We start from the raw sequence: 144,179 nt of genomic DNA, 5'->3' as shown, positions 1-144,179 counted from the left end.
ATGCTCAGAGCCATTTGAACCACTTTGAACACAATTAGAATGAGATTTCGCAAAGCGCATTTGAAACAAGCTCATGTTCAAGCGTGGTACGGTGAGGCAGCGACAAAGGTATACACAGCTTATATACAACATTTCGTACCGAACACCGTAGAGCGTAAGATATGGCAGTAATGACAGGAGGCACAAAGTACAGTGTAATGATTTCTACTGACATTTCCCTAGCGGAAATAGAGCACTTTAGCTCATTATTAACTTCACGAAACTTATTATATTGACAAAATTTTGGAAGTGTGTTATCTGGCGTTTATTATCTCACAACAATAACTGTACATTTGCTTAGCACAGCAGTTTGTCAGAATGTCATATTCTAAAAAAGCAGAGTTAAATTCAACTGTTAGCTGATATACGGCTAAGGGATTGTAGACACACTTCTGTGTGCCTGTTTATATTGTAGTTCAAAATTGGCTCTGAGCACTATGGGACTTAACTTCTAAGGTCATCAGTCCCCTAGAACTTAGAACTACTTAAACCTAACAAACCTGAGGCCATCACACACATCCATGCCCGAGGCAGGATTCGAACCTGCGACCGTAGCGGTCGCGCGGTTCCAGACTGTAGCGCCTAGAACCGCCTATATTGTAGTGACACTTACCTATATCATAATATTGAAGAACGTCCGAGGGCTATTCGGAAAGTAATGTCCGACCGGTCACAAAATGGAAACCTCTGTAAAAATCAACAGTGTTTTATTTGCAGCAATTAGCTACACCTTCCAGCTACTTAGACATTTGTCGTAGCGTTGTACCAACTTTCCATTAACCTGGCCAGAGAACGCAGCCGCCTGTGCTTTCCGTCAATACATTGTCTGTGCCAAAATGCTGTCTTCGTAGCTGGCGGTTCATCTGAACACAGATGAAAATCAGGGGTAGCCAATTACGGGCTATATTGCGGTTGATCAAACACTTCCCATCGAAAACGCTGCAGGAGCATCTTCATTGCCCCTGCACAGTGTGGCCGAGAATTGTCATGAAGAAGGAAAAGCGTGACAGTTTTATTATGTAGGCTGCATGGCATCAGGTGAAATCTTTCATCTGGCCCTCATACTTGGTGGCAGACACCATTTTCTAGGCATCTTTACGTGCTCACTGCGCGCTAAGAACTGAAAGGACCGACGTGGCGATCGACCGACGTATTAGAGGCAGTGACCAACACATCGGTGCAAAGCTGCATCGGATTTTCACTGTGGTTTTCATTTCGCGCCCGATCGGGCCTTACTTTCTGAATAGTCCTCGTAACTGGTTGACGCAGCTGTAGGTGTCACCGAGGATAAACATGAAGGCGTCTCATCAACACAAGATGGCTTTAGTGTTCGTGTGGGACGAAGGGCTTCCTCCTCACTACCAACACTTTTCTGTTTCTTTCTTTCTTTCTTTTTCAGTAAATATAAACATATTTATGCTGTTCCGTCTTTTTCTCTCGGTGTCACTCATTTAGTATCATTTTAACAAAATCATTAAAATACAATTAGAAGACTTTCGCAGAGTAACTGTAGCACTACGTAATTCGACAACCAAATCAAATTAGCAGAGTACTGTAAACGGCGTAGCTACTTCGTTATCAAACAACGCAATGAACACAGTGCAGAAATGGGATAATTTTTTTGAGTCACCAGTCTTCTTACTGGTTTGATGCGGTCCGCCACGAATTCCTCTCCTGCTTCTTTATCTCGTAGCAACACTTGCAACCTACATCCTCAATTACTTGCCGCAAGCATTTCAACTCTGTTTTCCTCTAGCTTTTAACTTCTACAGTTACCTCTAGTACCATGGAAGTTATTCCCTGATGTCTTAACAGATTTCCTATCATGCTGTCCCTTCTTTTTATCAAGGGTTTTCGTGTATTCCTTTCCTCTGCGATTCTGCACAGAACCTCCTTATTCCTTACCTTACCAGTACATCTAATTTTCAACATTCGTCTGTAGCACCCCTTATCAAATACTTTGATTCTCTTCTGTTCCGGTTTTCCCACTGTCCATGTCTCACTACCATACAATACGCTGCTCCAAACGTACATTTTCAGAAATTTCTTCCTCAAATTAAGGCCTATGTTTGGTACCAGCAGGTTTCTCTTCACCGGGAATGCCCTTTTCATCACAGCTAGTCTGCTATTGCTGTCCTCCTTCCTCCGTTCGTCATGGGTTACTTTGCTGCCTAAGAAGCAGAATTCCTTAACTACTATTACTTCGTGACGGTTCTCGCTCTTCTCATTTCTGCTGCTTTTCATTACTTTCGTCTTTCTTAGGCTTACTCTCAATCCATATTCCGTACTCGTTAGTGTTCATTCCATTCAGCAGATCCTGTATTTTTTCTTCACATTCACCGATGATGATAGCAATGTCATCAGCTAATTTTATCATTGATACTCTTTCACATTGAATTTTGATTCGACTCTCAAACCTTTCATTTATTTCCTTCACTGCTCCTTCAATATAGTCATTGAACAGTAGGGCGAAAGTCTACATCCCTGTCGTATACCATTCTTAATCCAAGCACTTCGTTCTTGGTCTTTCACTCTTATTATTTCCTTTTGGCTGTATATTACCCGTCTCTGCCTACAGCTTACCTCTATTTTGCTCCGAATTTCGGACATGCACCAGCTGACATTGTCAATCGCTTTTTCCGTGTCGACGGATCCTATGAATGTGTCTGGATTTTTCTTTAGCCTTACTGCCATTACCAGCCGCTAAGTCAGAACAGCCTCTGTCTTTACCTTTCCTGAAGTCAAACTGATCTTCACCTAACACATTCTCAGTTACCTTTCCCATTCTTCTGTACATTACTCTTGTCAGCAACTTGAGTGCATGAGCTGTTACGCTGACTGCGCGATGGTTTTCGTACTTATCAGCTCTTGCAGCCTCCGGAATTGTGTGGACTGTATGTTTCCGAAGATCAGATGGTGTATCACCAGACTCATACATTTTACACATCAACGTGAATAGTCGTTTTCTGCCACTTCCCCCAATGATTTCAGAAATTCTGATAGAATATTATCTGTCCCTTCTGCCTTATTTGATCTTATGTCTTCCAAAGCTCTTTTAAATGCTAATTCTAGTAGTAGATCCCTTATTTCTTCTATATCGACATCTGTTACTCTTTCTATTTCATTAAACAAATGTTTCCCCTCATAGAGGCCTTCAGTGCACTCTTACCATCTACCCACTCTCTCCCCTATATTTAACAGTGGAATTTCCATTGCAGTCTTTAATGTTACGACCCTTGTTTCCAATTTCATCTAAAGTTGTTGTGACTGTTCTATATGCTGAGTCAGTCCTTCGGACAATCATATATTTTTCGATTTCTTAACATTTTTTATTCAGCCATTTCGCCTTAGCTTCCTTGCGCTTTCTATTTATTTCATTCCTAACCAAATGGTGTTTCTGTAATCCTCAATTTTCCTGAATATTTTTGTGCTCCCTTCTTTCATCGATCGACTGAAGTACACTACTGGCCATTAAAATTGCTTCACCAAGAAGGAATGCAGACGATAAACGGGTATTCATTGGACAAATATATTCTACTAGAACTGACATGTGATTACATTTTCACGCAATTTGGGTGCATAAATCCTGAGAAATCAGTACCCAGAACAACCACCTCTGGCCGTAATAACGGCCATGATACACGTGGGCATTGAGTCAGAGCTTGGATGACGTGTACAGGTACAGCTGCCCATGCTGGTTCAACACGATACCACAGATCATCAAGAGTAGTGACTGGCGTATTGTGACGAGCCAGTTGCTCGGCCACCATTGACCAGACGTTTTCAATTGGTGAGAGATCTGGAGAATGTGGTGGTCAGGGCTGCAGTCGAACATTTTCTGTATCCGGAAAGGCCCGTACAGGACCTGCAACATGCGGTCGTGCATTATCCTGCTCAAATGCAGGGTTTCGCAGCGATCGAATGAAGGGTAGAGCCACGGGTCGTAACACAGCTGAAATGTAACGTCCACTGTTCAAAATGCCGTCAATGCGAACAAGAGGTGACCGAGACGTGTAACCAATGGCACCCCATACCATCACGCCGGGTGATTCGCCAGTATGGCGATGACGAATACACGCGACCATCATGATGCTGTAACAGAACCTGGAATCATCCGAAAAAATGTCGTTTTGCCATTCGTGCACCCAGGTTCGTCGTTGAGTATACCATCGTAGGCGCTCCTGTCTGTGATGCAGCGTCACGGGTAACCGCAGCCATCGTCTCCGAGCTGATAGTCCATGCTGCGGCAAACGTCGTCGAACTGTTCGTGCCGATGGTTGTTGTCTTGCAAACGTTCTCATCTGTTGACTCAGGGATCGAGACGTGGCTGCACGATCCGTTACAGCCATGCGGATAAGATGCCTGTCATCTCGACTGTCAGTGATACGAGGCCGTTGGGATCCAGCACGGTGTTCCGTATTACCCTCCTGAACTCACCGATTCCACATTCTGCTAACAGTCAATGGATCTCGAACAACGCGAGCAGCAGTGTCGCGATACGATAAACTGCAATCGCGATAGGCTACAAGCCGACCTTTATCAAAGTCGGAAACGTGATGGTACGCATTTCTCCTTCTTACACGAGGCATCACAACAACGTTTCATCAGGCAACGCCGGTCAACTACTGTTTGTGTATGAGAAATCGGTTGGAAACGTTCCTCAAGTCAGCACGTTGGAGGTGTCGCTACCGGCGCCAACCTTGTGTGAATGCTCTGAAAAGCTAATCATTTGCATATCACAGCATCTTCTTGCTGTCGGTTAAATTTCGCGTCTGTAGCACGTCATCTTCGTGGTGTAGCAATTTTAATGGCCAGTAGTGTATTTCTTTGTTACCCTTACTTTCGCCGCAGTTACCGTCTTTGTGGCTACGTTTTTCTTTCCAACTTCTGCGACTGCCCTTTTAGATATGTATTCCTCTTCATATGAACTTCCTACTGACCTATAGGAAACAAAAGAAAAACTTTGAATAGGGATTAAAATCCATGGACAAGGAATAAAAACTTTTTGGTTTGCCAATGACATTGTAATTCTGTCAGACACAGCAAAGGACCTGGAAGAGCAGTTGAATGGAATGGGCAGTGTCTTCAAAGGAGAATATAAGGTGATCATCAACAAAAGCAAAACGACTAATAGTTTAGACAGAAAGAGAATAGAAGCTTTTGAAATGTGGTGCAATAGAATAATGCTGAAGATTAGATGGGTAGATCACGTAACTAATGAGGAGGTATTGAATAGAATTGGGGAGAAGAGAAATTTGTGGCACAACTTGACTAGGAGAAGGAATCGGTTGGTAGGACGTATTCTGAGGCATCAAGGGATCACCAATTTAGTATTGGAGGGCAGCGCGGAGGGTAAAAATCGTAGAGGGTGACCAAGAGATGAATACACTAAACAGATTCAGAAGGATGTAGGTTGCAGTTAGCACTGGGAGATGAAGAAGCTTGCACAGGATAGAGTAGCATGGAGAGCTGCATCAAACCAGTCTCTGGACTGAAGACCACAACAACAACAACATGTTTGAGGTAGTAATTAATAAAGTCAAACTATGCAAATACTTCAGTCTTGCATGTGATTCCAGTAGGGATTTAGCTTCGATGGCTCAGTTGTCATTATTTGTGCGTTACTGCACAAATGATGGGGAGTAGAGGAAGATTTTGTTAGCAAATTATAACCATGAAAGATCACGCAAAAGGATGTGATTTTGTGGATTCAATTAAAGAATTTGTGAAAAAATTACTTATCTCTGAGCAAATTAATATCAGTATGTACAGATGGTTGTCCGTCGATGACGGGCATCAACAGTGGTTTGATAGCACTGATTAAGAAGGAATTGAATTTGCCAAATTTACTCTCCATTCATTGCTTATTGCATCAAGAAAGTCTGACATGTCAAATTTCAAATACCAAATTGAAGAATGTTATGCAAACGGTTATAAGCGTTATAAATTTCATTTGTGCCCATGAACTTAATCACCAAAAATTTAAAGAACTTCCGCAGGAATTGCAAGCTTGTAACAGTGATGTTCTCCTACATACTGCTGTTAGATGGCTAAGCAAAGGAAAAGTGCTGGAACGGTTTGTCAATTTGAAATCTGAAATTATTTTATTCCTACAACAAAATGGCAAACATTATCCTGAACTTGATGATGATGAGTGGTGGATATTTACAGCTTTTTTGACCAATATTACACAAAAAATTCAACACACTTAACTTGGAATTACAAGGACCAAACAAGATAATTGGGCAAATGACTAACAAAATATTTGCATTTGCAGCTAAATTGCAATTATATATAAATGAACTCGAAGTAAAATATTTGTCTAGTTTTCCAACTGTTGCTATGCTCCGATCAGGCTTAACTATCGCCGAAACTATTTACCAAAACATGAAAGAATATTTGGAAGCCTAGTTGGGAGGAGTAAAAAACAGATTTGCAGATGTTAGAAATATTCGAAGCTGTTTCATTCTCGTAGAGAACCCTTGGCATGTTGGACATAAAGATCTCAAATTATTCTGCCAATTTGGATATCTTAAAACTAAAATGAATTAATCGAACTTCAGCATGACTTCAGTTCTGTTTATAGAACATCGTGAAACACAACAGTACACTGAATTTTGGAAATGTGTGCCTAATAATTATAAAAATTTACAAGACTGTGCACAGTTCATTTTAACAATATTTCCTTCAACTTACCTTTGTGAAGCTTTATTTTCAAAAATGAAGTACCTGAAAAATAAATATCGTAATTGGTTGTCCAGTCATTTAGAAGACGCAATGAAGATTACATGCAGCCCAAACGACGCAAATAATAGACGACATAGCAAAAAAAGTTCAACATCACAAGTCACATTAATGAAAAATTCTGGTTGCCTCTGAATGCGCTGAGATGCACAGAAGCTACGATTGTGTGGTGTCTGCGCATAGTTTATTGGAGTCGCACAGACTAATTCCTTCAAATGTCCCCATACCCAGAAGTCGAGTGGATTTATGTGTGGGGAACGAGCAGGCCAAGGTATGGAACTCCCAAGCCAGACCACCGGTTTTCAAATGTCCTCGTCAAGTACCGACGAACAATGCAGAGAAAATGTTCTGGTGCACCATCATGAATGAACCACACCTACAGCCTGTCCTGACATGGCACATTCTTCAGCAAGACAGGCAGTATGTTATTCAGAAAGCGGTGATAACGAGCCTCGGTTAACCTCTTTAGCACCATTTATGTCCCTAGTAATCTATCTCCAAGAACGCCTGCCCATACATTGATAGAGAATCAATCCTGATGCCTCGTTTCTTGAACTGCATGGGGATATTCATCGGCCATCACATGCTGATTATGGAAATTTGCATCGCTATCGCGTGTAAACTATGCTTCATCAGTAAACAAAATCTAGGAGTCCAATTTTGGATCTGCACCACACTACCGCAAGAGCCATTGGCAGAACTGCACTGTGGCAGAATGGTCTTGTGCCCCAAGGGCCTGGACTTGCTGAACATGGTACGGATACAACTGCTCACGAAGTACCACCCAGACCAGAGGATGACTAATACCATCAGCTGTTGCTATGCGTCGCGCACTGGTTCTAGGATCGTCGGCCACTGCACCTAGAACACGCTCCTCCATTTCAGGAGTGCGGGCTTGAGGAGTCCTTCGACTGTCTACTCGGTTGGGTGCTACAGAACCTGTTTCCTCAAGACGCTCCAACAGTTGGCTGCACAGCTAAACAGATTGCACCCTTTGTGGTGGAAATCGTTCAGTGTACAGGTTACGGGCTATCAGATTAACTCCATCCGCTAAACCACAGCGTCAAATCATGTCTGCCATTTCCCTTGTGGAAACAGAAAGGCCTCCATTGGTAGTTGTGTCAGACTATCTGCAAGAGACTGACCAGCAGGCAGGTCAAACATCACGGTGCGCACCAGAGGTTTAGTAGAAATCTACGCGAAAGTACAACAGATATATAATCACAAAACGTAAACGGAACAATTTAGTGCAGACCACTGTGCCAACTAATGTTTACATCGATATTGCACGGCAGTATCCCAGCACGCTGTCGACCCACGACCAAGTGTTCGTGACGCCGTTCTACCTCGCACTATTCCATGGGAGCAGTTGTAATTCTCGCAAACTATCGTGTAGTCGGCTATAGTAGGACAAGTAATGCGTTACCATGGATGACAAGAGCACGTCCTGTGAACACGCATTCATACGTCGTATGTCAGAACGTTTGCTTTGTAGGACCTACGGTCATAATATATTTTTATCTTGTTTTAATGCATACTGTCATCCACTGAAATATTGGATAGTTTTTTTTAATATCCTCTATATTGATGTACCTGCTGATTTATAACTTTAAAGTGCAGTATTGATGCCGGAAGGCCCAACATTTGAAATTCTTAACTTGACTGAGTAATTAGCTGTAGCCGTTATTGCGTTGCGTACGGGAAGTGTTCTGTTTGTGACTGCTATGTAGTATACGTACCGGTTCCCTTTCCTTGAATTATCGTTGGGAGAGAGAGAGTCCTTTATTTAAGCTGTTGGGAACTGGATCTGGCATATTTCCGTTGCATGAGTATGTGTATCTTTGCTATTGTTTTGAAATTGTATTTTATAAGTATTTTAGAGGCAACCAATCTCAGTTGTTCAGTTGGTCTATTGTGAGGTGCCCTACCTAGTTCACGATGACAGCAGAGCCTACAGTATTTTGTATAGTCTCTTCTGCTTGTGGAGTTGCTCTGGGATTTTAATGCGCGATTTTACGACATCCATTGTACTCGAGACTTGATACCTTATTTAAAGTATTTACTGTTCTCGAGATTTGATGCCTGATTTAAAGGATTTACTGTTCTCAGGATTTGATGCTTTATTCAAAGTATTTATTATTAATTTCTGTTTTTTATTCATCTTTCGAGATTAACTAGTTTATTAGTGAGGCCTTGCTATACTCTTGAGATTTACTGTTCAATTTAAATTTAACTGGCTACTTCTATAATCTTGCTGTGTCTTAATTAAGCTAGTTGCTCTCCTCTTTAAACAAAAAACTATTATCTTGAACCTTATGTGTTTCTTTGTTTGAAGTGAATCTGCATTTTTAAATAAATGACATTTAGCGCCGATGTTGTAACGAATAATGTTCAATTCCCACTCGGCCAGTCCTTCTTCGTGCAAACTCAATACGTGTGCAATTGCTCCCAACACCCTCTTCTGACACCAGTGTCTTCGAACACAAACCCTACAGTTCCAGACCAGAACCTTCCTCATAGATGGAAGGTGAATGGGGAATAACCCTCAGAGGGCGGCAGGGATGGATTACTGATTGCATCGACATGCACGGACAAACTGCACTTACATTACTATGTATACTGATTGCAGACCGTATCGCGAAAATGTTGACCAAGTATGGATTGAAAAGTTCTTTAGACCATCCTAGAAAATAAATATTGCTTAAGAACAATAAATGAAGTATGGCATCAACTAGCGACAACTACAGTATATAAATATTCGTGTACTTATTGGCAAGTATAAACTATAACTGAAATGCAAAAGGTTACAATAGTTAATAAGTAAATACTCATATTCGTTTCCCGACAATCTCAGATGCTGCAGTGGCTGTAAAAGAATTTGGAAGTATATGCTCCATCAAAATTTGCTGCAACTTTCTGAGTTCTTGACAGTGTAGGTAATGATTTGGTAGCGTCAAGAGAAATTTTAAGAAATTCTGTTTGATACGATGTTCCTCTTTCAGAATTACGTGTTTATTGTGTAATACAATTACAAAACTGTAATAAAATTGGCTCACAGAAACTGTAGGAAGACTATGACTTTGATGGCTGGTTCGCCATTACTTAAATGTTATTTTAACAATTACTGGTTACGTCATTCATTATTAGAAACAGAAAAGTTACGGATTACAATCAAAACATGCTGGTGTATCTAGGCTGACATCACGGAATTATGCATTAGTTCGCTCCTCTCACATTGAAACGTAAAGTTTCACACGGCTTTTAGGTTTTACTATTGAAATTCATAAAATATATCCGATAACAAGGCTTTTTATAAAGTTGCTTATATCAAGTAGATTATTAGTTAGAAGATGCTCCTAACATTTACATACGAGGTGTGGCTAGAAAAAAACCGGACTAGTACTGGTGAAACAATAAAACGAATGCAATAAGGCTGAAAGTCGCGTGGCCTGTCACGTGACTCTCGCTCCGCCTACTGCTCGAGTTTCATCTGCCTCCTGCACTCAGTCTGCCCGTGGCGTCTGTTTTAAGTAGTTGACGTTTTGTCTGTGCGTCGGAAAATGTTGAGTGTACAGAAAGAACAGCGTGTTAACATCAAATTTTGTTTCAAACTAGGAAAATCTGCAAGTGAAACGTTTGTAATGTTACAACAAGTGTACGGCGATGATTGTTTATCGCGAACACAAGTGTTTGAGTGGTTTAAACGATTTAAAGATGGCCGCGAAAACACCAGTGATGACACTCACACTGGCAGACCATTGTCAGCAAAAACTGATGCAAACATTGAAAAAATCGGTAAACTTGTTCCACACTTTCCTTGTCAACTCCTGTTCACTCAGACACTGCTCTGATTGTTAAACGGCGATCTTGTCGAACAAGTTTACCGATTTTTTCAATGTTTGCATCAGTTTTTGCTGACAATGGTCTCCCAGTGTGAGTGTCATCACTGGTGTCTTCGCGGCCATCTTTAAATCGTTTAAACCACTCAAACACTTGTGTTCGCGATAAACAATCATCGCCGTACACTTGTTGTAACATTACAAACGTTTCACTTGCAGATTTTCCTAGTTTGAAACAAAATTTGATGTTAACACGCTGTTCTTTCTGTACACTCAACATTTTCCGACGCACAGACAAAACGTCAACTACTTAAAACAGACGCCACGGGCAGACTGAGTGCAGGAGGCAGATGAAACTCGAGCAGTAGGCGGAGCGAGAGTCACGTGACAGGCCACGCGACTTTCAGCCTTATTGCATTCGTTTTATTGTTTCACCAGTACTAGTCCGGTTTTTTTCTAGCCACACCTCGTTTGTTCATTCCACAAATACCAACGAAAAACTAGTTTCATTTCTTCAGAAAGGTATTCTAGAATTACAAAATGAGAATTGTTTATGTTTTATGTTCAAGTATAGATTTAAAAAAATGTCGTGTGACTAGGGCCTCCCGTCGGGTGGACCGTTCGCCGGATGCAAGTCTTTCGATTTGACGTCACTTCGACGACTTGCGCGTCGATGGGGATGAAATGATGACGATTAGGACAACACAACACCCAGTCCCTGAGCGGAGAAAATTTCCGACCCAGCCGGGAATCGAACCCGGGCCCTTAGGATTGACATTCTGTCGCGATGACCACTTTTTGAAAAATCTCATTTTGTTCTCTTTCGTTCGTTGTATCTGCTCGGGGCGGACGTCGTAGGACACCCGTTTCGGTTCGTTGTTGATCGATTAATTCAGTTTTTTTTTATTACACGGGGCACATAACCCTCTGACCGAACGCGCTGAGCTACCGTCCCGGCTTTTACATTTTGTTCTATATTGTTCGCTGAATTTGTTCAGGGCGGACGTCCGATGACACCCGTTCAGTTTGTTCGTTCATCCGGTAGCTCAGTTTTTTTTATTAGAAAGGGAAGCTAACGCTCTGACCGAACACGCTTTTTTTAAAAAAAAATCTCATTTTGTTCGTTTTCGCTCGTTGAATCTGCCCGGGGCGGACGTCGCAAGACACCCGTTTCAGTTAGCTGTTGATCCGTTAATTCAATTTTTTTTATTACAAAGGGCAGCTAACCCTCTGACCGAACACGCTGAGTTACCGAGCCGGCAACCACTCAGCTACCGGGGGCGGACTAGTATAGATTAGTAACAGTCGAACCTTCGCAAACATGTATGTATGCTTGCTAAAGTCGAAACGAAATTATTGATGGAATCTGAATCAGTATAAAAAACGGAATTCTATAATGACCAGATAAATGAAATAAGATTGTCACAAAATTTATATAAGCTTGTAAATGTGGTAACCTAACACCTGAGGTTAGTGCTTCATGTCACACCATCCTAACGATCATGTATTGGTATGTTTCAGTCCTCCACGCCCGCCCCAACCACCCTAGAGTATTGTAGATGGGATACCGTAATCTGTCAAAAGTTGCCAGAAACATGGTACAAAATTCCCCAAAAGATACCATTCAGTACATCATGAAGTTGACTTCAGTGAACATAAGATTTGATTGTGAGTGTAGCAGTTCAAATATCCAGTGACTACGAGTACATGCTCAAGCATAGTTTAGCAAAGAGGTTCAGATTTAAATCTTGTATATTTCCAAAAAATTTGAAAAAAATAAAAGAATTAATTACACATAATTATAAAAAAATGTACATTCATCATTGTTTTGTGCTTGACTCGCTGGTTGAGAAGATTCCAGTCTATTTATGGCAACACCTTCTCTGGTGCTCCCCGGCACACAGTCTTTTTGTTCAGTAATTTCAGCAGATACATGCAATTGACTTTTTGTCACTGTTCACCACTCCAAGATATATGACATAGTGTGCAAAGAAACAGAACAGGAGACAACTATACACGGTTGACGCTCAAATACTCAGATATAGTGGTTCTGTTAAACGGTCTCAAATTTCATTATTATTACCCAAAATAGTGACACCTACCGTATACAAAGGGCCGTGTACTTGTTGACAACTATACATTGTAACCACAAAGACAAATGTTAACACCCGCTTAGGTGAACAGAAAGGAACTATCGCCTGGGACAAACTGACAAATCGGCAGTTGCGGGACATGCTTTTCGAGATGGAAACCACGAAATGAAGTTCACTGAGAGTATCGTTTCAGCAAAGACAATGCATAATCTTGCACACACGTGTAAAGACGCCATAGAGGTGTACAAACACCACAGAAATTTTAACAGACAGGAAGAGAGAGTTCAGTTAGATACAATGTGGATGCAGACATTACGCCAACAGAATGACGATCGATTACTTTTAATCGAGAACTGTGAAACTGCTCGGAACCATCCGTCTGTGTTCACACCAGTTACTTTACTTAAATATGCTCCATCAGCTCTCGTCGTGCGTTTCGAGTTTTCGCGTTTGGTTTTCAACACTCCTAACAATTACTGAAAGTCAGGACCACCTGTTACTCAGGGGGACACAATAGGTTCGTGGAGAACAGCTTCCATGAACTAATTCCACCAGGCCTGATTTAAGAGCAGTACTACAACTTAGTTTCTGACGCTTTCTTGGTTGGTTGGTTGGTTGGTTTTGGGGAAGGAGACCAGACAGCGAGGTCATCGGTCTCACCGGATTAGGGAAGGATGGGGAAGGAAGTCGGCCGTGCCCTGTGAAAGGAACCATCCCGGCATTTGCCTGGAGCGATTTAGGGAAATCACGGAAAACCTAAATCAGGATGGCCGGACGCGGGATTGAACCGTCGTCCTCCCGAATGCGAGTCCAGTGTCTAACCACTGCGCCACCTCGCTCGGTGACGCTTTCTTCAAAAAATATTTTGTAGCAAATAAGGTACCATAGACGACGTAAGAGTTCATAATATTTATTCAGAAACATTTTCATCTAAAAGATGGTGTTTTAATAACTATTAACTAGTGAGCTTGCCGGACGAAGTGGCCGCGCGGTTCTGGCTGCAGTCTGGAACCGCGAGACCGCTACGGTCGCAGGTTCGAATCCTGCCTCGGGCATGGATGTGTGTGATGTCCTTAGGTTAGTTAGGTTTAACTAGTTCTAAGTTCTAGGGGACTAATGACCTCAGCAGTTGAGTCCCATAGTGCTCAGAGCCTTTTGAGCCAACTAGTGAGCTTCATATGTACGGCCGGACGACGTTTTCGCCTTAGCGGTAATAAACTGTACACACCAGCAAGCATTCATCGTGAATCAGTGTATTAATGAAAACCGTGTTAAAATTCATACAGCAGTTCCCGAGAACAGCCTTTGCGTGCAGACAGAAAAACGAGTGACGGTCTTTGATTTAGTATTATTTGTAGATTAATTTAAAGATCGATACATTTCAAATTTCACATCTTTACTCTTCCAATCAAACACAGTCACTTTACATGAGTGCAAACAACAACATTTGTTCAATTTTTATTTTTGAATTTTTGTTATGATATCGATTTGTATGTGTTTTTAACCCTTTTAAAATTATGTCATTGTGGTTCAATGAACACAGTACAAACATTATTTTCATGAAAACAGAACTATCAGTCAGTGAGGGACTCGGATGTCTATTTTGATGCGCCTTACCTTCTATAAAATTGGCCTTTAGCGTAATTTCAAATTTCAGGATAGATCATTTGATTTAAAGTAACATTGCCGCTGCCATAACAGCGTTGCCACAAGCCACCATTAAAAAACAAACTGTTTCAGCTGAAAGGGGATAGGTAGTTACTGGGATGGCGCCCAGATAGTATCAGCAGAGTGACGGATAGTGAAAGCTATAGCTGTGTATCACTTAAAATGATACTGTGCTTTCGTTTCTGTGTACTGGCATGGTGTCAAGCAAGACTAATGTCAGCGATATTGGAGTGCATCATATAAGTTTTGTTGGTGCTCTGTATTAATAAGAAACAAATATTCCGTAAGTTTTCCGTTTGTTATTCAAGTATCAATTAAACCTCAACTGTAAATGAAGTCTAACCCTGGACGAAACTCCATGAACTATATACTATCATGGGCATTATGGATTTGGATATCTATTAATGCATGCTTTTTGTTCCAGTACTGAACACGAAAATTTGTCCTTACGGCAAGATCCGAGCCGGCTACGTCTGGATCGTGTACCGTTGCATGAGCGGGGGTTATCGATTCTTGGATACTAAGGCGGTCTGCTTTCTGGAAAAGCAATGTAGATTCTGCACGTACGGCAACGGCTGTCTTGTGATGTCAAATGTTTCAATGTAAACATAGCCATCAGTGCCCAAGACTTCCTACACTACAATCCCGATCGTAATGAGAAGGCACCTACCAGAGCTCGGCACGATTAAATTCCCTAAACGCTTCCGTAACTTATCATCTCCCTACCGTACCGAAATCAATCTCTGGAGTCGTTCTAATGTTAATTTTGGAGGACGCAGGCAGGTAGGGCGGGACGGGGAAGCAGTGAGGTGTGCTTTTACGGAGAACATCGGGAGATAAGCGCAGGAGGGAAAGGCGAGCGAGAGGGGGGCGGGGGGCGGGACGAGACGTGTGAACGAGCGGCCCGGGGAGGCAGGGGGCGGACGAGCGCGGGTTTCGGGTGTCCGTCGTTTACACGGAACGGCGCCGCCTCGACACGTTCTCCGCCCGACCGGACACGTTTCCCCGCGGGTTAATAACCATTAATTAACATCGATAAGACTTTCAATTGTGGCCATCATTCTATCTTAAATATAGGCGAACCAACGAGGTCCCAACTTATGGCTGATATTACGAATGATTAATACCGTCTCGGGACGGGCGAGAGCGGCGTCGCCTTTTTGTGGTTGTTATGCGGCTCGCCTTGTCTTTTTCTCCGAGGTTGGTGGCCGCTGTTTGCTCGGCCTCGTTTTTGGGGCGGCGGGCAGATGCGGCCCGGCCGACAACGGAGAGGAGGGTAGGGAGGCAGGGCCGGCGGGCGTCGGGGCGCCTTATCGGCGGCGTCGGTGGCGTCGCGCTTTGTTTATTTTTGCTCGCGAGGCGTCGTAGTGCGAGGGGCGCAGCGCGATGGGCGCGCAGATAGCGACCGGCGGTCGGACTCCACAGCTGGGCGGGGCGGCGCGGGGCGGCTGGCACAGTGGAGCAGAGGAGCCGCTCGTAATTGCGACCGCCTCCGCCGAGAGGAACCTAACCTAACCTAACCTAACCTAACCTAACCTAACCTAACCTAACCTAACCTAACCTAACCTAACCTAACCTAACCTAACCTAACCTAACCTAACCCTCCGCCGAGAGGCGCTGCGCTCGCAGCCGCGTCGCGATGTGGGCAGATACAGCTATCTACCCCGCATCCTCGGAACCTTCTCGAAACTGAGCCTTGCTTATACGCCGACAGGACGAAACGTAACGGACAGGTCGTCATTTAGTACCGTTATTTATTTATCGTATGACATACAGGGCGATCCGTATAAACCTGAACTATTTCAATGGGTCATAATTTTCCGCCGAAGGCTTGTAGAAAGGGGAAAGTTGTTTTAATGACCGCAGTAGCTCTGAAAGAGTCAAACACTCCTTTACTGTAAGTTGATTGTTGTTCCTACGGATGAGCTCCTTAGTCCAGTACAATGCCGCCCTTGTTTGGGTCGTGTCAGGCCGCGGTCACAGTGGCCCCGATATCGGTAGATTCCGCCGACGGCCGACATCGGCCGGAGACTGCCGATCTATTCAAATCAGTACGCCACTACGTGCGCGTTTGCACTATAGTCATCCTGTCTCCCGAACATGAAGACTTCGGACGCCATTCGGTGAAATTAAACTCAGTTTGTTTTCTTCGGTGAAATCAACCGACGTTCTCGCATAAAAAATACGGAGCGTGAGAAACTAAGTTTATACCATAAAAGAGTGAGTTTTCGGCATCCTGAAGATGAAAATATCAAAATCGGCATATACTTCGGAATCTATAGACTGAAATCAGAGGTTTATTCGAAACCTCATACAGGCAAAATCTTTATTGGAAATCTTAGGCATAGATTATAACCTAAAAAATTAATTTGTTCAAGTGAAGAGGATGGCGAATCTTATATGCTTATAGCTACTGTACTCGATCTTTTTTGTGGTAGACTGTCATTAGTTGTCTACAAATTATTTTTACTGTCGTTTTATGCGAGTAGGGTACTGATACTATTAATGTATATACTATTATATTATAATTTACTATTCGAACGGTATCTGAAGTAAGTGATAGTCTACTTTGCATATTTTCATTCGCTTATGTCGTGTGGTATTATATTTTGGGGTAACTCATTCCATTCTCAAAGTATATTTTTGGCTCAGAAACGGGAAGTTCGGGCAATAAGTGATGCAAGTTCGCGAACCTCTTGTACACCCTCGTTCACTTGTCTGGGTATTCGGACAGTGGCCTCTCAATATATATATTCTTTTCTGTCGTTTCTTGTTAACAATATCACCTTATTCCCAAGAATTAGCAGCTTTCACTGAGTTAATACTAGGCAGAAATCCAGTCTGCATTTAGGTAGCAATTCCTTGACCCTTGTGCAGAAAGTGTGCACTCATACTGCCGCATGGCCCGCCCGGATAGCCGACTGGTCTATCGCACGGCTTTCCGGAGTGGGAAGGAGCGCCTGGTCCCCGGCACGAATCCGCCCGGCGGACTTGTGTCGAGGTCCGGTGAGCCGGCCAGTCTGTGGATGGCTTTTAGGCGGTTTTCCATCTGCCTCGGCGAATGCGGGCAGGTTTCCGTTATTCCGCCTCAGCTACACTATGTCGGCGATTGCTGCGCAAACAAGTTCACCACGTACGCGTACACCACCATTACTCTACCACGCAAACATAGGGGTTACACTTGTCTGCTGTGAGGCGTTCCCTGGAGGGGCGGGGGAGGGGGGGGGGGAGGTCCACCGGGCACCGAACCGCACAATAACCCCAGGTTGGGTGTGGGGCGGTGGAGGGGTGAAGTGGACTGCGGTAGTCGGCGTGGGGTTGTGGACCACTGCGGCTGAGGCGGGGACGGAGCCTCTCCGTCGTTTCTAGGTCCCCGGTTAACATAAAATACTGCTGCATCCATTTTCAATAAGCTACCACAAGAATTCAATAATCTTAGCAGTAATGCACGTGCTTTCAAATCGAAACTGAAGAGTTTGCTCATGGGTCACTCCTCTCATTCTATCGAGCTGCTCCTTTAAAAATTAAGCTGATTCCTATGTTACATTGTTGATTACGTTTGCATAAACTTATGGCTTGTCTTTTTCTGGGTTCATAAACATTTTATTTTATCTGTTATTATATGTTTAAAAAAAATCAAATGTGTGTGAAATCTTATGGGACTTGTCTGCTAAGGTCATCAGTCCCTATGCTTACACACTACTTAACCTAAATTATCCTAAGGTCAAACACACACACCCATGCCCGAGGGAGGACTCGAACCTCCACCGGGACCAGCCGTACAGTCTATGACTGCAGCGCCTGAGACCGCTCGGCTAATCCCGCGCGGCTTATATGTTTTAATTTCATGTATTGACAAATCCCATTTGGTCCTACGGAACTAGACGTGTAAAATAAAAAAAAGTAAAAATAAGTGAAGTGGTTTGCAAATGTGGTGTACTGTATGTATTTCCACTTTAAAGTCCTTTAGATTTTTAGAGTACCGTATGCTACACTGTATGCTTGTCTTTAAATCGTGTGTAATTTAGACACTCACTGAAGGTTAATTGACCTACGTCAGCACAACTTTAAATAAATACAGCGAAACAGACAATCTGTAACTTGCTTTAAAGGTCACCACGAATTACCTCGAGTATGTAACAGAATGTTTCTCCCACCATCTCATACATTCGTAAAACTTGTCTGTTTATTCCGATAACTGAGAACTGAGTGTATAGTACTCGCCACGCTCTTACGAGACTGGAAAGCTTATCCACATGCATTCAGCATGTCTTTAACAGCAAAAGCCGCTATGCAGCACTCGTATACAAGCACAGAGGCGTCATGGTATCCACCCCGCCCTAGGTTAGAATCTAACCTACTTCATACATATAATTGATTCTAGCCTAACCTAGCCTCTTAACCCTGCCAGAAATCGGCGGAGGAGGTGGGACGCACTATGACCACGCTGACGGCCGATGTTACCGGGCGACCTCTGGCGACGGCGTCTGACGACCGTTGTCGGTGGAACTGTGAACGTAGCCTTAGTTCGTTGCCTCGTCGGTTGCGGTTCGTGAAGCCTGTGAGTGAAAAGTTCGGGCCGCGTGGCAATAGTGACCAAATTAGGGAGTCGTTCGCAGTCTTTAGCTGGCAAAAGCATGCAGTACACATTTCGTGAGCGTGTTTTTATTGTGAAAATTGAAGATAGATTCATTCGTTACAACACAATCGGCATTCCGAAGACAATTCAATGTGCGCTATGTTCCAACAAAGACAAAAATTTTATGGATTGTCAGTAAGCTGGAGACATCTGGGCCGTTAAACAGTGACAGTGGTAAACATAGACCATCACCAAGTGCAGAGGGCCGGCCGCTGTGGTCTAGCGGTTCTAGGCGCTCAGTCCGAAACCGCGCGACTGCTACGGTCGCAGGTTCGAATCCTGCCTCGGGCATGGATGTGTGTGATGTCCTTAGGTTAGTTAGGTTTAATTAGTTCTAAGTTCGAGGCGACTGATGACCTCAGAAGTTAAGTCGCATAGTGCTCAGAGCCATTTGAACCAAGTGCAGAGGGTATTGATAAAGTTCGAATACGCTTGGAGAACTCCCTAAGGAAATTGTTGCGTCGACTGAGCCAGGAGACAGGTGTTTCATATGCTACTTGTAAGAGAGCTGCGAAGAAATCGGCACGCACTGTGACCATATAGTGTGTACATGAAGCAAGCATTGCAAGAAACATATTATGAAAAAATAATGCGTTACAGTGGATGGTTTCAGGGATTTCTTATTCAACGTCCAGACACTCTCTCCATAACTTGTTGTACAGATGAGGCACGATTCCATCTGTCAGGTTATATCAACACACAAAAGAGCAGATACTGCGATAGTGTAAGCCTCCGTATCACCAACGAAACACCATTGTGTGATGAAAAGATTGACTGCTAGTTCTGCAAGGTTCGCAGGAGAGCTTCTGTAAAGTTTGGAAGGTAGGAGACGAGGTACTGGCAGAAGTAAAGCTGTGAGGACGGGGCGTGAGTTGTGCTTGGATAGTTCAGTTGGTAGAGCACTTGCCCGCGAAAGGCAAAGGTCCCGAGTTCGAGTCTCGGTCCGGCACACAGTTTTAATCTGCCAGGAAGTTTCATATCAGCCCACACTCCGCTGCAGAGTGAAAATCTCATTCTGGAGATTGGAGTGTGTACGCGTTGTCAGCTTCCGGGCTTGTTGGCCCCATTTCCTTTGATACGACCGTAGGCAATATAGATTATACGGACATCTTCAATACGTCTGTGGAACAGCTGGAAGACGTCGAACTTAAAGAAGATTATTTCCAACAAGGTGGAGCAAAACGAGTCACATGTCTGACGCTTCCATGTAACTTTTAACCTGTTTCTTTGGCGACCGAATAACCTCAAGAAATTTGTGCACCCCCCCTCCCCCCCGCGCGATCACCTGACTCAATCCCCCTCCCCCCTCGGATATTTTCCTTCTTGGGGTACCTTAAAATCGGACTGTACAAGAATAGTTCATGGACAACTGCACAACTCCGAGAGCCATTACATACGAAATAAACAACATGGGCAAGGGTACACTTCGCAGAACGTCACGGAATGAAACCAGTGCATTTATACATGCTGGTCGATGGCACTTCCAACGTTTGCTTTAAGGACTTTGTACAAATGTATGTGATCCCCAATAGTGTGTTATCATTTCTCAAAGTTGCAAATGCGTCCCATCATTGGTTCAAATGTTAAGAATCATTAAAGTAGTTCAGCTTTACATTGATCGCACTGTACAATTATAACATATATCAATACCAATATGTAAGTATAAGGAAGTCGGTGTTCTCGATAAAATTGAACGATAGATACTGCTACAAACGCTCGAACCCAAGATCCCAGACGGCATCTGGATGCACTAAAGTTAACAAGAATTATATTCCCTGACGCCGCGATTTGCTTGTATTGCAGAGTGGCTATCTGACATCCCAAACAATCGGAATGAAGTTGGTATCTACCCATCGGCAGCTACAGAGACAACATATGGATAGACGAATGACTTTAATTGAGTTCACGTCCAAGCAACCAACAGAAATAAGTCTGAAAGTAAAAAAAGCCATGGACACTACGACGAAGGAGGAAAATATTTTTAGGAGATATGAAGATCAAGACTAAAGCTACCTATTGATTGTACATATTCTTTAAAGGGCGTGACGAATTGGAAAATTGGAAATTTGTGGTAAGTTCCTATGGGAACAAACTGCTGAAGTCATCGGTCCGTAGGCTTACACACTACTTAATATAACTTCAACTAAATTACGGCCACGCTCGAGGAAGGACTCGAACATCCGACGGGGAGAATTGCGTGAACCATGGCAAGGCGCCTGAGACCATGCGGCTACCCCACGCCGTAACGAACTATTTGTAGTAATAATAATAATAGTAATAATAATACGGCAAGGCCTCGTTATGCAGCACGGTGTGATTCCTGTTCAAAATGACAGCGGACAGTCACGTGTGTTGATCCCCAAAGCTTTTCAAAAAGAAGTGTTGGTGTTACTTCACCAAGGATACAGGGAGACTGTTCGTACGAAACAGTTAGCGCGTCAACATTGTACCTGGCAGTGTATGGACGTCCAAATAGAACAGACGACGTCACAGTGTCACGCAAGTGCGGAAAATCAGTCTGCTTCACCACAAAAATTCTCTGCTTGCCCTCAATCGCAATCACCATGGCAACTTGTCCACATAGACTTTGCGGAACCTATTTGGAACACTCTTTAGTTGATTGTGGCAGACTCTTATAGCTCGCTTCTACACCACTGGCCATTAAAATTGCTACACCAAGAAGAAATGCAGATAGTAAATGGGTATTCATTGGACAACTGTGTTATACTAGAACTGACATGTGATTACATTTTCACACAATTTGGGTGCATAGATCATGAGAAATCAGTACCCGGAACAACCACCTCTGGCCGTAATAACGGCCTTGATACGCCTGGGCATTGTCAAACAGAGCTTGGATGGCGTGTACAGGTACAGCTGTCCATGCAGCTTCAACACGATACCACAGTTCATCAAGAGTAGTGACTGGCGTATTGTGACGAGCCAGTTGCTCGGCCACCATTGACCAGACGTTTTCAATTGGTGAGAGATCTGGAGAATGTGCTGTCCAGGGCAGCAGTCAAACATTTTCTGTATCCAGAAAGGCCCGTACACGACTTGCAACATGCGGTCGTGCATTATCCTGCTGAAATGTAGGGTTCCGCAGGGGATCGAATGAAGGGTAGAGCCACGGGTCGTAACACATCTGAAATGTAACGTCCACTGTTCAAACTGCCGTCAGTGCGAACAAGAGGCGACCGAGACGTGTAACCAATGGCACCACATACCATCACGCTGGGTGATACGCCAATATGGCGATGCCGAATACACGCTTCCAATGTGCGTTCACCGCAATGTCGCCAAACACGGATGCGACCATCATGATGCTGTAAACAGAAATTGGATTCATCCGAAAAAATGACGTTTTACCATTCGTGCACCCAGGTTCGTCGTTGAGTACACCATCGCAGGCACTCCTGTCTATGATGCAGCGTCAAGGGTAACCGCAGCCATGGTCTCCAAGCTGATAGTCCATGCTGCTGCAAACGTCGTCGATCTTTCCGTGCAGATGGTTGTTGTGTTGCAAACGTCTCCATCTGTTGACTCAGGGATCGAGACGTGGCTGCACGATCCGTTTCAGCCATGTGGATAAGATGCCTGTCATCTCGACTGCTAGTGATACGAGGCCGTTGGGATCCAACTCGGCGTTCCGTATTACCCTCCTGAACCCATCGATTCCATATTCTGCTAACACTCATTGGATCTCGACCAACGTGAGCAGCAATGTCGCGATACGATAAACCGCAATCGCGATAGGTTACAATGCGATCATTACCAAAGTCGGAAACGTGATGGTACGTATTTCTCCTCCTTATACGAGGCATCACAAAAACGTTTCACCAGGCAACGCTGGTCAACTGCTGTTTGTGTATGAGAAATCGGTTGGAAACTTTTCTCATGTCGGCACGTTGTAGGTGTCACCACCGGCGCCAACCTTGTGTGAATGCTCTGAAAAGCTAATCATTTGCATATCACACCATCTTCTTCCTGACGGTTAAATTTCGCATCCGTAGCACGTCATCTTCGCGGTGTAGCACTTTTATTGGCCAGTAGTGTATTTGCTGTGCCAATGAACTCGACAACGTCAGGTAGCACATTTCAGGTATCGTCCTCTATTTATTGACTCGATGCCATAGTGTTGGACAACGGCCCTCAGTTAACGTCAAATGAATTTGAAACATTCTGTGAACGTAATGGCATACAACATCTAAACAGTGCACCGTCCCATCCACAGTAAACGGCGAAGCGGGACGTTTTGTCAGGACCTTCTAGCGGCAGATGGCCAAACTTCTCACCGCACACAACAGTGATCAAGCATTGCAGCTGTTTCTCGCCTCCTATTGTTCGTATCCACGAGATGGACCACCGCCGGCGAAATTGCTTCACGGCCGCCGCCATCGGACATTGCTGCACCTGCTCTGCCCTCAGCATCCGGCGCGGAAGGAAGGTAGCAAGTATCGCTTTGCGCCGTATGATATTATGTTTTGCAGGGCTTTTAGCGGCAGCTGGCAGTTGGGGCGAGGCGAGATCCTACATCGACTTGGAGCATGCATGTATCTCATTTCAGACCCAGACAGACTGCAGCGTCGACATCAAAGTCAAATTCGCCACTGTCATGTGCATGGTGATCCGTCTGTATCTCTTCCCCCAGATTCACGGATCCCGAGGACAGCGTGGCCACACCAACCGCCAGAGGGTGTCATCACGACTCTGCGGGACGACCCAATGGAGATGGAGCCTTCGTCTCCTCCGCTTCCTCTCGTCCTACCGATGGAGCTGGACCCGCCCACACCGCAGCAGCCGACGCCTTCTTCATCTTGCTAAGGGCCTCAGGAGGCGGACGCGTACTCTTCCGTCTTTCCCGGGGGACGTTACCACCAGAGCGAAGACCAGATGGCTGGGTACGATCGGAAGCCTCACGTCCCCTGCAGTCCAGCGCAACTTCCACGATCCGTTGTCGAGCTCCTTATACGACGACGGTCCTCCTCTTTGTGGGGCGGGGGGGGGGGGGGGCAGGAATGTTCCGGCGGAAAGTCAAGGGCCGGCACGCCGGTCGGGAACGTTAGGGCAGAGAGGGGTGTGAAGGAGACGTCAGCCAATTGCAAGCCGACCGACCCCTCTCTTGGACGACAACACGACGGTAGCGTCCTCGACACGAAGACATAAGCACCGCGCCGCCTGCACGCGGCCCAGTTGAAGACTAACCAGTTCGCCGACTTCGACAGCGGCATCAAGAATAGGCACTTGCATTGCAGCGACTTAGGAACTGTGTTACTTCTCTTGTATTACGAATTGTGTATACTGAAGAGATTGCTGATGTTGCACGTCGCGCTTTGCTTGCAACACATCACTGTAAATTTCTCAAAGTTAAGTATTGTCATTTATTTTCTGTAAATAAAATTCATTAATACGATTTGCTTGAGTTGTTGTCTAGCGATCGGAGAAAGCCGGTTTCCTACACACACCATATTCGACGAGTAGGCGAGATACAACAAGATGCATACCATCACCTTTCCAGCCCTTTAACAGCGTAGGTGTTTGGGTAGAATCATAGTCATGCAAGATGGCGATCCTCTGTTCATTGAACAGCCAGTGAAGCGGCTGCTAAAGAGCCATTTTGGAAATGCTAGAATTATCAGCCGTCACTTCCCTACATTGTGCACGTCCAGTTCACCTGATCCTAATCTGTGTGACTTGGAGCTGTGTGGTTATCTGAAAGATGGTGTGTGCAGTGCTCCGATTACAAATATAGCTTAACTGAAGGTGCACACTCAGCAACGCATTCTGAATGTGACCCCTGAGACTCTCCGATGTGTCGGGAACATGCTGTCTCTCAATTTCAACTTATGCCAGATAACGGTGGACAGCACATTGAACTTGTCTTCCGCAAGTCTCAAGACAGTTATAAGCCGATTTCATTGTTGCTTTTTTGTGGTTTTTGGCCTCAGGACAGTTATAAACCGTTGTAGTGATTGCTTTTTAGGCGTTTTTTTTCCACAGGACACTTTAAATCCCATTTTTTCCATCCGATGTGGTGAGACCTTGCCATTGTAGATGGGCTTATCTGACCAATAGTGGCACAACTCACAGAGACTTTACTGGTCTTCTAAAGATATGATTTTCTGTAAATAGACCTAAGCGTCGAGTGAAAATTTGCACCAGGGCCGGGAATCGAAGCCCGGTCTTCTCCTTATTACACAGCTGCGTTGGCCACCAAGCCACTTTAGCGCAGCGGTTCACACAAGTGCACGGATTACCCTGGCACGCCTCCCTCTGTTTTAAATTCTCCGTTATACACGAACAGAACTGCCGAGGTTCTCTCTCCATATTCTGGAATAACATCTTGGCATCGAACGTAAAATCTGTTCGTATGTAAAGGGGAATCTAAAATACATGGGGTGGTAATGAGAATTTGGATCGAGGAGGGAGGCGTGCCAGGGTAGTCTGTGGAGTTGTCTGAACCTTTGCGCCGAGGTGGCTTTCTGGCTTACGCACATGCCTAGTAAGCAGGAGACCCGGGTTCGATTCTTCACCTTGGTGCAAATTTTCACTCGCCACTTCAATCTATGCACATAAAAGTGGCACAAATGTTTAATGCCAAAATTGTGTGGTCACGCACAGTGCACAGTACTGTTGGCTTAATGTGCAACTTACACTATAATTGACGATGTTGTTGGGTTAAACGTGATTCATCTGTCATTTGTTGATGCACCCATTTAGGTTACAAGGCTTACATCACCCTCTAGTGGGAAAATTTTAGTTAAATTGTTTCCATAAAGTTTCCCACTTCTTCGATCGTATTTCGTTCAAACATGTCCTCATTCTGACAACCGTTCTTTTTTTACAGTGTTTTGAAACTAGAACTTTAACTATAATCACCCAGTATACATTCTGGGAAAGTGCAGTAGAACAGGAAAGGAAATCGCACACGAGACGCTTACTGCGACTAATTCTGTTGTTCCTGTGTTTGGAGTGCGCATGAAGCACGCATGGTAAAAGACAATAAATGAATTCGGAGACGCGCCGTTAGGATCGTAGCATTTTGGTACAGCCCGTACACAAATGTAACAGAAACGCATGCGGAACTTAAATGGGAATCCTTGGAAGAACGACAACTTAGTTGCAAATTTTGAAAATTGGAATTCGACGAAAACTACTGTGCTTTGGACTTCGTACATCTGGTATAGTGATTGTCAGAACAACATAAGAAACATTAGAGCATGTACAGAGACATATACGCTGATGAGCCAAAACATTATGACCGCCTACTTAAAAGCGTGCTGGTCCATTTCCAGAACGCAATTCGGGGCGATTCTGCGTGACATGGATTCGACAAGTACTTGATAGGTTTCTAGAGGTTTATGGCGCCAGATGCCTAGTATAGGTCACACACTTCCCGTAATTTACGGATGGTTGTTTTGTGCGCACGAAGATGACGCCTGATAGCGTCCCAGTTGAGTTTCATCGGACTCAGATAAGCCGAATTTGGTGGCCAGGACCTCAATGTGAGTTCACTATCATGCTGCTCAAACCGTTGCAGCACGATTATGACCTGGTAGCGCCGATAGTTATCCTGCTGGAAGATGCCGTCGCTGTTGAGGAAGACATGGAGCATAAGGGGTTGCAGGTGGTCCCTAATAATGTTCACGTGGTCCACAGCTGTCATGGCGCCTTCCAGCCGTTCTCCTGGATGACGGCGTATCTGGTCACGACAATCGACCTGGTTTAGCAATAAACAGCATACATCCGACCAGGCGACACGATTCAATTGATCCGCGGACCAATCTGGATGATCCCATGCTCACTGTACTCATCACTGACGATGTTGTTAGGTCAAATGCGAACACGCAGTGGTCATTTGCTGCGGGACACCATGTTCAGCACTGTGCGCTGAACGGTGTCCTCCAGAACACGTACCCGCGGCTACTCTGTCGTCAGATCTTCCACAGATCGCCGACTATCCTGGTTTAGAGAGCAGGCAAGCCTCTGATCCCTATGTTCTGTAATGAGGTATGGTCGTCCAAGTTCTTGTCGCCTACTCGTGGTTTCAGCATTCTTCAACCACTTTCCATAGATGCTCACGACACTAGTACTCGAACAGCCGACCACCTTCGCTGTTTCCGAGATACCCTCTCCCAGGCACTGGGTCACAATAACCTGGCTTTTGTCAAAGTCGCCTAAGTTGACGGATTTCCGCATTTGCGCCACTTGTTGTTACTAAAATGATTCCCCATTTATCTCTGCTCCGCTGCTCACTTATCGCGTCGCGCTCCCTCAGCGCCACCAGGCACCATGCAACCTCGCGGTAGGCAGTTATCATAACTGCAAAGAGCCGTTGATATACTTCATTGTGGACATGTTGAAAATGTGTGCCCCGACCCGGACTCGAACCCGGGATCTCCTGCTTACATGGCAGACGCTCTATCCATCTGGGCCACCGAGGGCACAGACGATAGTGCGCTTGCAGGGACTTATCCCTTATCCCCGAGAGACCCACATTCCCAACATGTCCACACCACTACATTCGTAGTGCGCCTGGTAGATTATCATCCCAGCAGGCGCACAATCGTCTGCGCCCTCGGTGGCTCAGATGGATAGAGCATCTGCCATGTAAGTAGGAGATCCCGGGTTTGAGTCCAGGTCGGGGCACACATTTTCAACATGTCCCCAATGAAGTATATCAACGCATCTTTGCAGTTAGGGTGTCCATTTAATTATCATTTCATTTCTAGCAAAGTTGCATGGTCATCAACGGTAACTGTTCTTTCGGGAACAGATACTACCGTCATATATAGTTATAGTGGCTCATCAGTGCACTTCCGAATTGGACAGCCGCGTTGAGAGCATCACCAGTGCTGTATGCTCCGAATCATAAGGATTCGGCCGGCCGGAGTGGCCGTGCTAGCGCTGCAGTCCGGAACCGCGGGGCTGCTACGGTCGCAGGTTCGAATCCTGCCTCGGGCATGGATGTGTGTGATGTCCTTAGGTTAGCTAGGTTTAAGTAGTTCTAAGTTCTAGGGGACTGATGACCTAAGATGTTAAGTCTCATAGTGCTCAGAGCCATTTGAACCATAAGGATTCGAAACCAAGGAACCGCTCCTGTACATCAAGTACAGGGGGCAACTTAGTGGGCTGGCCGACGCGACAACCTCTGCAGTGTTACCACATTTGAGTTAGATGTCAAGTCTGTGGACGATGACAGCATACTCCAGATACAAGCCTGTTGCATTTACGGCCACAAGATCATCAAGAGTCAAGTGCAACAGTGCATCGTACTACTACCAATGCAGCCGGTTCGTGGCGCCAGTAACCAAGGTACTAATGAGGGGCCTGCCGTTGATCGTCAAGGAGAAGTCAGTCAAGACGGGAGTGGACAATATCAGATTCGTGAGGGAGCAGTACGACTTCACCAACGAACGAACAAGAGGAAACCTCCGCATCTTCGTCCTGGCTGTGAAAACAGTCGACGAAGAACGGACAGACAAAATTCCAGCGAGACCTTCAAGGTGGCGAAGTAAAGGTTGAGCATCTCCCATCGGACATGGATATGGAACCACAGTGCCAAGAACCTGGCCATGTGACAAAATATTGCCAACATGCGCCAAGATGTAGCATAACCGGGGGAAACCATGAACCGCGCACCTGCGGCAAGACAGTAATCTTCTTCTGCTCATATGCAAATCATATAGGAAAGAAAAAAGATAAATTACGGTAGTTGGTAACCCTGCACGGGAAGGGTGACAACTCCAGCGAACGACCAAATGATGTAAATTGCCCTGAAGATGACCCCCTCGCGGGTTGAAACCGGTTGACGGCAAAATAAGTAATGCGATTGTGACTGTCATTTTGAATAATTGATTCAATGGATGTCATATCAGCGTCTAAATCATTATTTATAAGCCAAACAGCTTTCTATCAGTTTGCAAACTGGCTGAAAGTTTGCAGTTTTGCTTTTGGTCACTGATTTCAACATATAGCACTTCAACTGCCACTTTCTGTGCGTATAAATAAGAAAACTTTATGTGTATCATGCAAAAGTGGTTTTACTTTTGGGCTACTGTAATTTATATATGGCTGCTGCGAAAGTGGCCAGAAAATATTGGTAGGATCCTCCTCCGACATGAACTGTATAGTGGTTCAAATGGCTCTGAGCACTATGGGACTTAACATCTGAGGTCATTAGTCCTCTAGAACTTAGAACTACTTAAACCTAACTAACCTAAGGACAGCACACACATCCACGCCCGAGGCAGGATTGGAACCTGCGACCGTAGCAGTCGCGCCGTTCAGGACTGAAGCGCCTAGAACCGCTCGGCCACCGCAGCCGGCCTGCACAGTGGCTTGACGCACGTATACAGGTAGCTGAGTTTTGCATGTTCTTTCCTTCGTGAAACTAATGTTGATTTTTATAGAGGAGATTTTCCTTCTCGAAAAACCTTCTGTGTAACATCTAAATTAAATCTCAAGTCGCGCGGACGAACTGTTGAATTTTTTTGCCCTCTCAACAGCTGCAGAGCACTCTCGCCTTTCCTCCCACGCCGGGCGCGTTACAAGAAACCGCACAGGTACCCGCAATGCCGTTGTAATGAGGCCCGCCAAAGGCTGCGATGAGTATCTGCAGACAGCGAGGCTATCCTGCTAGCAACGCCGCGCCGCGCCGGTCCTAATAATACGGTTGGGCCCTCAGACCCGTGAACTGATGTGTCAGCAGATAGCACAGCACCCAGACAGCACCCGGCCGCGCCAAATGTTTCGATCCACCTAATTAATATTTTCAGATTTCGTGAGTAAAAGAAGAAAATACAACTGAAACGCGATAGTATACACAGCAATTTTTGTGAAGTAGATTGATTGACTAACGACTCGCCATTGCGAAACACGGAGCATTACTTTTTTTTACGGTACACCGCTAAGAGCTGACAGCACTTGTGTATGCTGCAGTCACAGTAAAAACGTACAGCTGTTTTATTTTTTTTATCGGTGCATCGCCTTGAAATACGAGGCATGTTTTTTTAGTACGGTCCGTTTGAACGTAAGAACACAATGGAAGGTTATTTCAAAAAAGGAAATTTATTTTAACAAAGTACATACTTCACTCTATTTTTCGACATAGCTGCCAAATTTGTTGAAACACGTATCATACCTCTCAACCATTTTTAAAATACGCTCTTCATAAAAACTCGCCGCCTGCTCCGATAACCAAGAGTTCACTGCCGTTTTCACGTCGTCGTCATCATTGTAACGGTTGCCACTGAGGTGTTGTTTGAGGTGGAGGAACAGATGGTAAACACTCGGCGCAAGATCAGGAATGTAGGGTGGGTGATCTAAAACTTCCCAGCCAAAACTGTCCAATAAATCGCGGGTCTGACCTGCAGTGTGTGGTCTTGCATTGTCATGGAGAAGGACAATTCCCTTTGTCAGCATGTCACGTCTTTTGTTTTGAATCGCTCTGTGTAGCATTCTCAGGGTTTGGCAGTATGGTTCTGCATTGATAGTAGTTCCTCGTTGCATGAAGTCGACCAACAAAACACCATGCCTATCCCAAAATACCGACGCCATGGTTTTGCGCTGGGACAGTGTCTGTTTGGCCTTCACCTTTACAGGCGAGTGTGTGTGTCTCCATTCCATGCTCTGTTGCTTCGATTCGGGCGTGATATGCGAAACCCATGTTTCGTCTCCAGTTACGATCTGACTCAAGAAGCCGTCACCTTCTTCGTGACAACGAGTCGAGAACTTCCTCGCACACTCAAAGCTTTGGTTTTTGTTGTCCTCTGTTAGGAGTTTCAGGACCCAATGGGAGCACAGTTTCCTAAACATTAGGTGTTCAGGAACAATGTTGTAAAGCACTGATCTCGAGAAGTCAGGAAATTCGTTTGAGAGACCTGTTATTGTGAAGCGCCTGTTCTCACGAATCCTCGCTTCAACTGAAGCCACCAAATCGTCTGTAATCAAAGAAGGGCGACCGGAGCGGTCCTCATTATGGACGTTGCCACGGCCATCTTTGAATTCTCGTACCCACTCAACGCAGTCTGCTTTCACTCATAACACTATCACCGTACACTTCGCAAATCTGTCGATGAATTTCTGCAGCAGACATCTTCCTCGCTGACAAAAACCGTATCACTGAGCGAACCTCACACGCGGCGGGCGAGTTGATAGTCTTAAGCATTTTGAAAGCACAGAACAGAACCGTACAGGTTAGCTACAGAGACGAAACTGAGCACAGTTGTTCCTGAAGTATGCCGGTACACGAAGCATGTGGTCGTTGCGGAATGCGTGCGAACTGCTAGTGTCTACAACAAAAGGGACCTTACTTAAAAAACACACCTCGTGTTATGTCTTTTACGCGTGATCCTGGCAGGGATCGACAAATGAAATTAGTTGTACTCGATTTGCTGAATGTCAATGACCATGTGCATGTACTACAGAACAAGTAATCGTTCTTCAAAGGCCAATTATTTTACAGGAAACGCTTCAGTTGCCGTAACAATATTATGTGGTGTGTCTTCGGCAGTACATGGTACGCAACAACAGACTTCACAGGGCGCCACACATTGAATGGTCAGTCGCCTCCTCGAAGGTGTACGTATCCGGAGCCACTTTATGCTTACGCTAGAATACATTCAAATACTGCTGTCATCTGCCAATAGTTAGCGCTGACATCAAAGAGAGCGCTGAAATTTTGTATTATTTTTCTGTATCCTATTAACAGGTTGGGGTCCCATGTTAACACGCCTGCACACGACGATTTCCACTCCCAGTAGCCTTCAGACGCCTTCAGTGATCGGACAGTTACCATTTGCAGTCACTATTAGCCAACCAGTCCCAGCCGTCGAAGAGTTGACGCCAAGGGTCGAAGATTAGTCGAGGTGATGGACAAAGTGTTTCTTAAGACTAAACTTATGAACTCTCTAACTGCAGTCCAAACTCAACTTCAATTATATTATGATTATATGCAGACTGAAGCGCCGAATGGAAATTTGTACCAAGGCCTGGGTTCGAAGCCGGGTCTCTGCTCACTAGGCAGATACATTCACCACTAGGTCACCTTGGCACTGTTACTTTGCACAAATGTACCTAGCACGCCTCTGTCCTCAATCAATTTCCATTCACTCCTCAGCCCACTTGGTATTCACTCTAAACTCGAATAGCAATGTAGAGGCTCTCCAACTGTACTGCGATGGCACCTCAGCATCGAACGAAACTGGGGATTCTGCCTGAAACACAGGCATAGGTGCTTTAATAAAATTTATTATGTGGTCCCAGAGACCTTTTTAAGTCTCAAAGTAGTGGTGACCGCATCTGGCTAGTGAGCAGGAGACTCTGGTTTTAATTCCAGCCTTCGCACAAATTTTCATTCGTCGCTTATGTCTGCATATAAACATCACAGATGACTGAGACTTGAAAATATCTCTGGAACCATTTAGTTTCATGTGGTCAGTTACATTAGTTGGTAGTCATCTCCTGTTGTGAGGTTAGATTAAGTTCAGAACTTTACATCAGTGCAACGCCTCCTCACAAAGCAAATGCTTAGTGTATTTTGAGGTACATTATTTTAATAAATGATTTCTTTGTTTGTCACGTATTAACACAATTGCTCAGTTTTACATACAGGGCGCCCCAGAAGGAATGGTCAACATTCAGACTTACGAAAGGTACGGTCATTAAAAGTAAAAAAAGTGGAGTAAACATGGGGTCTAAAATAAGTAGTCGCATACCTTAATACACTAATGACCATTAAAATTGCTACTCCAAGAAGAAATGCAGATGATAAACGGCTATTCATTGGACAAATATATTATACTAGAACTGACATGTGATTACATTTTCACGCAATTTGGGTGCATAGATCCTGACAAATTAGTACCCAGAACAACCACCTCTGGCCGTAATAACGGCCTTCATACGCCTGGGCATTGAGGCAAACAATGCTTGGATGGCGTGTACAGGCACAGCTGCCCATGCAGCTTCAACACGATACCACAGTTCATCAAGAGTAGTGACTGGCGTATTGTGACGAGCCAGTTGCTCGGCCTCCATTGACCACACGTCTTCAATTGCTGAGGGATCTGGAGAATGTGCTGGCTAGGGCAGCAGTCGAATATTTTCTGTATCTAGAAAGGCCAGTACAAGACCTGCAATATGCGGTCGTGCATTATCCTGCTGAAATGTAGGGTTTCGCAGGGATCGAATAAAGGGTAGACCCACGGGTCGTAACACATCTGAAATGTTACGTCCACTGTTCAAAGTGCCGTCAATGCGAACAAGAGGTGACCGAGACGTGTAACCAACGGCACCCCATATCATCACGCCGGGTGATACGCCAGTATGGCGATGACGAATACACGTTTCCAATGTGCGTTCACCGAGATGACGCCAAACACGGATGCGACCATCATGATGCTGTAAACAGAAATTGGATTCATCCGAAAAAATGATGTTTTGCCATTTGCGCACCCAGGTTCGTCGTTGAGTACACCATCGCAGGCGATACTGTCTGTGATGCAGCGTCAAGGGTAACCGCAGCCATGGTCTGCGAGCTGATAGTCCATGATTCTGCAAACGTCGTCGATGCAGATGGTTGTTGTCTTGCAAACGTCGCCATCTGCTGACTCAGGGATCGAGGCGTGGCTGCACGATCCGTTACAGCCATGTGGATAAGATGCCTGTCATCTCGACTGCTAGTGATACGAGGCCGTTGGGATCCAGCACGGCGTTCCATATTACCCTCCTTACACGAGGCATCACAACAATGTTTCACCAGGCACCGCCGGTCAATTGCTGTTTTGCTGTTTGTGTATGAGAAATCGGTTGGAAACTTTCCTCATGTCAGCAAATGGTTCAAATGGCTCTGAGCACTATGGAACTTAACTGCTGTGGTCATCAGTCCCCTATAACTTAGAACTACTTAAACCTAACTAACCTAAGGACATCACACACATCCATGCCCGAGGCAGGATTCGAACCTGCGACCGTAGCGGTCGCGCGGTTCCAGACTGTAGCCCCTAGAACTGCACGGCCACTCCGGTCGGCCCTCATGTCAGCACGTTGCAGGTGTCGCCACCGGCGCCAACCCTGTGTGAATGCTCTGAAAAGCTAATCATTTGCACATCACAGTGAAGTGTTGGCAGAAGTGCCAACACCGTGTTGCTAGAGGAGGCCGAAATGCACGCGTTTAATTACACGCAGACTGGCGTGAGGTCTGGAACAGGACAATGACTTGAGAATTGCAAATAAAGTACGTAGATGATGTAATACTGAACTTTAATCCATAATTGGTGTACATCGCTGTTGACGGTACAGGTTTTATAATAAGCTCAATGTAACTGGTAATGGCGCCTTGCTAGGTCGTAGCAAATGACGTAGCTGAAGGCTATGCTAACTATCGTCTCGGCAAATGAGAGCGTATTTGTCAGTGAACCCTTGCTATGAACGTCGGCTGTACAACTGGGGCGAGTGCTAGTAAGTCTCTCTAGACCTGCCGTGTGGTGGCGCTCGGTCTGCAATCACTGACAGTGGCGACACGCGGGTCCGACGTATACTAACGGACCGCGGCCGATTTAAAGGCTACCACCTAGCAAGTGTGGTGTCGGGCGGTGACACCACACACAGCATCTTCTTTCTGTCGGTTAAATGTCGCGTCTGTAGCACGTCATCTTCATGGTGTAGCAATTTTGATGGCCAGTAGTGTAGCTATAAACACTTCAGCATCGTCGATAGTGTGAAACATATCTCCTCTAATGCTAGGTCCTTGCTTTTCGTATTGTGGTATGTGCGAGTGTGGAGGAAAACGTGAAAAAAATTTCCAGTAATCATGGGCTGTAGGGTGCACACTTTAAGAACTATCAGCACTTCTTCATCTTCGCTAGTGTGAAACACATCTCTTCCACTCAACAAGTGCTCATAGCTCCTAAGGTATGCATTGTCCTTGACTGCTAGACTGTTTTGCTTCAAATGATCATTTGTGTCATACCCGTGAATATTAACCATTCCTCCTGTGACACTATGTGTATTACCTTTTGGCATAACTGTAGGAAGCGTGCAAGTAGGCCATGTTCCTATAGCCGCGGAAGTCTGTAGCTGGGATTCTCTCCCTGCTACCTTTACACTGGGCAACTAAGTTGGAGAGCCGGCCGCTGGTGCCCGAGCGGTTCAATGCGCTTCAGTCTGGAACCGCTCGACCGCTACGGTCGCTGGTTCGAATCCTGCCTCGGGCATGGATGTGTGTGATGTCCTTAGGTTAGTTAGGTTTAAGTAGTTCTAAGTTCTAGGGGACTGATGACCTGAGATGTTAACTCCCATAGTGCTCAGAGCTATTTGAACTAAGTTGGTGAATATAACTTCAAGAATGCATCTTGGCTCTGTAAAGAACGCCTCCCCGTGCTGAAAGCTACTTAAGCTGAAATGCACAAACAAAATAAGGTGACGTGGATACTCTAAACAGTAAATTTTCGGCCATTACAAGTAATAATCAAAGTTTTAATTAAGGCAACGCTCAGACGTAAAAGTGCTGTGACGTGGTTGTCTTCGCACCTGGAATAGCTTAGCGTAGCGTCGTTGTGTTCCTTTTGCACTGTAGTGTAATAATTCCTAAAAAAACTCGAGATAGAACCGAGTAGTACTGACTTCAAGCTTGAGGGTAAAGAGTAATGTTGACATTACTGCTGTCAGCTGCAGGTGCCGTGAGTGATTGGTACACGTTTGTTTCAGAACAAGACAAGACACACAGCATATGTCGTAGACATTTTTACTGTTGTGCAGAAATTTCCAGTGTAATATTGATACAAAGACAAGTGGGCGTAAGATATCTAACGAAATGCTATTACTCTGAAACGAGCCGACACGCCCCTTATAGCGAAATATTCAGAAAACATCCCTGATTAGGCTCCGAAATTTTATTGGTTGAGTTCTGGTTCAACTTACACTGTTGTCCAAAATTAAAGCAACAAACCGCTATTTCCCCATCCTGGACCTAATCCACGATATAATCATACAAACAGTCAAGCAGGTGTCCGTACGGTCGTGTTCTGCACGGAAGATGGCATTCCGGTCAGCTTATAACCATGCCAACGATGACGTCAGGACACCTATGAAACGAGGTAGTGTTAGCCGGGTAACCCCACGTCTACAATCGCAGTGTACACAGTCACAGACGGAGCAGTATGACACAGAGAAGATGCCTACCAGACTCTCTGCGGTGGAGGGTCACGGAAAGAAAGGAAGCAGGACAGTCGCAAATTGATTTCGCCTGATGGCTTTATGTGAATCTGTTGTTTTTCGGATGTGGCGACAGTTTATAGAGACCGAAACTGTATCCCGAAGACCAGGGCAGGGTCGACCACGTGTGACTTCAGAAGAGAGAACAGTTATTTGGATGTAAGGGCACGCCATTACCGCCTTGGTATTGCACGGCAACTGGCATGTGAGGTCTCAGCATCCACTGGACGTGTTTTATCGAAGCAAATGGTGTGCAGAAGGTTTCGGCAGAGTGGCCTTTATTTGTCGGAGACATGCTGTTTGTGTTCCTCTGACGTGTCTTCACAGCAGAGAACGTCTAAAGTGGAGTCATCAATATGCCACCTGGGCGGTCGAACAGTGGGCCAATGTTGTTTTCACAGATGAGTCCTGATTTAGCCTGGAGGGTGGTTCTCAATATATTCGCATCTGGAGGGAACGTGGAATACGATTTCGGGCCCAAATACTGTGGTAAGAGACCGATACCGAGGAGGATTCCTAATGGTGTGGGTAGGGATTATGTTTCCCACACGAACCCCTGTTCACGAAATTGTACGGCTCAATCGGCTAGGTTCTGTGGTCCCAGACGTCGTATTGATCCACGATAATGTTCGACCTCATAAAGCACGGGTGGTTGATGTTTTCTTGGAAACGGAAGATATTGCATGCGTGGCCTGACCTGCTCGCTCTCCTATCTGAATCCCATAGAGTATGTCTAGAATGCACTAGAGCAGGGCTTCACAACATACGTGCTCGCGGAGCAAGCTGTGAGCAGCAAGGCGCGAGCACGGAGCAGCGCGTGCACGCTACCCCCACTACGGGACCAGAGCGGAGAGTGGGGGGAGTCACGTGGGGCACACAACAGCTGCCGCCAGTCAATGTAAATCCGCGGCCGCTTGCAGGGATATCACTCACGAATTATTACTGCGACAAATGAAACAAATAAAGGAGAACGTATACGTGCCACATAATTTTATTAGCTTAGCGTATGCCTCTACATTCATATTAATTTGTGAACTATTACACAATAAAAGGTATCACTGAAGTGTGGGATTCTCAGTTATCTTGTACTTTTTGCCCTTTACAATTGCGTCTATGTTCGGAGTAATTGTTCTTGTGCATTTTAGGCACAGCGTGCAGTTTAAATTTCGATCAGACAATGCGTTTCTCAGGTGTGTCTTGTTACATTTCATTGCAGAGAACAGATGTTCACAAACATACGTGGAACCGAACATTGATATTATTGTAGCCGCCAGTTTGTGCAAACGAGGAAATCTATCCTGAGGGAAGTGTCTGTAGAATTCCAAAATGTTTTTCTTGTTCTGAAAGTTGTCTCTGTATTCTCTGTCACACTGCAGGTCAATAATTTCTTGCTGCAGCTCAGGACGAATCTTTTAAATATTCGCTGAATATGGAGAGAACAGATCAAAATCACTGTGTAGTGCTGTCAGATCTCGAAAGCGCTGATCAACTAAACTATGTGAATAACGTTCACAGTCTTTGTGAACATCTTGCATGGATGATAATTTAGGAAAATGAGCTAGGTTTCCTGTTTCCAGCTGACTCACCCAAAGTGTCAATTTCATTTTAAAAGCTCGTATTCGATCTATGAAATGAGTAATTAGCAGATTTTTACCTTGTAGTAAAATGTTCAAAGCATTCAGATGGCTAGTTAAATCCGCTAAGAACGCGAGATCACATTCAAACGTGCGCGCGCATTTCCCCTCCCTCCCCTCCCTCACTACTCCGGGACCTTGCACCTGCTCGCGAGCACGTGCCTGAGCAGACGCGAGTAGTCGCGCTCAAAACCGGCCAGTTGTTAAGCCCTGCGCTAGAGGGACGGGTTACATCACGTCAGCTTCCACCAACCACTCCCCAAGGCTTGCGAGCAGTCTGCGGGGAGAATGGGCGTTACTGCCTCAACAAGACTGCTGACATCATTCACAGCATGCCCCGTCGTTGTCAGGCCTGTATTGCTGCCAGCGTTGGACACATCCCATACTGAGCACATTAACCAGTTGTCGGGATGTGTGTGCAAACACATTAAGCTGGGTAAAACGAAGAACATTTTTGTCTACCGTTTTGCATGTTGCAGTCGTTTGCGTTCTGTGTCCATTTCATTGTTTCTACTTTACTATCATGTGTTTATAGTGTCCTGTGAAAAAAAGTAAAGAAAACGCAACCTTGCGAAATTTCCTTTTCTTGCTTTCAGAGGCAGTGTATATAACTCGACTGAATGCAAGTGTGATGAGATTTCAACAAACTGGACATTCACGGTTTTCCAGCTTATCTTGCCTGTTCGAAATTACTTATTGTTCTTACGTCTTGTCCTCCAAGAAATTTTTGTCGAAATGTGCCTTTTCTGCCAATTTATTGCCCGTGAATCGTTTTAAATAAGCATTCTACTGAAACTTCCTGGCAGATTAAAACTGTGTGCCGGACCGAGACTCGAACACGGGACCTTTACCTTGGGTTCGCAGGAGAGATTCTGTGAAGTTTGGAAGGTAGGAGACGACATACTGGCAGAAGTAAAGCTGTGAGGACGGGGTGTGAGTCGTGCTTGCGTAGCTCAGACGGTAGAGCACTTGCCCGCGAAAAGCAAAGGTCCCGATTTCGACTCTCAGTCCAGCACACAGTGTTAATGTGCCAGGAAGTTAAATATCAGAGCACACTCCGTTGTAGAGTGAAAATTTCATTCTGGAAACATTCTACTATCTATGGGTGTGGAGATAAGGAGGGGATTAATTAAGAGTTTTATGGTTGACGCTGCGACGTGTTTGAGTATCTGTATTGGTGTGGAGAAACATATTATTAGTAAAACGTAAATGGGAAGGGCATCTGTGAGCAGTGATTACCTGCTTAATCGATGTGAATACGCAACGCAGCAAAGGTTGCTTCAGTGTGAATGTGAAACAAACGTAACTGCTAAATGAGGCGGGATGATCGTAAGCAGTGTTAGCGAAGTGTGTTACGTGCACAAGGAATAATAAACCAGAGTAGTTTGAGTTTCATTGTTATCATTTCAAAGTGACATTTCTCATTGTTTGATTAGATAACTTCAATATTTGCTACGTCTAAGAGTCACGTATTCGTCCTAAGCACATGGCCAGGTCATTTTCTTATGCAAAGCTCCGATACTTGAGTCCGCTAATCGGTTAGCCGTAAAAATAAACTATAACAGACATGAACAAAGAGAGAGGCGAGGAACTTCGCAGAATGATAGGCGGAAAGAATGAAATACATGCAGCAGTTGTTGCAAATTTTGCAACATCGATGTTTTCAGCCACTATGAAGAGTGGTCAAAGTTTTAGTTATCACCTCGAAAAAAATCAAACCGCGACCTAAAATTTGGTGATGGTGTCAGTTTTCCTCTATTTACACACCGTTCAATGTGCCACATTTTTCCCATCGATGGATAACTTGGCGGTGACCAGTATAGAACAAGTCTGAAAGTTGACTGTTCAGGAAAGGTTTTATGTCGACAATAACTTCGACGGCGTTCTGGAAATGTTTGTCATGCAACCGTTTCCTCATCTGAGGAAAGAAGATGGTCTGCCACTATGTGTTAGCACCGCTCCAAGGCACTCCTAAAAAGCACCCTGTGTCAACTTGCTCGATGATGTTTGGGTCTTCGCCTTTTTCGGCAGTGGTGAATCGACACGTGTCCACTGCTTGCGTTGCTCCTTTGTCACGAGGTCATGTGATACACCAGAGACCCGTACGTGGTGACTGGGCTGCTAAAAAGGAAATCTGAACTGGCCTGACACATCTGCAACATTTTCGCTGCTGCTTGGATTCGGCGGTGTTTTGGGTGGGGGCGATCAGTCACGGAACGAGCGGGTGGCGATCTTTGCATGTTGGAAATATCGAACACGATGATGAAAACTGCTCCATGACAGATTTTCACCTTTTTCAACTGTCACCTTGGTTCTTATAAGACGGTTTTTGAGCATTAGGAGCCTCTAATTCTTCGTCATTCAGACTTGTTTGACAACACTGGAAGCGTCTGAGTTTAACCACGGTGTCGTATGATGGTGCACCGCAGCCATACCCTACCACCAACGCAGTATAGATGATAGAGTGTTGTTCCCCTCCACAAGCAGAAAACAAAGTGCCTTACGATACGCGAAACTTATTAGTCGGTAGCCTCATTTTGTGTTGGAGTCTCCAGCAGGGTGCTACACTAATATCACGCGGGATTTCAATGTGCCAGTAAAAATTTCATTATGTAAGTTTGTGTGTGTGTTTTTTATTTTTGTTTTGTTTCTTATAGCTGGGTCCCATATTATCGTTTCAAATCAATTAGCTCTATCCATGGTCCAGTCACATTAATGTGACCACCGACTATGTTCGATATTAACATGCATTAGCAGTGGAGGCCATACCGAACGTGTTGCTGGAAACAATGCAGGCGTTGTCGTATTGCAGAAATGGAGCTATTTGTCTGACGTTCAAAAGGGCATGGTCATTGGCTTTGGCCGGCCGCTGTGGCCGAGCATCTCTAGGCGCTTCGGTCCGGAAACGCGCTGTTGCTGCGGTCGCAGGTTCGAATCCTGCCTCGGGCATGGATGTTTGTGATGTTCTTAGGTTAGTTAGGTTTAAGTAGTTCTAAGTCTAGGGGACTGATGACCTCTGATGATAAGTGCCATAGTGCTTAGAGCCATTTGAACCACTTTTGAACCATTGGATTTCGGGCCAGAGGTGGAAACATTTCCAAAACGGCTAACAGTAAGTTGGTAAACTGTTCACGTGCCGCCGCGTTTAAAGTATATCGTCCTTGGCAAAATAACGCTATCCAAAACTGGCGCCAAGGCGACTAGTGCACCAGGTGCCATTGATGACAGCGATGAACTACCTCAGCAGAGATGTGTACAGGCGAACAGACGTGCAGCTGTTGATCAGCTGACTCCACAGATGAACCAAGAGGCTACCAACGGTGTCTCCTCAACGACCGTTCAGGAACGTTGCCGTCAATGGGTCTCCGTCGAAGGTGCCCGGTTCATGCACCCATGCTTGCACCTGTTTATCGGCGACGAAGGCTTGAATTTGTACGTCAATACCGCGAATGCACGTCCAATGATTTCCGATAGGTGACCTTTCCAGATGAATCACTTCTCACGATCCACTGGACAGACAGCAGTTGGCATTTCAGCGTGAAACTTCTAAAAGCAGGAAGCATTATGATATGGAGAACGTTTTCGTGGCCTTCTCTGGGTGGTTTCGCCATTCTGGAAGGCAGAATGAATCAGCGCAAGTATGCATCTATCCTTGGGGACCAAGTCCACACCTAAATGCAGTTAGTTTTTTCCTCGGCACGATGGTATCTACCAGAAGAACAATGCAACGTGTCGCTCCGCTGGCAGCGTAAGTGCTTGACCTGAAGAGCACCAGCATTATTTTAGTGTACTCGCCTGGCCAACAAATTCCCCTAATTTAAACACAATCGAGGATCTGTAGGACCACTTCTATCGTGCTGTTTGCGTCAGGGATCCTCAACTGAGAAACCTAGCGCAACTGGCTGCGGAACTGGAGTCGGCATGGCTCCACATCCCTAACAAAAAAAAAGTTCAGATGTGTGTGAAATCTTATGGGACTTAACTGCTAAGGTCATCAGTCCCTAAGCTTACACACTACTTAACGTAAATTATCCTAAGGACAAACACACACACCCATGCCCGAGGGAGGACTCGATCCTCCGCCGGGACCAGCAGCACAGTCCATGACTGAAACGCCTTAGACCGCTCGGCCACATCCCTATCAGTACATTCCAATAACTCACCGACTCTCTTCCTGCATGTCCGCGCTACAAAATGTGGTTATTCAGGCTTTTGATAGGTGGTCACATTAATGTAACTGGACAGTGCAGAAAACATAAAAAACTTAAAACCATATCCGAGGCATGGTTCGAACCCACGGCCTCTTTTTTACGAGGCACCAGCCATATTCTTCGGCAACGAAAGATGGCGGGTCGTCTAGTCCCTGCTCGCAAAACTTTAATTTTCATTCATTGTATAAACACTAATTGTGTCATTTAATTGCTTAACTGTTTCCGATTCGGACAAATTATACTACAATCATGCTCATAAATTAAGGATAATGCTGATACATGGTGAAACAACGCTCTGGTGGGTGGTCTGCGGATTTAAATCACCTCGGGGTATGACCATGCGGTGCATTTGACTTGCAGTCGTCGCACGGTGGCGCTGGCAGCAGTCCACATACGCAGACGTGCATGTCAGACTACGGTGCAGCGAGTAAGTGTGCAGACGTTTTCAGACGTGCTAATGGTGACTGTGTGTTGAAAATGGCTCAAAGAACACGTATGGATGACATTATACTAGGGCGACTGGAGGCTGGTCAAACACAGCAGGTCGTAGCACGGGCCCTCCGTGTGCCAAGAAGTGTGATCTCAAGATTATGGCAACGATTCCAGCAGACAGGAAACGTGTCCAGGTGCTACAGTACGGGACGTCCACAGTGTACAACACCACAAGAAGACCAATGTCTCATCATCAGTGCCCGCAGACGGCCACGGAGTACTGCAGGTAGCATTGCTCGAGACCTGACCGCAGCCACTGGAATAGTTGTCTCCTAACACATACAGATGACTGAACAGACATGATTTATTCGGCCCGAGACCTGCACGTTGCATTCGACTGACTCCTGGTCACAAGAGAGACCGTAAAGCCTGGTGTCAAGAACACAGTACATGGTCATTGGAACAGTGGTCCCAGGTTATGTTCACGGGCGAGTCCAGGTATAGTCTGAACAGTGATTCTCACCGGGTTTTCATCTGGCGTGAACCAGGAACCAGATAGCACCCCTCAATGTCCTTGAAAGGGATCTGTTTGGAGGTCGTGGTTTGATGGTGTGGGGTGGGATTATGATTGGTGCTCGTACACCTCTGCATGTCTTTGACAAAGGAACTGTAACAGGTCAGCTGTATCGGGACATCATTTTGCAGCAGTATGTCCACCTTCCTCCTGATGAATGATAACGCACGGCCCCACCGAGCTGCCATCGGGGAGGAGTACCTTGAAACAGGAGACATCAGGCGAATGGAGTGGCCTGCCTGTTCTCCAGACCTAAACCCCATAGAGCACGTCTTGGATGCTTTCGGTCGACGTATCGCTGCATGTCTTCAAACCTCTACGACACTTCAGAAGCTCCGATACGCACCGGTGCAAGAGTGGGACGCTACACTCCAGCAGCTGCTCGACCACCTGATTCAGAGTAAGTCAACCCGTTGTGCGGCCTGTGTACGTGTGCATGGTGATCATATCCCATATTGATGTCGGGGTACATGTGCAGGAAACAGTGACATTTTGTAGCACATGTGTTTCGAGACGGTTTCCTCAACTAATCACCATTACCGTGGGCTTATAGATCTGTGTCGTGTGTGTTCCCTATGTTCCTGTGCAATTACCGTCAGTTTTGTGTCGTGCCACATTGTGTGGCACCACACTCTGCAATTATCCTTAATTTATGAGCATGAGTGTAGTTGACTCCTATTTTCCAGCGCCATAGCGGGAATTGTCGTCTCACTCGAGTGTTGTCGAGCTCGCTACGGAAGTGCCTGGCTCTCATGCTGCCGGAGAAAGAAATCTTCTATCCCAATGTTTGGTCATCAGCTCTTGCTCAATTGTCCAGGGTTAAATTCTAAACCTCTCGACAGCGAAGAGACAGCACATAATACTTTTGTCAGTGATTCTCTCGTCGGATGGGGCATTAAGCTCAGCCTCAATGTGTCAATGTGTCAATAGTGATTCTCATTTCATTTCATCCTTAGCAACACAAACACAACACTAAACCGCACAATCACTCTTCATAACAACACGACTGAAGACAAGGCCAAGCCTCCTCCTCTGAAATTTGCCTCCTTCATTGTGCACACGTACGAAGTATGGCTTTTCCCATATTTGTTTTATACTCTCAAACATTTTATCTCTTTTAAAAAATCTTTTCTTATCAACTTAGTATATTTTAACAATTATATTTTGTCTAGGAGGAAATGAAACAAATTAAAGCTGTTCGAGTAAAATTCCGGAATGCAGCCGGATAAAGTGTAAACAGCTGTCGATATTTCGGCAGGTGGACCCCCGACCATTTTCCAAGCACAAACGGAACGACAGATCACTGTCCACGGCAACATGGGCGGAGGAGCTCCAATGACAAAACTAAGAGACGCCGCATGCTGAAAGACAACAAACACTGTAAAAAACTCGCAACGCCACACTACCGAAGGCGACCAACGTCAGATCTTATCGATAGTGAAATGTTAACGAACAAGAACTGAGCAGGCAGCTCTGTGTTCCTCGGTTGGTTAGCTAGGGAGACAGCAGGATCAAGCAGAATTTAAGCAAGAACCACTCCCTCTTTTTATAGGGTCCCTTGGCACGACAACAGCAAGATTTATTGATCTGTCTACTCTAATAACAATCTGTAAAACAGTCGTGTCTGTCTGTTTGCCTTTGAACAAGCTAATCTCCAGTGAAAGTGTAGCGTAATGCAGGGAACCATGGACAGAATCAACGCTTGTCTGACAGTCAGTTGATCCTCAGCGTAAATAAATTTCACCTTTCACAATTAAATAGAGGAAAACGAACTGTTAACGCTCGATTACATTGCTGACATAAATCACTTGATACAGTAACAATCACAAATTATCTGGGAGTAACCGTCAGATGATAACTGAAGCGAATCGGCGGTATCGAACAAATTGCAGTCGAAGCAGGTCCCAGACGAGGACTTATTAGATAAATCTTTAGAAAATGTAATTTTTCCACAACAGGAATGTTTCACTAAACACTCCTTCGACCGATTCTTGAATAGTGCTTGTCAATCCGAAACCATCACCATTGTTGTGGTTTTCAACCCGAAGATAGATTTAATGCATTTATCCACAATACACTGTCCTGCAAAGATCATCATTGCATAACTATTGAAACCTACATCCATTTGGACCTGATTACTGTGGACAAGCCTTGATCTTTCTCTATCGTTTCTACCTCCCGCACTTCTTTCATTACTAAACTCATAACTCGTTGAAGCCTCAGGATGCATCCTTTCAATCGTTCCCTTCATTCAGTCAGGTTGTAACATAAATTTCTTGTTTTTTCAATTCGTTTCGGTATCTCCTAATTAGTTGTTCGATATATCCATGTAATTTTCAGCATTCTTCTGCAGTGCCACAGTCAGAACCTTGTATTTTCTTCTTGCAACTATCTATTGTCCACCTTTAATTTCTGCAAATGGCTACTCTCCAGGCAAATACCTTCACGAAAGACTTCCCAACATTTAAATTTACATTCGGTTTTAGCAAATTTCTCTTTTTGTTTAATGCTTTTCTTGCTATTAAGTATGCATTTTATATGCTCTCTACTTTAGCCATCGTCAGTTATTCTGACCAAACAGCAAAACTCATCTACTCCTTTTGTGCCTCATTTCCTAATCTAATTCGCTCAGCATCACCTGATTTGATTTGACTACATTCAATCATTTTTCTTTTACTAGTGTTAACATTTATCCTAGAATTCTTTTTCAAGACACTATTTATTCCACTGAACTGCTTTTCCATATCTTTTGCCGTATCTGAGAGAATTACAGTGTCATCGGCAAACCTCAAATTTATTATTTATTCCAGCTAAAGGCTAATTCCCTTTCCAGATTCCTCCTTGTTTTGTTTGCTGCTTGCTGTGTGTACACATTGGATAATATTGGCAGCCGGCCGGTGTGGCCGAGCGGTTCTAGGCGCTACAGTCTGGAACCACGCGACCGCTACGGTCACAGGTTCGAATCCTGCCTCTGGCATGATTGTTTGTGATGTCCGTAGGTTTGTTAGGTTTAAGTATTTCTACGTTCTAGGGGACTGATGACCTCAGATGTTAAGTCCCATAGTGCTCAGAGCCATTTGAACCATTTGATAATATTGGGGATAGGCTACAAACCTGTCTGACTCTCTTTCCAACCACTACTTCCTTTTCACGCCCTTCCATTCTTTTGACTGCAGTCTGGTTTCTGTAGAAGTTGTAGATTTCCTTTCGCTCCCTTTATGTTATCCTTGGCAGTTTGAAAATGTCAATGAGTCTATTCCAGTCAACATTGTCAAATGATTTGTCTGAATCCACAAATGCTACAAACGTAGGTTTGCCTTTCTTTAAACTACTTTCTAAGGTGAGTCGTAGGGTCAGTATTGCCTCGTGTGTTCCTACATTCCTCCGGAACCCAAACTAGTCTCTTCCGTTGAAACTTTCTGGCAGATTAAAACTGAGTGACAGACCGAGACTCTGGACCTTTGCTTTTCGCGGACAAGTGCTCTACCAACTGCGCTGCCCAAACACGATTCAGGACTTCTCCTCACAGATTCAATTCTACCGTGGCTGTGGCTAAGCCATGTCTCCGTAATATCCTTTCTTCCAGGAGTGCTAGTCTTGCAAGTTTTGCAGGAGAGCTTCTGTGAAGTTTGGAAGGTAGAAGGCGGGGTACTGGCAGAATTGAAGCTGTGCTTGGGTTGCTCAGTTGGTAGAGCACTTGCACGCGAAAGGCAAAGGTCCCGAGTTCGAGTCTCAGTACGGCACGCAATTTTAATCTGCCAAGAAGTTTCATATCAGCGACAATCCGCTTCAGAGTGAAAATTTCATTCTGGTCTTTTCCGATTTATACCAATTTTCCAATTATTCTGTAAAGACTTCGTAATAGTACTTTGCAACCGTGACTTATTATACTGATTGTTTGGTAGACACGGTATTCAAATCAGCATAGGTCATTGAAATTGGAATTATTACATTCTTCTTAAAATATGAGCGTATTTCGCCTGTCTCATGAATATTTCATACCAGGCGGAATACTTTTCAGTATCTCAATAATTCTATGGGACATTGTTTGCTCAATTCACTTGTTTTTGTAGTAATTCGCTTACAGAATAGGAAATGGAGCAAACTGAGTTTTTAGAGGTACATCCACCACATTCCATAGGACTGTAGATTTAAATTTAACCTATTACTTGTATTTCTTATCACTACGCGGTAGGAGGCTACACTTCAAATATTAATGAAACGAAGTACGTACTACTATCAAGGCCCCGTGAGGTACTGTTATTCAGTGGTCACAAGTTGTTTTCTGAACCGAATTTACATTACCCGCTTCACTTTCCACAAGAGTCCAAAGAGAGAATCCACTGGTACAGCGATCTATGTACCGTATATAAATGGTTATTTATTTTAATCACGGATGCTAGGAAATGTAAGTGACGTTGATCGGTTTCGGTCATTAGAAACCATTCTGAGAGCTGTAAACTATATAACATGCCAGCTGTTAAATTTTTATTCTCAGATTCTCTCATGGACATATCATTGCAGTTTTAATATGAAAAGATGTTTTAAAAGATTCGTTGCACAAGCAAATATTTAAGAACGAACACTTAAAAAGTCAAAACCATAAAAATTCAATGGTGATGTTTGAATTTTAAAACATTGTGTTTCAAATTTTTCGCAGCGACATATAAAAGTAGTCTCTTAGGTCCATCAGAATTGCAGCCCACCGCTACCGAAATTCTTTGCTTATGATTTTCCCTCTTGAAAACGATTGCCGCTTAAACTATAAAGTTTTCTTGTTTAAGCAGAGGTAAGAAAGTCAGCTTCGTCGACGTAGTAGACGTCTTTGTCGTCATACTGTTCACCTATTGAAAGCAAAGTAGACTGCAAACCAGTCTGGTGTCATAGTCAGTAAAACTTTGTTAGCTTACCCGCAACATTTTGTTTTAAACGTGTGCCATTCCTTTTCTCGAAACGGTCGATACAGGATGAAGTTGCAGAAAATTCGGTATAGACTTGTTTGGCACGTTCGTCAACTCTTTCCAGCAATAAAAAGGGAGAATTCTGAGACTTCACTTGTTTTGATCCAACGAGCAATGCCGTCCATTACTACATCTCTGTTTTAGTCGCTCTCTTTCATTTTCTCTCGGGCCGAACATACTGAGCTCGGATATTTCCGTAATGTAGTCTCTACTATTCATCATAATCGACAGTTCACAGTTCAAAATGCCATTTTATTTACGATTTTCGACTCCCGTTTTTCGTCGTCTATCTTCAGAAGTTTATCAGGCATAAACTTCACTCATTTCGTCAAACACTCCACCAACTTTCATACACACGCACACACACACACACACACATAAACATAACCGAATTCTAAAAGTAAATGAAACGTTTTGACAATGTCTGCACCCAAAGACAAGCGGTAACACGTCAGCAGTAGCAACTAACTATTGTATAATTTGTTAGCTGTAACGTAAAAACATTAGTCAAACAGTTTGGGTGTCGTCGTTACTGCAGAAACCAGTCTGAGAAGTCTTGTCTTGTTGACCCCGTGGAAAACATGTCCACTGCAGTGTACGGCTGCTAATGGTCGCTTTTTTGGAGCTTTCAATGAGTCGTGAGGCTGCAGATGCAGTCAGAACACAGCACCAGCGGGCGCTGTTCACTGGTGTGGACTGCGTGCATTTGGAGCCTCACGACATGTTGAAAAACCCAGAAAAGCGACCATTAGCAGCTGTACACTGCAATGGACATGTGTACCTCAGGGATAAACGATATTTGTATTATGTTACGCGAGAAAACACTTATGAAATCACATAGTATATTGTCGGTTCAGCGATATTTCGGGTTAAGCGGCTTGACATTCAACGTTTCTCGTCGTATACAGGGTGTAAATTTAAGTTGACAAACCAGAATAACTCGAAAAATAAGCTTCACACGAAAAAATGTGTAGAATCCAAAGCTGATTATTTTCGAGGGGGACATCTGCTGGTGCTAAAATTAGCCCGCCACCCCAGCCCCCTGGGGATGGGGCGGGAGGCAACTTTAAAATTTCAAATGGTAACCCCCATTTTTTATTGCAGAATCAGATTTTCTTAAAAAACTACGTACATTTTGTCTTCAACATTTGTTTTGGTTCTTGGTAGTTGGCGCTGTAATTCAAGAAAATCCATGTGTCATTTTTGAGTGGAAAATGGTTAAGGATAGATAAAAAATACTTATTTACTTCGTAAATTTTGATTCGCCAAAACTAAAACTCTCCCTCTCTCCCAATAGGGTGGGGTTTGAGAGAGAGGAATTAGACTTTTACAAATGTTGACCCACATATCTGCGGAAAAAATTAATATTTGGGTCTTATTCTGCAATAACAAATGGGGGTTCCCATTTGAAATTTTAAAGATGCCTCCCGCCCCACCCCCAGGGGGGGGGGCTAATTTTAGCACCAGCGGATGTCCCCCTAGAAAATAATCAACTTTAGATTCTACACATTTTTTCGTGTGAAGCTAATTTTTCGAGTTATTCTGGTTTGTCACCTTAAAATTTACACCCTGTATAATGTAGTGAAGAGCGTGCGTTATTTTATCCAGATTCTATATCGTTGTTCAAGAAACAGTACCGCTTAACTGAGTTTTCTCATTTTACGGGTTTCTGTCAATTAGCTTACTGGACTCAGTGCACCTCCTTTTGCCGCGGAAATGAAGAATTTTCGTCTTTATAGTGAAAATGAAGATGACGAAGAATGGATAGCGAAGTGTACAGCGTGTCCCGATTTCTCTTCAATAAAAAGTAAGGGTATTGGAGCCCTGAGCAAGCATTTATCAAGCGAGAAGCGTAAACTTCCTCTCGTATCAACTTGCAAAAGTATATCGATCGCAAAGTTTTTTAGTGTATAATAGTCTTCTCTTGACAATGAAGTCTTAGCAGCCAAACTGTGACTTGTAGATCACGGAGCTATGCATAAGCATAGTTATCTTTCTACTGATTGTCATATTAAGCTAGGAATACATTTTTCAAAGACTCGAATTAAAATTCAAAACTTCATTGTGAGCAAACAAAATGTGTAATGCTGGTACAATATGTGTTGGCTCCAAATTGGTTAGAACTCGTAGAAAGTGAATCAAAAGATGAGACATATTGCTTGCTCGGACAGATGTTTCCAATAAAAGTAATATTAATTGCTTTCGTGTGTCGATAAATCATTTTTCTGAGGTATCTCGGGTGAAGAAGAAAATACTAAGTTGCTATGACGATGGAAATGAAACATCAGATGCTATTTTCGTGATATTTAAGTTTATTTTGGATGAACAGAGTTTGGATGTCCCTAATATATCAAAATTCGGTGCAGATAATGCAGCTGTGAACGATGGAAAACAGTCCTTTTTTTTAAATTTTAAATTATTAATAATAATATAATTTAAGCTAATTGTAATTGTCGTGTTAGTCACAATACGGCAAAAAACGCTTACAAAACGGTTAAATTCGACGTCGAGAGTCCAGTATTGAAAGTCTACAATGAGTTCTCATTTTCTAGTAAGAAGACTCAAGAACTCAAGAAAATGAGTTTGTTGAACAACAATAGTCAACAATTTTGCGGCATGATTCTGTACGGTGGTTGTCCTTGCCGGCTCTTGAGCGTGTATTAAGTCACCGGAAAGGTATTTGATCGTACTTTCTTTCTCATCAAGGCCTTTCATGAAAAGCGTGGACGAAGAAGATTAATGGTCACTTATCTTTTGTTATATGCAGTTCATACGTAACTGGATGAGTTTTGTTACATGACAATTTTACAAGTTAAAACTCGGAAAACGCAAGCCACAGATCTCTGACATTATAGAATCCTTGAAGAAAAATCTTGACGCTAGATTAGAAGACGGTTTTTATCCTTTTAATGTCGATCAAAATTTGAAGAGCTTACGCAAATGAGACGAGTACAAATTTAGGAAAGATGCTCCTATCGTTTAACAGAAAAGCTTAAATTATTCATTTAAGTGGTTTAGCTTCGAAACCTTACTTATATGTCCAGAGATTGAAAGACGAGACGACCTTTGATAGCTACATGGATATTGCAAGCGACCATAGTATAAAAGTACACTGCGACGAATTGAATTCTCAGAGTTAAAAAGTCTCACTGAAATTTTTAAAACTTCCGACTTACCAACATGTTAAAGTAAAACTGAAGCCCTAATCTTATTACAGATAGTGAAATTTGTATTTCTATATCTGTGAGCCATTCACAGGTAAACGATGATTTCCATAATGAGAAACCTGTGAACTGAAAAGCGAAAAAAAAATTACGATGAAATGTGTGGAAAATTAACTTCTTGTTAAAATAAGGTATAATTTGAGCTTTTCAGACTTACATCAGGATGATCTACAGGAGAAGAAACTTCTAAAGCCGCTTCATCAGTAAGTCTATAAGTTACAGCCCCATGCCCATCGATTCACCATTCTGTTAGGTAAATACTGTTAACTTTTAAAGTTTTTGTAGTTTGGTTGTTCGGTTTTGGTGTGAGGATGAACACTGACGAATTTTAGTAAGAACTGCGCAGTTTGTATAGTTAGTATTAATGTTTGAAGTGTTCCGACTTTTGACATGCCAATGGTGGCAACCCTACTGGGTAATTCAATTGCTTCGTCAATTCTTCAGGTAATTGTTCCTTCATCAACTCTTCGCGACACTCCCTTGCTTTCTCAATAATGCACAACCTATTTAAGTGGTTCATGGGCGTTGCTTCTGACAGTGTTGTGCAAACAGTTCAATATTTCCACGATTTATTTGCTCGTCATCTTCAAGTGTAGGGCCAACGAGATATAGGGGCTCTGCAACGAACTTGTGACGTGACACTAGCCGGCTTGTCCGCCACACTTGCGAACGCTCGGCTCGTGCAGGGCTCACGGGAAGTCAATATGTAACTGAAAAGTCATCCACTAAAATTCTTAGATTTCTCGTGTGCTATCGAGACCTTACATGCATTTAAATGTACTGCAGCGAATTATTAAACTCGTCTGACATATTTACTCGTTCGTCGCCGGAGACGACTGCTGGCACCCAGAAGACCTTCAGTGTCACGTGCTGTGACGTACGCACCACGGCTTGTCTTTCTGGTAGACCTCGCTTCAAGTGCTAATGACTCACTGCTGTTTTCGCTCTCCAATTTTTGCGCTCGCTCACTAGAAGAAAAGGGCAGGCCCCAAGGGGCAGGACCATGCCATTTTGTAGTAGGTGTCGGCATCCACAGACACACTTGGTCGATGTTTTTTCGGCCTTCTGGGGCGAGTGCAAATATTGCTGGGTTTCGTTGAAGACGACATAGGTCTAAGAAGACGAGGAGTATACAATTTCCAGTCACTACATGTGTCCACCCGCCAAAATTCTGAATGGCCAACACTTGCAACGTGAATCGCTGCGAGACGTGCTAGTCGATGAGGTTCTGGAAGGTACCAACAGTGATGTGGAGCCATACCGAATCCAGTGCCATATCCAGCTGCGGTAGGTTGTTGGGCTGAGTACGTATATCGCGAACAGGACAATGGATGTGGTGCCACAGATTCACGACTGGATTTAAATCCGAGGAGTTTGGTGGGGAAAGGGGTACGGCAAATTCATCATGGCGTTCTTCGAAGCACGCACGTACACTACAAGCTGTGTGACACGTTGCATTTTCCTGATGTAAGATACCATCGTGCCGAGGAGTTGTATTATGGGTGGACATGGCCTCAAGAACAGAGGAATACTTATGTTGATCCACTGTGTCTTCCAGATTGACAAGATCACGCCAGGAATGCCACGAAAACATTCGCCAGAACATAACGCTGCCTCCTCCCTTTCCTTTCGGACGTTTCACGCCATACACGCTAACGGTTATCTGTTCGATGAGGCATAAAACATGATTCATTTGAGGAGGACACCAATCGCCACTCAGTGGACGTCGAATTGCGGTATTAACGTGAAAATTTCAGCCTTCGTCGTCGACGAACGGTCGACTGTTGGTAGGCCCTTGGTTCATCTGAGTGGTAAGCTGCTCAGCAGTTGCACATCTATTCACCAGTACACATCCCCTCAGCCGTCGTTTACCCATGGTGGACAACAGTCGCTTCGGCCTCCCGCCGCTTTTGGATAGTGCCATTTTGCCAGGCACAGTATTCTTTAACAACGGATGCACGCAAACAGTTTACAATCTTAGCCGTTAGGGAAATGATTCCACCCTTGGCCCGAAAGTCAACGATCATGCCGTTTTCGAGGTCAGGTAAATCTATTGATTTCCGCATTGCGACAACTATTGCACTGTTCTCCGTGTCCTCCCCGACGCGTTTAAAAAAAATGGTTCAAATGGCTCTGAGCACTATGGGACTCAACTGCTGAGGTCATTAGTCCCCTAGAACTTAGAACTAGTTAAACCTAACTAACCTAAGGACATCACAAACATCCATGCCCGAGGCAGGATTCGAACCTGCGACCGTAGCGGTCTCGCGGTTCCAGACTGCAGCGCCTTTAACCGCACGGCCACTTCGGCCGGCCCGACGCGTTTAATATACCCTCCACTGCTAGTGCTGACAGCTACCGTCTGTGAATTGTTATTGCACTTTGTCGTCATAGATAGACAGTGATCACATTAATATGACTGACCCGTGTATAAAATGCAGGGCCAGTGTGGAAAATCTTAAATTGGCTGTACTTGTCGCACTGCTGAAGACAGATATAATGAACATAAACGTCACCCCAGATTATATCAGCAAGATAAATCCGCTGTTGCTGAACATTGTCTTGCTGGGGGACACGGCATGAACTACACAGAAACAACGATTCCCTCGAACGACTCCAAGTAATGGGCGGGACTCCACTGTTAAAGAAGCAGCTGAAGTACGTGTAAAAAGGGCGAGCAGGTGGCTCGTGGAGATTCTGTACAGTTTACAAAGCACTATCTGACGCAGCTACCGTGAACCATTCAAGCAGTTACTACTTCGAGAAAGACTCAAACAGCACCAAGCATAACTTCGTACGCTGCAAAAGTCAGAGTTAAAATTACATGAAAGAAGTACAACTGTTTGACTTTTGCAAAAAAAAAAAAAAGGTAACTGAGGCAGTGGCTTGTAGAATGATCAAAAATGTAGCGAAATATTTCGTCAACCGTATTGTACAAAATGCTGAAGTCTATACGAGATGAGGTTGTTGGGAAGTATCATAAGGATGGAGGAAGCGAACCTGGCAAGATGCGTTCCCCTGTCTCCCAGAACGCTTACTGAAATGCCTGAATCAATGTTGATAGGACAAAACATACCTGTTCTTGTTAGTCTGGGTACTGAAGGATTCGCCATGTACTATCTCCTTACAAGGGGTAATTAAGTGAAATTCCGAAAGTTATGAAGTTAACTGATTAGATTCATTGTAATAACATGAAATACTACAGGAGATAGTCATTAACATAATACCATATGTGAGCGCTAACTTTAATTTTTACCAGAGAAACTCAAAATATCAGTCTGCTCTGTTGAGTTGAATGTAGTTTTTCACTTACGTACAGAGCATGAGTGTTGATGTGATACTGCTGAGTCTCAGTACTTGTCTTGCTTATGTGAAATACCTGACGACGTGGATACTGAAAGAAAATGCCTAAGTAGTAAGAAAGATCACAATTAAACACAGCAAAACAAGCAGGATCGACTTTAATAAGATAATTAACAGTAAAACAGCAAGACACTCTATCGTTTGGTCATCAGATAAAGCATAAAACAATTCAGACAGCAGACAGGAAATCCGTAACGGCTCCTTTGGAAATATAAAAATTTTCATGATTTTGTATGAACAATTTTCATGATTTAGTGTGAATAACGATAGCCCACCCGGCTAGCCGTGCGGTCTAACGCGCTTCTTCCCGAGCGGGAAGGTGTGCCGGTCCCTGGCACGAATCCGCCCAGCGGTGTGCCGGCCAGCCTGTGGATGGTTTTTAAGGCGGGCTGGTTCTCCTTATTCCGCCTCAGTTACACTATGCCGACGATTGCTGCGCAAACACTGTCTCCACATACACGTACACCACAATTACACTACCACGCAAACAGTGGGGTTATTGTCGTGTCTGATATGAGACATACCCGGGGTGGAGGGGGGGGGGGAAGAGGAGGAAGGGGGGGGGGTGTCCACTGGGGGCCGAATCGCACAGTAAACTTGGGTTCGGTGTGGGGCGGCGGTGAGGTTGAGGTTGGTGGACTCCTGTGGCCCACTGAGGGCTAAACTGGGACGAAGCATCTTTGTCGTTTCTATACACAATACACGCACAATGAACACGGATATTAACAGTAAATAATCAGTACCATAATATTTGCATAATCCTCTACACTAGTTAGCGTATTTATTATAAAGATAACGTGTAAATACAACGGCCCTAATTTGCACACGAATCACTTGCATCTGCTCTATTCTGGTGCTAAGCAGAGATAGTACAATTTCATCAGTTATTGCCAAAATAGTTGAATAATTACATATAGAAATTTTAGCGCGGAGGTCATCACGGCAATGCATGCAGAGACATACAAAACGTAATTAACAATTTTAGTCATAAATATTCCAGCCGTAGTGAGTGGTGGGCTCACTTACTTCATAAAAAGACATTACTTCGTGTTTAAGATGACTTGTGGAGAATGCGAGTCTTGACGCAGTGTCTTCGGCATGGAAGAAGGATGAAGTACAAACTTTTTTATGGGTTCTCGGAAATTGGAATGTGTCTTTCGTTTAAAATGTTCAATAAATAAAAGGTACTTTAGCACTGTAGGTAAAAAATAGACTTTATTTTAATTTGAGTTTCAGTTATTACCTTCTTCTTGCTTTTATAAAGATATACTTTTTTGGTAAAACTAGAATACTTACTTTACCTTGACCCGGCCGCGCGTCGCTATGGCTCAGTCTGGTTAATCGGAAAAGAAAGATAAGAGAAACTACAGTTTGTAATATGTATGGAAACTGGAGATACGTCCTAAACTCCTTCTCTGCCTTGTATCTGTCCATCTTCTCCTCCTCTCTTTCTTTGGCCATCAACTCCTCCTTCTGCTTCTCTCTTTCCAATATCACCCCTCCCACCCTAGGTCCATCAACTCTTCTTCCCCCTAACCATGAGCCTAATTTATTGTTATTGCTAATTCAGTTTCTATAGTAGCGTTCTAATCATAAGTATATAAGCCAGACATACAACTTTCCTTTTATTCAGTGAAATCCATCTGCGAGGAACATAACAAAACAGCACATTGTAGTGTACGTAATTTATGTTTAAAAATTTATAATTAGAAACAATACATATAGGAAAAACACTTCATGTAATGTCCCATTATCGTGCTTAAAACCGGCTGCAACAAAGGAAACAAAGCCACACACTTACACTCCTGGAAATGGAAAAAAGAACACATTGACACCGGTGTGTCAGACCCACCATACTTGCTCCGGACACTGCGAGAGGGCTGTACAAGCAATGATCACACGCACGGCACAGCGGACACACCAGGAACCGCGGTGTTGGCCGTCGAATGGCGCTAGCTGCGCAGCATTTGTGCACCGCCGCCGTCAGTGTCAGCCAGTTTGCCGTGGCATACGGAGCTCCATCGCAGTCTTTAACACTGGTAGCATGCCGCGACAGCGTGGACGTGAACCGTATGTGCAGTTGACGGACTTTGAGCGAGGGCGTATAGTGGGCATGCGGGAGGCCGGGTGGACGTACCGCCGAATTGCTCAACACATGGGGCGTGAGGTCTCCACAGTACATCGATGTTGTCGCCAGTGGTCGGCGGAAGGTGCACGTGCCCGTCGACCTGGGACCGGACCGCAGCGACACACGGATGCACGCCAAGACCGTAGGATCCTACGCAGTGCCGTAGGGGACCGCACCGCCACTTCCCAGCAAATTAGGGACACCGTTGCTCCTGGGGTATCGGCGAGGACCATTCGCAACCGTCTCCATGAAGCTGGGCTACGGTCCCGCACACCGTTAGGCCGTCTTCCGCTCACGCCCCAACCTCGTGCAGCCCGCCTCCAGTGGTGTCGCGACAGGCGTGAATGGAGGGACGAATGGAGACGTGTCGTCTTCAGCGATGAGAGTCGCTTCTGCCTTGGTGCCAATGATGGTCGTATGCGTGTTTGGCGCCGTGCAGGTGAGCGCCACAATCAGGACTGCATACGACCGAGGCACACAGGGCCAACACCCGGCATCATGGTGTGGGGAGCGATCTCCTACACTGGCCGTACACCACTGGTGATCGTCGAGGGGACACTGAATAGTGAACGGTACATCCAAACCGTCATCGAACCCATCGTTCTACCATTCCTAGACCGGCAAGGAAACTTGCTGTTCCAACAGGACAATGCACGTCCGCATGTATCCCGTGCCACCCAACGTGCTCTAGAAGGTGTAAGTCAACTACCCTGGCCAGCAAGATCTCCGGATCTGTCCCCCATTGAGCATGTTTGGGACTGGATGAAGCGTCGTCTCACGCGGTCTGCACGTCCAGCACGAACGCTGGTCCAACTGAGGCGCCAGGTGGAAATGGCATGGCAAGCCGTTCCACAGGACTACATCCAGCATCTCTACGATCGTCTCCATGGGAGAATAGCAGCCTGCATTGCTGCGAAAGGTGGATATACACTGTACTAGTGCCGGCATTGTGCATGCTCTGTTGCCTGTGTCTATGTGCCTGTGGTTCTGTCAGTGTGATCATGTGATGTATCTGACCCCAGGAATGTGTCAATAAAGTTTCCCCTTCCTGGGACAATGAATTCACGGTGTTCTTATTTCAATTTCCAGGAGTGTATATTGCAGAGCATTTTCTTTATCATAGTTGGGTTTAGCAGAAATGGCAATGCGCTACTATCGCAGTTAAAATTGCCTCCAACAGACCAGTTTCTTTCTCACAGTCGGTTTTAACAAAAAACCTGTGCATTGTTGCTTAAAAAATATACAGTCTACATCCGTCTGAATGTTTAATAGATTATCGTTTAAAATTTAAAGTAAATCGGTCAAGAACTTATCGAGATTATTGCTAACAGCCTTTCACTAATATGCATTTTAAATGTATACTCATACAAAATGCTTGTATGTGTGGCTTATCTACTTATGATTAGAACGCTACTACAGAAACTGAATTATTATAGTAACGTGTAAAAATTTGAAATAAATAGGTCTAGAACTTTTCGAGGTTGTTGGTAATAACATTATTCCATTATGCATTATATATTTATTTACGTATTGTATATATTATAAATATGTGTATAAAAACACGCGCATGCACGCAACGTTGTATCAAAATTACAAGCCAATCGACTTATCACTTTTCGAGTTTTTCGAGCACAAACATATGCAGGCTGAATTTTTATATACAAGATATAGCTGCATATAGACACATCTAGATGGTTGCCCAACTAAAGATAATTAATTTTCATCAAAACTAGTTGTAGGCTACCAAAAAACGTGCAGCTGAGACGCAAACTAAATGTTAAAAATGTAAATATCAAAATGGTTGCCGAATCTCTCACGACGAATATTTCAGCAATAGTGAAAATACACGTTTTACTCTTTTCGTCATTTGATTCCCCTCGCCACCAATGGCCCGGGGGGGGGGGGGGGGGAGGGGGGGGGGACTTTCAGCGGATACAAGTAGCCGCTCTTCAGACGTATGAGAGTAAAAAGTTAAAAAGTATTATGAAACTGGACATGACAGCTGTCTAAATGAATGTTTGACATAATAAAAAAGCATAGAGTCACTGCATAATTTAAAACACAACAGGCGCATTTCTTGATTAATTAAAAGATTGACAGAGATGAAATGGCAAATAACGTTTCACAAAAGATAACCGACAAAGGGACAGTTGTATAAGTTAAAAAAGTAAAAAGCCGATTAGTTGATGGATTAAAATACACTCCTGGAAATTGAAATAAGAACACCGTGAATTCATTGTCCCAGGAAGGGGAAACTTTATTGACACATTCCTGGGGTCAGATACATCACATGATCACACTGACAGAACCACAGGCACATAGACACAGGCAACAGAGCATGCACAATGTCGGCACTAGTACAGTGTATATCCACCTTTCGCAGCAATGCAGGCTGCTATTCTCCCATGGAGACGATCGTAGAGATGCTGGATGTAGTCCTGTGGAACGGCTTGCCATGCCATTTCCACCTGGCGCCTCAGTTGGACCAGCGTTCGTGCTGGACGTGCAGACCGCGTGAGACGACGCTTCATCCAGTCCCAAACATGCTCAATGGGGGACAGATCCGGAGATCTTGCTGGCCAGGGTAGTTGACTTACACCATCTAGAGCACGTTGGTTGGCACGGGATACATGCGGACGTGCATTGTCCTGTTGGAACAGCAAGTTCCCTTGCCGGTCTAGGAATGGTAGAACGATGGGTTCGATGACGGTTTGGATGTACCGTGCACTATTCAGTGTCCCCTCGACGATCACCAGTGGTGTACGGCCAGTGTAGGAGATCGCTCCCCACACCATGATGCCGGGTGTTGGCCCTGTGTGCCTCGGTCGTATGCAGTCCTGATTGTGGCGCTCACCTGCACGGCGCCAAACACGCATACGACCATCATTGGCACCAAGGCAGAAGCGACTCTCATCGCTGAAGACGACACGTCTCCATTCGTCCCTCCATTCACGCCTGTCGCGACACCACTGGAGGCGGGCTGCACGATGTTGGGGCGTGAGCGGAAGACGGCCTAACGGTGTGCGGGATCGTAGCCCAGCTTCATGGAGACGGTTGCGAATGGTCCTCGCCGATACCCCAGGAGCAACAGTGTCCCTAATTTGCTGGGAAGTGGCGGTGCGGTCCCCTACGGCACTGCGTAGGATCCTACGGTCTTGGCGTGCATCCGTGCGTCGCTGCGGTCCGGTCCCAGGTCGACGGGCACGTGCACCTTCCGCCGACCACTGGCGACAACATCGATGTACTGTGGAGACCTCACGCCCCACGTGTTGAGCAATTCGGCGGTACGTCCACCCGGCCTCCCGCATGCCCACTATACGCCCTCGCTCAAAGTCCGTCAACTGCACATACGGTTCACGTCCACGCTGTCGCGGCATGCTACCAGTGTTAAAGACTGCGATGGAGCTCCGTATGCCACGGCAAACTGGCTGACACTGACGGCGGCGGTGCACAAATGCTGCGCAGCTAGCGCCATTCGACGGCCAACACCGCGGTTCCTGGTGTGTCCGCTGTGCCGTGCGTGTGATCATTGCTTGTACAGCCCTCTCGCAGTGTATATATAGGGTGAGTGAAGTGATGAGTGGGCCTAGACTGCCAGGAACAGGGGTATCGTGGAAATGTAGCAGTTGGGGTAATGCGTAAAAGGGTGTTTGTGTACGAGGATGTTGAGATTAAGAGTTTGGAGAGTGAAGAGGGACGCCATTCTAGACCAAGGCTTATGACGTGGGTGGAGAGGAGTGGAAGGGAAGGGAGCCCCGACCTAGGGAGGTGGGGTGGATTCTTCTAAATGTGGTAAGATGGGTACATACGAGTATCAGGGAGAATTTCACGTTCGAGTAGGGGAAGGCGATTACTGTTTCATTGGGAGAGGATGTGGAGTGTGTGGAGCTGTAGTGTTGGGGGAATGTGGTGGCAGAGGTGCGGCAGAATACCAGGAGCAGTGAACAAGGGGGAAGCTACGGGGTGGGCAGTGTCGAGTTTACAGGTAATGTAAGACATTCGGAGGTGTTCAGAACGGAAGAGCAGTGAGGGGACTTTTATAAGTTGGTAGAGGTTGCGGGTGGGGGAGGGTAAGCGGATTCGGAAAGCTAGGTGGAGTGCATCTGTAGAGCATGATAAAAGGAGCGAGGAGCGGAAGTCCATGCAGCATTTGCAGAGCAGAGAATGTGTCAGATCACGGGTTTATAGGCGTGGAGGATTGTGGAAGGGTGTAATCTCGGCCAGTTAGTAGTTTTGGTGATTTTAGTCTATTGTGGGTTCTCTGTTGTATGGTTAGTAGATGGGGCTTCCATGTTACTCGGCGTTCAAGTGTTAATCTAAGATATTTTAATGTGTTCAGTTAATTTGATAGTACAGTCGCAATGCAAAGGTTCTGGGTGGTTTGGTCTATAATTATTACCTGGGTTTTGGGAGGGTTTGTTTTAAGGAGCCACTGGTTGCACCAGCAGGTGAAGTGGTTGAGATGGAGCTGGTGGGGTCATTGGGATTTCTGGAGGATAGGGTAGAGGGCAAGGAATACCATGTCATCGGCATACAGGGAGATGAACAGGGAGATGGAGCTTTGGCATATCAGCGGTGTACAAGACATATAGGACAGGACAGAGGACGAAACCTTGTGGCGCTCCTGTGGTGGGACGAAGGATATGTGAGTTTGTGTTGTTCATTGTGATGTAAGATAGGCGATTAGAGAGAACTAAGACGGAGGTAATTTATGGGTCTGGAGCTTAAAGAGGAGGCCGGAATGCCATACACGGTAAGCTTTTTGGAGATCAAGGGATTTGGTGAGATAGGAGACATATAGGGAACAGGAGTTGGTCATCAGAGGAGAAATTGGGATGAAAGCCACAATGATGGACAGGAATGGGTAGATGTTGTTGTAGGTGTTTATGGAAATGGCAGGATAGGATGGCTCAAAAGCTTGAAAAATGCAAAGCTAAGGCTGATGGGACTGAAAATACATGTATTACTTGCCTGTATAGAGTAACGTTCAGTATCCTAGCTTGTGAGACTGGGGATTGAGCCGAGCCCAGATCGAATCAGCATGGCGAATAAACGATCTCGGCTAGTGGACTGCCATGCGTGAAGACGGCTTTTAGGCGGTTTCCCACGCTCATTTAGGAGAGCGCTGGGCTGGTCCCCACTGTCTGCTTCAGAAAACACGCTACACAAGGAAATAAAGCACTTCCACTTACAGACCGAAGTTTACACAGCTCACAGACAGCTGGTACCCACGACTCTCATTCCATAGATAAAGGAAGAATGCGGCGACTGGAAGGGTATCCAGCCGCAAAGTTAAATAAAATACATTGAGGTGACAAAAGGCCTCGGATAGTGATATGCAGATATACAGATGGCACAAGGTATGAAAGGGCAGTACATTGGTGGAGCTGTCAATTGAACTCAAGTGATTCTGAAAAGGTTTCCGAAGTGATTATGGTCGCACGACGGGAACCGACAGACTTTGAAAGCGAAATGATGGTTGGAGCTACACGCTTGGGTCATTCCATTTCGAAAATCGTTAGGAAATTCAATATTTCGAGATCGACGGTATCAAGAGTGTGCTGAGAATACCAAATTTCTGGCATTACCTCCCACGACGGACAACGCTTCGACCGAGGACCTCCACTTAACTACCGAGAACAGTGGCGTTTGCTTAGTGCTTTCAAGCAACCCTTCGTGAAATAACCGCAGAAATCAATGAGGGACGTACGATGAACGTATCCGTCAGGACAGCGCAACTAAACATGACGTTAATGGCAACAGCAGCAGGCGATTGACGCGAGTGGCTTGCTAACAGCACGACTTTGACTGCAGCGTCTCTCCTGGGATCGTGACCATATTGATTGGGCTCTAGACGATTGGAAAACGGTAGCCTGGACAGATGAGTCCAGATTTCAATTGGTGAGAGCTGATGGCAGGGTTCGAGTGGTGCAGACACCAAGTTGTCAACAAGGTACTGTGCAAGCTGATGGTGTGGCTCCACAATGGTGTGGGCTGTGTTTACGTAGAATGGACTGGGCCACATTGTCCAATCCAATCTAGCATTGGCTGGAAATGGTTATGTTCAGCTACTTTGAGACCATCTGCAGCCGTTCGTGGACTTTATGTTCCCAAACAACGATGGAAATTTTACGAATGACAGTGCGGCATGTCACTGGGTCACAATTGTCCGCGACTAGTTTGAAGAACATTTTGAACAGTTGGAGTGGATGACTGGGTTATCCAGATCGCCCGATATGAATCCCAAAAAACATTTATAGAACATAATTGAGAGGTCAGTTCGTGCACAAAATCTGTATGAGCAACACTTTCGGAATTATGGACGGCTATAGAGGCGGCATGACTCAGTTTTTCTGTACGTGACTTCCAACGACTAGTTGAATCTGCGCCAAGTCAAGTTGCTGCTACTATGACGGGCAGCAGGAGGACGGCATGATATCAGGCGGTATCTCATGAATTTTATCGCCTTAGTATAAACTTCCCAGAACTGGAGTACAGCGGAAACCATAACTAGACGGGATAAACGCTAACGTTGAAAGTATCAAAGATAAAATTGTTCCAAAATAATTATTCAACAAACCTGCATCTGACTGCATCTGTGAACTTGTTTCGTGCACTCCTCCATTTTGCCAGTAATGAAACACGTATTTGACTCAGCAATCAAGTTTAAGAGAATAATGCCGTTTGTGCAATGGCATTAAGATGGTACTGAAAAATTAACTTTTGGCCCTGATGTTTACTTAAAGAAATTATATCTTGACTTGAATAATGCCAGTTACGCAATGGCATAAAATAAGTTATTTGAAATAACTTTGCTCTGACAACTTTAGTTATACCAAAATCGATTTCAGACCATGAACTACACATATATATTACACAGAGGCCTCATTTTCTTTACGTTTTTTCATGTAGTGGGTAACTTTACTTTACTACTCATTTTCATATTCTTTACAAGCAAAGGATGTGGGTTACGATTCAGGCTGTTAGATTTAAACACAATGTTGATCTCTCTCTCTCTCTCTCTCTCTCTCTAATTTTAAGTCATATCCAAAACTACCATTTCCAACATTTTTGTAGCACGAATCACTCCTACACAAAAACTCTGAACATTATCTAACAAAAACAATTAGAAATCATTTTATAGTTTCTCCCATTAACGTTTGGTCAGTGTACAACCTGAAAAATGCGTAGCGCGAATCCTACCTCAAAGCTGTCACCACACGTCTGCTTCCTTCGTGCACTTAGTTGCGACTACCAAGTTCTTTTTTTTTTTTTTTTTTACTGCGCGCGCCCGGCTCTCTTAACCATCAAAGATCCTCCTACTCAAAGATATTATACTCATTACCTTGCGGTTGGCAATTATCGACTTTATTTTCTGGATCTACCCTGATCAAAGCTTAGCACATACCTTACAATATAAAGAAGGAAAAAAAAATGTTCAAATGTGTGTGAAATCTTATGGGACTTAACTGTTAATCAGTCCCTAAGCTTACACACTACTTAACGTAAATTATCCTAAGGACAAACACACACACCCGTGCCCGAGGGAGGACTCGAACTTCCGCCGGGACCAGCCGCACAGTACATGACTGCAGCGCCTTAGACCGCTCGGCTAGTAAAGAAGAAGAAGTTGTGAAAACAGACATGTTGCTGAAGGCAGAGTACTGCTTTTTTCAACTTATACCGATGTTTTGACTTCTTGCTGATAGCACAATGATCAATCAAACTTCCATTCAACTGCAAATAATTCGAACTTTTAGTCACGTCCCTCATTCGGACTAACGAGAGTCGTCTATAAAGACACTACGTTCAGTCTGAGGCGATAATGCTGCCTACCGACACCGTAGCAAGTACAGCGCCCTTTATGTAATTACAGAGCTACGTCAAGAGGCATGACGGATACCGTTAAGAGTCACGAGTAACGAAGTTCCGGACTGGAACGACTTCCGTGGTGAGCAGCATTTATCCGATCCGTATTTGGAGGACGTTACGAGGTGCAGGTGAAGCCCACCGTCCTCAGTGCGAACTCACAACATCCCCCCCTCTCCCCCTCCCCCTACCGACTGCTGCCACTCTTCTCACGCCGATAGCGATCGGCCGTGTAGGACAGGCGCGCCTGTTTGCATTATGTATAAGAGCGCGCCGGGCCCGATCCGCGCCGAGCAATTACTTATTAATAAACGCCGTGCTGCGCCCCCCCCCCCCCCCCTGACCCCGTCCTGCCTGTTCAATTTATTAAGGCGCCCAGCAGGCTACGGGCTACGGGCGTGTTCGCCGTCCCTCGGCTGCCGACGCGCGCCGGCCGACCGCGGTGTCAATAGCACGCTCGCCTCTCATTATCACCGAGCGCCCCGGACGATTCTGTTAACGAGCCCGATACCATCGCCGATAAATTGCTACTCCGCTGCCCAGGATGCTGCCGGCAACAGTGATTCTAATGCGTCCCTCCTGGGTCGCGCCTTCGGACTACATTCGCGTTCTCGGATGAGTTGTCGCGTCACCAACAACGCGCATTATAATCACTCGTACATTACAAGTACTCACGGCCGGAACAATATTTGCAGTTTTTGTTCTACTGGTCGACAGTGGTCTAAGGCATATTCCAATACTGGAGACGTTCTCAGAATGTAACGATCCATGTAGGGCAGAGTCTCATGAAACAGGGTACCGTACTTTCCTAGTCTGATATGTGCTGCCATCTCCCGGTAAACTTAGTAACCTCTTGAATCCAGAATGAGATTTTCACTCTGCAGCGGAGTGTGCGCTGATATGAAACTTCCTGGCAGATTAAAACTGTGTGCCCGACCGAGACTCGAACTCGGGACCTTTGCCTTTCGCGGGAAAGTTCTCTACCAACTGAGCTACCCAAGCACGATTCACGCCACCTCCTCACAGCTTTACTTATGGCAGTATCTCGTCTCCTACCTTCCAAACTTTACAGAAGCTCTCCTGCGAACCATGCAGAACTAGCACTCCTGAAAGAAAGGATATTGCGGAGACATGGCTTAGCCACAGCCTGGAAGGTAGGAGACGAGATACTGGCAGAAGTAAAGCTGTGAGTACCGGGCGTGAGTCGTGCTCCGGTAGCTCAGATGGTAGAGCACTTGCCCGCGAAAGGCAAAGGTCCCGAGTTCGAGTCTCGGTCGGGCACACAGTTTTAATCTGCCAGGAAGTTTCATATCAGCGCACACTCCGCTGCAGAGTGAAAATCGCATTCTGGAAACATCCCCCAGGCTGTGGCTAAGCCATGTCTCCTGAATATCCTTTCTTTCAGGAGTGCTAGTTCTGTATGGTTCGCAGGAGAGCTTCTGTAAAGTTTGGAAGGTAGGAGACGAGATACTGGCAGAAGTAGAGCTGTGAGTACCGGGCGTGAGTCGTGCTTCGGTAGCTCGGATGGTAGAGCACTTGCCCGCGAAAGGCAGAGGTCCCGAGTTCGAGTCTCGATCGGGCACACAGTTTTAATCTGCCAGGAAGTTTCATAGTAACCTCTTCATAGTATGTAAGCTTTCACGACCGGCGTCTTCATTAATTAAAACTTCCGGGCTGAATTGCTGTGGTCCATGTATAAAACTTCTTCTTCTTCCTGACGTTTCGTTGCCGGCTGCGGGCAACATCTTCTGAGGTGAGTCGGCGACTGGCTGCTAGGCGCTGGTGGTCCACTTACATAGAGCGCTTAGATGGCCCCACCACTCGTCACGTGCTTTCGACTTTAAAACTATCTCTGGCTAGTGCCATCTCTCTCGATTACAGGTAATCGATTGTCACGTCGTTAGTGCAAAGTCGAACGCCATATCTTGTATAGTTTTAATCCTTCTTCTTTTCTATTAAAATTATTTCCGTGCTTATAGATCTCTATGGCTTCTCTATACATGCGAGTGTAATAATGTGAGGTCCTAGCTATCAAGTTTGTCACACTAAATTTTATTTCGTGATCACCGTTTTGAGAACGTGTTCCGCTACAGCTGATTTTTCAATCTGTCCCAATCTACAGTTCCTTTTGTGTTCCGTTAGGAGGGTATTAACACACCTTTTAGTTGTTCCAATATAAACCACGCCACAGCTACACGGAATTTTATACACACCTGGGGTAGCTAAGGGGTGTCGTGCGTCTTTCACCGATCTTAAACTTTCATTAATTTTCTGGTAGGTCGAAAGATTGTCTCCACTTGAAACTTGGCCAAAACTTTACCAATACGGTCCGTGATGTTATGAATAAATGGAAGAAAAACTTTTCCAGCCGACGGTTGTTGTGGTCGTGTATTTTCGGACACTTTTCTTCTAGGGTGGAGTGCTCGATCTATTTCCTTGTCAGTGTACCCATTTCTCTTGAAATAGTAACCTCTTTCCCACTCGATGACCTTTATTCTTAGAGTAGCTGCAGTCCTTTGAAAGCAACCGTGAGTTCTCTCGGTGGAAAAATATTTTTTTACATTGTTGTAATATTTGATTGTGAATTGTGCGTTTATATTTGCAAGACACTATTTTGAAACCTGTAAACTAAGTATGGTATAAGTTAAACGTTGTCTGGACTATAGATCGTTGAGTGTTTCAAAATGTTTGTCCCGCTCAAGGGCTGTTGAAATCAACTTGTTCTTAAAATGGCGTTGTCGGATAAAACAGGGTGCCACTAAGTTTGATGAAAAAGGGTAGTACTCCGTTTTATCGAACTGATTTAAAAATTGCCGTTTCCGATTTTCAAATTGTTTATTTAGTTTGTTCAATTACAAAATTTGTTATTCACGTTAAATGATGACAGCCAAAACAGTTGCAGGATAAAGATTTAAAATTCTTGACCACAGTTTCGGTATATCTAAATATACCTTCATCAGATATAAAATACACTAAAATTACATCATGATGATGTTTTAACTACTGACGACGCCTTTGGCACAACTGTTTTATTAATCTCTATTGCAGGATGTAATTTTAATGTATTTTACTTCTGACGAAGGTATATTTAGATACACCGAAACCGTAGTCAAGTATTTTAATAAATATTTATCCTGCAACTGTTTTGGCTGTCATAATTTAACGTGAAGAATTTCAACAGTTGCTGTTTCAGCCATGTTTAATATCTTGAAAAATTTGTTATTATTATTCACAGGATCTAACTTAAATTATGCCATAATTAGGGCGCCTTATTAAAGGAAAACTGACAGACAGTCATGGATGGTGCAAATGGCTCTGAGCATTATTGGACTAAACATCTGAGGTCATCAGTCCCCTAGAACTTAGAACTACTTAAACCTAACTATCCTAAGGACATCAGACACATCCATGCCCGAGGCAGGATTCGAACCTGCGACCGTAGCGGTCGCGCGGTTCCAGACTGAAGCGCCTAGAACCGGGCCACACCAGCCGGCTAGATAGTCATGGAGTCAAGAGAGTATGAATGAAGCTATAGCAGCACTTCTGGCCCGAACAGTGGGCTATTTGAAAGCATCAAAGTCCTTCGGGGTTCCTCAGAGTACTCTGGAAGCATGTGTAAAAAAGGCCCCGAGTGGACTGTGTTTAGAGAATGCTACAAATAAAGGTAGGCCTATTTACTGTTTTAGAAAATATTAATTAAACCGTTGCAGTTATTATTATTATTATTATTATTGTTTTAGGTCTAGGCTCCTACAAACCTGTATTTAATCAGGAGCAGGAAAAAGAACTGGCTGGATATATCCTGTTAATGGAAAACAGATTGTTTGGATTGACCATCGATGAGGTGCGGAATCTTGCTTTCGAACTGGCAGAGAAAAATAACTTGACGCATAACTTCAGCAAGACTAAGAACATGTCAGGTAAATGCTGGTTCTATTCGTTTTTGAAGAGGAACCCGGAAATAAGCCTGCGTTCTGCCGAGTCAACATTGCTTGCCAGAGCAGTGGGATTTAACCTGCAGTGGTGAAGCAGTTCTTTGGTTTGCTGTTAGAACTTTGTAATAGGTACAGCTTTACAACCGATAGAGTCTATAATGTTCATGAGAAAGGAATAACAACAGTCCCTAATAAGCAATGATAGGTGCTTGTCTTGAGGGGAAAGCGTCAAGTTGGCGGTTTGGTTTCTGCGGAGAGAGGCATCTTAGTGACTGCTGTAGCCTGTATGAGCGCTTCTGGAATTTATATGCCTCTGGACAAAGATCCATGCCTGAGATGCTGGATAATGCTGCGCCAGGATCTACTGCGGAGTATCACCCTAGCGAATGGAAGCAGAAGGAAATTTTCCTGAAGTGGTTTCAACGATTTGTTGAATTTTCTAAACCAACTGCAGAGAAACCCGTTCCTCTGCTCTTGGATGGTCACTCAACACACACAAAGAGTATTGAACTTATTGACAGGGTTAGAGAAAACCATGTTCATCTCTTCTGCTCCCCCCCCCCTCCCCCCTGCAGCCCCTGGATGTTGCATTCATGGCCCCACGGAGTAATTATTACTCTCAAGATATTCTAAAGTGTCTTCAGTATCATCCTGGACCAGTGATAACTATCAATCAAGTTGCAGGGCTGTATGGGACAGCATTCATGAAAGCTGCTTCTATTGAGACTGCTGTAAATGCATTCCATGATACTGGAATCTTCCCACTGGATGCAGATATTTTTCCTGACTGGATGTATCAGCCTGCTGGAACAACAGACACTGACCCACCGTCGGAGAATGGTGATGTCCCGCCCTCGGAACCCTACTTCAGAGTCATTAAACAGAGAAACATCTTTCCCAACCACACCAGGGTCTTCCCAGTCGGATAGGCCTAAGCCTTCAACTTCAGCTTTCCACGTCTCTCCGAAAGACATAAAAGCAGTGCCGATAGCTGAAAGAGAGGAACAAAAATCTGATAGAAGAAGTTCACCTTATAAGGAAGAATTAAAGTCTTCTATGAAAAAGGGGAATACTCCCAAAAGGAAACTTCAAATGGGGCCACAGTTCTAGGCCTACTGAAGTCAGAAATGTTTGACAGAAGGAAGCAAAGACACTTAGAAAAGTACGGGAGTATAGCAGATCGTCAGTAGAGGAAGGAGAAAATAATAATACAACTTGCATTTATTGTAATGAACTTTTCTCCAATTCTAAGTCTGAAGAAGGCTGGGTGAAGTGTTATAAGAGTAGTGAATGGGCTCATGAACAGTGCGCCGGCATTAATGATGATGATGATGAACCATATAAATGTGATTTTTGTACATGAAGTAGTTGTCAGGGTTTGTAAATGGAGTTTTTGTTTTAAATTTTCATTATAATCTAGTACCATGTTTTATCCAACTATTCTGATAAAACGGGGTAGTTGACACAAGTGTAAAAAATTCTTTTCTGTGATGAGCCATTTTTTTAAATGTATGGTTTTCATATTCAATTGTAAGTAGACAGATTGGACAGTTAGTCACTAAAAATTCAACAGATTGGTACACATAATTCATTACATATGCCACTTTGTTTATTAAGTACCCTGTTTTAACCGACTCCCCCCTACATAGGTCTTTTTTTATTCACCCGCCCAAATATTATAAGGTACGCACAATCGAGAAGCAAACCTTCGCTGTAGCGGCGTCGTATGTACGAGTTTGGTTTGATAAGTCTGGTAAAAAAAGGAAGAAAAATTGTTTGCTTCATAAACAACTCACATCTCAACATAGTCTCCTTTGAGTGATATTCACTTGTTCAAGTGATCCTCCAGCTTTTTCCTCCCGTCGGAAAAATACGTTTTTTCAAACTCTGAAAAATACTCATTGAATGCAACTATCACTTCTTCATTTGATGAAAATTTCTTCCCAGTAAGCCAAAGTTTCCAGTTAGGGAACCGGAAGGAGTCACTTCGGGCTGAGTCTGATGAGTAGGGTGGACGAGGAACCGATTCAAAGCAAGATTCATGCCCTTTCGCTACCGTTATCATTGATGTGTGGGATGGTGGATTATCCTGGTGAAAGAGGACTTCTTTTCGTGCCAACCTTAGACTTTTTTCAGCCAACATAAACTTCCAACGATCCAACAATGAAGCACAACAGAGATCAGTTATGGATCTGCCTTTTTCCAAAGTGCCTCTGCAATGCCTTTGCGACGTGGATATCGTCGCCGATGGCGGCGCAGTGTTCCTGTGTATAAGTCTCTGAAGGCAGTAGAGATTGATCTTGCTGTTCAATTTGGTAAACAGAAACTAACTGGTGGCCCTAATCTTTTTCGTGGACTGAGGTTGGAGTTCACGTGTGATGTCGAAGCTGTGTTTGGAGGCACTACATGGCTGACCTTGGCTCTTGTATGGGGGGATCCATGCAGACTACGGTGGCCTTGAAGCATTCCCGGATCAAACATCTTGGATTGGAAGACATGGAGTATAACTGAGAGTATTCCTTGAGAATCCCAAAAAAACAGTGGCCATCACCTTACCAGCTGACAAAATGGTCTTTGCCTTCTTCGGCGCACTTCCGTTGTTTTGACAGCCGTTTTGACTCTGGTGTGTAATGATGGATCCAGCTTTCATCATCAGTCACAATCTGGTCAAAAAATCTTGCAGATTTCTGTTAAACATCGCCAGACATTGTATTGAAATGCTGTGTCGCATGCGCTTTTGGTCGACTTTGAGCAATCGCGGTGACCACCTCGCACACAGCTTCTTCATAGGCAATTTTCCGTGCAGGATATTATGCACACGCTGACTTTAGATGTCTACTGTCCCAGCAATCCCACGAATCTTTATTCGTCAGTCTTGCATTACCATATCATGGATTTTGTCAAATGGACGGTCGCAGCGCTCTTCGTCTTTGGTGCTTGTCCGACCACGTTTAAATTCAATAATCAAAAAGTAAATGGTCTTCAGTGATGGAGCAGAGTCCGCGCAAACGTAATCCACTTCTGTTTTGATTTGCGTGGCAGTCCAACTCTTCAAATGAAAATGTTAAATAACAGCTCGAAAGTCGGTTTTGTCCATTTTCAGTCGCAGTCAGCACACTGACCAATTCAGGCGGCTGTCAGCAATGAACTGTTCGCTGTACACTGCTGAAATTCTTTATATGATCCTTGGAATGATCAAGCTTACCATCAATAAAAACATTCCATTCTGTCATGGAAATTTACGGGACTTTTCGAACCACGGTCGTAATCCCAGGGGACTGAATAAGTTTACCGATAGATGGTGTGATGGTATTCCCAGTTGCACAACCGACGTTAACGGCTTTATAATAATTGCCACATTTCTGGAAACTTATTTCCACAGTTCGTTGCATGGTACGCTTGTCCAGGTAAGCACAATGAGCGGTTATCCAGTTTCTTCGCGCAGAAGAGGGCCATGCTTCAGAAATTTATCGCAGGATGAAAGAGACACACGGAGAGCAGTGTGCTATCAGAGTGATGAGACGGGACGTATAAACATCAAGGATACACCACGCCGCGAGCAGGCGCCCTTCATCACTAGTGGCACGATTTCGGCTGTGGAGGTGTTCATACAGACGAATGGTTGGATCACCAAACATGACTTTCCTGTTGAGTTGTCGATAAGCAAACGAACAGTGCATCACATAATGCACGAGAAGCTTCGGTGTGACAATAGTTTGGCAACAGAGGGCGCCAAAGCACCTTTCAGAGAATCGGAAGTCGGCGAGAATGAATGTTGGCTTGAAATATTTGTTGAGATTCGCGGTGTAGGAAACGTATTTCGTTGCTCAGATTTTTGTATTTTATGAGATGTGGTGTCACCACTTTCATACTGGCTCCTAACGGATGAGGCTGGAATGGTGGCGTCCCGGCTCCCCTCGTCCAAAAAAAGCCGACTCTGACTCGCGGGCCAGAAAACTGATACCCAGTTCCTTTTTCGGCGAAGAAGGATCTCTACTCATTTCAACCAAACTTGATACGAATATACCCTAAAGTCAGGTGAAAAGCACTGTGAGGGTGAGAACCATCTACCTATGAAAGCGGAGGGAGGGGGGGGAATGAAAAAGAAGCGTAGCCCATGACACGTGGATTCCCAGACTTTCTTCATCCAGTATTTGAAAACGAGACCACTTGGCGACTTGTACAGGGTTATTACAAATGATTGAAGCGATTTCACAGCTCTACAATAACTTTATTATTTGAGATATTTTCACAATGCTTTGTACACACATAGAAAAACTCAAAAAGTTGTTTTTAGGCATTCACAAATGTTCGATATGTGCCCCTTTAGTGATTCGGCAGACATCAAGCCGATACTCAAGTTCCTCCCACACTCGGCGCAGCATGTCCCCATCAATGAGTTCGAAAGCAACGTTCATGCGAGCTCGCTGTTCTGGCACGTTTCTTGGTAGAGGAGGTTTAAACACTGAATCTTTCACATAACCCTACAGAAAGAAATCGCATGGGGTAAAGTCGGGAGAGCGTGGAGGCCATGACATGAATTGCTGATCATGATCTCCACCACGACCGATCCATCGGTTTTCCAACCTCCTGTTTAAGAAATGCCGAACATCGTGATGGAAGTGCGGTGGAGCACCATCCTGTTGAAAGGTGAAGTCGGCGCTGTCGGTCTCCAGTTGTGGCATGAGCCAATTTTCCAGCATGTCCAGATACACGTGTCCTGTAACGTTTTTTTCGCAGAAGAAAAAGGGGCCGTAAACTTTAAACCGTGAGATTGCACAAAACACGTTAACTTTTGGTGAATTGCGAATTTGCTGCACGAATGCGTGAGGATTCTCAACCGCCCAGATTCGCACATTGTGTCTGTTCACTTCACCATTAAGAAAAAATGTTGCTTCATCACTGAAAACAAGTTTCGCACTGAACGCATCCTCTTCCATGAGCTGTTGCAACCGCGCCGAAAATTCAAAGCCTTTGACTTTGTCATCGGGTGTCAGGGCTTGTAGCAATTGTAAACGGTAAGGCTTCTGCTTTAGCCTTTTCCGTAAGATTTTCCAAACCGTCGGCTGTGGTACGTTTAGCTCCCTGCTTGCTTTATTCGTCGACTTCCGCGGGCTACGCGTGAAACTTGCCCGCACGCGTTCAACCGTTTCTTCGCTCACTGCAGGCCGACCCGTTGATTTCCCTTTACAGAGGCATCCAGAAGCTTTAAACTGCGCATACCATCGCCGAATGGAGTTAGCAGTTGGTGGATCTTTGTTGAACTTCGTCCTGAAGTGTCATTGCACTGTTATGACTGACTGATGTGACTGCATTTCAAGCACGACATACGCTTTCTCGGCTCCTGTCGCCATTTTGTCTCGCTGCACTCTCGAGCGCTTTGGCGGCAGAAACCTGAAGTGCGGCTTCAGCCGAACAAAACTTTATGAGTTTTTCTACGTATCTGTAGTGTGTCGTGACCATATGCCTATGAATGGAGCTACAGTGAATTTATGAAATCGCTTCAATCATTTGTAATAGCCCTGTATATTTTCAAACGTTTACAAAAAAATTTTCTCTGAGAAAATAACGAAAGGTAAAATGTTCATCACTTGCTACTTTTCCGCTGTTTATGCAGTAAAATCACCGCATGAGGTATGGCGTTATAATTTATTAATCCTTTACTACTAACAGTATGCACGACACATTTTACAGACAGTATGCACGTATACCATTGAATTAAGTGCGAAATTATATCACTGTAATACACGTAGTTCAGGAGACATGAGATCGGCGAAAAAAATGCCCCATCATGCACGGCGTTTAAATTTATTACTTTCTTGTTACTAACTTCTTTCGCAATAAGTTGGCAGACAGTGTCGATACGTCATAAACAGTTAGACGTGTGAAAATCCGCCTCACTGTGCATGGTGTTCAGATTTATTACTTTGTTGCTATTAACTCCATTCGCAGCATATTTTTTCAGACAGTACCCACGTATGCTGCTAAATGTTACTACCAAATTATATCATTGCACAACACATAGTTAAGGAGATACGAGATCGTAAACATTAAAGGTCAAGGCCAGACACTGAATGGTAAGGGTGTGGATGCACAGCTGCAAATAAATACACGGGCACCGCCGCGTTTCTCCGTCAAATAAAAGCCAGGATTATATTAACTTCAAACTGTTCCTAATATGGTATTTGCTTATTCAACTTTACACATCGGTACCATATTTCTCTAACACATAAATTACACAGCTATCTGATTATTTAACAGAGAAACAAACATTTTTTTACTACATCAGTGAGGCATGTTTACGCAATTACACAGTTGGATAACTTCACACTTATGAAATTGTATTTTGTCGGTACTTTGTGAACTGTTCATATATTTTTTCGGAACCATTGTGATACTATGAGAGCTTTGAATGATGTGTTTGGTATGGGATCATGATATTTAAAGTACGTTTGAGGTAGATGACACTATTTAAATGAGCAGAGAATTTTTTTTAGGTTTTGAAATTATTGGAGGAAGCTACGACGATTTTGAGATTTGACTGATGTGTTATGATATTATTACGATGACAATGTGTATTATGCTGTTGAGGAGTGTTTATGATCAATAAGCTGATGCTGTATGATAAATTTGATTGTGCTACGTATTTATTATGATAAAATGTTGAAGTGTCGACACAAGGTTGAAGTGTCGTCGAATATGTATATGTGTAATAAAGTAAGGAGTAATGAATAGTGGTTAGGGTCTCTGATATGTGAAAAAGGATGTTGGAAAACAAGAATCCTACTTTAAAGAGTTATGAAATGTGTGTAAATGCGTGAATGTATCACAATGCCGACGAAAATTTTTTGGACACTATTATATTTAAAGGATTTTGTTTCTACACATTTGTAACGCAAATTCTCGACCTGTGAAATTTTATATGAGACTGTCACTGTAGTGCAAACTGGTGTCGTAAATATTTTGGTAAGAAAGTTAAGTGACCACCTTCACGTAATGCGTCGTGGGCACCCAACTGCACGACAGTCACCTGGAAAAAAGCCATTAGTGTGTGCCTTTCAGAGGCACAGGTGGAGAAAAAAGGAGGCCATTATCCTCGCTATTGACATTTCTTTGTAGAAAGCATCGCAAATACGACACGCTCAAACTTGAAAACATATGATTACACTGTGGAGCTCGTAATTTATGATATTTACTAAAATGCCTAATGAAATGATGAGAAACATTTTATATCTATTGTCTAAAATGCCTAATGAAATGATGAGAAACATTTTATATCTATTGTCTTTGTAGTTGAGAGATTGCTCATTTTGTTTAATATCTAGTATCTAGCTCCACTTGAAACGTCCCCTTTGAACAATTTTACACGACTGTCCTTAAACTGACACACAATATTTTGTTAGCGCAACGCAATCTGACTTTAAATAATCCCTACAAAAGAATGGGCCCTGACTAACATTAAACTATACCTTTCACAAATCACTTACCTCACAAAAATCTTCGCTACTCAAGCTACTGCAATACAGCAAGCGCCACTACTGCCAGCTAAATAAAAGATTCAAACTATGGAAGGCACTAACTACTGATAGGGATGGTTAGCAAATGAAAGATATTAATAGAGAACAAACAATGTATTTACCTTGATATCATCATATATAAATATAGCAGTTCATAACAAATTTCAAAAGTCCGCCATCTCTCTCCCCACATCCACCACTGCTGGCGGCTCACCTCCAACTGCGCAACGCTACGCGCTGTTCACAGCCAGCTGCCTAACACTACAATGGCGAGTATTACAACAATGCAAAGCAGCCACAGACTGCACACAGCACAGCCAGTGATTTTCATACAGAGGTGGCGTTACCAATAAAAAACCTAAACAGCCTACTTACATAGCCCCCATGTTCCCCACAAAAAATTTTACAAATTTTTTTTGGGCACTGGCAAATACATATTTGTTAAAATTGTTCATAATCGTAATTACAATAACAAAGAAATCAAATGCACACACTTATTGATACAATGTTGGTCAAAAGCTAAAATTTTCTCACAGTCCATAAAGACAGTCCTGATCATTCATCACATTGCAGTGTTTTTCCCAAAGTCTGAGCAGTAAAAGAAAATGCACACTGAAGTAGTGGATTTCCATGCAGTCTTGAAGAAGTAGTGTTGTCCTTCCAACGGAAAGACAGTGCTGACTCTTGACATGCTGACAGGTAATGGGCCACAACAGAGCAAACCCACAGCGGAGACAATCGAAGTTTTGAAGAATATCGTTTGGTAGGTCATCACAGAGCAGACCCACTGCAGTCCTGGTAGAGATTACGGTATTGGTGGGCCACCAGAGGTGCAGACCCACTGCAGTCCTTGTAGAAATAATGGTACTGATGGATCATCAAAGATGTAGACCCACTGTAGTCCTTGTAGAAATAATGGTATTGGTGGGTCATCAAAGATGCCAGACCCAATGTAGTCCTTGTAGAGATGGCCAGCAGCCATCTGTTGTGACTATGCAGGTGCACAATCACCATTGAAGAGTCTTGCAGATAATATAGCAAGTCCATAACCACCACTTGTGCACTCACAAAGTTTTTGAATTGTCCTGAGAACCAGCAATGCTGTTAACCAGTCCCTTGCTGAATTATTAACACACGTGCAAACACTAACAGTCCCTACTTCTCACATATTGTCCATATACTATGACCAACAGAAATGTGTGCAGTGAAATGAATGCTTACAAGTTACTTAGTTTTATAAACTGGTGTCAATTACAATTTTATAACATGAGAATACAATTACAAAGGTACAAAATACATCATTAAAAACATAATAATACAGATAACATTTGTAGTAATATGGGCTTTACAAAAGAATAGAAATAACATATACATCAGTGTCACAGGAATTATGACATAAGTACATACATGAAAGATCAGAATAACTTTTGGAATATCAACTTCACACATGAGCATTAAAACAAAACAGAATAAATAATGTATAAACATCTTTACAAAGTAAATAACATAGTATTAGAAAAATTCTACAACATAACAACATCAGCTAAACACATAAAGACAGGAAAATCACAAATACACAAGAGTACACAAACACATAGTGGGATAACACAAGGAAAGGACAGGGTTTCTTTTACTGCAGTATCTTGCAAACAAAACTTTCTTTACTTCTCGGAGATCTCCCTTCGTTCCTCATTATTTCCAAAAAGTCCTATCAATACCTGCTTTCTCTACTCTGTTCATATTTCTTTCAAAATAATTATGGATCATTGTACAATACTCATTTTGGCCCAAAACGTTTTCATATACCTTCAATGCATTTCTTTCCATGCATCACAACTAGTTTCTTATATAGTCTACCCCCTCTTAAGCTAACTTAAATCTACTGAGCTCAGATGCTAAACTAAGGGACGAGGCAATGCAGTAGCACAAAACAATTAACACAAACAGCAATGATCAAAAATACAAATGGCGAAGCAAGCAACATAAATTACAACTAACATAAGGCAATGAGCAGCAAACAAGAAAAATAAATCTGGCTTAGCAGAGTAACACAAATTAAAATTCAGTAGCACTATGCCTGGCAAACAGCAGCAGCAAAAAAAAAGAACTTATCTCTAAACATGACGTAGCTCAAGCAGAAAAAATATTACACTAAAAATGGCCACGTCTAATACCTATGTCACACCTTAACACTAGAGTGATGCATCACGAGAACTTACACTAGCAGATGAGTTACCAAATCGTAAAGAAATTATTTAGGCAATTCCTGTGAAGGGAAATGTCTATTTATGTGCCCTCGTTTTCTTGGAAGTAGATCATAAATTTCTTATTGACTGGATCTGTAGGCATAAAATAACTATATTAGTACATATATTACATTTTATTGTAACCACTGCTGCAGTGCAGCTATAAACTAGATATTAAAGAAAATGAGCAAATATGTACAAAGGACGGCATGAAACATCATTCATTAGCCATATGGCATTTCATAAGGTAGTACAGAAAATCTCTCAACTCTCGTAGAAAGACGCTTGTCATAATCAGGTGTGCAGATGTTAAAATGTTTCCAAGTTATTATTAGCGTGTCGTATTTACGATGCTTTCTACAAAGGAATGTCAATAGCGAGGATAATGGCCTCCCCTTTTTTTTCTACCACCTAATGGCTTTTTCTCAAGGCGGCTGGCACACCTGGCCGCTCACAACGAATTACGTCACGGTCACTTACCTTTCATACCGAAATATTTACGACAGCAGTTTTCGCTACAGTGACAGTCTCATATAAAAAATTCACAGGTCGAAAATTTGCGTTACAAATGTGTAGAAACAAAATCCTATAAATATAACAGTGTCCAAAAATTTTTCGCCGGCATTGTGATACACTCACGCATTTACACACATTTCCTACCTCTTAAAGTACGATTCTTGGTTTCCAACATCCTTTTTCACAAGTCAGTGTCCCTAACCGCTACTCATTACTCCTTACCTTATTACACATATATATATTCGTCGACGCTTCTTTAATATTTCATTATATGAAATATGTAGCATAATCAAATTCCTCATATAGCATCAGCTTCTTGACCATAAACATACCTCAGCAGCATAATACACATCGTCGTCATAAAAATAACATCATAACACCTCAGTCAACTCTCAAAATCGTCGTAGCTTCCTCCAATAGTTTCAAAACCTAAAAAAATTCTCTGCTCATTTCAATAGTGTCATCAACCTCAAACGTACTTTAAAAATCATGATCCCATACCAAATACATCATTCAAAGCTCTCATAGTACCACAATGGCTCCGAAAAAATATGAACAGTTCACAAAGTACTGACAAAATACAATTTCATAAGTGTGAAATTATTCAACTGTGTAATTACGTAAACATCTGTCACTAATATAGTAAAAAAATGTTTGTTTCTCTCAGGTAAATAATCAGATAGCTGTGTAATTTGTGTGTTAGAGAAATATGGTACCGATGTGTAAAGTTGTATAAGCAAATACCACATTAGCTAGGGTTCCTTGTGCTTGCCAAACACATGGTACACAAAGTAAGCGTGTACCCCCCTGAGGATTAATGTATAATACCCTAAGGTGATACAGATTACAGCAATGGAATGAAATGTATCACAGAATACCTTTGTATCATTGTACTTGAAATATCTTTAAAAATAAATGTTTTAAGTACAAAATTAATCACTCAAATGCGTGTACTGTAGCGCTAAACTGTGCGTCTCGTTGTAAGATAATCTCTGTGGAAGTGTCGTAGTTATCGTCCTCCGAAAGCTAAGTTCCGCAGAAGTCAATGTACTTACCTCACGATACACAAAAATGAAATGCTTTGCGAATAGATATCTTAGTTATTACGCTTATTGCCGTGATGAAGAAAGTACTGTGCTGTAACGTATTGTTGTGCTACGGAAAAGGCTGTCTCATTATAGCTATACCACAAAAGTTACTACTAAAACATGTATTTCTTTCCAGAAGAATTCAGAAAACTGTGCAGATATAAAACAGACACACCGCAAAAGCAACATTGTAAATTGTCACTCATTAGTAGCGTCGTGATAAAAATCGTGTAGCTGTCACATAAACTAACCTCTGTGTCATCTGGTATCTCTCAGAAAGCACTTTAAATTAAGAATGTATTTTCAAATAAACCAAAATGTTGAATTAAAATCTCATTAGCAGTACTGGTAAATGTTCTAAGTATGTGAGCCTTATAGTCGTTACGTAATCGTGCAACAAACAAGCAAGAATGCACACACACAATAACACTGTGTCGTCCGTTCACAATAACAATGCATTCGTAATTTCTGTTTAAATAAGTTCTCTTGGTTCTTGACTGGATATTTAACTTCAAACATTGTTACATGTTAACAGTTTCTTAAGTCTTACAAAGCATACTAGTAATGTAAAGTGAAAAGTTATATGGCAAAGACAAAGTTAAAAAGCAGATTATTTTTCAATAAACGGTTTTACATGTGAAATGTCGTGTAAACCTTTACTCTTCCTAGTACGCAGAGTTTCAACTTCAACGCAATTATCATGTGGTATACGTCGGATTCTGTAAGGTCCATTGTAAACTAGAAAGAATTTGTGACTCAAGTGTTTCTTCTTATGTGACAATGAATGAGCTTTAATGAGAACTTTCTGACCAATACATAATTTCTTTGCATTTGCTTTACCGTGTTGTTTTCTCCTTTTGTCTGATGCAGATTTTATATTTTTAATAGCCAAATCAATTATGTCTTTGTGTCGAAGTTTACGTGTATTCGGGAAAGGTACGAGCTCTCTGATTCTGTTCGGTGGTTTTTCATTCTTCAGTACAAGAGTAGGTGGTAAAGCAGTGGAGTCATGAGGCATTTCATTCAGCACGTTTTGAAATAAGCGTAAATATCTGTCCCAATGCTGATGCTTTCTGTGACAATAAAGTCTGCAAAGCTTATTGATTTCTTTCATAATTCGTTCAGATGGGTTACAATGTGGCGAGTACAATGAAATAAAAACAGGTTTGATTTTATGATTCCGAAGCATGCGTGACCAAACAGCAGATCTGAATTGCGGTCCGTTATCTGAAATGACTTTACTAACGAGTCCAACTTCACGTAAGAAATTTTTAACAAAGGCGTTGGATACAGACCGTCCAGTGGCTTTACGTAACGGTGTGAAAGAAACAAATTTTGAAGTAAGTTCAACAGCGACTAGAACGTACGAAAATCCATTCGATGTTCTGACAAGGGGTCCCAATAGATCAACTGCAGCAAATTCTTTTAATTTAGAAGGAATGATAGGAAACAACGGAGCACGATGTGAGATAGTAGATGGTTTCGCCTTTTGACAAAGTTTACAAATAGACAAGACTCTTCGAATTCTCTTTTCCATATTGTTAAAATAACAAGTCGTTCGAAGAATATGATAACATTTTCGTGGGCCAAAATGTGCATAGCTGAAATGAATGTACCAAATGAGCTTATTAACAAAATCGTCAGGAATGCAAAGTACCCATAGCTTGTCATCAACAGTGCAGCGTTTGAACAGTATGTTGTTTCTAACCAGATAATAATGCCGAATCTGTGTGTGTGTCTTTTCATGCCATTTGCTTTTGATGTCTTTCCAAATCGGATCTTTATCTTGTTCATGAGCAATGTCCTTTAAAGATGTGGTGATGAAGTTTTCAAAGGCGACTTTCTGAATGTAAAGAATACTGAAATTTTTCTCGAGGTTACCTTCTGTGTTACTTTTCTCAAGCCCAGCTGGTGCGCGTGACAGTGCGTCCGCAACAATGTTCTCCTTGCCGGGAATGTAGACTATTGTGAAGAGGAATTCTTGCAGAAACAATGCCCAACGTTTTAACCTGTCATGATTTAATTTTGAAGACATAAGAAATTGTAATGCACGATGATCACCGTATACTTTTACGTGCTTACCAGAAAGAAAGAAACGGAATTTGTTAAATGCCCAAACGATAGCTAAAGCTTCTAATTCAGTAACGGAATAATTTTTTTCAGATTTTGTTAGCACTCGGCTAGCAAAAGCAATGGTTTTCTGAACAGTAGTGTCATTTTCTATGGCTTCTTGAAATAAATGGGCACCAAGTCCGACTTTAGAAGAATCCGTGCTAAGGCAGAAATCTTGTGACACATCTGGATGAGCTAGTATTGGCGCGTTAAGTAGCGATTCTTTCAAAGAATTGAATTCCAACTGTGCTTGTTCGTCCCAGTTCCAAATAGTGTTTTTTCCAGTGAGAGAACAAAGTTTTGGTGTAACAAGAATTTGCATATTCAGAAAACGACGGTAAAAATTTACGAGACCCAGAAAACTGCGGACTTGTCTTTTTGTGGATGGAACTGGAATAGCTCTGATTGCTTCTAACTTTTCAGGATCCGGCTGAATGCCTTCAGAAGAAATAATATGTCCCAAAAACCTCACCTTTGACCTACCGAATTCAGACTTTTCCAAGTTAACTGTAATTCCAGATTCTGCAAAAATACGTAACAAACTGTTGAGGATGCGATTATGTTGTTCCCATGAAGCTTCTGCTATTAGAATATCGTCCACATATAAGGTGATGTGACGTTTTAAGAACTCAGGTAATATGGAATTTAGCCCGCGAATGAATGCTGCTGAAGAAATGTTCAAACCAAAGGGAAGTTTCCGAAACTGATAACAAACGCCGAAACAAAGGAAAGCTGTGTATTTTCTACATTCTGGATGAAGTTCGATCTGATAAAAGCTGGATCTGAGATCAATGGAAGACAACACTTTTACACCATTAAAATTTTGAAGAAGTTCTTCCAACGTTTGCGGCCTGTCTGTTTCAGGAATAATGATAGTATTGATTTGTCTCGAATCGAAGACAAGTCTGATCGATCCATTTTTCTTCTCAACAACATGTAATGGATTGTTGTATGAGCTTACTGCAGGCTCAATAATGCCCTCGTCAAGCATAGATTGTACTTCTGTTCTAACACGGTCCCTATAATGCGCCGGAATTACGTATGGTCTAACACAAAATTTAGTATGCTCACGAACACGAAATTGGTATTGAAATCCCTTGATTGTTCCTGTTTTGTGAGTAAAAACTGTGGAATGTGCTTGTAAAATCTCAAAAAGGTCTTGCCTATCAGTGTCATTACAATTCTCAATTGTTTGAATTTTATTCTGAATTAACTCATTAATTTGAAATATGCTGTCGATATCAGCCCTGTCAGTACTTGCAGAGTGATTGTTAGTGTCTAGTTCCGTAGAAAATTCCGAACTGTTGTCTAACAGAAAGTAAAGCCGATTAATTTCCTCGTCATGGTTTGAGAGCCAATCTTCAAATTTCAAAGCTATTGACTTACCTTCTTTCTCTAAACTTATTTCAGCATCGTGAAAGTTTAAGATTGCTTTGTATTCATTCAAAAAGTCTACTCCCAATATAATTTCCGTCGACAATAATGGAACAATAAGAAAGTTCATAGAGAAGCTGTGGCTTTGACAAAAGAATTCTAAATTGGTTTGTTGGCGTACATCTACACTTTTTCCAAAGATTGCACCTTGTAATTTAATCTTACGTAACGGAAGTGTGGGGCAATCGTTCGATTTGTTGCATTTGCTAAAGGCTGTTTCACTGATTACTGAAATGGGACTGCCAGAGTCAAGTACTGCCGTAAATTTTACGTCATTTACTGTAATGTGAATCATAGGTTATGCAATGTTGTTATGTTTTACGTCGTGTTCTTGGAGTAAGATGTCCCTAATGTCTTCCATTTTTACGTAATTACTAGCTACGGCAGCTGCGTCGTTAGTGTCATAAGTACGTTTTGTGGCTGCCAGCGATGTGAGTCATTGCCTATTGTCTCTTTGTTGGCGCGCGTCGTTATTGGGATTTGGAGACCTAACTTCTACAAATTCACCGTGACGAGAGGGCCCTGCCCTGTTTAAATCCCGCCAGTTCTGATGCAATTCAGGTCTGTCGTTACGATCATATCGTCTATCGTCATGTCGGTAGTTCCTGTAGTTTCTTTCTTGTCGGTTAAGTGGTGGAGAATTTCTCCCTGAATCGTAACTGCGCGCTGGACCGTTGCGTCTAAAGTTATTCTGTCTCTCGTAATAATAATTGTTTTGGTTCCCATATTGTCTGTTTCTCTGATTGTCTCTGTGATAGTCATTACCGCGGAGAGGTGATCTTTCCCTGTAATTATTACTACTCTGCCAACGGTTGTTATAGGGGTGGTGTCTGTTTCGGTCACGATTTGTGTTGTGAGAATAGCCTTGTCGCGTCCAGTTATTATTTCTTTCATCGCGGAATTGCGACGGATGTGATCTGTAATTGTTGTGCTCCTGCGTTCCGCGATTGTCAGTGTCAATTTCCAGTTCTTGTAACAGTCCCTGAAAAGCTTCAATGTCGTCTTTGCAACGTCCTGCCAAAATAATATGTCGTAAATGTTCAGGTAATTTGATTAAGCAAATGCGGATGAGTTCTGAGGGGCTGTATGGGTTTGACAGGTACTGATTTTTGTGCAACATGTCTTCAAAATATTTCACAAGACTGGAGAATTCAGATTGTTCGAAATGTTTCATCATTATGATGCCATGTTTTACTCGGTCTTGTGTGGCTTGAGACCAATATGCTGAGAGGAAGGCATGGTAAAATTCTCCTTCACTGTGGCAATCGTGAATGACCGATCGCATTTTTACAGCTGGTTCATTCTCTAAGTAGCCACACATAAATTCTAATCTGTGTTCTAACGACCAGTTGGGAGGAAAACAATGAGAGAATTGATGGAGCCATGCTTGTGGATGAATGTCGTTGGCAGAATTCTTAAATGTTTTAAATTTATGTGTAGTAATGAACAGCTTATAGTCAAAATCATCATGTCGGCGAGTCGCATAGCGGTCATTGTTACGTCGTGTCGGCGGTTCCATCCCAAAATACGGTGTGCCTTGCCAATTTCTTTCATAATTTCCGAAGTGTCTTGTGTTATTATTTTGTGGTTGTTCCGTATTTCTATGTCCCTCTTCCCGTATTGGGGCGCGAGTGTCCTCTGAAATGCGTAATTCTTGTATTACCTGTGTCAGCTGATCTTGTACTTCGCGGATTTCTCTTTTGTAATGTGTATTGATTTGATTTTGATTTTGTTTGAATTTTCTAATTTCTTCATACTCTTCAGTGTCAGTGAAGGCTACAGGTGTTGTGTCATTCAGATCACCATCTACCTTTGTAGATAAGTTAGTGAACTGATCTGAAAGTTCGGCTACTTTGTCCGATAGTGTACTTATTTCCTCAGTGTGTTTTTCTGAACCAAGTTTCAGAGTATCTACTGTGTCCTTTAAGTTTTCCTGAGATTTTGCAAGTTGCATAACCGTATCGGTAGATGCAACTGAGTCAATTTTAGCTTGCAAGGTGTCGTGATTTTCATGAACAATGGTTTGCAGTTCTTTTATGGCTGCTTCGTGATTCTGTAATGCATTTTATGCCGCGAAAAAATACGTTGAAAATGCTCACAAATTTGTGTTTTTACGTCATTACAGACTTTTTGACATTTCGATTCGATGTTATGTAACTCAGTAGTTAAATCTTCACGTGTTTGTACAAGCGTGGTGTCTAACTTTTGAAGATTTTGTTCCATTGCGTCTAATTCTTGCTGTGTTTGTCTCTGGTGTTGTTCCATTGTGTCTAACTTTTGAAGATTTTGTTCCATTGTGTCTAACTTTTTAAGATTTTGTTCCACTGTGTCTAACTTTTTAAGATTTTGTCCCATTTGTCTCTGATTTTGTTCCATTTGTTGCATTAATTGCAATAATAATGTATTAGTGTCTGGAATCTGTTTCTCTACGCTTTTCGGCAGTGCATTTGCACCGGCAACATTCACATTTTGACAAGCAGAAAATGTGTTCAAAAAAAATAGTTCAAATGGCTCTGAGCACTATGGGACTTAACATCTATGGTCATCAGTCCCCTAGAACTTAGAACTACTTAAACCTAACTAACCTAAGGACATCACACAACACCCAGCCATCACGAGGCAGAGAAAATCCCTGACCCCGCCGGGAATCGAACCCGGGAACCCGGGCGTGGGAAGCGAGAACGCTACCGCACGACCACGAGATGCGGGCAGAAAATGTGTCTTGACTTATTTGAGAAAACGGTGAGGACCCAAAACCTGAATCTACAGTATTTGCGAAATTGTGTCCTGTCATTCCCGATTCCTGAGGCGAGTTGTTGCCGACCGATCGATCGATAATGCTTCCCTCTTCACTAATTGTTTCATTGTCTACGCCATTATTTGACGCCCGCTCCATTTCCCTGTGCACAGTTACCAAATTACTACCTTGAACGTCTGTTAATTCATTACACAGTGGTGCTGGCAAGCTACGCTCGTCGTCACTATTATTTCTCAGTTTACTTTGGAGCCTAGTGTTACGTTTTTCACACGCCATTATTGTCACAATATTTCACACGATAACACAGAAAAGCACAATTTGAAGAGCTAAAATAAGAGAACACATTAACATAACACTGAAAATAATATCTAATTAATTGCAGCTGCGAAATACTTGGTGCAAATCTACATGCATGCCACAACTGTTTTACTGTACAACAATGAAAGACTGCAACTACAAAGGAAATTTTCTCTACAATTACGCGCTAGCAATAAACAAAAGCTACACTAATTACACAAACTACAAGAAAAAAAATCAGAAGATTCCAGTGAGGTATCCTGGCAGGGTCGCCATATGAAACGTCCCCTTTGAACAATTTTACACGACTGTCCTTAAACTGACACACAATATTTTGTTAGCGCAACGCAATCTGACTTTAAATAATCCCTACAAAAGAATGGGCCCTGACTAACATTAAACTATACCTTTCACAAATCACTTACCTCACAAAAATCTTCGCTACTCAAGCTACTGCAATACAGCAAGCGCCACTACTGCCAGCTAAATAAAAGATTCAAACTATGGAAGGCACTAACTACTGATAGGGATAGTTAGCAAATGAAAGATATTAATAGAGAACAAACAATGTATTTACCTTGATATCATCATATATAAATATAGCAGTTCATGACAAATTTCAAAACTCCGCCATCTCTCTCCCCACATCCACCACTGCTGGCGGCTCACCTCCAACTGCGCAACGCTACGCGCTGTTCACAGCCAGCTGCCTAACACTACAATGGCGAGTATTACAACAATGCAAAGCAGCCACAGACTGCACACAGCACAGCCAGTGATTTTCATACAGAGGTGGCGTTACCAATAAAAAACCTAAACAGCCTACTTACACACTGCAGCATTGGTTAAAATAAAATTTAATAGATGTACTAATGTAAATGTTGTGGCGTAACAAGCTAGTCACGCCACACTGAGAAGGAAGCCGAAAGGCACGCGTACACACACGCCGACTGGCGTCAAGTCTGGAACAGGATACGTTATGACTGCTATAAAGAAAATACGTAGTTTTGGAATATACTTAACTTTTAATCAATCCTTGTGATACATCTCTCTTGACTATACAAATGAGACTCGTAAGATACATGCACTGTGAGAATTGGCGCCTTGCTAAGTCATAGCCATTAACTTAGCTGAAGGCTATTCTAACTGTCTCTCGGCAAATGAGAGCAAAGGCTTCGTCAGTATAGTCGCTAGCAACGTCGTCGTACAACTGGGCGAGTTTTCGTACGTCTCTCGAGACCTGCCGTGTGGTGGCGCTCGGTCTGCGATCACACAGTGGCGACACGCGGGTCCGACATGTACTAATGGACCGCGGCCGATTTAAGCTACCACCTAGCAAGTGTGGTGTCTGGCAGTGACACCACAGTAAATATTTTCTGTCTACAGATCTAGTAAATAATATTTTTATGATTTCCTTCCAAGAAAACGATGGGACATAAATAGACATTTCCCTTCACAGGAATTGCATAAATAATTTTTTACGATTTGGTAACTTGTCTGCTAGAGTAAGTTCTCGTGGTGCATCACTCTAGTGTTAAGATGTGACATCGTTATTAAGACATTTTCTACCTTTACTGTAATTTTTTTTCTGCTTGAGCTATGTCATATTTAGGTATAAGTTATTGCATTTGCTGCTGCTGTTTGCCAGGCATAGTGCTACAAAATTTCACTTTGTATTACTCTGTTAAGCCAGTTTTACTACTGATTTATTTTTCTTTTTTGCTGCATAGTGCCTTATATTAGTTGTAATATTGCAATTGCTTTGCTAATTTAGATTTCCTGCTGCTTGCTTTGCCAATTTGCATTTTTTTGTCATTGCTATTTGTGTTAATTTTTTGTGTTGCTGCATTGCCTCGTCCCTTAGTTTAGCATCTGAGCTCAGTAGATTTAAGTTAGCTTATGATGGGGTAGGCTATATGAGAGAACGAGTTGGGATGAATTGGAAGAAATGCATTGAGAAGCTATAAGAAAATGGTTTGGCCAAAAAAGTATTTTGAAAGAGGATATGAACAAAAAAGTAGGATTTAGAGACAACAGGTTATGTAGGATTTTCTTGGAAATAAATGATGAGGTAAGATAAAGGAAAATAAATAATGAGGTAAGAAATATGTGAACATACAAATACAGAAAGCATGCTTGGATAGGATTTTTTTGGCGGAAACAAATGTTGAAATAAGACGAAAGATCTATGGAATGAAGTTTTTGGTTCAACTGCAGTACCAAATGTTACACTGAAAACAAACCCTGCACTTTCCTCTTGTGTTATTCTGCTATGTGTTTGTGTACCCTTGTTTATGTGTGTTTTTCCGGTCTTTATGTGTTTAGCTGATGAGAGTTATGTTGTAGAATTTTTCTAATACTATGTTATTTACTTTGTAAAGATGTTTAGACATTATTATCTGTTCTGTTTTGTTGCTCATGTGTGAAGTTGATGTTTCAAAAGTTATTCTGATCTTTTATATATTTACTTATGTCGTAATTCGTGTAACACTGATGTATCTGTTTATTTCTATTCTTTTGTAAAGCCCGTATTACTACAAATGTTATCTGTATTGTTATGTTCTTTAATGATATATTTTGTACCTTTGTTATTGTATTCTCATGTTATAAAATTGTAATTGACACCAGTTCATCAAATTAAGTAACTTGTAAGCATTCATTTCACTGCACATATTTCTGTTGGTCATAGTATGTGCACAATATGTGAGAAGTAGGGACTGTTAGTGTTTGCACGTGTGTTAATAATTCAGCAAGGGACTGGATAACAGCATTTCTGGTTCTAGGGACAATTCCAAAAACTTTCTGTGTCCACAACTGGTTGTTATGGACTTGCTATATTATCCGCAAGACTCTTCAATGGTGATTGTGTACCCGCACAGTCACAACAGATGGCTGCTGGCCATCTCTACAAGGCCTACAGTGGGTCTGCATCTTTGATGACCCACCAATACCATTATTTCTACAAGGACTGCAGTGGCTCTACACCTTTGCTGACTCACCAGTACCATTATTTCTACAAGGACTGTAGTAGGTCTGCACCTCTGGTGGCCCACCAATACCATAATCTCTACCAGGACTACAGTGGGTCTCCTCTGTGATGACCTACCTACCAATATTCTTGAACTTCGACTGACTGCTGTGGGTTTGCTCTGTTGTGGCCCATTACCTGTCTGCATGTCAAGAGTAAGCACTGTCTTTCTGTTGGAAGGACAACACTACTTCTTCAGACTGCATGGAAATCCACTACTTCCGTGTGCATTCTCTTTTACTGCTCAGTATTTGAGAAAAAAAATCTGCAATTTTACTGTGATGAATGATCAGGACTGTCCTTATGGACTGTGAGAAAATTTTAGCTTTTGACTAACATTGTAACAATAAGTGTGTGCAGTTGATATCTTTGTTATTGTAATTATGAAAAATTGTATCATATCATTATTGGCCACTGCCCAAAACAATTTGTAAATTTTTTTTGTGGGGAGCATGGGGGCTATGTGAGTAGGCTGTTTAGGTTTTTATATTGGTAACGCCACGTAGCGCTCTGTATGAAAATCACTGGCTCTGCTGTGTGCTGTCTGTGGCTGGTTGGCATTGGTGTAATACTCGCCATTGTAACGTTGGGCAGTTGGCTGTTAACAGCGCGTAGCGTTGCGCAGTTGGAGGTGAGCCGCCAGCAGTGCTGGATGTGGGGAAGTGAGATGGCGGATTTTTGAGAGCGGATAATCTGGAGGTGTGTCCATCAGAAACAGTACATTTGCAAGAATGGATGTCATGAACTGCTGTATATATTATGACTATTAAGGTAAATACATTGTTTGTTCTCTATTAAAATCTTTCATTTGCTAACTATGCCTGTCAGTAGTTAGTGCCTTCAGTAGTTTGAATCTTTTATTTAGCTGGCAGTAGTGGCGCTCGCTGTATTGCAGTAGTTCGAGTAACGAAGATTTTTGTGAGGTAAGTGATTTGTGAAAGGTATAGGTTAATGTTAGTCAGGGCCATTCTTTTGTAGGGATTATTGAAAGTCAGATTGCGTTGCGCTAAAAATATTGTGTGTCAGTTTAAGCACAGTCATGAATAATTTTTCTAAGGGGACGTTTCAAACGTTATCTGCTAAGTCACAATACGGACGATTGTATGTGTTGAGTGATGGAAATGGACGCTCTTTGAAGAGGACTGTGACGAAAAATGAGAGGACAGCTGCAAGAGTCACTCCTGAACTGAATGTCGCATTCATGAATCCTATCAGCACCAAAGCAACACGAAGGGAGCTCCAGAAGGAAGGAACCGCAGGGCAAGATGTAAATCCAAAACCACATATTAGTGATGTATGAATTAGAAAACATGTTTCCGAAGCCATAAAACCTCCACTATGGAGCAACGGAAGAAAGTCGTTTGATTGGATGATTGTTGTTCCTTTTTGCCAAGGAGTATGTTACCATTTTGGCTGATAAGGTCCGTCTCATGGTATAATGTTTGTTCCCCAGTGCCGATGCTGTGTTCAAAGACAACAGAGCCTCAGTCCACGCAGCTCGCATACTCCAATACTGGTTTTCTGAGCTCTAGGATAAATTTATGCACCTCCGTTGGCCACTACAGTTACCAGATTTCAATATTATTGGAGTTTTGTGGTCTACTTTGAAAATTAGGGTGCTTGATCGGTATCCGTCCTCGTCATAGTTACCTGAAGTGGTCAATATTTTACAGGAAGAATGGTATACGGGGTAGGGACGAGGAAAGGAACTATGGAGTTTGGAGCTGCGACATCGGGAAAGCAATGCTCTTTCTATTTCGCCTATAGCTGCCGTTGCGAATCAGCACAGCAGAAAATACCATGACAAGCTAATTTTTATGAACTGATTCACTGATTTATTGCATGAGTTCGTTTATGATTACGACAAGCATCGTAGTCCCTTTTATTACTATCGAGAGTGCTTCGCCATCCGCTTTTAAAAAATAAAAATTACACCATTGATGCACATAACATGAAACGTCTCTGTTGGAAACGTTTCATGTAGTCTTTCTCGGATCTCATATTATATCCACTTAATACTGGCATCTCATCTCGAACTATCGGTGCGTTTATTGGCTCAATCCGCGAGAGAATGAGCAGTGGGTCATGATTATCTCTGGATAAATTAATGGAACGATTCACCCAAACTGTGTTCTGCATCTCTCTAACGTATTTATGTATGCGTTTTTATATTATATTCAAGCCTTTAATACTATTAACATTGTTTATATTTTGTGCTTCTACATTTCCCTTCATTACTTACCCTATTTGTGAAAGAGTGATTGAATGTAAGTCTCACCTTATTGTTTCAATACTAGTTAGTAGCACAGTACTTTGTTGTCTGCACACAGGGGGGCAAACGTAGTGGGTTCAGGTAAAGCAAAGGGTTTTCCTGAGACTTACCTTGTCTTACCAGAACTTATAGTGTGGAAACGCATTCAACCACAATATGCTGATGTTTCGAGAGAATAGTTCCTACTAAGTGAGGACGTACTCTCGCATGACTGTGGTTTCATTTCTTTTCGTAAATTAATTTCCATTTCTTTATGTGCCATTTCTCAGCTTTCTTTTTTATGCACCACATGTGATCATGAATTGTTTCTGAGTATCACGGCGTAAAGTCAAACGCTGGCACGCCAGTCGGAAACGAGAGAGCACAGAGGGCTGTGAAGAAGACGTCAGCCAATTGCAGCTGACCGACCTATCTCCAGGATGGCAACGCGACAGCAGCGGCCTCTATGCGAAGAGGACATAAGCTCCGCGCCGACTGGTAGCGGCTCACTTCTACAGTGGCATCAAGATTAGGCCCTTCAAGACCAGCGACTTAGGAATTGTATACACTGAAGAGATTTCTTATTTGCATGTCGCCCTTTACTCACGATACTTCTGTATTATTGTCAAAGATAAGTATTGACATTGTTCATTCCAGAGCAAAACTCAATAATACAATTTGTTTGAATTGTGTTGTAGCGATCCGAGAAAGCAGATTTCTTTCTCCCCCATCCTCACCTACCTTGGCCACAGCATCGTGTCGAAATTTAACCTCCCGTTACGTTTCACACGGAAGGACTATATTTCACGAATAACAGATTAGCTGATGAAAGCAGTTAAGAATATGTAAATGTGGATCAAAGCAGTGGTTAATTCGGTGTCTTATAACTGAATTTTCCCAACTTACTGCGTTAGCGACCTTAATAATTAATTAATTGCGGGAAGATCTCAGAGTACTCATTATAAATTTCCATCCTCATTCTAATCCGATTATACAACAGAAACCATTCACTCACTACATTCATAATATATACAGTAAAAATTGTTAGATCAGATCCAGAATACCTTACTTTAAACCAGACACAAATATTAGACAAAATTAAAATGGAGAAAAAGACAGACTGGACACAGCTTTCAGGAAGAATCCGAGAGGCCATGAAACTAGCACAAGTACCACGCACAAGAAAACACCGTTGGTGGAACCACACATGTCACCAAGCTATTGACCAACGAATCAGTGCATGCAAGAAATTAGTAGCCATAAATCCCCAGAGAATTGGATGAACTTCCTGAAAACACAGAAACAATGAAGCAAAATCATTCGCACTGAAAAACGACAGTATGATAAACGGCGACTGACGGAGATCGAATCGGACTTCACGAAGAGCAATACAAGAAACTTCTACAGAACCTTCAGAGAAAATATGACTGGATATCAGCCACGGAATATGTGCTTCAGGAGACCGGATGGAACCCTAGAAACTAACACCAAAAACAATTGTGACATTCTGGCAAAGTACTTTGAAAAACTCCTCAACACGGACCCCCCAATGGAAGAACTGATGACAGAAACGAGTACGTACAATACTGATAGTGAAACTCGAACTCTAGAAGATGTTAAAGAAATAATCAAGTCACTTAAGAATCGCACAGCACCAGGATAAGACGGCATCATCGCGGAAATCTACAAGTTACAAGACCCAGAACTCACAAAAGACATCCACAGGATCTTGGAAGATATCTGGGAGAGCTTGAAAATTCCCGACGACTGGAAAACTCTCCTGAAACACACAAAAGGTGACAAGGCTGAACCGAATAAATACAGAAGAATATCCTTACTACCGGTCACATACAAGATCCTCTCTAAAGCTTTACTAAACAGACTAGAATGCCAGACCGACCACATGATTGGTGAATACCAAGCAGGCTTCCGTAAAGGGCGGTCTTGTGCGGAACAAGTTTGGAACCTGAAAATGATTTTACAACACAAACAGAACCTGATCATTACCTTTGTTGACTTCAAAAAAGGCGTACGACTCTATCGACTGGAAAGCTCTCTTTCAAAATTCTAGCTGAATACAAAGTAGACAACAAAACATCTATCATAGAGCAAATATTGACCAACACGACCTCCAAAGTAAAATTCTGTGGGGAACTATCAGAGCCCTTTGAAATTCGCACAGGTGTCCGACAAGGCGATGGCCTCTCACCTCTCCTTTTCAATCTAGTATTAGATAGGGTAATAAAAGAATGGAAATATCACAACAGGGGATAACCTTAGGAAAACTATAGATTAAATGCCTGGCTTTTGCAGACGATTTGGCGATTGTCACGAAAAGTATAAACGAAACAAAAGAAGCTACTGAAAAACTACACGAAATCGCTTCCAAAGCTGGACTACAGATCTCTTACGAAAAGACACAGTTTATGAGCACAAAGAAACTCAAGGAAAACTAAACTGGACAAGGCATACAAAGTAGTGTGGAATCATTACAACAAGAAGTCTCTCACAAAAAGCCAAATTTCGCCACTACGACACGGTGGTGCTCCCCGAAGCACTGTATCCAGCAGAGACCACACTAATCCTAGGGCATAAAAGTATCAGACAACTAGAAAAAGTAGAACGGAAAATACTTAGGAAAATATTTGTCGCAACTAACAGCAATGGAATATGGATCAAGAAACCTACAGAGGAACTATACAAACATACGGAGACAATCACAGAAAAGATTAGAAAACGTAGGCTACAATTCTATGGACGCCTATACAGACTGCCATTACACGGACTGACCAAACAGATCTTTGACTGGCTAGCCACTACAAACAACAAATGAGTGTCAGAGGTAAAAAACGACCTGAACCAACTCAACATCACACCCGACGCAATAAACGACAGAATAGAATTCAGAAATATCATTAAGAAAAGTAAACTACATGAGATACACTGTGACAAACGGACGTAAAATGGGCCGAAGACCGCAAACAAGATCACAGCTGGAAGATGAAAGAAATACGGGCAACCAAACAGGCAACCAAGATGAAGCCGAAGACACGAAGCCGACAAGAAGCGTGGACAGAGGACCGGAAACAGAAACACAGCGAGCGAATGAGGGAAGATTGGGCAGCAAGAAAGGCAGCAACAGGACTTAGACATGTAGTTTAGTCCAACTGCGCTCTTTAAGGGCAAAACACCAATATTGATAATAATAATAATAATAATAATAATAATAACAATACAGTAAAAATCTCTGCCTTTTAATGCCGTTGATAACCGTGTTATAGAATGGATTTCGCATTTGACGATGTTCTCTTTGTTTATAATTTGTCGTCTGGGATAGCAGCCAGACCGTGACAGATTTCTAATGTTTTTCGTTGCAGTCAAAGCGTTGACAGTCAAACTACTTTCTAAGGTGCAGGAGCAGATGGAAATCACAAACGTCCAGACTGAACTGAAACAATGGCTCTTACCTGCCAGACACAGCGTGGTCTGAGATTGCAGTACAAAAACACAATACCGCTAATAAAGAGACCCATGTTATTCCAATGCCAAGGAAATCGACAAACACAGTCCCATTGGCTTGTCAGCAAAAAGCAGCTGTAACCTATCTGGCAAACAGTTTGGCGTTATTCTTTTGTTTGACGAGATGGTATACCATCTATCCATTAACTGTTATTTTCTCTTCGCGTTAGTGTTGGGACGACTTGTTAGAGGGTTGGTAGTCTTCTTGTGTAGTAGGTCTTCTCTTTCCGCATCGTACCTTGGAGAAGCATTGATCTATTCAGTTTCGAGGGCCCCAAAAAGGAGTCTCGGAGTTCAACGAACACAGAGCATTTCTCTGAATTCCCTCACGCCACCGGAGTGCTTCTATGTTCCACCTGCAGACTCTCTATGCCGTCTGCCGGCTGGGCTTGCGGAACCAGTGGGGCGGGAGGGGGGGAGGGGTATTTTTAACACCAAAACTGCGTACCGCACTGCCCTATCCTCGGACAAATCGAGGTCTAGCACTTGGTCGTCCACCCGCACAAAGCCCGATCTGTCGCTTTCTCCCTGTTCTGAATTCACAGCCCAGTTATGAAAAAGACACCGGTGCTTGCATCCCGAGGGAGCGACACCTGCGGCCGACCTTCAATGGTTGATTCTCGGCTGTCCCGTATGGCCCAGTGGCTACCTTTTACACCACCAGAAATACAGAGTATTCCTGAACTATTCGTTCAAATTAATACAGGAGGTACAGGACATCAAAACAAATATATTTAGGTAAGGAACATATAATCTCTGAAGTCAATTTGTAACGTTGGGGAACATTTTGTTAGTGGTGGTGATCCAAGCTTTTGTGTCGGTTTGCTAACTGGGAAGGTGTACTAACATTCAAATACCCCCAAGTCGCATGTTTGGGCATATGTGAATTCATGAGGTACTCGACGTCGAGCTCATCAACAGCGATTTCGTGTTAATTTGTGGGCAGGAATTCTTGGTGATAGTTTGATTGGACCATACATTCTTCCAATCCTCCCCAACGGACGGGGCTATCGCATCTATGTGGAACATGTGCAGCCAAAACAGCAGAAGGATGAACCTCTAAATGTTAGACAAAAAATGTACTTCCAGCACGATGGGGCGCCAGCCAATTTCAGCATCGCTATGAGGAAACGTCGGAGCTCGATTGATCATCTGAGGTGGTCCTGTGGCCCAGCTACCCCGGACGCCTGGTCTCGCGTGTCTCGATTTCTGCCTCTGCGGCATATAAAGCAGCAGGTGTAAGAAACTGTTGTCGAAATGGAAGAAGACCTCGCCGCTAGAACTGCTGTCGCTTCTGGTACTACTGTGGAAGTGGCACGAATTTTCGGTCGGACACGAAAATCAATGGTCCGACGATGGACTGAATGCGTACACGCCAATGGTCGCGCATTTGAGCAGTTATGCCACTGTCGCAATTACCATGCTAAACTATCTACTGTGTAAATCGCCCCTAGCATCAGAAATTGCCGCCAGGGACCATATGTACCATACTACACTACTGTCCATTAAAATTGCTACACCACTAAGATGTCGTGCTACAGACGCGAAATTTAACCGACAGGAAGAAGATGCTTAGATGTGCAAGTAATTGGTTTCTCAGAGCATTCACACAAGGTTGGCGCCGGTGGCGACACTTTCAACGTGCTGACATGACGAAAGTTTCCAACCGATTTCTCATACACAAACAGCAGCTGACCGGCGTTGCCTGGTGAAACGTTGTTGTGATGCCTCGTGTAAGGAGGAGAAATGCGTACCATCACGTTTCCGGCTTTGATAAAGGTCGGACTGTAGCCTATCGCGATTGCGGTTTATCGTATCGCGACATTGCTGCTCGCGTTGGTCGAGATCCAATGAGTGTTAGCAGAATATGGAATCGGTGGGTTCAGGAGGGTAATACGGAACGCCGTGCTGGATCCCAACGCCCTCGTATCACTAGCAGTGGAGATGACAGGCATCTTATCCGCATGGCTGTAACGGATCGTGCAGCCACGTCTCGATCCCTGAGTCAACAGATGGGGACGTATGCAAGACAACAACCATCTGCACCAACAGTTCGACGACGTTTGCAGCAGCATGGACTATCAGCTCGGAGACCATGGCTGCGGTTACCCTTGACGTAGCATCACTGACAGGAGCGCCTGCGATGGTGTACTCAACGACGAACCTGGGTGCAGGAATGGAAAAACGTCATTTTTTCAGATGAATCCAGGTTCTGTTTACAGCATCATGATGGTCGCATCAGTGTTGGGCGTCATCGCGGTGAACGCACTTTGGAAGCGTGTATTCGTCATCGCCATACTGGCGAATCACTCGGCGTGATGGTATGGGGTGCCATTGGTTACACGTCTCGGTCACCTCTTGTTCGCACTGACGGCACTTTGAAAAGTGGACGTTACATTTCAGATGTGTTACGACCCATGGCTCTACCCGTCATTCGATCCCTGCGAAACCCAACATTTCAGCAGGATAATGCACGACCTCATGTTGCAGGTCCTGTACGCGCCTTTCTGGGTACAGAGAATGTTCGACTGCTGCCCTGGCCAGCACATTCTCCAGATCTCTCACCAATTGAAAACGTCTGGTTAATGGTGGCCGAGCAACTGGCTCGTCACAATACGCCAGTCACTACCCTTGATGAACTGTGGTATCGTGTTGAAGCTGCATGGGCAGCTGTACCTGTACACACCATCCAAGCTCTGTTTGACTCAATGCCCAGGCGTATCAAGGCCGTTATTACGGCCAGAGGTGGTTATTCTGGGTACGGATTTCTCAGGATCTATGCACCCAAATTGCGTGAAAATGTAATCACATGTCGGTTCTAGTATAATATACTTGTCCAATGAATACCCGTTTATTATCTGCATTTCTTCTTGGTGTAGGAATTTTAATGACCAGTAGTGTAATATACAGGGTCTTTCCGTACGAGCGTGCAAACATATTAACAGTTCGTGGAGGATGCTCCATTGAAAAATTTGAGGTAGCGAACCTGGGGTCGGAGAAGCCAGCTTAAGGAGATAATAGGAATAAAATTACATTACTTTGTACTTTTTTTACATTAGTTACACTTAACTGCAAATATCATCATAGACGCAATGGACGTGCCATTTGCACTGTATGTTACAAAATATGCTGAAACTGACGGCCATGTACCTCGATGCAAGCTTGACATCGGCGAACAAGATTCTGACGCATCCTAACAAATATCCTTGGCGTGGGTCGAATCACATCACAGGCAGCTACAATTCTGGTAACTAATTCCATATCCGTATCCAGTGGGGTGTCATACAAAATTATCAAGGGGATTCAGGTCAGGTGACCTCGTCGACCACGGACCTCTCCTTCCAGTCCAGCGACAGGGGAATACAGCATTGAGACAGTTGCGGACATCCACGCTGAAGTGAGGCTGTGCACCGTCATATTGTATCCACATCCTCCCACGAATAGCCATGGGTACGTTCTCCAGCAACTCTGGTAGAGCTCTTGGTACAAACCTCAAGTATAGGTGGCCATTCAGACGGCCAAGTAGAAGATATGGCCTGAGATTGTCGACTACAGTGTCGGCCCAGATATTCACAGTAAAACGTACTTGATGGTGTAGCTCTACTACAGCGTGAGGGTTTTCCTCATCCCACACTTGGCTATTCCAGCTGTTGGAAATACCATTAATATCAAATTAGGCCTCGTCGGTAAACAGCACGATATGGAGAAAATCTGGACGCTGCAATCCATTGTTCGGCCAACAACTTACTCAATGCCCCCCCTTGGTGCAAAATCAGCCACAAACATTGTATGGGCTCGTTGTAGGTGATATGGGTGTAATTGTTGTTCGTGGATTATTCGCCACACGACAGTATGTGCAGCGCTCAATTCTCGTACAATGCGACGAGTATTTGTAGTGGGGTCTGCTGCTACACGTTCCAGCAACTCCTCCTCAAAATCAGGTGTGCGAGAGGTCCCCATGTTGCCAAGTCCCTCGTTTCTTCTTTCCAGTGAAACGGTCTCCCGCATTCGTCGATCAGGAGAAATAAACACTCTTCGTGACGGACGATGCCTGTTACGAAATCGTTCCCTGTACAGCCTTGCAGCGGCGAGAGCATTGCAACGTACTTCCCCATACACAAGGGACGGTGGGTTCTGCGAACCTGTACAGGTATTGCACTGTACGTTTCTGAATAACACTGAAATGAATGGGTCTGTCGTTGATTCACAGCACGTTCTGTCATGGGACAATGTAAGTACGATACTACGGATCCACCTTATGGACAAGTAACGTAAAAAAAAACCTACATCATGATATCCTAGTAACCAGGCTTGTCCTCCTAGTTTCCTTGCAGGAAATAAATAATGTACATATAAATAAGCAGCAGTAGATGTAAACTTGTACATGTGAGTTGTAAATAAGCTGAAAACAATAATGCTAGACAAAGCGGTAGACACGTCTGCTTCCATATCTCCTTCTTCTCGGACCTAGGTTCCCTACCTCAAATTGGTCAGTGCAGCATTCTCTATGTCCTGTTACATTTTTGCACATTCTTACGGGAACGCATTGTATTTCTTTTGATGTTCTCTACTTCCTCTATTAATTTGAACGAATAGTTTCGGAAAACCCTGTAGAACTGCAATAAAGAAAGGGCAAGGTTAGATAGATAGTATTGTCTCTGCAATCACAGCCATATCCCACTGTCTGTTATTAACATATTACTCTGTTCTGTCTCTGATCAAGAGTGAGATGTGGTTAACTGGAAAGTGTAGCCCCCTCGTAATTGAGGCTTACCTAGGCCGAGTAAAATATAAAAAGAATTCGCAGCAAAGTCCAAAAGTTGGGCGTTAGGTGTGACTAAAGGGACTACCGTCTCACCACAGGAAAGTTCAAAGTCAGTAAGATGCCGAGGAGCACTCATGAAAAGCGTAGTCTTCAAATAAGAAAGAGATGTCACAAAAACAAAGAAAGGGGAAAAACCGAAAGAAATAGACCGGCGGAGTGTCGATAACGAGCGGTGTTACTACAACGGGCGACACAGGAATTACTCGGGACGTGTGGGGAGCGGCGCGTAATGACATCGTTGACTTGACGCGCCGGATCGCTCCGGCCGTGTCACGTTTCTGGGCGACCATTCACATGCGGCGATGCTCTCTCCCGGGACGCGGTGCGCGCGCTGCCCTGAATACTAATCGACCGCATCTCCATTCCAGTCGCTACCGACGCCTCCTGGTCTCCGTAATACCCACAGTGGACCAGTTTCCAGCAAACAGTCTCGCTCCTGTTTACAATGTGGTCGCTAAAGACAGACATACAAAAACTGAACGAAGCCAGAATTAGCGTAAGGGGGGCCATGCGCTAGACGTTCAACGAATTCGAAAGTACAATTTTATCTTCCGACTTGACAGGCAATGCTGACAAGTTTTAGTCTCATGTTAAATCAGTGAACGGATCGAGGCCATCTTTCCACTCAGCGACCACAATGCCATCGGAAAGGAAGTAGACAGAGAGCAGACCAAAATACTAAAAAACGTCCTTTTCCAAAACAGTTACATTGAGGAAGATCGCGCTGCAGTTCCTCCTCCAAATCGTAGCATGATCATCAAAACGACAGATAACGTAATAAGTGACCACGGCATAGAAAAGCAACTGATATTTCGCAACAGAGGAAAGTCCACTGGATCTTACGGGATATCATCTACATCTACATCTACATACATACTCCGTAATCCACCATACGGTGCGTGTCGGAGGGTACCTCGTACCACAACTAACATCTTCTCTCCCTGTTACAATCCCAAACAAAACGAGGGAAAAATGACTGCCTATATGCCTCTGTACGAGCCCTAATCTCTCTTACGTTATCTTTGTGGTCTTTCCGCGAAATGTAAGTTGGCGGTAGTAAAATTGTACTGCAGTCAGCCTCAAATGCTGGTTATCTAAATTTCCTCAGTAGCGATTCACGAAAAGAAAGCCTCCTTTCCTCTAGAGACTCCCACCCAAGTTCCTGAAGCATTTACGTAACACTCGCGTGATGATCAAACCTACCAGTAACAAATCTAGCAGCCCGCCTCTGAATTGCTTCTATGGCCTCCCTCAATCCGACCTGATAGGGATCCCAAACGCTCGAGCGGTACTCAAGAATAGGTCGTATTAGTGTTTTATAAGCGGTTTCATTTACAGATGAACCACATCTTCCCAAAATTCTACCAATGAACCGAAGACGACTATCCGCCTTCGCCACAACTGACATTACATGCTTGTCCCACTTCATATCGCTCTGCAATGTTACGCTTAAATATTTAATCGACGTGACTGTGTCAAGCGCTACACTACTAATGGAGTATTCAAAAATTACAGGATTCTTTTTCCTATTCAACTGCATTAATTTACATTTATCTATATTTAGAGTTAGCTGCCATTCTTTACACCAATCACAAATCCTGTCCTAGGCATCTTGTATCCTCCTACAGTCACTCAACGACGACTCCTTCCCGTACACCACAGCATCATCAGCAAACACCGGCACATTGCTATCCACCCTATCCAAAAGATCATTTATGTAGATAGAAAACAACAGCGGTCCTACCACACTTCCCTGGGGCACTCCAGATGATACCCTCACCTCCGATGAACACTCACCATCGAGGACAACGTACTGGGTTCAATTACTTAAGAAGTCTTCGAGCCACTCACATACTTGGGAACGAATCCCATATACTCATACCTTAGTTAGGAGTCTGCAGTGGAGCACCGAGTCAAACGCTTTCCGGAAGTCAAGGAATATGGCATCCGTCTGATACCCTTCATCCATGGTTCACAAGGTATCACGTGAAAAAGGGCGAGTTACGTTTCGCAGGAGCGATGCTTTCTAAAGCCGTGCTGATGCATGGACAGCAACTTCTCTGTGTGAAGGAAATTCATTATATTCGATCTGAGAATATGTTCGAGAATCCTGCAACAAACCGATGTTAAGGATATTGGTCTGTAATTTTGAGGATCCGTCCTTCTACCCTTCTTATATACAGGCGTCACCTGCGCTTTTTTCCAGTCACTCGGGACTTTACGTTGGGCAAGCGATTCGCGATAAATGCAAGCTAAGTAAGGATCCAATGCAGTAAAATACTCTCTGTAAAACCGAATTGGAATCCCATCAGGACCTGGCGATTTATTTATTTTCAACCCATTCAGTTGCTTCACAACCCCAGGGATGTCTATCACTATGTCCTCCATACGGGAATCTGTACGAGACTCAAACGGCGGTATGTTTGTACGATCCTCCTGCGTGAAAGATTTCTCAAATGCTGCATTTAAAATTTCAGCTTTCGTTTTGCTGTCTCCCGGTGCCAGGCCAGACTGATCAGTGAGTGACTGGATGGAAGCCTTCGACTCGCTTACCGATTTTACGTAAGACCAGAATTTCCTTGGGTTTTCAGCAAGATCTTTTGCTAAAGTATGACGGTGGTAGTGGTTGAATGCTTCGCGCATCGCTCTTTTTACGGCATCACGGATCTCTACTAACTTTTGCCTGTTCTCATTCTCCCGATCTTTCTTGTACCGTGAGTGCAACTACCTTTGCTTCCTGAGCATTCTCCGAATTGCGCTGTTAAACCACGGTGGGTCTTTTCCGTCCGTAACCCACTTTTTTGGCACATACTTGTCCAATGCGTCATTTACAGTGTGTTTAAAATTTGCCCATAATTCTTCCACGTCCATCGTACCGGAAGTAAATGAAGTCGATTCATTTACTAAGTGTGATGCTAACAACTGCTTATCTGCTCTTTCTAGTAAGAATAGTCTCCTAGCCTTCTTGACTGACTTTTTAACTTTCTTAACCTTCAGTACGATTCTGCATTAAATATGCAAAGGAACTTGTTCCTCGCGTGGCAGAACTGTACCGGAGGTCGCTGCAGAAGCAAAACAATATTTCTATGCCTCTGACGTCGGTTTGTTGTACAAATTTTGAATATGTTTTATGCTTGCGTATTGTGACGCTTCTGAAGATCGAAAATCTCTGTGGGAATCAACGTGGGTTCCGAAAATGACGAACATGTGAAACCCAGCTCGCTCTCTTTGTCTACATACCAGCTTTCAGGCTGATATCGCGTTCCTTCATATACGGAAGGGTTTCGATACAGTTCGGCAGTGCCACCTGATGAACAAAATGCGAGCACACGGAATATCAGATCAACTGTGTGATTGGACTGCGGAGTTTCTACCAAACAGAACGCAACATGCTATATCAACGGAGGAATCTTCAGAGGCAGATGTTACATCAGGAGTACTCTAAACGAGTGTTATAGGACCATTCCTTTGCACAATATACCTAAATGGCCTAGTGTTACGTGAGACATGTTGCGCTTTATGCTGCTGTATACAGAAAAACTGCAACGCTAGAAAATTATAGCGGAATGCAGGAAGACAGCGAAATCCAGGAAGACCTTCATGGAATCTACACATGGTGCACGGATTGGCAGTTGGCCCTCAAAATGAACAAATGTAACGTTTTGCGCATAAAGTCAGAAAGACCCATTATTGTATGATTAGTCGATTTGCAGAGCAATCACTGGAAACAGTCACATGTATAAAATATCTAGGAGTATGCATGTGGAACGATTTAAAGTGGACCGACCACATAAGAGAAATCGCAGGTAAAGCGCATGCAAGACTGAGACTCATTGGAAGAATCCTCAGCAAGTGTACTCCACCAATAAATGAAGTAGCCTACAAAGATAGCGCTCGACCGTTCTTGAATACTGCTCGACAGTCTGGGATTCGTACCAGACAGAACTGATAGAGGAAATGAGAAGATCTGAAGAAGAGGAGCACGTTTCATTACAGGTTCATTTAGTAAGCACGCAAGCGTCATGGAGAGGCCCAGAAATCTCTAGCGGCAGACGCTGCAAGAGAGGCGTTCTGCAGCACAGAATGATTTTTTTGTTAAAGTCCCAAGAGCATACGTTTCTAGAAGAGTCAGCCAATATATTGCTTCCCTCTACGTATATCTCCCGAAAAGACCATGAAGGCAAAACTAAAGAGAATCGACCTCACACGGAGGCTTGTCTGCGATCATTCCTCCCAAGAATCATTCGACTGAAACAGAAAAAGGGAGAGTGCCAACGGTACACAGAGTATCCTCCACCACACACTGTAAGGTGCCTTGAGGAGTATTGGTGCAGACAGTGTAAGACGTCGCGGTCTCCTGACCTTCATTGCTTACATGTTCCACCCTCACAATCATATTCCGCACATCAAGACGCTTCATTCGAACCCAAACTCGATAAGACAAAGTCAATGTTGTATGAAATCATATAAACGATATGCAATTGACAAGTGAGCGCACCGTGGTAGAAATACTCGAGGCTGGTGTGCATACATTCATTCCAGACACGATAGTCACAGAGGCTTTTAGTTCGGGAGAGAGGCCGCACAGAGGGACGCCAGGCCCTTCAGAGGACGACCCAGCCCATGTCGGCTGGTGACCGCCCATGTAGCGAACAGCGTGGGCCCGAGTGAAAAGGGGGAACGACCCCGTGTTCGGCTTAAAAGCAAATTCAGCTACATTGTATGGGAGTGGCCAGCCTATGCATTCTTTACACGTAGCACGCAGTTTCAGAGATTTTCACAGGGAGACAGCAAACGCCAAATGCCAAAGCTAAAAGCTTCCGGATTGGTCCCCTGAAACGAAACGTCATTATCCCGTTTTAGAAGAGCAATGCTGATTGGCAGACGATATTTCTGACGCCTTGAGCTGAAAGAATAATGGAAGAGACCGAAAGATATACCCCTTCACGTCTGGCGTGGAGAGGCGCCGTTCCGTTGTCACTTTTGGAACGAGAACACGTAACGAGAGCGTGCACGCTCGTACGTGTACTCGAAAGAGCAAGGAACAAATCTCTCCTCAGTACTTCACTGGGAGAGCACCTCTGTCGAGAGCGAATCAAAGGGCGACTCTATATTGAGTCTTTGCGATTAAGCGTTGTTCACTGTGTTGGCCGACACACTTATTGTGCAGTGTGAACGGACAAAGTTATAGTTAAACGCCTCCGAGCGAATTTTGAGTGGCATCGTGGTGGACTGGTTACTGACCGGTGTACCACGCCAATAGTTAGACTAAGGGCGAATAGGAATCCTTGACTTCTTCAAGGCATAGGTAGAGTTTGATTGGCGAAGGTCAATCCAGATAGAACGAGAGTTATCTTATTTGTCAGCAGCGAGCGGCGTAGACAGCAGTCATCACAGCTTACGGTATTGTGCGCTACAGCTATTGCAAGCCCCATATATCCTCCACAACAGTACACTTCACTGCATTTCACATGCGACAGCCTCGACCGTACCTAGCAACATTCTAAAGGATAATTATTCAAGTTGAGTAGGCGTGCCTCTCGGCCATTCTGCCAAGTTAACTACCATCTTAAACTATGTGTAGAAATTTCATTAGCGAATCCTATCCTAGAAAGGTAACTTCACATTCCGAAAAGAACCAGGATATAACGTGTTCAATTCATAACTAAAAGTGTCATTGTGATTTCTCAGAATTTTTGCAAAATAAATAATAACTTTCGTTAGTTCCATGTTTTTCTTACACTAACTAGCACTACTCCAGTACCCAAGTATCCCACTAGTTACGTAAGAAATTTTGTGAATTTTTGTGTCATTTCCTTACAGTGGACGACTCCAGAAGATATTTATTGCTAAAAGTTTTTCAGGCATTTCTCTTTAGAACGTTAGGAGCGTCTGTCTGACTTCTGTAGTAGTGTGGGGGTGGAAATTGCATCTTGCAGGAGCCACAGGGTAAAGGGTAGATCTCAGATCAACACCACACACCTCAGAACAGTAGTTGTGACACCATCATCTGTTTGTATCGCGTTTCGCTTTCCGAATTCATTATATTTTTGGCTGAAATTGTAAATCCCCAATCAAATTCATTTATGTTTCGGGGGGATATACAAAGGAGGAAGAATATCACCAGCAGACTTTAATAAAAGCAGACATGGTAATCTTATGCCATAATAACAAAAGAATGGGAATGTTCACTCTGCGAGAAGAGTATTTCACACAGAGAGCCATAAAGAAAAACGGAAATGTCTCAGTGACAATAACAGCACATCATTAAAAAAAAAAAAAAACCACACACACGCAAACACACACACAGATGAGATCAGATTCAGGTTTTGTTCCATAGACCCAAAAATAAGATGTTCTCGTGAGTATGGAACATGTCAGAAAGTGCAACATAAAAAACATAGAACATCTGAATACAGTATTCACTTTCCTGTTCATTTGTCAGGAGATTGTCAAGATATGTGACTACATTACAGTAAACCAGAACTGCTAATATTTACAGAATTAATACACTGTCAATATGAAACATAGTTATGCATTTTTTAATAAATTTATCGTAGACAAAATACCTAATCCTGACTGTAGTGACCAAATGATGGCAAAAGTGAAATCAAACAGGCATTTTTACTTAAGCTGGACTATCAGTCCCTGTTAGGATATTCATCTGTGGAGTGGATGGAGTTGCCTACCAAAAAGTGTCTTTCAAAATTTGAAACAAAATTTTTAATGGTCGCTGGCAATCAATTTATTGCTAATGTAAGTTCCTGAATATTGGACTCCTTTCTGGACCAAAGTAAGTGATTTTAGGTTTTTATGTAGGTTGATCTTATTTCTTGTGTTTGCAACACATTTCATTAAGCAATAAATATACTGAGAAGCAGTGGTTACAATACCAAGTTCCTTGAACAGGTTTGTATATGAAGTTCTTGAATTTACCTCACACAAATTTGCACTCTAAAATCTTTTGCTCTGTTTGACAAGCTACCCGAGAATATGGTCCCATATGATAAATAGAATGAAAGTAATCAAAGTACACAAGTTGTTTTACATTTATATCTCCTACATCTGACATCATTCGCATTGCAAATGCAGATTTGTTTAGGCACTTCAGCAATTCTGTTGTATCCCCACCCCAACTGAACTTATTATGGTGAGTTGTAAGCGCAAAAATTTAACACTGTCAGTCTCTTTTTATCTGCATGTCTTCATATGTCATACACATGCTGGGAGGACATCTCTTACAGGTTCACAACGGCATATGGTGGGTCTTTTCGAAGTTTAATGACAGTGAATTAGCTATAAATCATTTATTAACGTCAATGAAAATTTGATTAGCCGCCGTTACTAAATCTGTACTTGACATGCTCTTTATTGCAATGTTTGTATCATCTAGAAACAAAACAAACTTAGCATCTGGCAATGTAGGAGACGAGACCTCATTAACGTACACAAGAAAAATCAACGGATCGAAGATGGTACCTTTGGGAACACCATATGTTATTAATTCCCAATCAGATGAAGACTGATTGCTTAATCGACAGGTATTTCACAACGACACCGTTTGTTTCCTGTGGATTAGTTAAGACTCGTAACATTTTGTAACACTGCCAGTGACACCATAATATTCTAATTTACTTACAAGAACGCTGCGATTCACACAGTCAAAGGCTTTTGATAAGTCACAGAAAACGCCAGAGCCTCTAACTTGTTATCTAATGAATTAAGTACAGTCTCACTGTACGTGTAAAAAGCCTTCTCTATATCGGAACCCTTAAGGAAACAAAACTGTGACTTAGACAGTATAATATTTGGAGCCAGATGCTTAAGAAGACGCTTGATCACAACCTTTTCAAATGTTTTTTAAAATGCCGGCAAAAGTAAAATTAGTCTTTAATTGACAGTATCTCCTTATCCACTTTCTTGTAAAGAGGCTTAACTTCAGCGTATTTTAGTCAGTCTAGAAATGTTCTGTTGATAAAAGATTAGTTACACAAATAATTTAAGACAGAACTCAACTCACGTGAACCTTCTTTGATTAAATTCGTTGATATGTTATCATAACCACTAAAATACTTTGCTTTTAAGGATTTTATGATGGATGCTACTTTTATCAGAGACGTGGGTGCCATTTCCATTTTCATGAAGTTATTTGTAGAGACTGGTCTCAGATATTCCATTACAATGTTTACTAAACCTGTCAACGCCAAGCTGTCAATAAAAGAAACAAAGTACTTGTTTAAAAGGTATGGAACACTACATTCACTTGTTAGCAATGTCTCATTTATTTTTAGGGATACCTGTTCCTCTTCCTTTTTGGCCTCACCTGTCTCTGTCTTCGCTATATCCCATACAGTTTTTATTTTGTTGCCTGACGTACTTATCTTTTTCTCATAATAAAACTGTTTCGATTTCTGGGTTACTTGCTTCAATATTTTGCAGTATTATTTGTAATGCAATACAATGCTAACATCAGAGCTGTTCCTAGATACTAGGTACACGCTCCTTTTTGCCCCACATGATATCTTTATTCCTTGTGTGATCTATGGTTTATTTTTTGACTTCTGTTTCATTTGGGTTACGTTTCGGATAAAAAAGGTTTTAAAATGAGGCAGTTACTTCATTAATGCATGCTTTGTATTTTACATTTGAATAAAAAGTATTGTAACATCTATTTAATTCATGTCTTTGAGAAATCTCCTGAAATTCTCAATTTTTGACTAATTTATTACTCTCCTGTACTCAGATTTAATAGATTTTTAATCCTGACAGGTTTCAACACTTAACACAAGATGTTACATGTTATTATCAGATAGCCCATTTACTATTGGTTTTGTGATATTACTTTTTTCGAGATTTGTCTACAAAGATATTATCGTTAACAGCCTCAGAACATTTACATACCCCAGTTACAAGTATCACAGTTGGGATTAAATTGAATGACAGTTTTACTGATTGCAATAATAGTTCACTGACACAGCTTTGAATAAATCCACATTAAAATAACCTGCAACCACTGTTTTCTTGTTTTTACTATGAGATGGAACAACAGAACTACCAGATTTTTTATGAAGATATTAAACGTTCTTGGAGGTGATCTGTATATACTTACTATTATAAAGGATATATTATGAAATACTACTTCTGCTGCACAAGCCTCTAAGTGTTGCTCTGAACAAAATTTAGTAATATCAGTATTCTTTAAATTAAAGCAGCTTCTGACAAATGTGGTATCTCCTCCTTTTTCCTTATTTTCTCTGCAGAAGTAAGAGGATAAATTAAATCCTGTAACGTTTAACACAGTATGTAGCTGTACTTGGTTTGGTTACTGTGAAACTGAGTGCGCTAGACATATTTTTGTGTGTATATTTGTGTGTGCGTGTGTGTGTGTGTGTGTGTGTGTGTGTGTGAGAGAGAGAGAGAGAGAGAGAGAGAGAGAGAGTACGCGAGCTGCCTAAAATTTACATTACCGAAATCAATTTGTCATGAAAACCACGAGACAGCGCAATCACTATGACCCTTTTGTCTAGCTCTACATATTCCAGAAAATAACATACCTGTAACACTTTCATCCCATAATGAACCTGCAGTAGCTCGAAGATCAGTTAATGGTGAAATAAATCGTATCAAATTCAGAAAACGACTCACTGCATATTATAACGGCATAAACCATCCATTTAAATCACAGGCGCAGTGCGTTTTCCACGATGGACGTAATAAACACATAGAGTATTATGATTTTCGTGTTCAGTATTATTAGGATCATACCTTACAATTTCGTCAGTTGTCAGCATTGCTTTCTTCACAGTCAAAAGACTCAAAATTATAACTTCTTGATTTTCCACGCCAAGTAATTAGCTTTATCATGAAGTCTCAGAGAAAGCACGAAAGTTACGTTTGTCATTACAAGGTCACAAAGGCCGCCTTGAAATGTGACAATGGTTTATAACCCTACCACTGCCATTGTTATTTAGTATGCTTTTTACCTAAACAACAGAAAGCCCTGTCTCTATATTGCCACGTGTACTATACCCGAACAGAACAAATAGTCCTGTCACGGGAAAAGTCACTTATAACACTGTTACTAACATTTAGTTTGGTTTCCAAGTAAAGTACCTCATGGGGAGATAGGCCTGTTAACAGGAAAAGCTGATCGATAGAGTTACCATTTTTACGGGATTGGACCGTGTGTTGTGTCTAATGGATAAGTAACTCAGATTATTCACTTCTTTTCCTAAGATCTGACCCAGCGATAATACAGAAACGCAGTATGAATAATATTATATTGAAGCTAGGACAACTCAATTCCAAGTTCATTTAGCGGCTTAAAATACCTACTAATGGTCACCAGCCTATCCAGGCAATGATACAGAGAAGTATTGGAAAAGCAGAAGTATGAATTTTACCTGCTTTCTAGATACTGTTTAATTTGATTCTTCAGATACATATTACTCCATGTAAACAATGTTGGACAACACCCTTATGCATTACGGTTTTGAAAGAGAATAAGCCCAGTAGATAACTTCAAACAAGCTAAAAAATTTGGCCTGAGGAGTCCTTTAGAAAAGCACTTCCCATGATACGCAAACTTAACTACTAAAATACTTAGATACTAAAGCACACACTTTTTATACTGAACATTTCACTTCTAGAAAACCTCTTTCTTAATGGAATTTACTCTCAAAAGCTATTATTCTTTGAAGTAACTCTGTACAGTCATTTAACAGACTCTGGTAACTTGGCTTAACTCTGATTGAATTTTACGTAACCAAAATTTTACTACAACACTTTGCAATAGTTAAGAAAATTTTCTCATTATTTATACAAAAACCCTTTAAATTGCGCCTCTTTATATTAACTTGGCACTTCATAAGTCTGTAAAACAGGATACTCGTATTAATCAAACACCAGGAAGGAACCCTATATAGGTGTATGATTAGGATGAAATAACAGGCTGAACCAGTTTCTTTAAGGTTCAAGAATGATTATTAAAACACAGTTTAAATTAATGGTTCATGCTGTACAAAAGTAAAATACAAATAAATCTTATCTGGTGGCTGTAGGCTTGGGTGTAGCGAACAATTACGATGGCTACACTACTCAAAATACGGTCTGCAAGTATCTTGTTGTATGGGCTCAATTTCTCTTCTTGGCGTGGTTCAATTTTACATACAGTAGCCCAACAACTCTCCGCTATGCCGTAAACCGCTGACAGTCTTCATTCGAGGCATTTTTGTGCAAATTTGCTGGCAAAGCTTATCCTGCTCCACAAAGATGTTGCCACAATCACTGCTGCCTACTGACGCGCTTGCTCTATGTAGCGCACCAATTCGGCCTTGCCATCTTTTCCTCTCCCCAGAGCCACTTTCGTTTCAAACTAAAGCACACTGGCTTTTACATAACACGTATTTCTTACATTGTTCCTAAGCGTGACCATTTCTTAAATTATCGAATTTACATCAACATGAGCAATTTATACACACAAATATTTTTAAATACAAAATGTCATCAGAAAATTATTTAACGTAATAAACAATTTACATTGTATTATTCATACAGTACTCAGATACAATGCAGAGAACTTCAATCTCCACAGCCGGCCGGTGTGGCCGTGCGGTCTAGGCGCTTCAGTCTGGAACCGCGTGACCGCTCCGGTCGCAGGTTCGAATTCTGCCTCGGGCATGGATGTGTGTGATGTCCTTAGGTTAGTTAGGTTTAATTAGTTCTAAGTTCTAGGCGACTGGTGACCTCAGAAGTTAAGTCGCATAGTGCTCAGAGCCATTTGAACCATTTTCAAAAAAATGGCTCTGAGTACTATGGGACTCAACTGCTGAGGTCATTAGTCCCCTAGAACTTAGAACTAGTCAAACCTAACTAACCTAAGGACATCACAAACATCCATGCCCGAGGCAGGATTCGAACCTGCGACCGTAGCGGTCTTGCGGTTCCAGACTGCAGCGCCTTTAACCGCACGGCCACTTCGGCCGGCGAACCATTTTCAATCTCCAGTATAGTACACCTTACGTATACAGAAAATATACACGCACCAAAAAACGTTTTGCACGACCTCGGTTCCGAGAGTTCCGGAACCTGTACAGAAAACTTGAATAGAGATCAACATAAACATAATTTCCGCCCTTTTTATTGCTCATGAAAACCACACAATGCATGTTGTACCACCATACAGCGAGACCTTCAGAGGTGGTGGTCCAGATTGCTGTACACACCGGTACCTCTAATACCCAGTAGCCCGTCCTCTTGCATTGATGCATGCCTGTATTCGTCGTGGCATACTATCCACAAGTTCATCAAGGCACTGTTGGTCCAGATTGTCCAACTCCTCAACGGCCATTCGGCGTAGATCCCTTAGAGTGATTCGTAGGTCACGTCGTCCATAAACAACCCTTTTCAGTCTGTCCCAGGCATGTTCGATAGGGTTCATGTCTGGAGAACTTGCTGGCCACTCTAGTCGAGCGACGTCGATACGCTGGAGGAAGTCATTCACAATATGTGCACGATGGGGGCGCGAATTGTTGTCCATGAAGACGAATGCCTCGCAAATATTCTGCCGTTATGGTTGCATTATCGGTCGGAGGATGGCATTCACGTATCATACAGCCGTTACGGCGCCTTCCATGACCACCAGCGGCGTACGTCGGCCCCACATAACGCCATCCGAAAACATCAGGGAACCTCCATCTTGCTGCACTCGCTGGACAGTGTGTCTAAGGTGTTCAGCCTGACCGGGTTGCCTCCAAACACGTCTCCGGCGGTTGTCTGGTTGAAGGCATATGCGACACTCATCATCGGCATGTTTTTGGGCCCATTTGTACCGCACTGCATAGTCTAGTGGTTGTAAAGATGGACCTCGTCATGCATGTCGGGAGCGAAGTTGCGCTTCATGCAGCCTATTGCGCACAGTTTGAGTCGTAATACGACGTCCTGTGGCTGCACGAAAGGCATTATTCATCGTGGTGGCATTGCTGTCAGGGTTCCTTCGAGCCATAATCCGTAGGTAGCGATAATCCACTGCAGTAGTAGCCCTAGGGCGACCTGAGCGAGGCATGTCATCGACAGTTCCTGTCTCTCTGTATCTGCCACATGTCCAACATCGCTTTGGTCCACTCCGAGACGCCTGGGCACTTCCTTTGTTGAGAGCCCTTCGTGGCACAAAGTAACAATGCAGACGCGATCGAACTGCGGTATTGACCGTCTGGGCATGGCTGAACTACAGAAATCACGAGCCGTGTACCTCCTTCCTGGTGGAATGACTGGAACTGATCGACTGTCGGATCCCCTCCACTAATAGGCACTGCTCATGCATGGTTGTTCACATCTCTGGGCGCGTTTAGTGACATCTCTGAACAGTCAATGGGACTGTGTCTGTGATACAATATCCACAGTCAACGTCTATCTTCAGGAGTTCTGGTAATGTGGGTGATGCAAAACTGTTTTGGTGTGTGTAGTACCAATATGCGAAAATTTTAAAGCAAAAAGTATAAAAATTTAAATGATCCATAAACAAATAATGCTATAGGTTCGGTAAACCCTATATTATAGGGGCAAAAAATGACATTGGCTACTAGACATAAAATAAGAAATTCGCATCTGACAGACTTCAATCGTTGCTGATGAACAAAACTCCTACCAAAGTTTATGATGCACATATCTGAGAAGTTCGATACAGCAATAAAACCGCGGAAACAGAATTCAAAGCTGCGCTCCCGAAAGCCGTCATGTGAATGTTCTGCGCTTGTTCTTACAGCCATAGCATCACTGTCCCGCAAACAATTGCGTTATCACCGTCTCATCGACTTCATTATCAGGTGCTAAAATGTTTTTTGTTTTAAAAATAAGAATAAGCCAGCTTTGCAGAATCTGGACACCGCAGCAGATCAACTACAGCTCCCACCAGAAGTACCGTTGGCAGATGGCGCGTTCCTCGTTCATCATTCGCACGACATCGTCAGAATTTGATATGAATAGCTCAACGCAGTTTTTGTATCGTTCCAAACTAGACATCGACACAGAAGCTCAAAAAAGGGCCGTCCTTTACAGTTCATCTTCAGCGTTAAGTTCAAATTCCTGTTTGTTCCACTGACGATAGTGTTTATAGCGCCACTCAGTTGCTTGTCGCATACTCTCTGGTGCAAAATATAAAGAAACCTCTCTCTTGTTGCCAGCCGAATTCATTTTTCGTCTTTAGTGTGCATTATTTGTAATAAGTATCCATACTGTTTGCGTATTCAAACTTTTAACTGATTTCTGAAGAACACTTTTTGCCGATCGTGTGCGTTGTTCACCAGCTCTAGTCATTATTTTAAACTGAAGAAAATAGTGGTTCTGCGCGATTCGGTGATACAAGTTACTAAACTGTTGAAGCGCTGTATCTTTCACCTCAGCAGTAGCTTTCAGAATACTTTTCATGCAAGAAATTTTCATTACCATCTATTTTCCGGGCTGTGTAGACGTTGCGAAAAGCAGGTGACCCGAATAATACTTGTGACAAAATTTCTAAATTCGCTTGTGGAATATCCCCAAACGACCTCCGAGCCTATTTCTTCTTTTTCTTCGTCGTTCATTTCACCGTAACAGACTAATAATAACAGCATTACCCAGTCCACGATGTTTTTCTCCTACAGGTCAAGGATTAGACTCCTACCGGTTGCTATATCGATGTTTGACTCCTCCCTTCGTCAGATTTTCATCTAATGACCAGCTTTCCGCCCACGGCTTCGCCCGCATACGTATATGTGGTATATATTTCACATTTATCTAAGATATTTGTACAAGTATCGCATCTCCATATGTTGCGAATTCTGTCATGCAGTTTCCTGAGGAAAACTGTAGTTCCACCAGCGTAGTAAGTATGCAAAAGGTCGTGGACAACAGTGCCACATTTTAGGTTTGCAAATGGAACAAGGACTTTTTACATCTGTAATAGGGTAGATGTTTCTCCTTGTTACTTCGCATTTACTCATATTCGTTCTTTTCTTTGAAAAAATGAATGTTTATCGTATTGAAAAACACAAATAAGTGACGATTGCGCTTGATAGTTTTAAAGAATTCCTAGTCAACTAAATATAGGAAAGAAATGTCAGCGTGTTGCTTTCGAACATTTTTGCGTTTAATTCTTCTCAACGCCACCTACCGCTCGTAGGAGGAGAAGGGAAATCTTACTACCACATTATTTTCATACAAATAATGAGTCATGCGTTATACGAAATTTGGTTGAAATCGTTCCAGACATTTCCTGAGTCACTCTTTTATATCATCCCATTTCAACCCCACAGTCAGCCGTAGGTGTGATAAGAGTGTTATTTTCACAGAAATATTTTACAGGTAGCAACTGATACGTGTGCCTAATTTGGTAGAAATTGGTTCAGGCGTTAAAGAGATACGCTGATATGTCACTGTATCTGCACCCCCCCCCCCCCCCCGCCCCTCCCTCGAAGGCTGAAACGTCTTCGGGACTACCATCAGTTAGCCTAGAGAACGCGAAAACTATGGGTTGGATACCAATATCGGCCGTTTTACTTTACGCAAAAAGTTACACAGAGAATTAGTTAAGTATATACCTCATATTGTTGACATTACTCCAGGCCTTCCTCATTTGTGCTTAGATGTTACTTCCTTTTCACCCCACCTCCACTCTTATGGGGAGGTAGGTAGTTCTTACCCACATAGTGTTTCTTTGCGTATAGTAAGTAATATGTGTACCATGTTCGGTTGAATTCGATCCCGTTGTAGAGGGCAGATAGAGGATAGTATGCCTAGGAAGACATGGCGCTTTCTGGTTGGTACTTTCGTCTAGCGACTGATTTTAGAACCGCGTGAAGGTATGCACACAAGAGACCGCTATAAGCAGTTTCAGCCATTTTATACAGTTTTCGTTGTTGATGATGAAGTCTTCACGGGTTATCAGCCGAGTCAAGGCGTCGTTATGCGCCTTGTCTCCGTCTGAGAATAGCCGTTCTCAAGTGCTGCAGTAGACTCTTCTTGTTGCATATGTCTCGTGCTCTGCGCACCGAGGTGGTGAGCACGGATTTGCGTTGCACTGGATGGTGGCCACAGAACGACGCCTTGACTCGGCTGGTAGCCCGAGAAGATTCCATCATCGCGATTCGCCGAGAAAGTCTAAATTCGCATATAGCTTTTATTCTCGTTAGACGTGAGATAGTCTTTTACGCAAGATTCGTAAATATTTCACTTTCTACACATTTAAGTGCTGTGTAACCCATTAGAACTATTTTTAATATGTTTTTAATTTTTCGTTATAGAATTCTGTGATGAGTAAAGTGCTATGTACTTTTAGAGCTATTTATATCAGATCAGTGCTTACTTTATAAAATTTTGGGTGCCGAAATACACCTTTTCAACCATACAACCACCACTATCCCTACGCCCTCTCTCCCCTCGCCCTTCCAGTCATTAAAATCACTAGTTTCGATTTTTAAAACTTGTAACACATCTGACAATTATAAATTTTTTTTTATTTTTTCAAAGTTTTGTTCTGAAATCAAGTTTTTAAAAGGTAATTTCTTATAATCAGATCAACAAAACCACAAGATATAAGCAACAAGTGCTATGGTCTGTTCGCGTGGCAGTGTTACTTTGCTCCCTAGTTCTGCTCCTAAGTCGGTAGTCTTCGTGAGCATATTGTAATGCTTACAACTGCTGCCAGCGGCAACGTTCAAACAGTTGTATTGTAGCTGCTCGGTGAAGGTATGTTCCGTATTAATTAACACAGCATTTAGCAATGAGTAACAATGAAGATATTGCTGACCCGTCGGGGACAAGCACGCTACAATTCCGACTTCCCGAAGAGGTAGGAAAAATAAAACACGATTTCACATGAGACACGGTGTTACCTGTGTAGAAAATCTTTAATTGTCGTTGCCTTCTGCTCATTATAGTTACGTTGTGATTTTATACAGGTGACCTGTTTTAAATCATCAGTGCCGTGTTATTCCATTGAGTTAAAAAAAAAAAATTCACTTGGAGGTATTGGGACGACGTTCCGGCCGAAATTAAGCCCAGTTTAAGATGTGGACAGCTCATCGGTGTTGCATAATCTTGCACCTTGAAAGAATAGGTCTTTTACCACGCAACATGTATAACTTACAGATGAACTCAGTTTCTTTAAGGAGTTAATAATTTTACGCATCTTGACAACGGAAATTGGTTTTAGTTTCCAATAGCTCCTGTTTAATATGTATTTAGCTTGTAACTGGTTTTTGGTAATACTTTCGCTTAATTTATTTCGCTTACTGCTTGTTGGTGTGAGGTAGAGTTATAATGCAACACCTAGACGACTAAAGACAGTACTGACAAGATTTTTTCGAATGCAACGTTTTTAAATTTCAGTATAATATTTGTTCCTAGGTACATGACCACGTTGTAACTTTGAACATGCTTTCACATTTGGGAAAACCTCAGTTTTCTGGAGTAATTTCTTAAAAAACAGCAGCACACAAAACGTGAATAACATCATTTTAAAATGGAATAAGAAGATATATTGAACTTCTATTACAGAAAATCTGAAACGTGTACCGATAACTACCCCTATATACTTACATAAATATATTTTTGTTAGGGCCGGCCGGTGGGGCCGAGCGGTTCTAGGTGCTTCAGTCTGGAACCGCACTACCGCTACTGCCGCAGGTTCGAATCCTGCCTCGGGCATGGATGTGTGTGATGTCCTTAGGTTAGTTAGGGGACTGATGGCCTCAGATGTTAAGTCCCATAGTGCTAAGAGCCATTTGAACATTTTTGTTATAGAGAGTTTGACGGGTAGTCTTTGATTACTCATTCTGTAAATGTGATCACTGCAGTTTGTTCGCTTTACGTAGATTTTATTTCCTGATCTGCTGATGACCAGTTCATTTATAAGGTCGTAATTCTGTAACGTCTCGCACCTCTGCCGACTGCAAGATCTTATTGGGTTGGTGCATAATTTCGTAGCGTTTTTCCGTACTTTAGTACACACAGCAGATACATATAAGCGAGACTTAAGTCATCACTGATATATTCTCCTGCACTATTCACTACAGCCTTCCACTTTGGAGTAACTTTTCGGTCCAGTGAATGTAGAAATCACGTGGTCTGAGGCAAAGAACTCGTCGAGCCAAGTTCGGAGCTCATTTTCATCCGGAAAGGAAGTTCCTTGAAGGTTGCTCGAGAGAACGGAAAAGGTGAAAATCTGAGGGTGAAATCAGGTGAGTAAGGTTGATACGGAATGACTTCCCAACTAACCCAACTTCTGTATAGTGTTTCTGTCACTCTAGCAGAATGCGGGTGTGTGTACTCGTGGAGTGGCACAACTTCACGCAGTGTTCCTCGTCATTGTTCTTGGACTGCAAGACAGCTCAGTTGTTGACTATGAATTTCAGCAGTGATGGTTACACCACGGGGAAGCAATTCAGACTACAGCACACCGTCGCTGTTCTACCAGATGCATAACATTATACTTTGTGGATGCGCACAGATCACTGTATGCGGAGTTGCTGCTTTGTTTGGGCTCAGCCATTCCTTTCTTTTCCTTATGTTAGACATTTCTCGTCACCAGTAACGATACAGGGTAGGAATGGTTGGTGTTGTTCATGAGTCAATTGATGACGAGTAAGCAGATATCCATGTATCGCCACCCGCTGATTTGTGTGATTTTGGGTTTGAGCATGCACTACCCGATTTTTGAACCTTACGCACTGAATGCAAATGTCGTACGACGGTGGAATGATCACAGTTATTCATATTTGTCAGTGGGGAGTATACTGACGCTGTCCATTGCAGATCAATGCGTTCAGACGACCTTCATCACAGTCCCAATGTCTTCCTGGACGTTGTAATGGTACTTGAATTACGTAACCATTACGGCAGCTCAACTCAACCTCTCGATACCAGCAATATTCTACTGTTTTTCTGTAAAGTAGTTGACATATTTCTGGGACAACATTCAGATTTCATTTCATTAATGTAGAGATGCTTTGATACATCGATATGTTTATCTTGCAATGATATTATTCTTATGTGTATTCCTTCTTTTGTCACTCTTTATCTTTGACGTACTTGTAACTCTGATTTTTGGGTGCGTAAGCAGTAGTTAGAGAGTCGATCGTCATGTTGGAAAGACGCATAACGTAGTCAGCTTACAAAATGTGAACTTTAACAGTGAGGAAGATGTTTTGAAGTATGTTTTGTATTGTGAAGTGATGTTTTGTGTGTTACGTGATATTGCAGAAAAAGTAATAAAAAAAAGTGTAACTTAAATTCGGAGTGCTGATTGCTTTTTTACATCACCATTGTCCTGCAAAAGTGTAATCTTCAAGAATGGTTTGTGAAGCGCATCTACAAAACTTTTGAATATCGCAGAATAAAACCTAGACCTCTTTGCATCCGAGCTTGGAATCATCACCACCTAGATTCTCGACGATTGAGCCATGATTTTACAACGAGACCAGCGTGGGAAACACGAAAAGATGAGTGCCTAGTTTATTCATTATTGCATGAAATGACTTTATTAACTGTGCTCTAATGACACCTGCCACATAATAACTTTGTTGTTGCCCGAAAATGCAGTATTTAGCAGCGTGAGCAACACCACAATCATTATTAAATTTTGATCTTTGTTGTGGTAGCGTTGTTAGAACGTGGAGGGCCACTAATGTGAAAACTATACTCCTTAAAACGAGAAAACCATTTTCTTGCCGTGCTCTGTCCAGTGGCACTATCCCCATACAAGGCGCAAACGTTTCTGGGTGCCTCCGCGGTTGTCAATCCTCTACTGAAGTCAAACAGAAGGGTATCTCAGAACTGTTCCGATTTCTCCACTTGGCACTGGATTTTCTAGCCTCCACAGCTCCTCCCACTATCTCCAAACGACAAAATGACAATATGTAAGCTCAAATAGCAACAGTGAACTACAAATAAAAAATTATATTCGACAAATAAACCCATAGCAACCGGAAACCAACATGCAAAACCTAAATGCTACGAACTTAGGCACCAACCTAACATTTCCGTTTAGTTTAGTTGTTGTATGTAGTGTTTTCCTTATCTTTTGTTGGTTTGTGTTTCTTTAATTTTAGATTACGCGCCCAGACGAATAATTATATCTCGGCTGCTGGTACCTTTTGTCCTCGTCTGGTAACTGTCGCAGCGAGTAGATGCAACAGAGGGGAGCTCATAGATTCTATCAGAATTCGTTCAGTGAATATCGCAAGTTTACACGAATCTGGGTTGCTTACATAGTCTCTAGAACACCCTATATAATACAGTTTCTTTTTCAGCTCAGCAGCTCTGAGATCTGAAGGACAGAGAAATTTTTAAAATGTTTTATTTTAAATCCTAATTCTGTTTAATCTGCTAAGTCTTTCTACCTCTGAGAAATCTCATTTCTGTCGCATGAAACCTACTCTCTTGTTTATTTGTGGTTCATGACACGTCTCTTCAGCAATGTCGGCATAGCTATAGAATTTCAAGCATCTATTAATTTCCCGCAATATTTGTGAGGTATGTTAGTTTTTATCTACGTACGTCCTTATTTTCACAAGTAATGTTGCTTAACTTGTTATAACATTTTTCCATCAGCAACTATTATTGTTCTTAATGTGTGTGTGTGTGTGTGTGTGTGTGTGTGTGTGTGTGTGTGTGTGTGTGTGTGTGTGTGTCCCGGTAGCTGAATGGTCAGCGTGACGGATTGTCAATCCTCTGGGCCCGGGTTCGAGTCCCGGCTGGGTCGGGGAATTTTCTCCGCCCAGGGACTGGATGTTGTGCTGTCATCATCATCATTTCATCCTCATCGGCAGCAGGTCGCCGAAGTGGCGTCAAATTGAAAGACCAGCACTCGGCGAACGGTCTGCCCGACGGGGCCCCTAGTCATACGATTAAATAAAAATAAGTAAAATTGTTCTTAATCAGTCTACGTCCTAAAAGCCAGAGTTTCAGTGTTCCTATGACGTCTTTAAATTACACTGCATAAAATTCGTTATATTTCTAGGATCCCATGGAGCACAGAGTCTGGTTTGCAGAACGATGTCAAAGACTTTCCTTTAATTTAAGTGTACTACAATGAAATGAGATAACATTACGCAGGACTGTTGTATTGCACGCCTAGTTACAACTGCAAAATAACATAAAATACAAAATTTAATAGGTTTTGTGAAGAAAGTCTTCGGTGGAGTTAAAAAAGGTGCCATACGGAATGTTCTTTAATTGAGTCTTGAACTCCACAATATTTGTCCGCGTGATATTTGATGTGCTCAAGAAGGTTGTTGAATACAAGTGTATTCGTAGATTGCATTCCTCTCTGTGCTAACGTGAGCCCCTTGAAGCCTTTGTAGACGTTTATGGTCGTAGTACTACAGTCAAGTTTGTCACTATGTTTGAGGAAAGGTAAATATTGGTGATGTCAAAACACACGAATATTGTAGTAACACGCTTCTGTATTTTGAAATTACTGTCCTCATAAAACTATTTCCCCCAAGAAATGATTCCATATGTCATTATTGGATGTAAATAAACAGGATTAAGTAATTTATTCATTCTTAAAACACCTATAGAGTAAACATGCGTACAGCAGACGTGCCTGAAATAAGGAAGGCACTTCGTTAATGTTATGTAGTGTGTTTTCGAAATAAGGTTATGCTCTATCTTTAGTCCCAAACACAATTTCTACTTCTTGTATTTCGTTTTTGAGAAACCTATTTTTATAGCTTTTGGGGCTCAGAGCAATCTTCTGAACTATATGTACTGAGTCTTGCTAAAATGCAATAATAATCCAATAGGTTCGAAACGTATGAAGAGGTTTTCGAATATTTTTGTCAGATGACTTTTCAGTAAAGGGACTGTTAGGACCTTTTGTGCTTATAGTCTTATCATCTACAAAAACGACGTAAACCGCATCTCCAAAACTTCAAGCAAATAAGTGAGTTCTTATCTGTAAGGAATTCTCTTTCGGCCAGAAGGATGGAATCATCTTTATACAAAATTTGTTGAGTCTTGCCCACTCGTTCCCGGCGGGGTCAGGGATTTTCTCTGCCTCGTGATGACTGAGCGTTGTGTGATGTCCTTAGGTTAGTTAGGTTTAAGTAGTTCTAAGTTCTAGGGGACTGATGACCATAGATGTTAAGTCCCATAGTGCTCAGAGCCATTTGAACCAATCTTGCCCACTCGTCGAATATAGGGTGCCTAAAGCATGCTACGTTCTCGGAATGCTATACAACAATTCAAGCAAAACATTAGTAGAATGAGATTTTCACTCTGCAGCGGAGTGTGCGCTGATATGAAAATTCCTGGCAGATTAAAACTGTGTGCCCGACCGAGTCTCGAACTCGGGAGTTCGAGTCTCGGTCGGGCACACAGTTTTAATCTGCCAGGAAGTTTCAAAACATTACTAGTTTTATTTTAATAAAGCAGACTGACAATACTTTGAAATAACAATCGTTCCGCAAGCGATGGGCGACACGCAACATAAATCCGAGTCCTTGCTGTACACAGTGTTCATACAGGCAACGTATATGGGTCACGACAAGCTGATATCATAGCACTCTCTGCTAGACCGTGCTAATACTGCCCACTGATGTCCATATACTGAGCTGATCTGAGCGGCCGAGTCTGGCAGGAGGGAAGCTTACATTTAGTTCGGCTTGAGGGTTCTCCTGTCGTGGTGCGGTCCTACTCCGCGCCTTCTCTGGCGTTGCGTTCTTCGTTTGGGCGCTTGTTGTTACGCCAGAACAAAAATTAATGTTAAAAAGTGTCCCTATTGACAGCAGAACGTGCACCAAACTGGGATTACCATTCTTGTATTCCGCCGCGCGGAGTGGCCGTGCGGTTAGAGGCACCATGTCACGGATTGAGCGGACCCTCCCGCCGGAGGTTTCGAGTCCTCCCTCGGGCAAGGGTGTTTGTGTTGTTGTTAGCATAAGCTAGTTTAAGCAGGGTGACCGATGACCTCAGCAGTTTGGTCCCTAAGGAATTCACACACGTTTGAACGTGTCTTGTATTCCAATGTCCGAGAATAAAGGTTCAATTTGGTACTGGGGTTAGATCGGGTAGGTCAGCGTCTCTCGTCTCACGGCAGTGCCCTGCACGTAAGTGTGTGAGAGAAGATCAAACTCCTAAACCATGAACAACTGTCTGAATTCTTAGGGAACATACTGCTTTCTGGGTTGGACGTTTTCGGAACACACTAAGTTGCTCTCTTATTATTCCGGTGCAATATTCATACGTCGTGGATTGATTTTAAGATCAAATAAATAAAAATGTAATAATACTTCGGCCGTTACTTTTTATGTACTTTCAAAGCAGAGACATTTCAGTCTGTCACCATTAAATAAACTAACAAAGAAGAAGCACGTATAAATTAACTGCAACGCTATTGACTGACAAACGATATGAAATAGATTCGTATGGCTATCACCCGACACCAAACTCAGTGCGCGAAGTACATTTAAGGTAGCCAGTAGATTGCGTTTATGACATTAGTTGTAAAGCTTATGGATTTGTACGAATGTGTGGTGTCTGTTTCGAATATGTCCGAAAGAAGACACACCACGCATTTTTATAACTGACACGCCTAGTTGGGCAATGGATCTACCTTCTTCAGTGCAAAAATACTTCCGACCTAATGTGGGAATCTCAAGAGCAGCGAACAGCGAGTAAATGGACAGAGACTGCGTATAGATGGTGTGAGCCGAGATAGACCGCGCAGTTGCGATAACGCTGTATCCCGGATGGCGCATTGGTTAGTAGGTTGCATCTGCCTAGTAAGCAGGAGATCCCGGGTTCGAATCCCAGTGCGCTACACATGTTCGCACGTCGCCGCCGATTCCGTGTAATTTCCAGCTGCAGCTAACAGCAGTGATCCCCTTCAATTTACATTTATGGGTTCATTTGGTACCTGGATGGCTATCTGTAATTCCTGAGTAACAAAAAAAAAAAAAATTTATCCATGAAACTTAACTATTGTTATTGGTGTGCCGGGAGCGCAGTTAAGTCCTTTGAAGTCATAACGATTTCAGCAAATACCACCTGTGTCATTACGGTGTACGGTGATTCCTGATACTGGTATCATGATATGTTGCATGCAGTCAACAATGTAATGTAGAATTGAAAGATTACGAAATTGTGGAAGTAATTACATAGTGCCAACCTTTCTGTTTATTTATGTTCCTAGTTCCACTAAATTTCTACTCTAACACTTGCAGTCAGCTAACGGAGACAAATAAATAAACTGAAATACTGCTACGAACACTGGCTATTTTCGTGCAGGTGGGGGCTTTTGCATCCGTTACATAACAGTTCATAAACAGACAAATGATATGTTTTAGGTACGTTTGTGAAATAAACTGCAGGAACCCAGTTGAGCAGACTGTGATATCGAAACTGCCACTCGTGTACATAAAATTATTTCGGAAGTATAGAGTGACAATATTTATGCAAACCAATATGTATTCGTTGCTACTTCCCCTGCATAGTACGAAATCTGTCTGATACATCTGGATCTGATTTGTGTCTTTTATGTGCCATGCATTTCACACAGCCAATAAATAAGGACATTACACGCATGTACTATGAATACAAAACTTTCTGTCGCCCCTGCTCAATTTATTGTGGTTTGCTGGTTCCACCTGTGAACTCACGAACGGTGTCAGATCTGCTGCTGAATGCAGCTGTAGTCAGTCTGTCATTGGATGCCTTCCTTCACTTGGCTGGAATGTTTTCTGCAGCCGGTCAGTCAAGCAACTGGAACTGTACTGTGTTGAAACACTGCTGGTGAATTTTTTTTTTTTGAGTACCTTGCCGTTTTCGAGAGTCTTTGCTTCAGGCCCACTTTATCCTCCGAAATTTCCCCGAGAAGTTTCAGAATTTGTATATCCTTGTACGAGTGATACAGGTGGCGACATAAATATAAAACAGAATTTACTATAAAAAAATAAGAACTGAGTCTGTTATGTTTTAGAAGATCTTCGATGGGAATGAGAAGACTGGGGACACAAGCAAAATATGAGACATAGTAATTTGAAAATGCAAATAAAGGATTGAGGATATATGAGACATGAAATGAAGGTGGAAAAAAAAGACTGTGAAGGGTATATAGTTTTCGGTAAATGTTTTTTCCCCAGTAACGAACCGTAGTCACGCTGCGTATAACACAGCTGCAGTCATTTGAGAATTATCGACACGCCCCCAGTCGCCATGTTTAACAACAGATGTACGCGTATCCCGTACAGTTGGAATCAATTTATGAAGTTCGCACCGGCTCAGCGCACGGTAGGTCCAAGCCGTTTCCGACCTCCCTTTTTTTTTCTCTCTCCCCCTTCCTTAATTTCTGCTTCTCGCTCGGAGACGCAAGACAATAAAGAGAAAGAGCTGCCAGCCGCGTCACATCGCGCCGGAGTTATTCGAGCGAGCGCGCCTCTATTGTGGCCCGTAAAGCTCCAAAAGAATGAGATTTATCTCGCCGGAATAAAAATCACACGGCGGGCAGGCAACGAGGGAGACAAGGAAGGTGTGTGCTCGCGAGCGCTTCGACGACACTCACTAAACAAACTCCCATAGAGGTGAGGTGCCGGCTGAAATTGGATTTCACGGCGACGCCGTATGGGGAGGAGTGAGAAATGCGCCCATAAAGCAGGGAATAACGAGACAGGCGGGTAGTTATGAAGGACTCTAACACCTGTGAAATGCGCCATTAGTCGCGCCCGGGAGGTGGTACGGCTACAGCGGCCCCCATAAGTCACGTGCCCACGCCGAGCCGCCTCTCGGACACCCGACCGGCCTCACGCAGGCTGGGGGCCGAGCGGCTGGGAGCGCCGTCGTCTCCGCTGCAGGCGGGTGCAGCCTGCCGGGAAATGAGCGGTGCTGAGGGCACGTCTTCTACAAGCGACGCCCCCCACACACACGATCTCGCGTTGAAACTCAATTCTGACAAGTTGCCCACCCGATGACATGCTCTCGTGACTGTTCTTGTCCTATGTTACACTACTGACCATTAAAATTTCTACTCCAAGAAGAAATGCAGATGATAAACGGGTATTCATTGGACAAATATATTATACTAGAACTGACATGTGATTACATTTTCACACAATTTGGGTGCATAGATCCTGAGAAATCAGTACGCAGAACAACCACCTCTGGCCGTAATAACGGCCTTGATACGCCTGGGCATTGAGTCAAACAGAGCTTGGATGGGGTGTACAGGTACAGCTGCCCATACAGCTGCAACACGATACCACAGTTCATCAAGGGTAGTGACTGGCGTATTGTGACGAGCCAGTAGCTCGGCCACCATTGAACAGACGTTTTCAGTTGGTGGGAGATCTGGAGAATGTGCTGGCCAGGGCAGCAGTCGAACATTTTCTGTATCCAGAAAGGCCCGTACATGACCTGCAACATTCGGTCGTGCATTATCCTGCTGAAATGCAGGGTTTCGCAGGGATCGAATGAAGGTTAGAGCCACGGGTCGTAACACATCTGAAATGCAACGCCCACTGTTCAAAGTGCCGTCAATGCGAACAAGAGGTGACCGAGACGTGTAACCAATGGCACCCCACACCATCATGCCAGGTGATACGCCAGTATGGCGATGACGAATACACGCTTCCAATGTGCGTTCACCGCGATTTCGCCAAACACGGATGCGACCATCATGATGCTGTAAACAGAACCTGGATTCATCCGAAAAAATGACGTATTGCCATTTATCCACCCAGGTTCGTCGTTGAGTACACCATCGCAGGTGCTCCTGTCCGTGAAGCAGCGTCAAGGGTAACCGCAGCCATGGTCTCCGAGCTGATAGTCCATGCTGCTGCAAACGTCGTCGAACTGTTCGTGCAGATGGTTGTTGTCTTGCAAACGTCCCCATCTGTTGACTCAGGGATCGAGACGTGGCTGCACGATCCGTTACAGCAATGCGGATAAGATGCCTGTCATCTCGGCTGCTAGTGATACGAGGCCGTTGGGATCCAGCACGGCGTTTCGTATTACCCTCCTGAACTCACCGATTCCATATTCTGCTAACAGTCATTGGATCTGGACCAACGGCGAGCAGCAATGTCGCGATACGATAAACCGCAATCGCGATGGGCTACAATCCGACCTTTATCAAAGTCGGAAACGTGATGGTACGCATTTCTCCTCCTTACACGAGGCATCACAACAACGTTTCACCAGGCAACGCCGGTCAACTGCTGTTTGTGTATAAGAAATCGGTTGGAAACTTTCCCCATGTCAGCACGTTGTAGGTGTCGCCACCGGCGCCAACCTTATGTGAAGCTCTGAAAAGCTAATCATTTGCATATCTCAGCATTTTCTTCCTATCGGCTAAATTTCGCGTCTGTAGCACGTCATGTTAGTGGTGTAGCAATTTTAATGGCCAGTGGTGTATTTAACCCTAGTATACTAAAGGAGCGAAAACGTTACATTGCTACTAAACCGTCGTAAAGTTTACTACTCCACATTTTATTCAAAGGAAGTCATAATTTATAGGTTACGCATTAGTTAATTACAATTATTAGATCTTTAATGGTATGTTATATACCAAATTAATTACAAAATATACTGTTTTTGTCCTACTGCAATAGTAGGTTTTGCAAGGGTTTAGTACTCTAGCGTTAACACTTCGTTTCAATTAGAAGGCAGTTCGTCCTTTTTGTACACGATACAAGCGTTATTTCCATAACGATTAAAAAAGCTTTCCTGGGAACAATAGCAAATGATACTTTCGTTGAAATCATTAACTCGTCTTGCACAAATGGACTGCCTTTGAACTGAAAGAAAACTACAGCTCAATCAGTTTTGTACTTTTCAAAAACCCCCGACCCATCATGAACGTTGTTTACTAAAATAAAAATAATCAACAGGTCAGGAAGTTCTAAGTTCGTGGGAGTGGTTACTGATTAAAACTTAAATTAGAAAAAAACTACATAGTATCCCTGCTAAAACATTTAGGGTCAGCTAATTTTGCGATAAAAATATATACCAACTTTGGAGACACGGAGGTGATTAAGTTAACATAGTTAGCAAACTTTCATTTACTGATGCCCTACATGGTAATATTCAGCGGTAACTATTCACTTAGGTAAAAGGACTATCACCTATCATAGTCAATCTTGTAGGAGGCAATCTGTAATTGAAAATGTTGAAGTCTTCTTATACGAACATTTTATTTGCCAAAATCGTAATTGTTTGTGCAAACAATTGCAATCTTGGCGAACAAAGTGTTCGTATAAGAAGACTTCTACATTTAGGCAAAAGTGTCGATTCCACAAAAGAAAGTAATTAGAATCATATCTGAGTTCGCACACACACATTTGCAGGCCTCTCTCTAAACCATTAGGAGCAGTTACGATATTGCAGTCCCTGTGTTAAGAAGTACGATACAGTATCATGTTTATCCGCCGATATCAGGCTAGCGACTTTCGAGTAAAACGTGTCCCCTGTACGAGAATTACAACAGGCGTACGTTTGCTAGTAAATGACGCATGTACGACGACATATGAAAGTTTGGGTCTGGACCCAAGTTTTCCTGAAGGGCGACACGGTCATATATTTTCAGTGATCTTGTTCAAATCGCACAAGCCGAAATCACAGAGGACGTTGGTTTGCAGTTGACGTATTTTATTAAAGGTATTTACTACCGAAATATTACAATATTTCATCTCATTAGCATTTCATACCAAAAAACATTTTCTTGATAACAGCTTATGAACCAAAGATACAGCACGATTGCAGTCCAGCTTCGTGTTGGATTCCACTGTTATAGCTAACTAAAAATAATCGTAATCTCCCACCACGTAAAACATTTAAGCGTAAGTAGTAAATTTTAAAAATATTTTTTTTATTGTTTTTTCAGTTAGAAAAGTAATAATAAAAGAAAATGATTTAGGTTTTCTTTTGATACGGCTCCCTTCAGAATTCTTGCCCCCTTTTTATAGGAAATGAAAGCTTACTGTAAAACACCGCCAGGAGAAATGCACAGTTGATCTTAGTTTTCTAGCCACTGAAAGATTTCAGAAATGTCGTAGCTTCCAAAATGTGTCATTGACAATGAATGTTAACCTGCGGACACCATATTTCTTGTTGTTACAAATAGTTTACATGTGCTCGGAAGCGCACAGACCATCACAAACACATTTTTCTCAGGATAGAAAAGAAATCAGAAGTTTTAGAAAAGGATGAATCTGTAGTCAAACATTTTCGGGGTTATGGGAGAGGCATACAAACAGTCGGAACGTAAGGGAAAATGAAGAAAAGCTGTTAAACTTTGCAACCCATGCTGACAGACAAGCTGGATCGTCAATATAAGTGCCTTAAAAGTTCAACCTAAGAGAAACTAGATGAAGCACAGCACCCGTGATGACAGCAGTAGACAGTAGGAGCAGTTCTTGTATCAGATTCGACGTTGATAGAGAAAGTACGTGACTTTCGTGGAACACTCGAGACTGAACGAAAATTTAACGCTTCCTCGCGGTGGGTGACTCTATTTAAACTTCGGTTTGGGATTCAAGAAACAGTCGTTCAGGGCGAGAGACTTCATGCTAACAAAGAAGCAGGTGACGGTTTTTGAGATTACTTCTTCAATTACACGCAACAGAATAGTTTTCCCTCGGGGCAGGTTTGCAACGCTGATGAAACTGGACAGGAGGGCTAGGCCCACAGAGACTTTAGCCTTGGTGTTGTTCTCAGATTTTCTTCTTTTCCTATTTTCCTTCTCCAGTTTCTCTGGGGGATAGGCATTTTTATACAACGGTTTTGGCAGAGTTAGTGGCATTTTGTAACTACACTATGTGATCAAAAGTGTCCGGACACCCCCAAAAACATACTTTTTCAAATTAGGTGCATTGTGCTGCCACCTACTGCCAGGTACTCCATGTCAGAGACCTCAGTAGTCATTAGATATCGTGAGAGTGCATAATAGGGCGCTCCACGGAACTCACGGACTTCGAACGTGATTGGGTGTCACTTGTGTCACACGTCTGTACTCGAGATTTCCACACAGCTAAACATCCCTAGGTCCACTGTTTCCGATGTAATAGTGAAGTGGAAATCTGAAGGGACACGTACAACACAAAACGGTCAGGCCGACCTCGTCTATTGACTGACAAGAGCCCACCGACAGTTGAAGAGGGTCGTAATGTGTCATAGGCAGACATCTACCGAGACCATCACACAGGAACTCCAAACTGCATCAGGATCCACTGCAAGTCCTATGACAGCTGGGAGGGAGGTGAGAAAATTTGGATTTCATGTTCGAGCGGCTGCTCATAAGCCACACATCACGCCAGTAAATGCTAAACGACTCCTCGCTCGGTGTAACGAGCGCAAACATTGGACGATTGAACAGTGGAAAAACGTTGTGTGGAGTGACGAATCACGGTATACAATGCTGCGAGCCGATGGCAGGGTGTGGGTAAGGCGGAATGCCCGGTGAACCTTATCTGCCACCGTGTGTTGTGCCAACAGTAAAATTCGGAGGCGGTGGTTTTATAGTGTGGTCGTGTTTTTCACGGAGGGGGTTTGCACCCCTTGTTGTTTTGCGAGGCACTATAACAGCACAGGCCTACATTGATGTTTTAAGCAAATTCTTGCTTCCCACTGTTGAAGAGCAATACGGGGATGGCGATTGCATCTTTCAACACGATCGAGCACCTGTTCATAATGTACGGCGTGTGGCGGAGTGGTTACACGAAAGTAGTATCCCTGTAATGGACTAGCCTGCACAAAGTCTTGACCTGAGTCCTACAGAACACTTTTGGGATGTTTTGGAACGCCGACTTCGTGCCAGGACTCACCGATCGACATCGATATCTCTCCTCAGTGCAGCACTCCTTTAAGAATGGGCTGCCATTTCCCAGGAAGCCTTCCAACACCTTATCGAACGTATTCCTGCCAGAGTGGAAGCTGTCATCAAGGTAAGGGTGGACCAACACCGTATTGAATTCCAGCATTACCGATTGAGGGCGCCACGAACTTGTAAGTCATTTTCTCCAGGTGTTCATATACTTTTGATCATAGAATGTAGCTCCCGTTCCTGACGCCACCATCCCCCCCCCCCCCCCCCCTGGAAGGAATCTGTGTAGCACAGCTGGTTGCATCTAGTGTAGATCTCCCGCTCACGTGATACATTTTTCCCAGTGTTTACGTAGCGCGTGTCTGAGGCGGAACGTGGGTACCGGCCCGGATGTGATAAACTGCCTAAAAACAACATCCAGGCTGCCCTGATCAGCGACCCTGGTCGTTAATCTGTGACTCTATCTGGGCCGGTTTCGGAAGCGTGTTATAATATGAAACGAAATTACGGTGCAGTTGTTGCACTGGCTAACATTAGTATACAGTGTGATTCAGCCCCCCCTAGCGATAGGTTTTTGCAACCTGCAACGCGTTAAAAAACTACGAGCGAAATTTCCATAGTCTCTTGCTAACTAAGTGCAAACTATCAGTCCTACAGTAAAAATGAACAGGAATATATCTGACGATTGTCCATATTCGCAACTGTGAATGCGTGTCATGTATCACTGGATTTTGTTTTGTGCCTTCTGTCGCCAATCACCCTCTATACCGATCTGCAGAAAGTCGTCATGGATTCCACCTCTCCACCTTTTCTTTGGTCTTCCTAGTGGTCATCTTGTGTATGGAATAAAATCCACGTGTTTCAGAGACCATCGGTGTTCATCCTTTCGAGTGACATATCCTGCCCATACAAGCTGTTTGCTTCTCACCATCCTACAATATTTGGTCTAGTGCAGATTTCATCCAGCTCACAATTGTGTGGGATCCTCCATTCTCCAGTAACCTCGTCTTGTACCGGACCATAGATCTTTCTTGAGACTTTGCGTTCGAAAACGAGGAAATTAGTTAAATCTTTTTTTCCGGACACCCAAAGTTTCGCAACAATGCAGCGCCACGTATTGAATCAGTGCTTTGTACAGCTGGGATATGAAATTCATTGAGCGACTGTGCGATTTAAAAATCTGACTAAGATTGAAGTATGATCGGTTTGAGGCTTGGATTCTCGCTTTGATTTCTGCCTCGCACGACGCGATCTCTGTAAAGATTACCTCCAGAAGCTTGAAGTACACTCGTATTAATATTCCTGTTGTTAACGCTAGAGAAAACCAGGACATAATGGCTGCAATCTCTGAGGGTATAACTGGAGCAGAAAGATTTGACGTGGGAATAATTCTAGAACTGAGAAACATTTAACGAATGGATGGAACGGTGGGTGTTTTTATACGAGACATGAGAAACTGAGAATTGAAAATGATGAATAAAATATCTTAACTCAAAGGCAATATTACTTGTAAATATTTAGCTAAACAACTGAAAACTGAAAGGCGAAAATGTGTGGAAAATATTCCTTATCGGATATGAAGGGTGCCCATAAAGTCTTGCTATCATTTTAAAAATTCATGCCTTGGAAACTATTGGGGATAGAGCATGGTAGTTTGTTGTAAAACGTTTAGCAGCTCTTAAAGTTTTTTTCTGTTACGCCAGAATTTCAGTGTGTGCCCACTTGTCTCTGGTAGGATATCAAGGTTATGTTCGAGTTGTGACCATGTACCCGTCAGCTTTGCAGAATCAGTAGTTCTGAAACTTCCTGGCAGATTACAACTGTGTGCCAGACAGAGACTCGAACTCGGGACCTATGCCTGTTGTGGGCAAGTGCTCTACCGATAGAACTACCAAGCTCGATTCACGCCCCGTCCTCACCGCTTTACTTCAGCATTTATCTCATCCCCTTTCTTCCATTTTTAATCTGCCAGGAAGTTTCATATCGGTGCACGCTCCGCTGCTGAGTGAAAATTTCATTCTGTCAACAATTCTGATTGCTTCACTGATTTGTGCACGAAGGGTTTTTGTGCCGTGTGCTCCTGTGATTTGATTGTTCCGGTGTAGTGTGTTCGATCTCTTTCGATTCCCTTTGCGGTGCGCGGGTTGGTGGGTCCTGTGGGATTCCGTGCGGGAAGCCGAAAGGGAGTCTCGGGCAGAGAGAGACCAGCGGGCCTGGGCGGAGCGACGCCGGAAGATCGCGCAAGTCGCGTCGGCAAGTGGTGGGAGTGTGGAAGTTGTATTGGGGCCGGCCGAGCAGCGGAACTGGAGTGTTATTCTGGCCATTACCTTATTAGCGGCAATTGGATTAATAGTGTTAAAGGTCAGCTGTTAGTTTGGTGCATCTTCATCTGGTGGAGTTACAACGAGACTTCTTTCTGTCGTATTCTGGCTTGCGCTGCTGAGTAGCGAGTGTTCCCACGTCGCGTGTCGAAATACTGACTTGTGCCCTAGTTGATTTACGTATGAACTGCAGTGCCTATGAGGGCGTGTTTGTTTAAATTGTTGATGAAGTGTTTCACAATACCCTTACTTGAGTGTCTTTAAATTGCATTTCAATTTGTTACTGAACTTATGTCAGTTTAGGGACGCCCAAATTGTCACGCTAGTCAAGTAAAGTTTAAGTCTACTGTAACACCACACTTTACCTGTTGGATTAAAATTAATACTGGGCTAATTGTAAGTGCCGTGTGTGTGTGTTTTGTCCTTTTCTCTTACTCACTACTGTTGAGTGTTAAACTTTTTTGGAAACCCCTTTGACGTCATTTCACGGTGTGGTTTTAGAAAGAGTTCTGGGGGGTACTTTTGTTAACGGCTCCTGTCGCAACGGGGTTTCTGACCCACACATCTATCGCACGAGAGGGGTTTAGTGCCAGCCGCCAACAGTGCGGTAACTTGTTATCAGTCCTTTTCGTATCACTCTGGCCTACGACTATTGATGGATTTCTGTGGTAAAATTCAAATGGAGGCACTGTCTTGTTAACATCTCTGAACTGAATGTGCTTGCCTTGTAAAACAGTTTATTACTGATTCTGAGTAGCTTAATCAGTGATAGGGCACTCGTTATTCTGGACCAGACTGTACTTAGCATAATTGCATGATCTTGGTTAATCGGTGTGCTACGTAATATTACAACGCAATCGCCATTGTGGGTAATATTTACCATTTAACTATATGAGTTGGTTCTGTGAATCATTGTGGCACACAAGGTCACGTAATACAGTGCTGTAGTGGGCTGATATTGCTATACGTCTGTGATACTATTGCCCGCATCTCGTGGTCGTGCGGTAGCGTTCTCGCTTCCCACGCCCGGGTTCCCGGGTTCGATTCCCGGCGGGGTCAGGGATTTTCTCTGCCTCGTGATGGCTGGGTGTTGTGTGCTGTCCTTAGGTTAGTTAGGTTTAAGTAGTTCTAAGTTCTAGGGGACTGCTGACCATAGATGTTAAGTCCCATAGTGCTCAGAGCCATTTGAACCATTTTTTGTGATACTATTTTCCTGTAAGCCATTGTGCCCATTAGGTTATGTAAGGCTTAAATACAGTGACCAGTTTGGTAATTTTCTGTGTTTCGTAATAACATTTTACATGGGAAAGGTTTAAATCTCATATTTGCAGATTGTTTGATGTTGATGATTCATGTTAAATCAGTTGATGTACATTTAAATTGAACAAGTTATATGTCAGTATGTTGTTACCAGTAACTAGCATGAATTTTCTTGCGTAATAAATTAAATTTTATATTCTAGCCTCAATTTGTTGCTCAGCCTTCCACTCCAGCAGCCCCTGTATCCTGCTCCCAACCATATCAGTTTTCACTGATTTGTGCACAAAGAGTAGCATTCTCATTGGAGTTATACAGGGTGTTACAAAAAGGTACGGCCAAACTTCCAGGAAACATTCCCCACACACAAGTAAAGAAAAGATGTTATGTGGACATGTGTCCGGAAACGCTTAATTTCCATGTTAGAGCTCATTTTAGTTTCGTCAGTTTGTACTGTACTTCCTCGATTCACCGCCAGTTGGCCCAATTGAAGGAAGGTAATGTTGACTTCGGTGCTTGTGTTGACATGCGACTCATTGCTCTACAGTACTAGCATCAAGCACATCAGTACGTAGCATCAACAGGTTAGTGTTCATCACGAACGTGGCAGTCACTGCAATGTTTACAAATGCGGAGTTGGCAGATGCCCATTTGAGGTATGGATTAGCACGGGGCAATAGCCGTGGCGCGGGACGTTTGTATCGAGACGGATTTCCAGAACGAAGGTGTCCCGACAGGAAGACGTTCGAAGCAATTGATCGGCGTCTTAGGGAGCACGGAACATTCCAGCCTATGACTCGCGACTGGGAAAGACCTAGAACGACGAGGACACCTGCAATAGACGAGGCAATTCTTCGTGCAGTTGACGATAACCATAATGTCAGCGTCAGAGAAGTTGCTGCTGTACAAGGTAACGTTGACCACGTCACTATATGGAGAGTGCTACGGGAGAACCAGTTGTTTCCGTACCATGTACAGCGTGTGCAGGCACTATCAGCAGCTGACTGGCCTCCACGGGTACACTTCTGCGAATGGTTCATCCAACAATGTGTCAATCCTCATTTACGTGTAAATGTTCTCTTTACGGATGAGGCTTCATTCCAACGTGATCAAATTGTAAATTTTCACAAGCAACATATGTGGGCTGACGAGAATCCGCACGCAATTGTGCAATCACGTCATCAACACAGATTTTCTGTGAATGTTTGGGCAGGCATTGTTGGTGATGTCTTGATTGGGCCCCATATTCTTCCTCCTACGCTCAATGGAGCACGTTATCATGATTTCATACGGGATACTCTACCTGTGCTGCTAGAACATGTGCCTTTACAAGTACGACACAACATGTGGTTCATGCACGATGGAGCTCCTGCACATTTCAGTCGAAGTGTTCGTACGCTTCTCAACAACAGATTCGGTGACTGAGGCGGACCAATTCCATGGCCTCCACGCTCTCCTGACCTCAACCCTCTTGACTTTCATTTATGGGGGAATTTGATAGCTCTTGTCTACGCAACCCCGGTACCAAATGTAGAGACTCTTCGTGGCCGTATTGTGGACGGCTGTGATACAATACGTCATTCTCCAGGGCTGCATCAGCGCATCAGGGATTCCATGCGACGGAGGGTGGATGCATGTATCCTCGCTAACGGAGGACATTTTGAACATTAACTGTCACAAAGTGTTTGAAGTCACGCTGTTACATTCTGTTACTGTGTGTTTACATTCCATGATTAATGTGATTTGAAGAGAAGTAATAAAATGAGCTCTAACATGGAAAGTAAGCGTTTCCGGACACATGTCCACCTAACATATTTTCTTCCTTTCCTGAAAGTTTGGCCGTACCTTTTTGTAGCACCTTGTATAGGAAGTCTAATGGCGTAAAGTCGTGAGAGCGCGGGGTCCATTCGATGGGACCCCCAGTACCCATCCACCCCTAAAGAAACGAAATGAAAAGCCGTACACCTTCAGCCCTTAATTCTGAATTCTTTTTTTGAAGTTGTCGGTTGCGATTTTACATTACATCGAAACCAGTAACTTTATAAAAAGTTCAAAATTAACGGCTGAAGATGTATTGCTGTTCATTTCAAAGTGACCAACCGACGTCCCTACCATCATTTTCTACAAAGATGAATATACAAAGATCTCAGGAAATGTACCATCCAGCACATCTCCCACGTTCATATTCCAATGCGGAGTGCACCACCATGCTCGAAGATGACGAGAAGCTGCAGTTCTTCGATCTGTGTTAGCAGGAACTGTTCGTGCATGCCCAGGTAAACATTTCTCATTCTTTATTTATTGTTTACTTACCTTGACCAGAGTAATACTGGCCCTCTCTTACGTCCTGCCAGTAACAACACACACCAAATACACTGATACTCCAAAACATTCTGGCCACTGTCTACCGCCTGGTGGCGGTCCGGGCACGTAACGCCCTAAGGAACGTGTATTATGTAAGCGGGGCAAATACGGACGGGCGATGATCCTAGCGAAGAAATGGATTGCAATTGAGGAAATCCATTGAGATAAGGGACTTTGACAAAGAGCAGATTATTATTATGCGGAGCCTGTGAGCGAGTATCTCGAAAACGGCTAAGCTGGTCGAATGTTCAAGTGCTACTGTCGTGAGCATCTACTGAAAGGGGTAGAAAGACAGTGAAACTACCACTAACCGCTGAATGATTGGACGTCTACGATTCTTCACAGAACGTTGTGTTAGGAGGCTTGTTTGCTCTATAAAGTAGGATAGACGGTGATCTGTGGCATATCTGCCAAAAGAACACAATGCGATGCACGCACATGTGTTTCGGAGTACACCAATCGTCGCACATTGTTGAATATGGAGCTCTGCAGCAGACCACCCCTGTCTGTTCACATGTTGACCCAACGACATGGTTAATTACGATTGCAGTAGGTACAGGACCATCAGGATTCGACCGCCGGTCAATGGAAACCTGTCGGCTCTTCGCTTGGACGGCGGCTTGAAATATTCAGCGCGCCATGAACGGCAGCCCGAAACGTTCAACGGTCCACGGACGCAAGCAGGTGGAAGCCGTATTGTGCTATGGGAGACATTCTCCTGTGCTTGCATGGGACCTGTGGTAGTGACCGGACATACGCTGACAGCTGCGAACCGATAGCATTCCTTCATGCTTCGCGTCTTCCCCGAAGGCGATGTCATCTTTCAGCAGTTTAATTGTCCGTGTCTCGGAGACAGAACCGTGTTACAATGGTTTGAGGAACCTTATAGTGAACTCTCGTTGATGTCTCGGCGACCAAATTCGCCTAATGTGAATCCTATGGAACCCATCTGGGTTGCTATCGGGAGCTATCACCTCGTATACAAATCAGCGGCCCTTATTTACTCGAATTACATGACCTGTGAGTAGACATTTAATGACACACATCTCCACAAACATACCAAAAAACTGTCGGATGTCTGACACGCAATGGACGAGGCAATTCTTCGTGCAGTTGACGATAACCATAATGTCAGCGTCAGAGAAGTTGCTGCTGTACAAGGTAACGTTGACCACGTCACTATATGGAGAGTGCTACGGGAGAACCAAATTCGCCTAATGTGAATCCTATGGCACCCATCTGGGTTGCTATCGGGAGCTATCACCTCGTACACAAATCAGCGGCCCTTATTTACTCGAATTACATGACCTGTGAGTAGACATTTAATGACACACATCTCCATAAACATACCAACAAATTGCCGGATGTCTGACACGCAGACTCAGTGACGTGTTTCGTTTCAAAAAGCAGGTGGTCATAATGTTTTGGCTCATAAGTGTATATCAGAAAACATTCAAAATAAATAATAATAATAACAGGCACTAACAGTAATACTATCAATAATAATAATAATAATAATAAAGAAAAAATTGAAAAATTGAAAAATACATCCAATTGGCTGAGGAAGTCAAGGACATGTGGCATCAGGATAAAGTTCACATTATACCGACTATACTATCAACTACAGGAGTCATACCACACAATATCCACCAGTACATCAACGCAATACAGCTACATCCAAACGTATGTATACAACTACAGAAATCTGTAATTATTGATACATGTTCAATTACCCGAAAGTTCCTAAATGCAATGTAATATATACTGTACAGTTAAAAGGAAGTCATGCTTGATCAAGGTCCGCGTCACTTTCCATTTTTAACCAGACATAACGTCTGATAAAGGAAAGAAATGATAATAATAATAATAGTAACAATAATAATAGTGTCAGAACCAATTGTGATCAAAACCGGTATTCGGCGGGGCGACGGTCTGTCTCCTATCCTCCTTAATCTGTATTCAGATTCGAGAGTGGGGAATAGAACTTAAAACTCAAAACCGATAGCAACCCATACGATTTGGAAGACCTAAAAGCGACTCCCAAATTTCTTGCCTACCTTTCGCAGATGAGCAGGAAATACTAACTGACGACGAGATGTTTGCAATTAAACAGATAGAAACTCACAAGGAGTTCACTGAAAGAGTTGGCCTCCAAATATCCTTCCAAAAGACCAAATGAAACTGCTCAAAACATTGTACTCAAAAACTGATCGCAAAATATGGACAAATCAAGAGAGTACCATACTTTAAGTACATAGGTGAAATCCTTGAATCTTCAGTGGGAGAGATAATGGCACAGAAATTTCGGATGTAAAACTACACAAAAAATCAGGCACAATAACGCAGCCTTTAGTCTTGTAAGCTAGCTAAACGCTTACACTCGACCGAAAAGGTTATTTGGAACATATCCTACAAGAAGAATGCAAAGTTCGAAGAAAGATACTCGACCCAAAACAACAGAAAATGGATACAGACTACAATCGCGAGAAACAACTAAAAAACTATCTAATCTCGCGGCGCATATAACAGAAAGCAGATTAAAATTTTATGGTTATATCCACAGACTCCCAGCAACAAGAATCATTCACAAAATTGCAACGTCTATTGAACAGCTACAGAAAAACTATAAACCATGTCTTGGAACCAGCACGTGGAAAGGCTCTTTTGAGTCTAATAGACATTTTCAACAGAAATTTATGCAGACAATATTTAGCAAATGGGAAGTACCGTCATGGAATGAAGTCAGCGCCAGACCAGGGACAAAGCGGACTGAAAAAAGAAAAATAATCCACTGAGAAAAAATGAGAGCTGCTTGGAAACACCGAAGATTAACACACAGCAGCTTCCCTGCTCCGCTAAGGGCCAATCTCAACTACTAATAATATCAATAATGGATAATAATAATAATAATAATAAAGGGCATTAAGAATGATTAGTTTAGCACATTTGAAGCCTAGTTTACTATCAGCATAAGCGAAGGGATAATGAAAGAAGATTGAAATGACAGTGACAAAAATTGTTGAAAAGGAACAGAATTTAAATCAAGAACACTGTACACGAGATAGAGGGAAACGTTGTTTGGTAGGGGGTTGACAAGAGTGAGCTGCAGTCAAGTACGTGAAATAGACAGTTACTGTCATAGAAAGTGGGCCATTAGAAATTTGGTAGGAACTTAATTTCTCTTATGTTTTGAAGAAGATTGTTCCAAAGTCGGGTTATTGATGCACAAGATGATTTAGAGAACACGGCAGTGTTATGTCATGGTACAGAGAGGATTTTACTTTGTTGAGAACGAGTAATTCTGCTGCGCTGTTCTGACAGTATTGTCTGAAGGTTGAAGAGTTAGGGCTTGTCTGCGAAGAAAAATGGGCCTACCAACATATCGTGCAATGTTCTTGTTGTTGAGGTCTTCAGTCCTGAGACTGGTTTGATGCAGCTCTCCATGCTACTCTATCCTGTGCAAGCTTCTTCATCTCCCAGTACCTACTGCAACCTACATCCTTCTGAATCTGCTTAGTGTATACATCTCTTGGTCTCCCTCTACGAATTTTACCCTCCACGCTGCCCTCCAATGCTAAATTTGTGATCCCTTGATGCCTCAGAACATGTCCTACCAACCGATCCCTTCTTCTAGTCAAGTTGTGCCACAAACTTCTCTTCTCCCCAATCCTATTCAATACCTCCTCATTAGTTACGTGATCTACCCACCTTATCTTCAGCATTCTTCTGTAGCACCACATTTCGAAAGCTTCTATTCTCTTCTTGTCCAAACTAGTTATCGTCCATGTTTCACTTCCATACATGGCTACACTCCATACACATACTTTCAGAAACGACTTCCTGACACTTAAATCTATACTCGACGTTAACAAATTTCTCTTCTTCAGAAACGATTTCCTTGCCATTGCCAGTCTACATTTTATATCATCTCTACTTCGACCATCATCAGTTATTTTACTCCCTAAATAGCAAAACTCCTTTACTACTTTAAGTGTCTCATTTCCTAATTTAATTGCCTCATCATCACCCGATTTAATTTGACTACATTCCATTATCCTCGTTTTGCTTTTGTTGATGTTCATCTTATATACTCCTTTCAAGACACTGTCCATTCCGTTCAACTGCTCTTCCAAGTCCTTTGCTGTCTCTGACAGAATTACAATGTCATCGGTGAACGTCAAAGTTTTTACTTCTTCTCCATGAATTTTAATACCTACTCCAAATTTTTCTTTTGTTTCCTTTACTGCTTGGTCAATATACAGATTGAATAACATCGGGGAGAGGCTACAACCCTGTCTCACTCCCTTCCCAACCACTGCTTCCCTTTCATGTCCCTCGACTCTTATAACTGCCATCTGGTTTCTGTACAAATTGTAAATAGCCTTTCGCTCCCTGTATTTTACCCCTGCCACCTTCAGAATTTGAAAGAGAGTATTCCAGTTAACGTTGTCAAAAGCTTTCTCTAAGTCTACAAATGCTAGAAACGTAGGTTTGCCTTTCCTTAATCTTTCTTCTACGATAAGTCGTAAGGTTAGTATTGCCTCACGTGTTCCAACATTTCTACGGAATCCAAACTGATCTTCCCCGAGGTCCACTTCTACCAGTTTTTCCATTCGTCTGTAAAGAATTCGCGTTAGTATTTTGCAGCTGTGACTTATTAAACTGATAGTTCGGTAATTTTCGCATCTGTTAACACCTGCTTTCTTTGGGATTGGAATTATTATATTCTTCTTGCAGTCTGAGGGTATTTCGCCTGTCTCATACATCTTGCTCACCAGATGGTAGAGTTTTGTCATGACTGGCTCTCCCAAGGCCATCAGTAGTTCTAATGGAATGTTGTCTACTCCCGGGGCCTTGTTTCGACTCAGGTCTTTCAGTGCTCTGTCAAACTCTTCACGCAGTATCTTATCTCCCATTTCGTCTTCATCTACATCCTCTTCCATTTCCATAATATTGTCCTCAAGTACATCGCCCTTGTATAAACCCTCTATATACTCCTTCCGCCTTTCTGCCTTCCCTTCTTTGCTTAGAACTGGGTTGCCATCTGAGCTCTTGATATTCATACAAGTGGCTCTCTTTTCTCCAAAGGTCTCTTTAATTTTCCTGTAGGCAGTATCTATCTTACCCCTAGTGAGATAAGCCTCTACATCCTTACATTTGTCCTCTAGCCATCCCTGCTTAGCCATTTTACACTTCCTGTCGATCTCATTTTTGAGAGTTTGTATTCCTTTTTGCCTGCTTCATTTACTGTATTTTTATATTTTCTCCTTTCATCAATTAAATTCAATATTTCTTCTGTTACCCAAGGATTTCTATTAGCCCTCGTCTTTTTACCTACTTGATCGTCTGCTGCCTTCACTACTTCATCCCTCAGAGCTACCCATTCTTCTTCTACTGTATTTCTTTCCCCCATTCCTGTCAATTGTACCCTAATGCTCTCCCTGAAACTCTCTACAACCTCTGGTTCTTTCAGTTTATCCAGGTCCCATCTCCTTAAATTCCCACCTTTTTGCAGTTTCTTCAGTTTCAATCTGCAGTTCATAACCAATAGATTGTGGTCAGAGTCCACATCTGCCCCTGGAAATGTCTTACAACTTAAAACCTGGTTCCTAAATCTCTGTCTTACCATTATATAATCTATCTGATATCTTTTAGTATCTCCAGGATTCTTCCAGGTATACAACCTTCTTTTATGATTCTTGAACCAAGTGTTAGCTATGATTAGGTCATGCTGTGTGCAAAATTCTACAAAGCGGCTTCCTCTTTCATTTCTTCCCCCCAATCCATATTCACCTACTATATTTCCTTCTCTCCCTTTTCCTACTGATGAATTCCAGTCACCCATGACTATTAAATTTTCGTCTCCCTTCACTACCTGAATAATTTCTTTTATCTCGTCATACATTTCATCTATTTCTTCATCATCTGCAGAGCTAGTTGGCATATGAACTTGTACTACTGTAGTAGGCATGGGCTTTGTGTCTATCTTGGCCACAATAATGCGTTCACTATGCTGTTTGTAGTAGCTAACCCGCACTCCTATTTTTTTATTCATTATTAAACCTACTCCTGCATTACCCCTATTTGATTTTGTATTTAGAAGCCTGTATTCACCTGACTAAAAGTCTTGTTCCTCCTGCCACCGAACTTCACTAATTCCCACTGTATCTAACTTTAACCTATCCATTTCCCTTTTTAAATTTTCTAACCTACCTGCCCGATTAAGGGATCTGACATTCCACGCTCCGATCCGTAGAACGCCAGTTTTCTTCCTCCTGATAACGACGTCCTCCTGAGTAGTCCCCGCCCGGAGATCCGAATGGGGGACTATTTTACCTCCGGAATATTTTACCTAAGAAGACGCCATCATCATTTAATCATACAGTAAAGCTGCATGTCCTCGGGAAAAATTACGGCTGTAGTTTCCCCTTGCTTTCAGCCTTTCGCAGTACCAGCACAGCAAGGCTTTTTTGGTTAATGTTACAAGGCCAGATCAGTCAGTCATCCAGACTGTTGCCCCTGCAACTACTGAAAAGGCTGCTGCCCCTCTTCAGGAACCACATGTTTGTCTGGCCTCTCAACAGATACCCCTCCGTTGTGGTTGCACCTACGGTACGGCCATCTGTATCGCTGAGGCACGCAAGCCTCCCCACCAACGGCAAGGTCCATGGTTCATGGAGGTTTATGGTTCGTGCAATAGGCCACATTAAACATTAACCTTCGGGCTACCACGAATGTGTTCACATGTGTTGTGTAGGTTTTTGGAAATCCCAAATTCTATTTCCTTGGCAATTAATGCGAACAGAGATGAGGGACATTGCTTCAACTGGAAACAGGCACTTTTTCAGGGAGTCATCGTTAGCGTCTATGGAGGCTAGAGTGGAATACGCGAACGCATACCATAGAGGACGATCGTTCCAGGGACCTTTTGAGTGTTAGGCAGACGTGATAACCGCTACACTACGGAAATGGCAGCTGTGCGCCCTGCTTGATAGCGAACTTGTATCGAGGTTACCATTTTAGCTTAAAAATCCAATAAATGCGGTACTTGCACAACGAAGTTTTATGCAGCACATCCACACATGACTTGGCTCACTGGAGTAGAATCCGACATGGACAGGAAAATAGTGTGCCCGCCCGAGATCGAACACTGGACCTTCTGCGTGTGAAACAGACGTTATGGCCGCCAAACTACGGAAACGACGGACATGATAACTCTCTCTTTGTGCACTCAGAGGAGCCTCAGCTTCTCTTCTGTCAGTGCGAGCACACTTGACAGACAG

The sequence above is a fragment of the Schistocerca nitens genome, chromosome 1 (genome assembly GCF_023898315.1).
Source record: "Schistocerca nitens isolate TAMUIC-IGC-003100 chromosome 1, iqSchNite1.1, whole genome shotgun sequence".
NCBI classification, from domain to species: Eukaryota; Metazoa; Arthropoda; class Insecta; order Orthoptera; family Acrididae; genus Schistocerca; species Schistocerca nitens.
This window is presented reverse-complemented; position numbering follows the sequence as displayed.